The sequence below is a fragment of the Colias croceus genome, chromosome 30, assembly GCF_905220415.1.
Source record: "Colias croceus chromosome 30, ilColCroc2.1".
Classification (NCBI taxonomy): Eukaryota; Metazoa; Arthropoda; class Insecta; order Lepidoptera; family Pieridae; genus Colias; species Colias croceus.
In genome coordinates this window covers 967494-1073464 of record NC_059566.1, presented here as the reverse complement: position 1 = coordinate 1073464, position 105971 = coordinate 967494, and the positions used below count along the sequence as shown (strand labels likewise).

Genomic DNA, 105971 nt, shown 5'->3' with positions numbered 1-105971 from the left:
TAAGATATAGATATATATAAAATAATAATATATAGATATTATAATATATAAGATATATATATAGATATCTCCACGGGCACTATGTTGATCAAACGTGCCATATAGTTAGTAATTATTTGATCCGTTTTCACTTGTTGATCCGGTTGGTATTTGTGGATCCATTGCCACACCACCGTCCGTATGTGGATCCAAACGGAGCCACAAGTGTAACCATGAGTAATAATAATAATTACGTGCTTTTTATACAAATCCACCTTTTTTGCGTTTTAGCTCTTGTTGATCCGATTCAAATGAGCCAATCAGAGCCCACCGAGCTCAGCCATTGGTCGCTTGCGGCCTTAGCCATTTGAAGTTTTAAAGACATTTATTCCCGTTATAGAAACGTATGTTGCCGTTCGCCTTCCATAATTTGTTCGGATCTTCGGGAGGGCAAGATAGCTAGCTCGTCTATTAGGATAGTGGCGATTTGATGTTGAGATTATAATATTTGTATTTATGTTTTTATGTAGCGATTTGCGGATGAACATACACGTATTATAAAAGTATAATTGTTTTAAATTCATTATTTTAGTGTCGTCGTAGATTTTATTTGTAGAAGTTAAAAAAGGATAGTTATAGATAGTTTTAATGATTTTATTTTGTAAAATTTGGAGTGGCGCTAATTTATTTTTGTAAGCACTCCCCCATACTTCTATTAAATACATTAGGTGCGGCTTTACTAACGTGTTGTAGATGGTGTGGCGTAATTTATGAGGAAGGCAAGAAGTAATATTACGCAGAGATCTAAGAAGTGCTGATAATTTATTTTTCAGAGAGCTGCCGATTCGCAAATCTAGGTTATTTCTCGTGGGTTTTATGTTCTAATACAACACCGTTAATTTTAAGTGGAGCGTGTGGTGGAATAATTTTTTTATGAGCTTTGAATTTAGCTATATTTATTTTTAGTAGATTGCATTGAAACCATTTATTTAATTCATTTTGTGCTTGCGCTATCATGTCATATATAGAAGGACCAAAATAAAACAGACAGGTGTCATCCGCATAAAGTGTTAGGTGACCATTTAGCTTTAAATCTAGTAAATTATTAATATAAATTAAAAAAAGCAATGGGCCTAGAATCGAACCTTGGGGTACGCCACATGTAATTAGTAAGAGAATGCTATCGTGGTTATCTATTTTAAATATTTGTGATCGATTTTTTAAATATGATTTCAGCATATCTAGTGCTTTACCATTAATGTTAATTGATGTTAATTTCTTTATTAAAAGTTCGTGAGAAACGGTATCGAAGGCCTTTTGTAGGTCAATAAACACTCCCAAAACTATATTGTTTGCGTCAATGTTCTGTTTTATTTTAATAGTTAGGTCCATAGTCGCTCACACAGCTCACTTTTTGGCTTAAATTCGTATTGACGCACTGAATTAAAATTAAATGAGTCTAAATATTTTTGTAATCTCGTGTGTAAAATCTTCTCCAATATTTTGACAATACTGGCAAAACCGAATACTCACTCTTATAGATAGGAGTTACCTTCGCTATTTTTAACGAGTCCGGAAAACGTCTATGACTTATGGCTTGGTTAAAACAGTTGCTTAAAGTATGATTTAATTTTTCTTTGATGCATTTAATTGCTTTTGTAGTAATACCATCAAGACCTGTACTACAGCTTGAATTAAGGTTATTTATAATTATATATTTTTACTGGCTTCGGTAGGTCTGAACTTATTAGTGAGGTAATTTTTAAAATTTCGTAGTTGTCTTTAGATTTCCTCTCCTCTGAATTATAAGATGTCTTTCTGGGAAACCAGTAAAAATTACATTTTTTTCGCGGCTCTTTCTGTCCCGTAGTTCCTTGATTAAGTTTTAATTTATATGAAGTTGATTTTTAGACGTAAAACCCGATGGGTTGGCTTACTGATTTATAGATTTAATTCCAGTGATTTTATTTTACTCTCACCCTGGTTTATCTGGGATTCTAATTGAGAAATAGCACTCTTCAATATGTTTTGTTCAGTAATTATCATACATGCTGATGACTTAATTTCATTGATTTGATTCGTATTTTGGCGAATTAAATTCAAAGATTGTTCGTTCGACGATTTAATTTCGGTAATTTGTATTTTTACCTCAGAAATGTTTTCATGAATTTTGTTTACTATTTGTTTATTTGAGCATACATATTTTTCAAGTAATAAATACGGCTCAACTCCGACCGAATATCCTTCATATCATCACTAAATCTGCAATCTTGTTCTAGCGGTTGTTTCCGTTTTCTGTAAGTAATTTGAGTATCAGTTGGCGTAGAACTCGTAGAAAACGAACTTAGCTTCGATAGATCGGGATGCGATCCACCGGCAGTACCCACTGCATGTTGGCGATCTGCGTACACTCATATTTACTCCGCAATGGATAATTTGTGCAGGAATATGAGTCGTCATTTGTTTGACCTAAATCTAACATTTTAATTATTTTATCAGATTGATGTCAGAACCAGGGCAAAGGCGAACGCTACACGTCAACAAATTTTATGATAATTATCTTGATATTTACTGATGTATCTTGGGAGAGATCACAGCACACCCTACACCATCAATACTGACGGCAAGATAAATATAGCGATCTAGGTCCTGGGATCAGATCACAAGGATTTCCAGAAATCCAGCGATATATTTTGATCGGTCAATACACTACCCTACACGTCAATAAATATCGTAATCCGATAGTAAATATTGACGGATCACGTGAAGCGTTCGCGAAAAAGTTGCCCTGATTCAAGTGGTAGGTTGTTATTTGTAGGATGCATACTACTTGAGAATTATCACCGTCACTGTATGACGAAAGGTTCGTCCAAATATCTATCTTTTTAGGGTTCCGTATTTTTAGTTTCACAACGTTTTCAATAAGTTTCAATTGAATTACGGTCGACTTCTTCAACTTCCATAAAACTTTAAGGAGATTTTTTGCTAGCCCTAATTTCATATCCCCATGTCAATGTCATGCAAGTGCATATAAATGGAACAGATCAACATACGACTAATGATTTGGTATATAAAACGAAGTCAAGAAGTGTTTAAGCATTTCAAAATTTGAACCGTTACGAAGTCGAGTTTGTCTAGTCTAGGCGGATTCAGCAATGTATGGAACGTTAACTAACTATAATATGTTTGTGTACGGAGCCAACAAATACTGTAGTGTTTACGAAAAATTAATCTACGTTACTTAATATACAGTTTCGTTTTGTCGGATCAAATAAAGCTGTAATTTTGATAATATAAATGGATCTGATCAACATACGACTTTGGATTTGGTATATAAAACGGAGCCAACAAGTGTTTATGGGTTTCTGAATTTCGGCCGTTACGGAGTCGATTCAGTTCAAGATCTTAGCAATAAAAATGTTGAGTATATCAATTTCTCTATGAATACGTTTGGCAACATCGCCCAAATATTTGCGCCGTTGCCACTCCGGGCAAGATTTATGCAACCGGAGTCGAGTAATATGGGGGAAAAGGTGGAGTCGGCAATGCACGGCAGTCAGGCTGGATCAACTTAGTGCCCAAGTTGGTATTTATATATATATATATATATATAAGATATATAAGATATATTATAATATATACGATATATATTAATAATTAAAATATAAGATATCTACTAGCTGCGCTCCGCAGTTTTACCCACATTGCTCCGCTTCTGTTGGTCTTAGCGTGATGATAATTTATATAGGTAGCTTCCTTGATAAATAGGCTATCTAACACTGAAAGAATTTTTCAAATCGGACCAGCACTTCCTGAGATAAGCGCGTTCAAACAAACAACTCTTCAGCTTTATAACATTAAAGTATAGACTTTTGCTGTATTCTTGTTTCTGTGAAAAAAAATGAACGTTAAAAATCCTACTTAAGTTATATATACCTATCACAAATGTAATTTAACTTTAAATATAAAGGATATAATAACTCGCTAGAGCAGTGGTGGCTCAGTGGTGAGACCTCGGACTTCGAATCGATAAGTCCGGGGTTCGAGACCAGGCGAGCGCGCAGGAATTAAATTGATTTTTCAATTTATCTGCGCATGTTGTAACATCACCACTGCTCGAACGGTGAAGGAAAACATCGTGAGGAAACCGACATGTCGAAGAATTAAAAAGTTCGACGACATGTGTCATCCGCCAACACGCACTTGGCCAGCGCGGTGGATTATGGCCTGTACCCTCATAGGAGGCCCGTGTCCCAGCAGTGGGAACGTATATGGGCTGATGACGATGATGATGAATAAGTTGCATATTTTACAGGACTTCTCGACCCCTTGGACGAAATATTCGGAGTGCGCAGTAAGTAATCATATTATAAGAAACAAAATATCTATATACTTTACGCGTCACGTAAAAAGAACGCTGGATGAAAGTGATGGGTTGTGTTTGCGCATGGATCGAGTTTTGCACGTAAGCTATGTGCCGATTATTTTATTTTTGAACTAGGCTCGCGAATCGTGGCTTCGCAACTACCTATTTGTTATTCTTATACCACCTCATAACACCAAATAGACCGATAAATCGCCAATGCGCAGCTTAACCGTCAGCGTTCTTTTTACTTCACGCGACCTAAATACATAATATTTTTATTTCCTTCAAAGATTTATTCCATAAATTTTCAAAAAAGTAATATTTTATTACTACTACTACATACTACTACATAATTTTAATAATTTATTAAAAATCTACTCTATTGTGAAACCATTATAAATAATTTTAGAACAGATAACGTCTCTATTATTTTTCCCTCCAAAAATTGACATGTTACTTATTAATTTTTTTATGTTTCAGATCACAACCAACTTGGTGACTACCTCTTCAAGTATTCTGGCTTCAGGGGTAAGATATATTAAATTTATTAATTTCATAAATAAAGGGCAATTTGAATTAACATTATTAAAAACAAGAGTTTTGGAATCACCAAACGTCATTTTGACAGATTATTTTAGGTCTGATTGCAAAAAAAAAAACGAGAAAAAAATTCTGTAATGTTCGATATTTAAAAAAAAATATTATGGAATTACCCAAAACAATTTAAACACAGTCTAACTTTAATCCAGGGATCTGTCACTTTAATAGTTGTCTATGTGAAATACGACAAAATCTGATTAAAGAGAACCCGCGCTTAAAGTTAAACCCTGTCAGTTTTTTGTGGTAAGACCACAGGTAAGACAGTTGTGTTTTATGACTTATACAGGGTGACTTGTAAAACACCAGCAACCTCGCAGGACAAGATAGCTAACATCATAAGTAACAACATTTGTTCTACGACTTTTGATAATTTGTTAGATTTTATTTTCATACAAAAATAAATATTCATTTAATTTTCCATTTGAATATTATAAACTCTACGCGCATCCCAAAAATTACGTAAACAAGGAGCGAACGAGAGGGGGAAGGGGGCGTTGCGTCGTCCATCCGATAATGAATAGAACATAGACAAGTTACAAAATGTTAGGAGAGTACTATAAAAGCTTAAAAAATCATTTAAAAACATTGAGATAATATTAATATGGAGTCGATACCGCCTACATCACATATGTTCCGCTCAACATACGTCATCTGGCGTAACTGCACTCAGTCGCTTGCTCCGCTCATTGGCGCGAACGTCACGCTCATTTTTTATTTGTTTTAAAGTGAAACGCATCAAATATGTCTACGTGTGTGTTACGATATTGCACAAATAATACAAAGAATACGGAAAAGTGCAAAGGAATAACTTTTCATCAGTAAGTAATTAGATAATAATTTTTAAAACTTAGTTAGAGCAAAATTTTTGGCGGGCGACATTTTGTCATAGATTAAAAATTTAAGATATGACATTGGGAATGAAATAAGTGTTGTTAGTAATATTTGCTGGCGTATATTTTTATAGTATAAAATAATAATTTTACATATTTAGAAAAGCATAGACTGGTTGTTAATTGAAAAAAGGTGAAATCATGAAATATGAAAATCAATTACTCAATCACCAATTTTTTTTGTTAATTGATTTTAATCAAGTTTTTAATTGATATTGTATAAGCTACTGACTTGAACGTATAATTGAATTATTATTTATTTATCTGCACTAATATTATAAAGAGGAAAACTTTGTTTGTTTGTTTGATTGTAATTAATAGGCTCATAAACTACTGGACCGATTTTGATGAAAGGAGAATGCCCATTTTTGGTACTGGTTTTTCTCATGCATCAAGACAACAATACTATTAAAAAAAAATCTCGGCAATTTAGAGGCCTTCTTACCATCGGAAAATATATTTTGAACAGGGAATGTTTTGTAAAATCTAATAAGACATGTAATTGTTTAGATCCATTATTATAGATTAATTAGTGTCCATTACAGGTTACCACGGTAACCAAGCGGTAACTTATTACATTTACTATGGTAAATAGCTAAATGTATTAATATCGATTATTGTTTTCATTGAATTATAAAAAAAAATCAATTAACATAAAATCACTCTTTAAGGTATTGTTTATACACTGTAGGTTGTTTTAACAAAGATAGTGAAGTAAAATAATATAAATATGTATATATAAAAAAAAAATTATTATGACATAGCTTGGTAGGTAACCAGTTATTTCTTATTTGTTTCTTTCTTCGAATATGTAGTGAAAAAATGATTCAAACAACAACAACAACAACAACATAAACCGAATTACATAAACCGAATAAAAACTCAATTGGCATTTTTTAAGTATATATTTAGGTTTTCTTGAAATCCGTCCCGGAAGATTTCTGGTGCCTACCTACACTAGCCGATGAACAGATAGACTTTGTCTGAAAGCATAAGCTCTACGCATAGATTAAATAATATGTTAAGTAATCGAAAAATAACCTATGGACGATAAAATGTTACCTAAATCACACATAAACCTAACTAAATCGGGGTTATTTAAGTTTTGAGGTTATTTCACATTTTTCTCAATATCTTGAAAACCCCTGTTTTTATCACAAAAAAATCAATTGGTAAAAATCTTTTGAATATCGAAGAACCCTCCAAAACCACTCTGGCATTGACGCAACACTGTACTGTGGTCCATACTTTCATGGGCATTCTCCTTTGGCACAGACAATCTTAAGACCCTGAGAAAGAACATAGGCTACTTTTTATTGCGAAATATGTGCCACGGGCGAAGCCGGGGCGGACTGCTAGTTCAGAGATAAGTAATTAATATTTTTTCTATTCAAGGTTTCCATGTCTGGGCCGTGAAGAAAGGGAAAAATTATTTTTTTTCTAAAAAAGGCTCAATTTGTAAGGAATAAAACTTCCCTGACTGAACCTAAAACACGAAAAAAATTAAATTATTCCATATGACGTCACTATTTACTTATATGCCAGATATAGTTAGCCCCGCGTAGTAAAGTCAGTTTATACCTAAAATAAATATTAAGTAAGTACAAAGAAAATTTCAAGTCAACGTGCATGTAATCAGTGGCACCCAATAAAATAGACAGAATGAAACAAAGTGTCGCCGCTATAGCGGTGAGTCAGTGACATCGCATAATCTATGACTGTCTAGCCGTCATTCGCGCGCCCCGCGCCGCCGCGCTTGGCGCACAGATTTTGTTCGTGATGTCTGCTCCATATTCATATTATCTCAATGTTTAAAAATAATTTATTGCGTTATGCCAAAAGTCGTAGAACAAAATGTTGTTACTTATGATGTTAGCTATCTTGTCCTGCGAGGTTGCTGGTGTTTTACAAGTAACCCTGTATACTAAAAATTCGTATATTTTAAACGTTTTTATTATTTAAAAGTTAATAATCAAAAATATATTCACGGATACAAATTATCAACAGTTAAACAAACAAAATATGGCGTAGTTCGTTATTTTATTCAAAATCAAATAGACCATGAAATAGGCAGTTGTATTTCACTTGAACAAACATTATAATTAAATAATAAATTAATATTTAATTTATGTGTACCATTGCTAAGTAAATAATGGAGTTATACTTAAGAAGTAACTTATTTATTTAAATACTAGTGGTCCGCCCCGGCTTCGCCCGTGGTACATATTTCGCAATAAAAAGTAGCCTATGTCCATTCTCGAGTATCAAAATATCTCCATACCAAATTTCATGCAAATTGGTTCAGTAGTTTAGGCGTGATTGAGTAACAGACAGACAGACAGACAGAGTTACTTTCGCATTTATAATATTAGTATGGATTTCGTACAAAAGGAGGAAATAAATTGGATATAATAATATGTAATGACGATTCAAAAGTGCTTCTAGAAGAAGTCTAATTGAATAAAAAATTGTTTTGAGTTTTGAGTTTGAGTTTGATATTTTTTACAACGACATCTAGTATAAAATGCTTACTAATAAAATTACTAAAGCTTTTTAAAGTTTTAAAGTACATATTATGTATTTTGTAAAATTAAATAATTTTAAAACTGACATGATTAAAAAGAGCAGGTATGGAGTTTCTTGCCGGTTCTTCTCCGTAGATACTGCTTTCCGAATCGGTGGTAAATGTTAAAATATGTAATGACGTACCTATCAAAAGTGCTTCTTGAAGAAGTCTAATTGAATAAATAAATGTTTGAGTTTGAGTTTGAGTTTGAAAAACACTTATTAATTTCTAGCCTCTATATTATATATACTAGATTTGCACCGCGGCTTCACCCGTTGATAAAATATTTGTTAATAATTTTAACGTAATAGACAGGCATAATTACATATTTTTTAATATTTATATTATTTGTATGTTTTCATGCAAATAATGCATTTTACGTAATGATAAAACTTAAATAAAGTTAGTTAACTAACTTTTTATATTAATTATTAATTTGTGTTTTTTTTTTACAGAAAGGAATCAATTCTTGAACTACTTATCGAAGGTGACGAATCTCAAATGTAAGTAAATTAATTTTAATTATATTTTAAGTAACTATAAAATAAATATATAAAATTAAACTTATTTTTATATACTTAGGTACTCTTTCATTTTTCCTGATTTTCTATTGTGAAAAAAATATTTGTTTTTTTTTTTTAATTTTAAGAAAATATGCAGTTCTCTTATGTCCATATTTAGATTTTATATGTTCGAATTAAAATGATTATTACAATAAAAATAATTCGTTCAATTTAAAGTTAAACTGTAACTAAAAAAAAATTCTAAATCCCGCCGTATTTAATCATAATAAACAAACAAAACAACATTTTCCCCTATAATTAACAACCATTATAATAATATATATTTTTTATTATTATAGCGAATTCGCAAATATTCAATTTCCTGAAACTGTGCAGAGGTTCAAGAGGATGGAGTTTTTATGAACAAATGATGGCCAAGCTATCTAGAACTACGCGTAAGTATATTAATTTCATGGGGATAGAGAAACAAACAAACAAAATTTTTAGACTGTGGTTGTTTTATTTTTATTTTTTCACAATATGGATGACTATTATAATAATTGACGATTTAGTATTGTTTTCTAAGGATTGTAAATTTTTTAGAGGTTTGAAAAAGTGAATTATGAGGTCTCTTTACTTACCTAACTACTACAACTAATAAATAAAAAAATTTAAAGTTTTGGCAGACGATTGTAGGAACTTTTTCATTCGAATGTTTTTTAATTGTAATTTTTATTATTTTTACAGACATCAAATCTCTTCTACGACTTCTGAGACTGCTCACCGGTGAACAAGGTAAGAAATATTTTTAAATAATAAGTGATTGTTTTTATATTCATTAAAAAATATTAAAAAACCGGCCAAGTGCGAGTCGGGCTCGCGCACAAAGGGTTCCGTAGCAGCAAATATAATAAATTACAGTTAAATCAACCTATCTCAAAAACTATAAGAGATACTTTGATCAAACCAAAAATCGTTGAAAGAGTTAATTAGCATGCATCACCTCTATTTTTTTTAGAATTTTATACCCCGTAGTTATAAAAATAGAGGGGGGGGGACATACTTTTTACGACTTTGAGAGCTGATATCTCAAAAACCGTTCACTTTAAGAAAAATGTTTTTTAGAAAACTTTATATCATTTTAAAAGACCTTTCCATTGATACCCCACACGGGTATGTACATCGAAAAAAAAAATTTCATCCCTCAGTTACATGTATGGGGGGCCCCACCCCCAATTCTTTTTTTTACTATTTAGTGTCATATTTTTGTAGCGGTTCATACAACACATATTCCCATCAAATTTCATCACTGTAGTACTTATAGTTTCCGAGTAAATCGGCTGTGACAGACGGACAGACGGACAGACGGACAGACGGACATGACGAAACTATAAGGGTTCCGTTTTTGCCATTTTGGCTACGGAACCCTAAAAAAGGAAAATGTGTGCGTGTGAAACACACGAAAGAAGTGAAACTTCTTTATGACCTTATTTTTCAAAAAAATATGTAAGTATTTACTTTATGCAACTTTACAGAAATACGTCGAATCACGCGTGGTAGGGATAAGAAAAAGATGGCGCGTAACGGAAAAATGTCACGCGTAACGAAAAAATGTTACACTAAATTTTTTTCCAACCCCGATAAAGAAGTTTCACTTCAAAAAAATCTTGTAACATTGGGACATTAATGCTAAGCTAAGCTTATAATTTCAAATTTTAGTTCGACTTTAATTTTGAGTTTGAGTTTGAGTTTAATTTTCACAGATCCTCACACAGCTTTTGAAGCATTGAAACCTTTGACTGGACACAATAACATTGAAGGAGTATGGGAACTTTTACAACGTCTGTCTAGTAGAAAGAGTAAGTAGTTTTTGTTTTATTTTAAGCGCCGATTTTTCAATCCTCGGTTAAAATTTAACCGTCCATTAAAGAACACAAGTACACAAATATTTTAAAATGTCACCTGTAAACTGTCAAATGCGAACAATTAGAATACATTTTGAAATAGTAGTGTTGGACGTAACTTTTGATTTAATATTTTTGTGGATAAATAGTTGTCAATATATTTGTCACTGTGTCGAATACTATAAATTGCCGCTTTCCTTTGACTCGTGGCGCAATCGTACGAATCGTGCCCGTGGGGGGGGGGGGGGGATCAGACATTGTTTATACGACGTTCGACCCAACTACCCTCACTTTGCTAATAGTCGTTGACTTTCTGAGATTTGTTATCAACTGCCTACATCAATTAGGTAGCTGTGTAGAATCGCAGTACATTCTTATTACATTCAAACTAATATTTAACCCGACCTCGCGTGTTATTTCTTACAGTAGTTTAATACGTTATTCGATGAATAAGTTCTAACCAACGATTGAAAAATCAGCCCTTAATAAAATATTATTTGCAAATAACTTATATTTTTATATTATGTAAAAACGCACGAAAAGCAATTGAGCAATTTGAATGGAATAGTTACTCATGTTTTTAAGTAATGCATTTTCTTTCCTAAAATTTTAGATGAACCGAAAAAAATTTACTGCAAAATGTTTTTTTTCATTAAGTCAATAATTATTACTCCAAACTTGCTTTTTTTTAGCAAAAAAGAGAAACATTCTTAAAATAATTTTATTTATGAAAAAATTGGTATAAAATCTAATTTTGCATTGAAACTTTCTACTTGGCACTGGTTGCTTGGAAGAGATTGCTATTTAGCAATAAAGCCGCCAATTGCTTCTCATATATTTATTTATATTTTTATTCACAGCTTTACCTGAAGTTCTTGACATTTTCGACCACGAGGCAGAACAACTTCAAGGCATACAAAACCCCACAGGTATATATTTAATAAAATGTATTATTATCTATAATATATATATAAACTACGCAACGGATTTTGATGCGGTTTTTTTTAATAGATAGAGTGATTCAAGAGGAAGGTTTTAATTTATAATTAATAAGGTTTTAGACAAAGTGGGCGAAGCCGCGGGTGGTAAGCTAGTTATTTATAAAGATAATAATTATTAATAGTAAAGTAAAAAAAACTATCGAAGCGAAACTAATATTTTTGATCTTAAAGATTCAATTAAATTATTTAAGCGATTATAAAGATTCAATTAAATTATCTTAGCGTGACGATATATAGCCTATAGCCTTCCTCGATAAATGAGCTATCTAACACCGAAAGAATTTTTCAAATCGGACCAGTAGTTCCTGAGATTAGCGCGTTCAAACAAACAAACAAACTCTTCAGCTTTATAATATTAAGTATAGATAATTTAATTTAATTTTGTATTGTACAATGTACATAATTTTTTTTTCATCGCATTCATTTGCAAAATTCTTTCATTTATTTCAATTAAAATAAAAACCTATTTTGATTAAAATGCCAATAATGTTATATTTTCCACAGGTTTGGACGGTGTGCAAAGTTACATCAATAAGATCACAGCCGGTGAAGGGCCAGCCGCTTTGTCTGGAATTTTTTCAGCTCTTAAATCGGATCCTGGTGAGAAAATGTTATTTTTTTGTATATAATTCTTAATATTTTTTCTATATTCGTATGTTTTAACAGTAATTTTTGTTTATTAATAATTATACTCTCTCTGTATCAGAGTAAAATTAGTTTTTTTTTGTCTTAAATATTTTCGTTAATTTCGAAATTTCGTTAAATTGTTAGTAACTAGTACAAGGATGAAAAAACTCAATTATTTTAAAATAGAAATTCTTAGAAATCTTTTATATAATTGAACATTTTTTCTTTGCAAATGCACCCGTCCGATTAGGGCCCATCTGGCCTCCTCCACTCAAGCGACAGCTCAAGCCGAGGTTCGTGGTCCCCGTCAAGGGGGGACGCCCTTGTGCATGTCGCTACCAGGGTGAACCTTCAGTTCACACCCGCGTCCGCGTTAAAATGTAGAAGCCCTTCTGGCTAACATTGAGAAACACCTTACAAAAATTTGCAAATGCAAAATAAAAGTATTTTTTCGCAGATTGGGAAGCAACTTTCAACAGCCTTATGGGAGCCATGAGAGTAAATGGTAAGAAAAAACTTTATAACTATCAATGAAGTGTTCGAAAAATAATAATTTATATTATATGATAAAAATGATACACAAATTACTCCAATTTTTAAAAATGGTAACAAAGCTTTATAAGGAGGATGTATTAGGAGACAATATAAAAAAAACGAATTATTATAATCAATAAATAATAATAATAAACAATAATAAATATTTCGGGACATTTTTCACACACGGCACGATCTAATCCCATACTAAGCTTTCGCTTGTGTTATGGAAACCAGATGGCTGATAAACATACATATATAATTTTAAATAAATACATATATATAGATAATTAACAGCCAAACACGGAGCAAACATTTTCATCACACAAATATTTGCCCCGGGTGGGAATCGAACCCACGACCAGTGACTTGGAAGGCAGGGCCACTACCAACCAAGCCAACCGGCCAGTCAAATTAATAAAAAAATAAATAGAAATAAATAAATAACTTTTTCCAGAACTCGGAGAAGGGCCCATTGAATTGAAGAGACTGTTGAATGAAAGCAGTTTCGCTAAATGTATCTGGATTATCAAGGATTTCACTGGATTGTCTAGTAAGTTAATTATTTTAATATATTAAAATATTATTATTTTGCCCCATTTTTGTAGAGAAAACTTTTAATTTATATGAATATGCGTCTAAGACCCAGGCTTGTCTATTCTCCGCTAAACGGAGTCCATTCCATCTGACTCCGACTTTCCAAGGTGTGTCCGTGCCGATAACTAACCACCTCGAGCTTCTTGGTATCACCTTAACGCCTACTCTGAACTTTGGTTCCATCATAGAATCAAAAGCCCAAGTTGCCTCAAAAAAGCTTGGAATTCTGGCGAAGGTGAGACAGTATTTCAGCCCGGGACAGTTGCTCAATCTTTATCAGGCACAAGTCCGATCGTGTATGGAATACTGCTCTCACCTCTGGGATGGTTCCGCCAAGTACCAGCTGGAGGCGCTTGAGGCGATAGAGAGGCGTGCCAAGAGGCTCATTAACGACGATGATCTTGTAGGCAGAAAACTCCAGAGCCTCGGTCACCGCCGTAGAGTGGCTAGCTTATCGGTCTTCTATCGGATACACTTTGGTGAGTGCGCTGCGGAACTGCACGATCTTGTTCCGCCATCCCCGTTCTTCCATCGATCGTCGAGGCGCACAGATTCTAGGCATCGCCATATGGTGGACGTTCCATGTACCCGGACTAAGCGGTTCGATTCCACATTCTTTATCCGAACCGCAAGGGACTGGAACATGCTTCCTGAATCTGTGTTCCCCGACGAGTACAATATGGGGGTCTTCAAGCGTAGAGTGAACAGGTACCTTCTAGGGAAGCGCGTACCATCTTAGACCACATCTCAGCTTAACATCAGGCGAGATTGTGGTCAAGCTCTTCCCTATCGTCAATAAAAAAAAAAAAAAAAAAAAAAAATATACGAAAACAAAGTACAAAATAATCTTTACATTTACTTTAGTAACCTTTTTTATCGGTTATACTATTTACTTATATAATAATTAGTATTGCCAATAAGTTAAATTTACTTTGCTAAAAGTAAACAAAGTAAATGTAATTTATGCCAATTACTTTCATTTACTGTAATAACTCTGACTGCAATTAAGTTACATTTACTTCAGTAACTTTTTCATTTTTTATGATCCTCACCTGTATGTTTGTTTGTAACCGACTCCTTTAGACTCGATTTTGATTTTAAAGGTACAGATTTAATTCAAACTTTGTACACTTATCAAGGATCGGTGACAATACAATAATATCATCTAACTAGTAGTTCTTGAGATTATGGCGTTCAAACAAACAAACAAACTCTTCAGCTTTATAGTATAGATTAAACGGTGTTTTTTTCATGACTTACTAAAGTGATTTTTTTTGTATTTTTAACTAATTTAAATATTATTTTCCACAGATTTCAGATATGCAGTTGAACAAATTTTAGAAGATACAGGCAGAATTAACTTGAGGGACGTCATTACTTCATTGTACAGGATCACAGGAGAAACAAGAATCGACAGAATTGTCATAATAATTCGCAGAGTTTTCAACGTTAAGAGTGAGTATGGGAAATGGGGAATTTAGAAAGAATGAAAGAAAAAACATTTATTATAATTTACATTAAATAAGTTATATTTTATGAAATAAAGTTATTTATATACTTTAAGGGCCGATTTTTCAATCCTTGGTTAAAATTTATGCGTCCAATGAAGTATTACCCAAACATTTTAAAATGTCTCCTGTAAACTGTCAAAGACGGGTAAAGAATACATTTTTGAAATGGTAGTTTAATACGTTATTCGACGAATAAATATTAACCAAGGATTGAAAAATCAGCCCTAAATTGAATAAAAGAGTTACTTTCATACATACATAAAACAATAATTGTGATTTTTGACACGTGTGCTCGACACACACGCTCTTTTTTTAATTTAGACTTATCTAAAAAATGACTATATATCTATTTGATTTGAAACTACATTTTGATAAAAGTATACTTTACAGATTACTTCTTCAAAGTTTATTCTTAAAATATTCATAAAAAAAAATAAAAAAATATATTTTTTTATTTATTTTTTCTTACAGCAATTACCCAGTTATTCCAACGTATCAACAACATAACAAGAAAACGGGACCCACTCCATTTCTTGCAAAGTATTTTGGATTTGACACAAAAGAAAACTTTAGAAGAGGCATTTAGAGATATATCCAGTCTGACAAGAACTAATGGTAAATATATTTTATGGATAAATAATATAAATATGTAAAAAATAAGGTTTTATGGTGAATTTTGAAAGCCGCAACCAAAAAAGATATAAAAAAAGAACATTTTTTTTGAGAGTATTAAAATGCTTTTAAATATTTTATAATATGTCTATAATAATACGCAAATATATTCTTCAAAAAGACAATTTACATTTCATATTTCACCTTTTTTACTGTCTTATACTTTTAATCTTTTATTTTTTATCTTTTACTCCGTATCTTTTATACTGAATCTTTTATCTTTTGCAGCCGACGTCCTGACAATTCTGGAGAATATTCAGAAGGAATCAGGCCACACAGACATAATAGATTTCTTCAGGCAACTCATAAAAATAACTGAAACTAGAAGTAAGTTAATTTTCAATTTATCTTTTACGTTTTCAACCGACTTTAAAAAATGTGCTTGGTTTTTTTTTTACCTCAAAACTTAATCGGGCTCAAAAACATAGCTTTATAGATGTAATTTATATAGCCTATATTACTCGTGGATAATGTAGCTTTCGAATGGTGAAAGAATTTTTAAAATCGGTCCAGTAGTTCATGAGCCTATTCATTACAACCAAACAAACAAACAAAGTTTTCCTCTTTATAGTATAGTGTAGATTAATAAATAATAAATATATAATTTTTATTCTTATATTTTTTTTTCATTTTCAGCTATAATTCACGCATGGAGAATTATTACTACCATTACAAGGGAAACTGGTAAGTTTCTTTAACTGTATGAGAACAGCAATAAAACAAGTAAACCGACTTTGATATGGTTTTTAAAGACAATAATATGCTAACAATTTAAAGTATTTTGAATGCAACAGAAATAATGTTTTAGTTTTTTTGAATAATTTTAATAAATAATATTGTGATTTCTTCAAAAACAGGTGTATAGTTAAAAATATTTAACTTAGAATGTTAAAGCCGGTTTAAAAATAATTTGTTAATTTCCATAGAGATTTTTGAACCTATATTTTCATGTCCTTACTTATAAAGTGATTTTATTAAAATATAATAATCATTTTTTCTCTATTTTTGTATATATTTCCAATACAGAAAAATGAACATATATTCAAAAAAAAATGTACAATATTTTTTCATATTTAAGCTTGATTTTCTGTAAATAATATTATAAATATATTTTTTTTTCAGACATCTTCATAATAATACGTCGCTTCAAGATCTACACAACAATAGATATTATTGTTATATTCAAAACATTGTTACGTATAACAAAAACAACGAATTTGACGACCGCCATCACTAAAATATATTCCTTGTTAAATGTTCATGGTAAGTAGTTTATTTAGGGCCGATTTTTCAATCCTTGGTTAAAATTTATCCGTCCAATAAAGTGTTACACGAACATTTTAAAATGTTACCTGTAAACTGTCAAATGCGGACAATTAGAATACATTTTTAAAATGGTAGTTACGTTATTCGATGAATAAGTTTTAACCAACGATTGAAAAATCAGCCCTTACTCGAAAGTTTATTGAAGTGAAAACTTCTGTAGCGGCGTTGGGTATAAAATCTTAAACTCGCGTCAGGACACGTGGCCTGATCGAAAAAGCGTAAGACGGACTTTTTTTTTAGCCCTTATATTCCATGCGTAAGACGGATACCATTCCAAAATATCAAAAATGCTGAACGTTAATAATCAAGTTTTCACTTCTGCCGGCACTCCCGGAGTGCAACCCGTTTTTTTTTATAAGTGAAACTTCTTTATTGAGAGAAAAATTTCAAGGTCGCATCATGGCAATACCGTCACGTTATGGAGTAAGGCGATTATGGTATCTTTGAATCTAGCTAAAGAAGTTTCACTTCTGACATGTGTGCTCGGTACACACGCTTTTTTTAAATGATGATGATGATGATGATGGTGATGATGAATGAAAAAAAAGTGTGTTGGTACTAGTGTACACACGTAAGAAGTGAAACTTCTTTATGACCTTATTTTTCAAAAAATAATTTACTATATGCAACTTTACAGAAATACGTCGAATCACGCGTGGTAGGGATAAGAAAAAGATGGCGCGTAACGGAAAAATGTCACGCGTAACGAAAAAAATGTTACACTAAATATTTTTCCAACCCCGATAAAGAAGTTTCACTTCAAAAATTAATTATATACTTTTAAATTGTAATGATATAAAATATAACTATTTTTCAGGACTATTCGAATGTTTCGACATCATCCACAAACACACAAGGACTGGTAAGTTTTTTAAAATCTAATAAATTACAAAATTTATTACCTCCTGTTGGTCTTAGCGTGATGATATAGCCCTCGTCAATAAATGGGCTATCTAACTAAGAATTTTTCAAATCGGACCAGTAGTTCCTGAGATTTGGGTGTGCAACAAACAAAATAAAAACTGTTCAGCTTTATAATATTAGTAAAGATATCTATATTTTATTGCTAATTCTATCCAAATCGGCTGAGCGATATTATCACAAATTATCAAAATTAAATAATTTCACCTTTTTACAGATGTCATCCAATTCTTCAATATTTTCATCACTTTAAGCAAAACACAGAGTAAGTTATTTTATTTATTTTTACGTTAGTTACACATTAAAAAAAAATAAAGTAAAAAATATTATTTATAATATGAATATTTACTTTTTATAAAGTTAAAAAATGAGATTAATTTTCAATTTTTCAGCATAAAATTTTTAAATTTTATAAAAATGTATTTTATTACTATTTGTTGAATGTACGCTTCAATACAATTTATTCATTCAGATTTTATTTAAAAAAATGTTAAAATTTTTTATTTTATTTTATTTCAGCTCTCGAGAATTGTGTCAGAAAACTGTTGCAGTTCACTAAAAAGACAAGTGAGTATACATTATTCATCAAATGGTTAAGCATAGCGTTCGAGGTCAGAAAATGTGTATCAGAGCAATATGTGGAGTAGGGCCCTTAGAAAGTTGTCGAGACTTAATTAAACGACTCGGACTTTTAACACTTACTTCCTTATACATCTTGGAGGTTGGAATATTTGTGAAACAGCATCCCTATATTATGTACATTAAAAGTTGTCAAAATAGTCAGTACCCAACCAGGGATACTCACAGATTGCAACTTCCAATTTGTCGCACTGCTTTATGTACCTAGCAAAAACAGTCATGTTATGAGTGCGAAGATATATACATAATAGAATCCCAATGGCATTTAAGGAATTGCCCGTGCAATTGTTTAAACTTAAATTAAAAAAGTGGCTGCAATGGCATTGCTTTTATAATATAAATGAGTTATTTGCTTGTAAACACTACAGATAATAAATAATAATAACTGTAATGTAAAATTAATCTAAAAATATATTGTATTTTAGTTAGTTAAACACATAAATATTTGTATGCCATGGCGTATGTGTGGCGTATGTTTGTATGGCGAATTGTGCGGACTTTATTGTAATATATTGTAAAACCTTGTAGTTGACCACAATTCCTGCAATTAAATTATTTCATTTCATTTCATTTCAAAGACCGCTTATGTATAACGCTCGCGAGTAGTTATGGTTACGAACACGAAGTTTATTGAAAAGTTTCGAGATAATTTTTCCTGCACGACCGGATTTTATAAATAATTTTTACAGCATCAGAAGGTTAAACACTATATGCTACATTAGGTATACGATAGTACATCCGTGATACCCTGTATAATAGTCATTTCAATATCGTCACGTCATGGACGAGCACGATTTTGAATACACAGAAGTTTCACTCCTGACACGCTTAGCACGCTCATTTTTTAAATATACTAATTATTCAATTTTATTTCAGCTTTCGTCGATGCACTGTTGGTACTTTCGATCGTAACAAAACAAAACGGTAAGTAATTTTTATATATTTTCCGTAAGTTATAATAAGTAAAAATTATCTGGTTAACTTAAAAATAATCCTTCCTACTTCCAAACTTATATACCTACTTAATATTATAATATTATAAATGCGAATGTAACTCTTTCTGTCTACTGAACCAATTTGCATGATATTTGATATGGAGATATTTTGATACTCGAGGAAGGACAAAGGCTACTTTTTCCCCGGAACATAGGATAGGATTTATCCCGGATATCCCACGGGAACGGGAACTATGGGTTTTTTAAAACAATTATAATTATTAATTATAGTCGGATTAATAAATTAAATACTTTAAAAACAATATATAATTATTTATTAACAATTAATATGATATTTCTTTTGCAGATTTTACAAAACAAATTGCTTACATAAAGAACAACAAACCACCACAAAATACAACACAAAAACCAGTGACAAATGGGCCTAATAGACCTAACGGCTCTACACCTAGCTCACAAGGAAATGGACCAAACGGCTCTACAACTAGCTCACAAGGAAATGGCCCTAACGGCTCTACACCTAGCTCACAAGGAAATGGCCCAAACGGCTCTACTCCTAGCTCACAAGGAAATGGCCCTAACGGCTCTACTCCTAGCTCACAAGGAAATGGACCTAACGGCTCAACACCTAGCTCACAAGGAAATGGACCTAACGGCTCTACTCCTAGCTCACAAGGAAATGGACCTAACGGCTCAACACCTAGCCCACAAGGAAATGGACCAAACGGCTCTACTCCTAGATCACAAGGAAATGGACCTAACGACTCTACTCCTAGCCCACAAGGAAATGGACCTAACGGCTCTACACCTAACTCACAAGGAAATGGACCAAATGGCTCCACACCTAGCTCACAAGGAAATGGACAAAACGGCTCTACACCTAGCTCACAAGGAAATGGCCCTAACGGCTCTACTCCTGGCTCACAAGGAAATGGACCTAACGGCTCAACACCTAGCTCACAAGGAAATGGACCTAATGGTTCTACTCCCAGCTCACAAGGAAATGGACCTAATGGTTCCACACCTAGCTCTCAAGGAAATGGACCTAACGGCTATACTCCTAGCTCACAAGGAAATGGACCAAACGGCTCTACACCTAGCTCACAAGGAAATGGACCTAACGGCTCTTCACCTAGCTCACAAGGAAATGGACCTAACGGTTACACACCTAGCCCACAAGGAAATGGTCCTAACGGCTCTACACCTAGCTCACAAGGAAATGGACCTAACGGTTCTACTCCCAGCTCACAAGGAAATGGACCAAACGGCTCTACACCTAGCTCACAAGGAAATGGACCTAACGGTTCTACTCCCAGCTCACAAGGAAATGGACCTAACGGCTCTACACCTAGCTCACAAGGAAATGGACCTAACGGCTATACTCCTAGCCCACAAGGAAATGGACCTAACGGTTCTACTCCCAGCTCACAAGGAAATGGACCTAACGGCTCTACACCTAGCTCACAAGGAAATGGCCCTAACGGCTCTACACCTAGCTCACAAGGAAATGGCCCAAACGGCTCTACTCCTAGCCCACAAGGAAATGGACCTAATGGTTCCACACCTAGCCCACAAGGAAATGGACCTAACGGCTCTACTCCTAGCCCACAAGGAAATGGACCTAACGGCTATACTCCTAGCCCACAAGGAAATGGACCTAACGGTTACACATCTAGCCCACAAGGAAATGGACCTAACGGCTCTACTCCTAGCCCACAAGGAAATGGACCTAACGGTTCTACTCCCAGCTCACAAGGAAATGGACCAAACGGCTCTACACCTAGCTCACAAGGAAATGGACCAAACGGCTCTACACCTAGCTCACAAGGAAATGGACCTAACGGTTCTACTCCCAGCTCACAAGGAAATGGACCTAACGGCTCTACACCTAGCTCACAAGGAAATGGACCTAACGGCTATACTCCTAGCCCACAAGGAAATGGACCTAACGGTTCTACTCCCAGCTCACAAGGAAATGGACCTAACGGCTCTACACCTAGCTCTCAAGGAAATGGACCTAACGGCTATACTCCTAGCCCACAAGGAAATGGACCTAACGGTTACACACCAGGCTCACAAGGAAATGGACCTAACGGCTCAACACCTAGCTCACAAGGAAATGGACCTAACGGTTCTACTCCCAGCTCACAAGGAAATGGACCTAACGGTTACACACCTAGCCCACAAGGAAATGGACCTAACGGCTCTACTCCTAGCTCACAAGGAAATGGGCCTAACGGCTCTACTCCTAGCTCACAAGGAAATGGACCAAACGGTTCTACTCCCAGCTCACAAGGAAATGGACCTAACGGTTACACACCTAGCCCACAAGGAAATGGACCTAACGGTTCTACTCCCAGCTCACAAGGAAATGGACCTAACGGCTCTACACCTAGCTCACAAGGAAATGGCCCTAACGGCTCTACACCTAGCTCACAAGGAAATGGCCCAAACGGCTCTACTCCTAGCCCACAAGCAAATGGACCTAATGGTTCCACACCTAGCCCACAAGGAAATGGACCTAACGGCTCTACTCCTAGCCCACAAGGAAATGGACCTAACGGCTATACTCCTAGCCCACAAGGAAATGGACCTAACGGTTACACATCTAGCCCACAAGGAAATGGACCTAACGGCTCTACTCCTAGCCCACAAGGAAATGGACCTAACGGTTCTACTCCCAGCTCACAAGGAAATGGACCAAACGGCTCTACACCTAGCTCACAAGGAAATGGACCAAACGGCTCTACACCTAGCTCACAAGGAAATGGACCAAACGGCTCTACACCTAGCTCACAAGGAAATGGACCTAACGGTTCTACTCCCAGCTCACAAGGAAATGGACCTAACGGCTCTACACCTAGCTCACAAGGAAATGGACCTAACGGCTATACTCCTAGCCCACAAGGAAATGGACCTAACGGTTCTACTCCCAGCTCACAAGGAAATGGACCTAACGGTTCCACACCTAGCCCACAAGGAAATGGACCTAACGGCTCTACTCCTAGCCCACAAGGAAATGGACCAAACGGCTATACTCCTAGCCCACAAGGAAATGGACCAAATGGAACTAACGGCTCTACACCTAGCTCACAAGGAAATGGACCAAACGGCTCTACACCTAGCTCACAAGGAAATGGACCTAACGGCTCTTCACCTAGCTCACAAGGAAATGGACCTAACGGTTACACACCTAGCCCACAAGGAAATGGTCCTAACGGCTCTACACCTAGCTCACAAGGAAATGGACCAAACGGCTCCACACCTAGCCCACAAGGAAATGGACCTAACGGTTACACACCTAGCCCACAAGGAAATGGACCTAATGGAACTAACGGCTCTACACCTAGCTCACAAGGAAATGGACCAAACGGCTCTACACCTAGCTCACAAGGAAATGGATCTAACGGCTCAACTCCTAGCCCACAAGGAAATGGCCCTAACGGCTCTACTCCTAGCCCACTAGGAAATGGACCAAATGGCTCCACACCTAGCCCACAAGGAAATGGTCCTAACGGCTCAACACCTAGCTCACAAGGAAATGGCCCTAACGGCTCTACACCTAGCACACAAGGAAATGGACCTAACGGTTACACACCTAGCCCACAAGGAAATGGACCTAACGGCTCTACTCCTAGCTCACAAGGAAATTGGTCTAACGGCTCTACACCTAGCTCACAAGGAAATGGACCTAACGGCTCAACACCTAGCCCACAAGGAAATGGACCAAACGGCTCTACACCTAGCTCACAAGGAAATGGATCTAACGGCTCAACTCCTAGCCCACAAGGAAATGGCCCTCACGGCTCTACTCCTAGCCCACTAGGAAATGGACCAAATGGCTCCACACCTAGCCCACAAGGAAATGGTCCTAACGGCTCAACACCTAGCTCACAAGGAAATGGCCCTAACGGCTCTACACCTAGCACACAAGGAAATGGACCTAACGGCTCTACTCCTAGCTCACAAGTAAATTGGCCTAACGGCTCTACACCTAGCTCACAAGGAAATGGACCTAACGGCTCAACACCTAGCCCACAAGGAAATGGACCAAACGGCTCTACACCTAGCTCACAAGGAAATGGATCTAACGGCTCAACTCCTAGCCCACAAGGAAATGGCCCTAACAGCTCTACTCCTAGCCCATTAGGAAATGGACCAAATGGCTCCACACCTAGCCCACAAGGAAATGGTCCTAACGGCTCAACACCTAGCTCACAAGAAAATGGCCCTAACGGCTCTACACCTAGCACACAAGGAAATGGACCTAATGGCTCTACTCCTAGCTCACAAGGAAATTGGCCTAACGGCTCTACACCTAGCTCACAAGGAAATGGACCTAACGGCTCAACACCTAGCCCACAAGGAAATGGACCTAACGGCTCAACACCTAGCTCACAAGGAAATGGACCTAACGGCTCTACTCCTAGCCCACAAGGAAATGGACCTAACGGCTATACTCCTAGCCCACAAGGAAATGGTCCTAACGGCTCAACACCTAGCTCACAAGGAAATGGCCCTAACGGCTCTACACCTAGCACACAAGGAAATGGACCTAACGGCTCAACACCTAGCTCACAAGGAAATGGACCTAACGGTTCTACTCCCAGCTCACAAGGAAATGGACCTAACGGTTACACACCTAGCCCACAAGGAAATGGACCTAACGGATCTACTCCTAGCTCACAAGAAAATGGACCAAACGGCTCCACACCTAGCCTACAAGGAAATGGACCTAACGGTTACACACCTAGCCCACAAGGAAATGGACCTAATGGCTCTACTCCTAGCTCACAAGGAAATGGACCTAACGGCTCAACACCTAGCTCACAAGGAAATGGACCTAACGGCTCTACTCCTAGCTCACAAGGAAATGGACCTAACGGCTCAACACCTAGCCCACAAGGAAATGGACCAAACGGCTCTACTCCTAGATCACAAGGAAATGGACCTAACGACTCTACACCTAGCCCGCAAGGAAATGGACCTAACGGCTCAACACCTAGCTCACAAGGAAATGGCCCTAACGGCTCTACACCTAGCACACAAGGAAATGGACCTAACGGCTCTACTCCTAGCTCACAAGGAAATGGCCCTAACGGCTCTACTCCTAGCTCACAAGGAAATGGACCAAACGGCTCCACCCCTAGCCCACAAGGAAATGGCCCTAACGGCTCTACACCTAGCCCACAAGGAAATGGACCTAACGGTTCTACTCCCAGCTCACAAGGAAATGGACCTAACGGTTACACACCTAGCCCACAAGGAAATGGCCCTAACGGATCTACACCTAGCTCACAAGGAAATGTACCTAACGGCTCAACACCTAGCTCACAAGGAAATGGACCTAACGGTTCTACTCCCAGCTCACAAGGAAATGGACCTAACGGTTACACACCTAGCCCACAAGGAAATGGACCTAACGGATCTACTCCTAGCTCACAAGGAAATGGACCAAACGGCTCCACACCTAGCCCACAAGGAAATGGACCTAACGGCTCAACACCTAGCCCGCAAGGAAATGGACCTAACGGCTCAACACCTAGCCCACAAGGAAATGGACCTAACGGCTCTACTCCTAGCCCACAAGGAAATGGACCTAACGGCTATACTCCTAGCCCACAAGGAAATGGCCCTAACGGCTCGACACCTAGCTCACAAGGAAACGGACCAAATGGCTCCACCCCTAGCCCACAAGGAAATGGACCTAACGGCTCAACACCTAGCTCACAAGGAAATGGCCCTAACGGCTCTACTCCTAGCACACAAGGAAATGGACCTAACGGCATAACACCTAGCTCACAAGGAAATGGACCTAACGGCTCTACTCCTAGCACACAAGGAAATGGACCTAACGGCTCAACACCTAGCTCACAAGGAAATGGACCTAACGGCTCTACACCTAGCACACAAGGAAATGGACCTAACGGTTCTACTCCCAGCTCACAAGGAAATGGACCTAACGGCTATACTCCTAGCCCACAAGGAAATGGTCCTAACGGCTCAACACCTAGCTCACAAGGAAATGGCCCTAACGGCTCTACACCTAGCACACAAGGAAATGGACCTAACGGCTCAACACCTAGCTCACAAGGAAATGGACCTAACGGCTCAACACCTAGCTCACAAGGAAATGGACCTAACGGCTCTACACCTAGCACACAAGGAAATGGACCTAACGGTTCTACTCCCAGCTCACAAGGAAATGGACCTAACGGTTACACACCTAGCCCACAAGGAAATGGCCCTAACGGTTACACACCTAGCCCACAAGGAAATGGACCTAACGGTTCTACTCCCAGCTCACAAGGAAATGGACCTAACGGTTACACACCTAGCCCACAAGGAAATGGACCTAACGGCTCTACTCCCAGCTCACAAGGAAATGGACCTAACGGTTACACACCTAGCCCACAAGGAAATGGCCCTAACGGTTCTACACCTAGCTCACAAGGAAATGTACCTAACGGCTCAACACCTAGCTCACAAGGAAATGGACCTAACGGTTCTACTCCCAGCTCACAAGGAAATGGCCCTAACGGTTACACACCAAGCCCGCAAGGAAATGGACCTAACGGTTCTACTCCCAGCTCACAAGGAAATGGACCTAACGGTTACACACCTAGCCCACAAGGAAATGGACCTAACGGTTCTTCTCCCAGCTCACAAGGAAATGGACCTAACGGTTACACACCTAGCCCACAAGGAAATGGCCCTAACGGTTCTACACCAAGCTCACAAGGAAATGTACCTAACGGCTCAACACCTAGCTCACAAGGAAATGGACCTAACGGTTCTACTCCCAGCTCACAAGGAAATGGACCTAACGGTTACACACCTAGCCTACAAGGAAATGGACCTAACGGTTCTACTCCCAGCTCACAAGGAAATGGACCTAACGGTTCCACACCTAGCCCACAAGGAAATGGATCTAACGGCTCTACTCCTAGCCCACAAGGAAATGGACCTAACGGATATACTCCTAGCCCACAAGGAAATGGACCAAATGGAACTAACGGCTCTACACCTAGCTCACAAGGAAATGGATCTAACGGCTCAACTCCTAGCCCACAAGGAAATGGCCCTAACGGCTCGACACCTAGCTCACAAGGAAATAGACCAAATGGCTCCACCCCTAGCCCACAAGGAAATGGCCCTAACGGCTCTACACCTAGCTCACAAGGAAATGGACCTAACGGCTCTACTCCTTCCTCACAAGGAAATGGACCTAACGGCTCTACTCCTAGCCCACAAGGAAATGGACCTAACGGTTACACACCTAGCCCACAAGGAAATGGACCTAACGGCTCTACTCCTAGCTCACAAGGAAATTGGTCTAACGGCTCTACACCTAGCTCACAAGGAAATGGACCTAACGGCTCAACACCTAGCCCACAAGGAAATGGACCTAACGGCTCAACACCTAGCTCACAAGGAAATGGACCTAACGGTTCCACACCTAGCCCACAAGGAAATGGACCTAACGGCTTTACTCCTAGCCCACAAGGAAATGGACCAAACGGCTATACTCCTAGCCCACAAGGAAATGGACCAAATGGAACTAACGGCTCTACACCTAGCTCACAAGGAAATGGACCAAACGGCTCTACACCTAGCTCACAAGGAAATGGATCTAACGGCTCAACTCCTAGCCCACAAGGAAATGGCCCTAACGGCTCGACACCTAGCTCACAAGGAAATGGACCAAATGGCTCCACCCCTAGCCCACAAGGAAATGGCCCTAACGGCTCTACACCTAGCTCACAAGGAAATGGACCTAACGGCTCTACTCCTAGCTCACAAGGAAATGGACCTTACGGCTCTACTCCTAGCCCACAAGGAAATGGACCAAATGGCTCCACACCTAGCCCACAAGGAAATGGTCCTAATGGCTCAACACCTAGCTCACAAGGAAATGGACCAAACGGCTCTACACCTAGCTCACAAGGAAATGGCCCCAACGGCTCTACTCCTAGCTCACAAGGAAATGGACCTAACGGTTACACACCTAGCCCACAAGGAAATGGCCCTAACGGCTCTACACCTAGCTCACAAGGAAATGGACCAAATGGCTCCACCCCTAGCCCACAAGGAAATGGCCCTAACGGCTCTACACCTAGCCCACAAGGAAATGGACCAAACGGTTCTACTCCCAGCTCACAAGGAAATGGACCAAATGGCTCTACACCTAGCTCACAAGGAAATGGACCAAACGGCTCTACACCTAGCTCACAAGGAAATGGACCAAATGGCTCCACCCCTAGCCCACAAGGAAATGGCCCTAACGGCTCTACACCTAGCCCACAAGGAAATGGCCCTAACGGCTCTACACCTAGCCCACAAGGAAATGGACCTAACGGTTCTACTCCCAGCTCACAAGGAAATGGACCAAACGGCTCTACACCTAGCTCACAAGGAAATGGACCAAACGGCTCTACACCTAGCTCACAAGGAAATGGACCAAACGGCTCTACTCCTTCCTCACAAGGAAATGGCCCTAACGGCTCTACACCTAGCCCACAAGGAAATGGACCTAACGGTTCTACTCCCAGCTCACAAGGAAATGGACCAAACGGCTCTACACCTAGCCCACAAGGAAATGGACCAAATGTACCTAAGCCAGGCCAAACATGTGGAAACAAGCCTGGCAGTCCCGCCTCTGGCAACCAGCCTAATGGGCCTGGCAGTGACATCGATCTGGGTAAGGAAATATTTATTTTGTTAATAAAACAACTAGTTTTCCGCCCGCAGCTTCGCGCGCTTTGTCTTAAACCTAGAAATTTATATGAACTTAAACCTACCTCGGTTAGCATCGGTTGCGTAGTTTTAAAGATTTAAGCATACATAAGGATATAGGGACAGAGAAATCAACTTTGTCTCTCTCTTAAAGACATGCAATTTATATACAGTACAATTATTCATATTGTAGTTGATTTAAAACAGAATAAGGTTTTCATACTTTACTTTCTAAATTTCACAAATTTCATCCAAATAATGACGACATTGATGATTTTATACATTTCATAAATATTTTTCTACACTAATATTATAAAGAGGAAAACTTTGTTTGTTTGATTGAAATGAATAGGCTCATAAACTACTGGACCGATTTTAAAAATTCTTTCACCATTCGAAAGCTACATTATCCACGAGTAATATAAGGCTATATAACAGCAACAGAGCCACGCGGGTGAAACCGCGCGGCACAGCTAGTTTTCTAATGTGCCAAAATGGAGATCGAAGAAAGCACACAAAATCTTTTAAAGTGAAACTTTTATTACATCGTCTCATACTTTTTGGTCTGTGTAGCGCATGTCGCGTGACGCACGATACGTACGATAATTATCGTACAAATACGATAATTTTTAGTTAAATGTCTATAGTGTGAATAAACGTTTCACTTTTACCGTGGTTTCATAAAACCACACAACATTTTTTTCTCATTTAATTAATATAATCTTTTACATTTTTAGACCTGCAAGCGCTTCAAACTGTTGTGGACCTTCAATTCGTGATTCTACCCCGAGGACCAAGGAATACTAAAAATTGTTACTGTACTTGCGACAGTCCAAGAGCGCCAAAATTGATCAGAATGAAAGATTTGCCCGCGGGAAATAACTAAATATTACATTTATTTAGCTAACTGTTTTCAATTGTTTAATTTTTTATCAATGAATTTGTGTTTATCATAATATTATATATCGTACACGATTTGTATAATGATTTGTGTGTTTTGTAAAACTGTAATTTCATAATATAAGTATGTTTGTCATTGCAAGAATTTTTTCTTTTATTTCTGACTAACCACTCGTCCTTTTATAACCTATATACTTAATTATTATAAAACAAAAATAAAATACACCCACAATACACCCTATGCCTTTCACGATTCGACACATTATCGTATCTTTTTTGCTAGCGAAATCAATCAGAAATACAGTCAACTCATTATCATTTCGAAGTTATAAATATAACATTCTCTTAGTAATAAATTTTCGAATATTGTGTCAGCTATCAATATTGTAAACGCAGAAATATCCATCTCTTTTATGTTTAAAAAAGTACAAAAATTTTTTTTTAAAGAAAATCATGGTAAATTTTCATTTCATTATGTGAAGATTAGATCGGGAATCTCATCATAAATGATTATGATCAAACTTTATGAAGACAAAATAGTCCTTTATCGTAATATGATTGGTGTGTAACATAGTTGTGTAATAATTTGAGGCTCAATCTAGACACGCATCGGCTAGTTTTAGACAAGATTTCATTAAATACTAGATTTCCGCCCGCGGCTTCGCCCGTGTTTTCAAAGGAAAACCCGCATAGTTCCCGTTCCCGTGGGATTTCCGGGATAAAATCTATCCTATGTGTTATTCTGATGTATAAGCTATATTGTGGTAAAGTTTCATTCAAATCCATTCAGTAGTTTTTACGTGAAAGAGTAACAAACATCCATACATCCATACTTACAAACTTTCGCCTTTATAATATTAGTCTGATGTTCGATTTCATAATACAAATGAATTAGAATTTTGTGAGGATTAATTAAATAAAAAACGAGATAGAAAGTATGTAGCAATTTATTTGAAATAAAACATTTCATCAGTACATAATATGGGGCACTATAATATTTTTTTCACATTCATTTAAAATAAACTGGACGTCGCAGTCATATTAGTAGACTTTCCTAAAAAATACTACAATCTACATGATACAATATGTTTACAATATTATGCTTAAAATTATTATACAATGAGAAAAAATAGAAATAAAAGAATATCAAAACATTACAAATATTTTTACACTTCGTCTTTCTTTCTTCACTCGTTGTTATAAAATTTTCATATAAAATTTTACGCATTAACTGCGTACAGAAGATATTAATAAAGATTTGTATAAATGTAAAATTCAATGTGTTTTACACGTAAATTTTACATGTTATAATAATATCACTTGCTTCAAGTAAGGCTGGGCTACTCCATGTTAATTTAGCAATGACTAACATATTAATTATTTGTATCTGTATTCTACATTCTGCAAATAAAGCAATTTGAATTTGAATTTGTAAAGTACCGGTTAGGGAAAATATGATTTGCGCCATTTGTCAACTTAATAGAGGACGTCATAATTTTTAACATTAACTTTAACTGCTTGTGTTTCACCGGTTAAAGATATTGTTAACGTTAAATAAGTCAGAGGCGTCAGCAAAATGAGATGACATTTGGCTTGCGACTATGACAAGTTTAAGTTTAACTGTGTTTAAGTTTCACTATGCTAAACTTAGAGCTTAATGCTCTAAGATGCTAAAAATACGCAGGTGCAACACATTTTGCAGTCACTGTAAAAGTCACGGACAGTAAGATTTGACATTAATCTTTACTATGACTAAAATATTGTGCAACCAAGCCTTAGAACCAAGCCCTTCTTAAGTTAAGGATGACTATTTTAGAGAACTATTTATTGTGACTTTTAAATGTAAAATGACTTCGTGAATGAATTTGCTCAATGCTCAATGCTTTTTAAATGTAACCCATTTCCATTATGATTGTTTTTAGTTAAGTATCGACTTAGTAATATTACTTTATCGATTTGCAGTATTTTAGATTAAGCTTATTAATATTGTATAACACTAAATTTACCATACATTGAATTTCAGGAAAATAATGAGTACTTTCATTTTATTATTTGTTATCATTGTTAAATATCAAGTTTACGTGTAAAATATATTGAATTTCGTGCCAAAAATTCCTTTTATTATTAGTTTACATTAATAAATATGACAAAAAAAATACGATTCGAATTCTTTTGTTATTTATGAGGAATAAATATCAATGTGTGTTGTGTACTTTAGTACAATCAAGTTTACGTGTAAAAAACATTGAATATCGGGAAAATAATTCGTACAAATATTGTTTTATCGTTTATTTTCATTTCACAATAGTTACAAATACAATTAATTCTGCCATTATTCTGTAATATTTTCTGTATTATTCTGTACACTGCATTATTCTGTTATTATGCCATTATTCTGTTATCTCACTCGGCACCCCCGTAAGTGCCGTAGGGCACATCTAGCGGCTGTACCCTTATTTATTTTATTTATTTGTTTATTTATTCATTATTCTGTTCTATCTCACTCGGCACCCCCGTAAGTGCCGTAGGGCACATCTAGCGGCTGTACCCTTATTTATTTTATTTTATTTATTTGTTTATTTATTCATTATTCTGTTCTATCTCACTCGGCACCCCCGTAAGTGCCGTAGGGCACATCTAGCGGCTGTACCCTTAGCGATGCGGTAGTTCCGACCGACTCCTTTGAAAGTGCCCCGACCGAACACTTCAACACAGACACGCACACGACGACCGTCTGCTAGACGTTCCGGTTTCCTGTAAAATGTATACAAGTATTAAGTAAACCATACTAATATTATAAATGTGAAAGTAACTCTGTCTGTCTGTCTGTTACTCAATCACGCATTAACTACTGAACCAATTTGCATGAAATTTGGTATAGAGATATTTTGATACCCGAGAAAGGACATAGGATAGGTTTTATCCCGGAAATCCCACGGGAACGGGAACTATGCGGGTTTTTCTTTGACTGCGCAGGCGATGCCGCGGGTGGAAAGCTAGTTGTTAATAATTGTAATACTAATATTGTAAATACCAAAGTTTGTGAGTAAGGATGTGTGTGTATGTTTGTTACTCTTTCACGCAAATACTATTGAACGGATTACAATGAAATTTAGCACTAATGATGATGAAGAGATGGTATCTTGGATTAACACATAGGATAGGTTTAATCCCGGAAATCCCACGGTAACGGGAACTATGCGGGTCTTTCTTTGAAAACGCGGCCGAAGCCGCGGGCTTAAAGCTAATCATATATAATGTTACAATTCTTTATAAAGAATAGTGTGGGACACCATTTTTATGTTAACATAGCTTTATAGGAAAAAGGAACAGAGGGAGACAAAAAATTAGATGGGAGGATGATTTAAAGGAAATTGTAGGAGGAGCGACCTGGAGAAGAATAGCACTTCAAAGGCAATCATGGAAGAGTTTGGAGGAGGCTTTTGTCGAAAGGCAAGCAAGATACCCAGAAGAAACCTAGTTAAGCTGTTAAATTATTATTACTTGTAAATATCTTGCAATAAAGGCTTTCATTCATTCATTCATTCATTCATAGGGATGTAATATCGTGCTGTATTTTACAAACGAAATATAGAAAATGTTAAGTATACGCATGTGTATCAAAAATGGTTATAGAAATTCTTTTTGAAATATTGAACATTTGTAATTAAGCAGATAAAAATAAGTATTCTGCGTGTATGGCTGTATGTAACATGTAAGTCTGCCTGTCTCTGTGACTTGGGCGCGAAACACTGAACACTTGTCGCTCTGTGTTTGTTTGTGTAACACTGAACACTTGTCGCTGTGTGTTTGTCTGTATGTTTGTGTGACACTGAACACTTGTCGCTGTGTGTCTGTCTGTATGTTTGTGTGACACTGAACACTTGTCGCTGTGTGTTTGTCTGTATGTTTGTGTGACACTGAACACTTGTCGCTGTGTGTCTGACTGTATGTTTGTGTGACACTGAACACTTGTCGCTGTGTGTTTGTCTGTATGTTTGTGTGACACTGAACACTTGTCGCTGTGTGTTTGTCTGTATGTTTGTGTGACACTGAACACTTGTCGCTGTGTGTTTGTCTGTATGTTTGTGTGACACTGAACACTTGTCGCTGTGTGTTTGTCTGTATGTTTGTGTGACACTGAACACTTGTCGCTGTGTGTTTGTCTGTATGTCTGTGTGCACATCTCACCCGAACTTGGCCGTGTCCGGTTCAGCCTCGAGCAACTCTCTGACGGGCGACTTTGGCGCGGCCGCACTGAATGCATCTAATTCTGCTACCATGAGACGGGCGTATGAACGCCATACTGCGCCGAGTGACATTCCTGTAGAATCAAATAAATTATCTAGAAATATATATCAATAAAAAATGTAAACAAAATTATAAAATTATCAGAAATTATATTTAAAATGGGACCACACGGAAGGCACACGCTTTTAAATAAAAAATAATCATTAGTAACATAACATAGTTTATTTATCATTTTATTTGTTTTTGTTCGTGTTTTTATGTTATTAATTTAAGTGTTTGTCTCTTTTGTTGTTACTATTTCTTGTTGTGGTTTTTTCTTATTTAACTTTTATGTTTTTTATTGTCTTAATGTCGATGTACGTGTGTGTTGTGTGTTGTGCTGTCCTTGATAAATAAATGTTTCTTTCTTTCTTAAAATGGTCTTCCCAGAGCAGTAGAATGTTCTGTGGTAAAGAAATGGAACCAAAATAAATAACAACAAATCAAATCAATTCAAAAGAAATCAAGTCTAATCAATCGAAAACAAGAGAAAACAAATAATTTTTACAACAGAATACACATACACGGAAATACTCCAAACTATCGAATTGTGATACAAAAAATATATAGATAAAATAAAATGAAAACCTTACCAGAATCCAAAAATATAGCTCCAGCCACCGATTCAAATAGATCTCCCAACGCTTTTGGCACCTCCACGTCTTCAGCTTGCTCCATTTCATCCTCTTGTATTAAATAGTGCTAGAGAAATAAATAATATTTTGTATCGATAAACAAAAACCTTTATTGTAACTAAAACAGAATAACTTACATTTAAGACTAGCTGTGCCCGCGGTTTCACCCGCATTGCTCAGCTCCTGTTGGTCTTAGCGTGATGATATATAGCCTATAGCCTTCCTCGATAAATGGGCTATCTAACACCGAAATAATGTTTCAAATCAGACCAGTAGTTCCTGAGATTAGCGAGTTCAAACAAACAAAATTCAGCTTTATAATATTATTATTGAGTATAGATATGATTAAGCTTTTGCATTTAACGAATATATACAGCAGATAATTTTACATGGTCCTTCGAGCCGGATGTCTACATTTGAATGCATTTATCATGTATAACATAACACAAACAGACAAAAACAGTTATGTTTTATATAAAATACATTAGTTACTACACAGGCAGTAAAAATAATCGTATTTGTAAGTGACACATGATTCCTTATGTGTATACCGCCTCTCATTAACAATACTAGCTTCCGCCCGCGACTCCGTCCGCGCGGATGTCGGTCTTCGCGTGGATGGTTTATTTCTCCATTTTGAGTAACTCTGACAATGACATCTTTTAAATATCTATTATAAAGACCAAATACGGCTCGACCTATAATACGTACGATAATACGCAACGTGTGTTCGCGGTTCTACAGAACAACGTCTATGGATAAAACTGAAAAATTAAGATAATTTTTTTCTACGTATTTTTCCAGGATAAAAGTATCCTATTTTACGCCCAGGATAATAAGGTATAATTATACCAAGTTTCATCCAAATCGAACCGTTAGTTTTCATGTGATGTCTTCACATACAGACAGACAGACAGACAGACAGACAAAAATTTTTTTAAACACATATTTGGGTATGGTATCGATCCAGTAACACCCCCTGCTATTTATTTTTTCAATATTTTCAATGTACAGAATGGACCCTTCTACAGATTTATTATAATTTATATGTATAGATAATATTATACTTACATATTATAGATATACATATTTAAAAATAAATCAGTTACCTCTTCACTAATAGAGTGTCCATTCTCCTCTTGTATTTTCACGTATTTAGTTAATACTTCGTTCAAACCAGGCGACATGTGACGGAAATATCTGAAGAAATAATTATTATTATTTAACTTTTATTTAAAATAAAGTTCTTTAAATCAACTTAGAACTCAATATTAATAATGTTAAAGTGTAATTTTGTATGCTTATCTGTGTAATGTGTATTCTAAGTCCGTAAGTCGTGGCTGTGTCTGTTTTTATATCAGATAGGTTGTATGTCAAAGTCTGTGTTTTATGTATGTCCTATCTATTTATATATTTGTCTTGCCTTTTCTACATAATATGTCAGTCTGTGTGTCGGTTTTATATTAATATCAATGTCTTTGTCATTTTGCGTCTTTAAATCTCTGGTCTTAAACCCATGTCCATATCTGTCTGAATTTTGTGTGTATTATATTTATGTCTGTTTTATATCAATGTGTGTGTGGTTTTATATATATGTTATAGTCAAACCTCAGGTCTGGCATAATGACTCTGTCAAAGCCCAAATGATTGTATTATTTCGGCTTTTTACTAAACAATTTTCGTCAGTCGTTGTCTAGCTTATGCGAGTGCGATGGCTATGCTGCGTATATCTGTCAGTTTTTATGTGTGTGCGATGATGATGTACATCTATTTTATGTGTCACTAAGTCTGAGTGTATTGACACGGTTACATAAAGATTCATACTTTATGTAACTGTGTCTGTGTGTGTATTGAAGAATGTCTTTCTGTTTCTGTACCTTGTTTTTATTGTGGGGAAATCTTCTTAGATACCCACGGCTCCCGGAGGTGGAGCCGTGGTAATGTCGGATTTTTACCGACTAAAACCCCACTCTGTTCGCGCTGCTTTGGAGTACCTAGTTGTATGTGTTGTGTATGTATGTCCGTGTGTATATCTGTATATTGAAGAATGTCTTTCTGTTTGTGTAGCTGGTTATATGTTGTGTATGTATGTCTGTGTGTATATCTGTATATTGAAGAATGTCTTTCTGTTTGTGAACCTAGTTGTATGTCTTGTGTATGTATGTCTGTATATTGAAGAATGTCTTTCTGTTTGTGTAGCTGGTTATATGTTGTGTATGTATGTCCGTGTGTATATACATACTTGTGGAAGCCGTGTCTCGCGGCGAGTGTCGCGAATATGGTGTTGTTGACGAGCGCCGAGCGCAGGTCGGTGAGCGCGCCCGGCGAGTGGCGACGGGCGTCTTCGTATAGGTGACGTGTTATGAGATAGTCTGTTAGTGACAAGTATTTATTTATTTTGGTGACGCGTTATTTATTTATTTATTTATTTATTTATTTATTTATTTACATCACATAGAACTTACTATCATTACAGGATTCTAACCTAATTCAACAGTGTTCTTTTATAAATTAACAAAAACAAATCTCATCTCATCAAACATCAACATCATTAAAATTAAAAATAAGTACTACTTAACAATTATAATCTCAATACAATTAACATTCCCGATAGCATAAAATATATAAGAGCACCTTTGAAAAATCACATATATGTACAGTTAATATGTATTATCCATACTAATATTATAAACGCGAAAGTAACTCTGTCTGTCTGTCTGTTACTCAATCACGCCTAAACTACTGAACCAATTTTCATGAAATTTGCTATGGAGATACATATTTTGATACCCGAGAAAGGACATAGGCTACTTTTTATCCCGGGAAAATGAAGCAATCCCGGAAATCCCAAGGAAACGGGAACTATGCGGGTTTATCTTTGACTGCGCAGGCGAAGCCGCGGGCGGAAACCTAGTTTTATATATTTACTAGCTTACCGCCCGCGGCTTCGCCCGCTATCTCTAAAACGATTTGAGATTTAAACTATCCTATCTCTCAAGTTGGATCGAACTGCACATGGTGTGCACGAATTTTATTATAATCGGTTAAGTGGTTTAGGAGTCCATTGAGGATAAACATTGCGAAACGAGAATTTTATATATAAGAAGATCTTTGACTTACAGTACAAAACATACCAACACGCACAAAAATAACAATTATTACAATGTTTCACTAAAAATAAGGCACAATTAAAGACGAACGATACAATTTTAACATTAAATATACATGTTAGATAGGCATGGCATTTGTAACTAAAGAGATACGTGGGAAGACATTGCATCAAATATTATGTGACCTAACGTAATGTAGCTATAGTCGAGCCAATTTAATAGGCAACATTTGACGTCTATCAATTTTATCTTCGAAGAGAGGTAACCTGCTTAAAAACATCGATTAAAGTGAATTAATCGATACGGATTTGAAACATTTCTCAATCGAATTTATTAATTTATGATGATTTTTATTCACAAGTAATCAATGCATTCGATTCTAGATGTCAGATTTCGATTTTTGGAGTAACGTCTCAGGTATTTAAAAAGAAAAAAGGTTTATTGATACAAAATTGTAGCGACGTCAGTTCTTCAGTTCAGAAATTGTTTAGTATGTTTAGAATGGTTTATCAGTAAAATGAAATCTTAAAATTACTTGTATCGGTCATAATTATTATAAATATGTAATCGTAATTGAAAAAAGTTAAGCAAATGTGCAGTTCTAACAAAACGAAATATCATGTTATTCTATGTCGTCGTTACTAGGTTACGTTGTTGAATTTTGTTGAACTGTCAAATGTTGCCTATTAAAATGGCTCTACTATAAGTCTAAGTTGACGCTTTCACAGTGACGACATAAAAGAATTAAACAACAACGAAAACTCGATAGAACTTATTTGTAATTAAATATCAATAGATCGATTGTCTGTATTATTCGTGTTTGCGCATAATTCTAACAATTTTAATGAAATTATAACGTAACTTACCCAAAATAGCATCACCAAGGAACTCCAATCTTTGATAACAGTCGGTCAATCTATTTTTCTGATGCGACGCGTGTGTTAGCGCTTGTAGTAATAAAGACCTATCTCTGAACCTATACTGTAGGGTCTTCTCTAGTTCTTCGTAACCTACAAATGGAAGCTTATTATAATAAATAAATAAATATTTCAGGACAATTTTCGCACACGGCACGATCTGATCCCATACTAAGCTTTCGCTTGTATTATGGAAACCAGATGGCTGATATACATACATATATAATTTTAAATAAATACTTATATAGATAATTAACACCCAGACACAGAGCAGACATCTATGTTCATCACACAAATATTTGCCCCGGGTGGGAATCGAACCCACGACCTCTGGCTTGGAAGGCAGGGCCACTACCAACCACGCCAACCGGTCAGTCAATCAATTATAATAAGATTCTCAATTGTACTGTTTTTTGGCTTTGTTACCTCAGAAATTTTGATTTTAGAAACTTTTTTGGTTTATTTATACAAAGTACATTTTGATCATTCAGAACAACTTTAGAAGCTATAGGGCAAAAATGGAATCTATTATTAGAATATTATTTTTAGCCAACTTGAAAAAAGAGGTTCTCAATTCAGATATTTTTGTTGGTTTTGTTACGTCAAAACTTTTGACTGGGTGAATCGATTTTGATAATTATTTTTTTAAGGCTGGTGCTTGCCGTGTGGTCCTATTTAAATTAGATTTAGTTCTGACAATTTTAAGACTGGTTTTACGGTTGTGTGTTTAACTGTATTTATGTTTTTGAAGTGAAACTTCTTTATCGGGGTTGGAAAAAAATTGAGTGTTACATTTTTTCGTTACGCGTGACATTTTTCCGTTGTACGCCATCTTTTTCTTATCCCTACCACGCGTGATTCGACGTATTTCTGTAAAGTTGCATATAGTAAATTATTTTTTGAAAAATAAGGTCATAATGAAGTTTCACTTCTTACGTGTGTACACTAGTATACGCACACATTTTTTTGTAAGTTTTGTGCGAACAAAAAGAAAATCACACAAACAAAAATAAAAATAAATTAATGTAAAGTATCAGATAAATACCTGACAGCATTTGTTCCAACTCCCCTTCCGGATCTTCAATGTATCGAAGAAGGGGGGACGGAGGCGCTTTGAGTTCACCGAAAATTGGCTGAAAACACACACAAATACTAATTTAATAAAAAAAAATAAGTGTATTTTAATATTTTTTTTTATTGGTGTCGATGTCATCCCTACTTAATATTATAAATGCGAAAGTTACTCTGTCTGTCTGTTTGTTATCTGTCTGTCTTTAACGCTTTCCCGCTTAAACCTCTCAACCGATTTTGATAAAATTTGACACAGACAATCTTTAGACCCTGAGAAAGAACATAGGCTACCTTTTATTGCGAAATATGTACCACGGGCGAAGCCGGGGCGGATCGCTAGTTTCCTATAAAAGTATAATTAATAGTAATATCCTACTAATATTATAAAGGCGAAAGTTTGTAAGTATGAATGTTTGTTACTCTTTCACGTAAAAACTACTGAACCGATTACAATGAAATTTAGCACTCATATAGAGGGTAACTTGGATTAACACATAGGATAGTTTTTATCCCGGAAATCCCACGGGAACGGGAACTATGCGGGTTTTCCTTTGCAAACGCGGGCGAAGCCGCGGGCGGAAATCTAGTAAAGTATATTTTTAGTCTTTTTTTTTGTCATCGTTCTCGTTACATATTTTTTTAATACACAGTCTTCCCAACCCTCTTACCAAAAAACTTCCCTATAGAAAAATGCGCACGATTCTTATACACTAAGTTTTATATATGGTATTTTTTTATTCATAGTCGTTCAATAAACCATTTTAAAGATAAATTTAGTACACAAAAGTGCAAAAATCACTAAAAAAATTATTTTTTCAAAAAATTTTTTTTCAATTTTTTCCCCCTTTTTTTCTACCCACCTGAACCCATTTCCCCGCACTGTCTCTATAAGGCCGCAGACTGCCAACCGGTCTCCCCTTCCAACCCCAATCATCAGGCGGTGGCTGTATATCTGCAGAGGATTCATCATCTGAAGAGCATTCCGAGTCCGTTGAGAGCGGTTCGTACGCGCGCTTTTGCGGTTTCTGCTGTGAAATTATTGGAAATATAATTTTATAAAGAATAGAAAAAATTGGATCACTCAGCGGGACTCGAACCCGCATCCTTTCGCGCCATTCCGGGGCGAATGCCTCACCAACTCGGCCACTCGTGACCCGCCAGAGCGATCGAATTTATTCTATTCTTTCAGTTTTATGAAAGAATATAAAAAGTCATGTCAGTCATGACTTTTTAAATAATTTATAGGGAGAAAATCTACCCAAATTCATCATATCATCCTATAACATTTTTGACACTTTTATAGTAGAAAAAGCTTTTCCATGATTTTGACCAAATTTTCCTGCTTCTACACCATTTTCCACACTTTTACACCAAAAAAAAACAAGCTTTTCCATCATTTTGACCCCAATTTTTTCGCAATTTTGACCACTATTCGCCCCTAAATTCTACTCTACCCTTACCTGGTCAACTACCACAGTTTTCCTCAACACATAAGGGTGGTTTTCTGGCAGTGGCACGAGATGGCAAGGCAGAACGCGTATCCCCAGCCAGGACATGAACAGCAGGGCCCCGCGCGGGCCACATTCTAGCAAATAGGCCCCGATTAGGGCTTCAACGCAATCTGCTATTGATTTGTCTGGAAAAATATTGATATTCTAGAGTTTCTAGGGCCTTTAAAAATGTCAGTCATTAGAAATTTAAAAATTACTAGCTGTGCCGCGCGGTTTCACCCGCGTGGCTCCGCTCCTGTTGGTCTTAGCGTGATAATATATTACTCGTGGATAATGTAGCTTTCTTTAGCGCAGTGGCTCAGTGGTGAGACCTAGGACTTCGAATCGATAAGTCCGTGGTTCGAGACCAGGCGAGCGCGCAGGAAATAAATTGATTTTTCAATTTATCTGCGCATGTTGTAACATCACCACTGCTCGAACGGTGAAGGAAAACATCGTGAGGAAACCGACATGTCGAAGAATTAAAAAGTTCGACGACATGTGTCATCCGCCAACACGCACTTGGCCAGCGTGGTGGATTATGGCCTGTACCCTCATAGGAGGCCCGTGTCCCAGCAGTGGGAACGTATATGGGCTGATGATGATGAATGTAGCTTTCGAATGGTGAAAGAATTTTTAAAATCGGTCCAGTAGTTTATGAGCCTATTCATTACAATCAAACAAACAAACAAACAAAGTTTTCCTCTTTATAATATTAGTATAGATAAGCAATCACGTAACATTAGTGTTAGACGTAACTTTTGATTTGATATTTTTGTTGATGAATAGTTGCCAATATAGCTGTCACTATTTCCCGTCAAAACAGGCTTAGCTGCAATTTAAGCTTATCCATACTAATATTATAAATGCGAAAGTAACTTCGCCCGCGCAGTCAAAGAAAAACCCGCATAGTTCCCGTTCCCGTGCGATTTCCGGGATTGCGTCATTTTCCCGGGATAAAAAGTAGCCTATGTCCTTTCTCGGGTATCAAAATATCTCCATACCAAATTTCATGAAAATTGATTCAGTAGTTTAGGCGTGATTGAGTTACAGACAGACAAACAGAGTTACTTTCGCATTTATAATATTAGTATGGATTTGTTTTGTACGAGTGGACGAAGCCGCGCGGAAAAATAGTTAAAAAACATACCTGGTATACTGTGCTGTGTTATCAAGTTGTACGGAATGAAACACCCTGTATTGTCGACCGGCATTTTCACGCTCTTCTCCTTGCCTTCCTGATCATCCTATATATTTTATTTAAGTAAGTTATATTGAAATAAGTCAATTATTATTACACATGACAAAATTTCTACTCCATTATACACCGGTATCACCAGAAGGAAGATACCCGGTCCTTTGGGAGGCTTACGTGGGGACACAGGTCCAACACGCAGAGGCACTTTAGAGAATTTAAACTCAAACTCAAACATTCATTTATTCAATTAGACTACTATTTAGTAGCACTTTCGAATCGTCATTACGTTATTATTTTTAACATTTACCATCGATTCGGAAAGCAGTATCTATGGAGAAGAACCGGCAAGAAACTCCATGTTTAATGTGTTGTGGGACACCAGCCGCAGCCTGCCCATGACTGCACTATAGAGATAAAGTCCTGGGCAGTCCGCGGCCATTGTATGACTATTGCAAAATATGGGAATTAAAAATCTGTTCTATGAAAAGGAGGTGTTCGATGGAATGGTAGGTTGGGTCTATGCCTTTTCAATATAAAAAAAATTACAGTAATGGCAGACGGTGACTCGCCAGCTCGGTGATGGGCTCCCAAAAAGGTTACCGGAAATGGCAACAAGGGGGCAACATCAGCTGAGCGGCTAGGGGTGTAGAGAGGTGGAATTATTATTATTTATTGAAATTATTATAACAAATTTATCTTAACATTAACTTAAGTCTAAGCACACCCCGGACACGCCATACAAAATTATCGTTGTGACAGTCACACTGTAGAGTCTGCAAATGTGTGTGTTAACGCTTTATGGTTGGCACATTTGTGACTAGCGTAAAAAAAAATTCGCGTTTTTCTGATGAAATACATCCGTAAACAGCACAATATCTAACCATTTTCTACGAAAAACGATAATCACAAATCCAAAATAATAAAATTACTTTAAGTCAATTTGATTAATGTTGTCAATCTTCGTTGCGTATCGTCCTTGCAGACAAATGCGGACCATTTTAAAGCTGATCGTGCGGGGTGAGGTAAGTGTTTAATTTTGGCGGGAGGCGGAGAGTGTCCGTTCTGTAGCGTTTAGCTACTATTATGTATTCTGTGGTCTAAGTCCCACAAAACTGCACAAATGAGTGTGTGAGTGAATGAGTGAATGAATGAATGAATAACTCACAGTGACGCCGGGCTGCAGTGTGGGCGGCGGTTTGTGGCACGGCGGCAGCCAGTTGTCGTGCGGCTCGAACTTGGACGCTATCATTCGAGCGCCGAGACGTTTGTTCCTGCCTAAACGGTAGAGGTTCAGGTTCGATACCTGGAAGATAATTTGAAACAAGTGATAACTGCGTTAAAAACAACCGACTTCAAACTTGCACTTGCAACATTTACAAATACAGACAAAAATGCTCATAAAATAAAAACTACTGGGCCTCTCCGAATAAAATTTTTATGGGACCAATTCGACACCATCCCGCATCGAACAAAAAAAGAATCACGTAAATCGGTTCAGAAACCTCGGAGTAATCGGTGTACATACATAAAAAAAACATACCGGCCGAATTGATAACCTCCTCCTTTTTTTTGAAGTCGGTTAAAAAACAGTCTTAATAATATGGGATTACCTGTTTACTCCTCATATGGGATAGTTTCCCCTCATGTACTGCTGGATGGGCACAGTACAAATAGGCTGTAATGGCGAATTTCAGAAAACTATCACCAATAGTTTCCAAACGCTCTAAGTTGATACCGTCGTTCGCGTTGGACATCGTCAACGCCTGAAAATAAATATGTGAGATTTTAATATTAAAGTAGGTCTTTATATGCTTTTTTTAAAAGTAAATATGAAGGTTTATGACTGGTTTTATTGGTTATGCTTATAATGTCTTGGATAGCCTATTTGACACTTTTGAACGTAATATTTCATATTTTATCAGATAGATAAGGTAATTAGTAATTACAAGCTTAAAATAGAAAATAGCTCAGATATCTGAAAATATCTCACTTTCTAAATAAATTGAAAATATGCTTAAGTATGTGTAAAATTCAAAATATACCATGTAATCATGTTTCGCAAAAAATCAACAAAATCTGTTCAACGTTTTTTACGTTTCATCAAACATCTTAATATATATAAATCTCGTGTCACAATGTTTGTCTACAATGGACTCCTAAACCAATTAACCGATTATAACAAAATTCGCACACCATGTGCAGTTCGATCCAACTTGAGAGATAGGATATTTTTTATGAAAAAAAAACGTAAACATGTAGGTACCACGGGCGAAGCCGGGGCGAACCGCTACTAAAAATTTATAGAATTATGAACAAAACACAACAAATAAATAAAATTTTTGTCGGGTTCAAATCTCGTTTTAAACCCGTCAAAATCTTCAAACTACAAAAATCACTATTACCTGTAATATAACACTAGGACTAGGCCCCGGGTGTCCTTCCAAATTGGGCTGATAATCGAAATCGAACTCTTTACCATTCTGACCTTCATTATCCAAGTAATAAGGTCGAAATTCCTTTTTCCCCCATTCGCTTGCGATCTTTTCATATTTATCCTTATTGTCAAAACCCACGTTCACTATTTTCTCGTTAACATAATTAGGAGCATCTATATCTATGTCTTTCATGGAAAAACAGTTTAATTTTTTAATCTCTTCGTGTTTTAGCGTATTTTTCAATTCGGATAATAATTTCCTTTTATTTTGTTCTATCGATTCCAATGTGATTTGTCCGTTTTGTAGTTGTACTCCATTCAAATATGGGTATGATTGGACTAATTTGTTTTCTGTATTCATCGATTCCTCATTTTCTAAATTCATTGTTTTATCTTCAAGAAGACTGTCATTTTTATTGATATTACTAAATAAAATTTCGTCTGTATCTAAATTATTAAATATATTGTCTTTAGATAGAGGTGTTCTAGAATCTTCTTTATTGTCTATTATAGTTTTTTCATCATTGTCTGTTACATTTTTGAACGAAGCACTTATTAAATCGCTAACTGTCTCTTTATGTTCGGAAACATTCGCTTCTTTTGCATTTCCTTGTTTATCATTGTTTTCTCTATTAATAATATTTATTTGTTTATCCGTTTCTCTGACTTCTGGTAACAAATCAATTATTGGTTCATCTTTCGTTATCAAATGTCCATTTTCAATTATTTCCTTTTTATGTAATTCCACAGATTTTCTGAATTTCTCGACGTGCTGAAAAAATGTTTTTTTTTTAATAAATTACATGTTAACAGATATTTAAATAAAATTGTAAGTAAAGGATTGAACCATCTATACTAATATTATCAAGCTGAAGAGTTTGTTTGAACGCGCTAACCTCAGGAACTACTGGTCCGATTTGAAAAATTCTTTCGGTGTTAGTAAGCCCATTTATCAAGGAAGGCTATATATCATCACGCTAAGACCAACAGGAGCGGAGCAATGCCGGTGAAACCGCTGGGCACAGCTAGTTATTTACATCAGGAAATTTACTTCTTATCTCTTGAATTTGATATTTTTGGTTTAGGGCCGATTTTTCAATGCTTGGATAAAACTTATTCGTCGAATAATGTATAAAACCACCATTTTAAAAACGTATTCTAATTGCCCGTATTTGACAGTTTACGTGACATTTTAATATTATCGTGTAATACTTTATTGGACGGATAAGTTTTATCCAAGCATTGAAAAATCGGCCCTTAATGCCATTCAAAAATGCTTTTATAAATATAAATTTATAAAGAATAGAAAAAACTCGATCACTCAGCGGGACTCGAACCCGCATCCTTTCTCCTACATATTTACTGTTTTAACAGCCTTATAAGTTCAACGAGATTGTATCATAATTGTATGCTTGATATTTAAATAAATATTTTTTACTTTTTTTTTAATTTTTTACCTCCACGGTCGCCTTGCCCCCCCTCAGCAATCTCTTACACTCAACTAGATCTCTCGCAGCATCTTCCGTGTCCGGTTTGGGCGCCGGTGCGACCGGACGTTTCCGTTCAACGTCCACGGCTTCCGCTTCGTGTGCCGTTTTGTATTCTATACGTACTCCCATAGCCGCTAGAGTGGGAAGAAGTAATAAATAAGATAAAAAAAAAAATTGGTTGTCTGTAAAGTCGGTTTACTGACGATAGTTGAACGTGACAACGATTGTCCTTCTTTGTCGCTCGTTCCGCGCTCTCGCTTGCACTGGAACGCCTCAGAGCGAGGTAACGCCGCATGAGTCATGTTTTTTCGGGCGTGCAGCCGGCTCTATCGAATTATAAGACGTTGTCACGTCAAAAAACACATCTAAACTCATGAATAGTAAAAAAAAACGACGTGTGTCCATTGAGATATACATAATATGGAGACGACACCGCCTACATCACTTATGTTCCGCTCAACATACGCCATATGGCGTAACTACACGCTCATTTTTTATTTGTTTTAAAGTGAAACACATCAAATATGCCTTCCTGTGTGTTACGATATTGCATAAATAATACAAATAATACGGAAAAGTGTAAAGGAATAACTTTCATCGGTAAGTTATTTATAAGTCCGCACAGTTCCGCTCGCGCGCGCTCCGAGTGCGGATGTGTAGTAATTATTATTATCGACGATGGTGCAGTGTAAGAAATGTAAACTGTTCTTGTCAGCGACAAAGGACGATGTAGTTAAGTGTAAAGGGACCTGTGGTGGATTATTTCACAAAAAATGTGCAAAGAAATTGCCGCATAACGATTTATGTGAAGATTGTGTGAAAATAGATTCAACACCCAAATCACCGAAAATCGCCATTGATTCTGGTAATCTTACAATAGAGAATCTCTTAACGGAAGTCAACAAAAAGCTAGAAACAGTGTTTAAAATAGAAAACAAACTACAGGAGCTGACAGGACTAGTCGAATTTTATTCTGAGTGCTACGGGGAACTTTTAGAATTCAAACATAAAGCAGATAGGCGAATAACAGCCTTAGAAAGACGCAATGTTTATTTAGAAAAATGTAACATGGCATTAGAGGAGAGATTGGAGAAGATTGAACAAAAAGAATTGGAGAGAAATGTAGAACTAGCATTTGTGGAGTGTCACGAAAATGAAGATCTGAAAGTGGTGGTCGAGTCTATCGCCAAAAAATTAAACCTTCCAGTTAAAGACATACAAGAGGTAAAGAGGGTAGGTGCGCCAGAAAAGAAGGTAGTAACAAAACTCGACGATAAGCCGCGTCGACCGCGCCCGATCCTTCTTACGCTTCGGTCCAAGGCGGCTAGGGACCGGTGGATAAAGAAACGAAAAATACTTCTTACTAACCACAACATTTATGGTAATGAAAATCAACAAAGGATTTTTATTAACGAAGAAATGACCCCATTAAAACGCAAACTTTTTTGGACCGCCAAGCAGCAGCTAAGATCAAAATATTCGTATATATGGTTTCAAAATTGTAGCATATTGGTAAAAAAAAATGAGTCTGAAAAGCAAATTTTTAATATAAGATGTGAAGAAGATATTAAGTCCCTGATTCAAACCGAAGAAACACAAGTCGAGTAATTAGCAACGTAATACTGTATTTATTCTATTATTTACCGTAACTGTGTTAAGGCTCATACATACAGTATTAAAATATATTTTATAATCTTTTATGGATACTTCACTTGACAATTTGGATGATGGAATAGAATATACTCGATACAATGATACGAAAGATTGGAGCAAATATTTTAAAGGCAAACAAAAACAATTAGATATAGTACACCTAAATATAAGATCATTAAGAAAACACTTTAGTGAATTTATGGTCTTACTACAACTTTGCGATGAAAAAATAGATATAATAATACTATCGGAAGTAAATGTAAAAAAAGAAGAATTATCGTTTTATAAAATACCGCAATACAACTTACATGCAAAGACAAGAGAAAATAATAGGGGAGGGGGCTTATTGATATACTCTAAGAACTCATTGAATTTTTACGCAGACATAAGAGAAACTTCAGCCTCGGAAATACTAGTTGGAAAATTAAAAACAGACAAAAACATAGTTCACATAATCGCAACGTACCGACCGCCGAACACCAACAGATTGCAATTTTTGAGTGAGTGTGATCTTCTACTTAAGCAGATATTACCATCGGATGATATATTATTCATAGGTGACGTAAACTTGGACTTGTTAAACAACAGACTGAATAACACAATTTCACAATATAAGAATATGATGTGTGAATACGGCTTAAGATGTGCAATACCGGCGAGTGAGATTACGCGCGAGGCGATCGTTGACGGCGTCGTGCAGTCGTCGTGTATTGACCATGTGTGGGTGCGTACGCGCAACGCGGCGAGCGTCTCTGCACACATGCTCACCTGTAAGCTGTCAGATCATCACCTGATAGGAACGCGCTTAGATCTCGTGCCAAACGTTTGTGAACCGTATGTACCGACATTAAAGTATACTTTGTGTAATAAATTAGTTAGAAGTAAATTAGATAATGTTGATTGGTCGGAATTGTTGACATTAAATTGCCCATTGTTGTTGTATGAAACATTGAGTTCGTTGTTTGGCAGCATTTATAATTCTTCTAAAGTGGCAGTTGTACAAAATTCTCATAGGGAAACACAACCATGGGTAACTAAAAAAATTAAGGGAATGATTGAGAGAAGAGATGAACTATTCAGAACCTGGAAAAAATATCCTAAAAATATGAATAAAAGATTAGAATATACTAGGTATAGAAATAAAACAAATAAAATTATAAATGCTACCAAAAATAAATATAAGCAGGGGGAACTACAAAAATGTGAAGGGGATTTTAGAAAAATATGGTGTAAAATTAATGAATGGCTGGGACGTAGCAAAAATAATGTAGATGCGACAATAATGAAATATTTGGGCGAGAATGAGAACATTGAGAGTATATGTAATAATTTTTCAAAAACATTTACACAAGAAATTGTAAGTATAAAACATAAATGTAATCAAAAATTTTTAGATCGTAATGAATATGTTAAAACGAGTAATGTTTCTTTTAGATTTTTAAAAGTGAGCAAAGAGAAGGTTGAGAAGGTTATTGACAAATTAAGCTGTGATAAAGCCCCAGGCATAGACAAAATTAGGGTTCAAGATTTAAAATATGTTAAAGAAAAAGTCAGTCCCGTTTTGGCAAATTTTATAAATATGTGTATATCAAATGGAAAATACCCAACAGAACTAAAGAAATCTCTAATTAGGCCAATATATAAACATGGTAGTCATTTGGATTATTCTAATTACAGACCTATAGCCATCTTGTGCGTAATTAATAAAATTGTAGAAAAAATAATTATTCAACAAATAAGTTCTTTTTTGGAAAGTAATAATGTATTGTCTCAAACACAGCATGGCTTCCGGAAGGGTCGTAGTACTGCGTCGGCTTTAACTGACTTTTCAGATTATGTGAACACAGGGCTTGGCGGTGGGCAGCGGGTCCTGGCACTGTTTATAGACTATAAAAAAGCATTCGACACGCTGGGCCACGAGCAGCTTTTACAGGCTATGGACGAATGTGGGGTAAGGGGACCAATTAACCAATGGTTCCGAGAATATTTGGCGAATAGAACTTTACGTACCGTCATCAATGGAACGACTGGAGCTGAGATACCTGTGGAGCTAGGAGTCCCGACCGGCTCCGTTTTCGGCCCGGTTGGTTATATTATGCACGTGAACAGCGTGTCGAATGTGGTCAAGAACTGTAAGGTCTGTATGTACGCAGATGACATGTGCCTGCTGCTCGCCGGCAACGACACAGCAGTCATGGTGGACAAGGTACAGAGTGATTTCGAGAACGTGTGTAAGTGGGCACATGACAATGGTATAATTCTCAATATACAAAAAACTAAGTGTCTATATATTTATTCACCACACAATAAAAATGCTAAAAACTCAGCTTTTCAAATTAATTTAATAGACCACACATATGAATGTTTTCATAATAATAAAACTAACTGTGTATGTAGTAAATTGGATGTCGTTGACAATATTAAATATTTGGGGTTGACAATTGATAAACACTTTAATTGGAAATTACATGTAAATTATGTGTGTAATCGTTTGAGATCAGTCTTGGGACAGTTTTACTACCTAAGTCGGATTTTAAATAAACATACTCTGTACGTTGTTTACTATGCACTTGCTGACTCAATAATAAGTTATGGACTGAGTTGTTATGGATTAACTTTTAAAACATACTTAGATCAAATTAAGAACCTACAAGTAAGATTAATTAAGTATTTAGTTCATAAGAAAGTTCGAAAGAAGTTTAAAAATAATTATGACAAATTATTTCCATATTGTAACATCCTACCTGTAAATTATAAGGCTATATATTTAAATGCCATAGATACATATTATAGTAATGACTTTAAAATTGTAAAACAGTTTAGATTTAATACAAGAGCGTCAAAAGTAAGAAAATTTTATGTACCAATAACAAAAAATTGTTATGACCAGCGATCTAGAAAATATTATATACCAAAAATTTGTAACATGTACCCGATTTTACTAGACGATAATAAATTAAAAATAGGATCTGTAAAGAGTAAATTAAAAAAATACATTTTGTCAAATATCTAGTACTAGCTTTCCGCCCGCGGCTTCGCCCGCGTTGGCTGAAACTTAACATAATATAGATTATTTATACTGAAACCTTCATCTTGAATCACTCTAACAGTTGAAGAAAAACAAAACTGCATCAAAATCCGTTGCTTAGTTTTATAGATTTAAGTATAAATAGGTACAGAGAAATGTGACTTTTGTTTTATACTATGTAGACTTTGTTTTATACTATGTATGTCATTTATAGCGGTATTTAAGTGTTTGTTTATCAACTAATTTGGCAATGTATAACCCAGGGTAATCTATAATAAGTAGGAGCGCATCGCCAACAAACTGTTTTACAGTTTGGCGAAAATTTGTTAAGGTTATATAGTGTTAAAATATAGTGTAAATTAATAAAAAAAAAAAAAAAAAAAAGTACCTAACTAGATAATAATTTTTAAAACTTGTTAGAGCAAAAAAATGGCGCACAGATTTTGTTCGTGGTGTCTCCTCCATACGAAGTAATATTATCTCAATGCGTGTGTCACTCGGGGACTGTGGCGGTTGCGCTATTGCATGCTATGCCTTCAAGCCACACCTCCGCCCGTCCCCGTGGGGAGCGTGAGGTTTTTTCGTTACGGAATTTCTCGATTCAGTCCCCGCGCTCAAGGCCCACGATAGAAGTTATGCAATAGCTTAAAAATAAAAACATACCATTAGTATTTTTACTGCTGCAGAATCCTTCCGAATCATCGTCACTACCTTCAGAGTTGAGATCTGAATCGTCCGTGTCGAAATCACTGGAAAAGACGAAAAAAATAATTACATTTTTTTTTGTTGACTTGGTTTTAGTCACTGTGAAATGATATCTACACTAATATTATAAAGAGGAATACTTTGTTTGTTTGATTGTAATGAATAGGCTCATACTACTGGACCGATTTTGAAAATTCTTTCACCATTCGAAAGCTACATTATCCACGAGTGATATAGGCTATATATTATCACGCTAAGACCAACAGGAGCGGAGACACGCGGGTGAAACCGCGCGGCACAGCTAGTATTAGATATAATAAATGTTATAAGAATCTTGTAAGGATGTTTTCCTTAAAAAAATAGCGTGTTTGCCGAGAACACGTGTTCAAAGAGAAACGTCTTTGTCAAGGTCCAAAGATACCAACATCTTTGTCTTACTCCATGACGTGACGGTAATGCCATGACGCGCCTAAAGAAACTTCAAACATTTAATACATATACAATTTATCAATTTCTTATCTATACGAATATTATAAAGCTGAAGAGTTTGTTTGTTTGTTTGAACGGGCTAATCTCAGGTCCGATTTGAAAAATTATTTCGGTGTTAGATAGCCCATTTATCGAGGAAGGCTTTAGGCATATATATCATCACGCTAAGACCGCGGAGCAATGCGGGTGAAACCGCGGGGAATAACTAGTTTTTTTATATGTATATTGATGTTATTTTAAACTCACCTAGACATATAAGAGCAATCGCTATCCGCCATACTGAAAGTCCTTCCCGCGTTGAAATTCTTCGGCTTCGGTATCGGCTCCGACCAGTTTACGCCACCTGGTGGTCAAATATAGTAAACTTATATATTCTGTAGTACTTTTTGTAATTTTACACGAGTTTTAGAATAAAGTAAGAAATAAAGATATATTTGACGAGGCATTATGATTGAAAAATGCAACAAAAAAGAGCTTAAAATAGAGACAAAAAAGAAACAACCTGTCAAAAACGAAATCCTACATTTTAATAAGAATAAATTAAAAAGATTGTAACTGATCTTGAACGTCAGTTTTAACAACAAAAATGAATCCGTTAAAACATATTTAGTATTTTTATTTACGGTTTCATTCAAATATCAAAAACCAGATTTACAAATTAACAACTAAACTGCTTTAAAAAAAAAACATCATCATCATCTTTAAAGACACATAATATATTTAAACTCACCCGCAGTAGTGACACAGGGTGACGTAATACGTTTAAAAAATCAAAAAATATTATTCGAAAATCAATAAATTCCCCCCCAAAAATTTTTTGAAGTGAAACTTCTTTATCGGGGTTGGAAAAAAATTTAGTGTAACATTTTTTCGTTACGCGTGACATTTTTCCGTTACGCGCCATCTTTTTCTTATCCCTACCACGCGTGATTCGACGTATTTCTGTAAAGTTGTATATAGTAAATTATTTTTTGAAAAATAAGGTCATAAAGAAGTTTCACTTCTTACGTGTGTACATTAGTACACGCACACATATTTTTTTTTATTTAAGTGTCGATAGGGAAGCGCTTGACCACATTCTCGCCTAATGTTAAGGTGAGATGTGGTCTAAGATGGAACACGCTTCCATAGAAGTCACTCACATATTTTTGTACAATAAAAAATATAATTACCAGTAGCCGATGTGCACAGAGTAACATTATGTGGGAGGGGCTCATTGAACTCGTCGAGTGTGAGCGGGATAGAAGACGCCATGTCGTTACTCCATGTGCCTATCTCGAAACCCTGGAAATAATAAATATAAAATTAATGTGTGTGCGTGTACTAGTGTACACACGTAAGAAGTGAAACTTCTTTATGACCTTATTTTTCAAAAAATAATTTACTATATGCAACTTTACAGAAATACGTCGAATCAACATGGCGCGTAACGGAAAAATGTTACACAAAATTTTTTTCCAACCCCGATAAAGAAGTTTCACTTCAATAAATATATAAATATTCACACACGGCATGATCTGATCCCATACTAAACTTTCGCTTGTGTTATGGAAACCAGATGGCTGATAAAAATAAACATACATATATAATTTTAAAGTTATATAGATAATTCCACGCGGTTTTACACGCATTGCTCCAATCCTATCGGTCTTAGCGAGATGATATGATGATGATAGCCTATAGCCTTCCTCAATAAATAGACTATCTAACACCGAAAGAAATTTTCAAACTGTAACTGATCAGTAGCTCCTGAGATTAGCGCGTTCAAACAAACAAACTCTTCAGCTTTATAATATTATAGCATAGATAAATAATAAATACTTACACTTTCAGCGTCTTCCTTCTCTTGCAATATATCATTGATTGTCTTCTCTTTAACTTCTCCCGTCTCTTCTCCATTCTTCTCTTGTGTCTCTTCTTTCTCTTGTTCCTCTTTTTCTCTGAAAGTGACAATTTATTGATTAATATCTAGTTTTAGATTTGTAAAATAAAACTAATTTAATTCAATGGTTCTATTTTCATTCAATTTTAATCGAATTACATGAACTATTACAAAAAAAAAATGTGTGCGTGTACTAGTGTACACACGTAAGAAGTGAAACTTCTTTATGACCTTATTTTTCAAAAAATAATTTACTATATGCAACTTTACAGAAATACGTCGAATCACGCGTGGTAGGGATAAGAAAAAGATAACGCGTAATGGAAAAATGTCACGCGTAACGAAAAAATGTTACACTAAACTTTTTACAACACCGGTAAAGAAGTTTCACTTCCAAAAAAAACAATAAAATTTAATCCAGTTAATTAACTGCTCTTTATTTTAAAATTAAAGCTCTAAAATGCAATTCCACAAAGAGACAACAATACAAATAATAACTTATAATATCTTGTAATAAGTATAGAGACAGAGCGATATATGTCATCTAGCGCTATCCCTTTCCCACACTAGAATTAAAACTGCTTTAAGACGTCACGATAAAGAAGTAAATAATAATCTATATACATATATAAAACTCAAAGGTGACTGATATAGTGATATATAAACGCACAGCCCAAACCACTGGACGTATCGGGCTGAAATTTGACATGCAGGTAGATGTTAGGACGTAGGCATCCGCTAAGAAAGGATTTCCCAAAATTATTGCGGGAACAGGGAAAAACGTGGATGCACGTACAAAGTCATGGGCGGAAGCTAGTAATAAATAAAGTCTTACTCTTCTTTCTCCGGCTCATCACTTTTACTCCAGTCTTCTATTTCTTTCTTTTTGTCGTGCTTTTCCGAATCAGCGCTGAGTACCTATAATAAATGTACATAATAAGTAACTATGGTATTTAGTACATTTTCCAATCTATACTAATATTATAAAGCTGAAGAGTTTGTTTGTTTGAACGCGCTAATCTAGGGTACTACTGGTCCGATTTGAAAAATTCTTTCGGTGTTAGATAGCCCATTTATCGTGGAAGGCTTTAGGCTATATATCATCACGCTTAGACCAACAGGAGCGGAGAAATGCGGATGAAACCGCGGGGAATAGCTAGTAGTAAAATAAATTTTAATCAAATGGGAAAAGTTAATAAAATATAATCTAAACGAATCACAGAACATTTTCAAATGGTACGAAGAATATTCTTCTACACTAATATTATAAAGAGGAAAACTTTGTTTGTTTGTTTGATTGTAATGAATAGGCTCATAAACTACTAGACCGATTTTAAAAATTCTTTCACCATTCGAAAGCTACATTATCCACGAGTAACATAGGCTAGGTTTTATCCCGGAAATCCCACGGGAACGGGAACTATGCGGGTTTTTCTTTGAAAACGCGGGCGAAGCCGCAGGCGGAAAGCTAGTTTTCTATAAAACTAATATTAAAATACCACTAACCTCAGCCAAACTCCATCCAAAATCAAGTGGGGGCCATGTGAACCCGGGACAAGTTTCGTCGTCCAACTTCGGTATACCCAAACCCACATCTATCGCTACCGCCCGACGTATCTCATCGGCTATGAGGAGCGCGTTTATTCTGAAAAAATATTATTAATAGGTATATTAGTTGATTTTTAAATTTATTGCATTCAAATCCATACTAATATTATAAAGCTGAAGAGTTTGTTTGTTTGAACGCGCTAATTTCGGGAACTACTGGTCCGATTTGAAAAATTCTTGTGTACACGTGTACATGTACGTATACGTGACCATGTACGTGACTGTGTACATGTTCGTGTACATGAACATGTACATGTTTGTGTACGTGTACGTGTACGTGTACATGTTCGTGTACGTGTTTATGTTCGTGTACATAAACATGTACATGTTCGTGTACATGTACATGTTCGTCTATGTGTACGTGTATATGTACATGTACGTGTACACGTGTACATGTACGTGTAGGTGCACTGACCGGTAGAGCACGCAGGGCAGCGCCACGGTGGCGGCCCACAGCGGCGCCGCGAACGGGTGCACGCGGCACAGCTCCGGCACCATTATCTGCTTCTGGTCCAAACGGTCGCGTTTCGCGCGACGTGTGCGTTCCGATGATACGGGTAGGGCTACGCCCTTGCGGTTCACGTATCTGGGAACGGACAGACACACAAATAAACAACAAGAAAGGCAGACAGACATATAGATACTATAGATAACATACAAATATATAAACAACAAGAAAGACAAGATATAGGTAGCGAAAGAGATAAATAACGGTGTCATACGTCCTTACGTTTCACGTATCTGGACACGGACAGACACACAAATAAACAACAAGAAAGGCACACAGACATACAGATACTATAGATAACATACAAATATATAAACAACTAGCGGTCCGCCCCGGCTTCGCCCGTGGTACATATTTCGCAATAAAAAGTAGCCTATGTTCTTTCTCAGGATCTATAGATTGTCTGTGCCAAATTTCATAAAAATCGGCCCAGTAGTTTATGAGCCTATTCGTAACAATCATACAAACAAACAAACAAAGTTTACCTCTTTATAATATTAATTATTATATTATTAGTGTAGACAAGAAAGACAAGAGATAGGTAGCGAAAGAGATAAAGTGACGGTGTTATACGCCCTTGCGGTTCACATATCTGGGGACGGACACACACACAAATAAACAACAAGAAAGGCAGACAGACATATAGATAGCGAAAGAGATAAATAACGGTGTCATACGCCCTTGCGGTTCACGTATCTGGGGACGGACAAACATACAAATGATAAAGAACAACGCAAATGACATACAAACAGACGACACATAGGTACAGATATAGATAGCGAGAGTAGAAATAGGAAACAAAAATACGAAGTGAAAGTAAATACTAGCAGAAACAAATTAACAGCAACGGCACAAAAAATTCATTCAATTCATTCGTTGCGTTTTTGATCTCACCGAAGGTGGACGTGTTTTAGTTCTCGCAAAAATCAGTGACTTACCCATCCAACTCTAACCGCAACATCACAACTACCTGGCAAGTCGTCACTATTACTTATCTTTTAATCTTATTCACGACGCATACTGTCATTTAACATGAATAACAACTGTGCCGCTTGTAACAAGTCACTAAAAACAACTTTTATTAAATGCTGCAAATGCGAACTTTCATACCATCCCATATGTGTTAATGTATCGAAAATATCTGAAGAAATTAAACAGCATTGGGCATGTCCTTCGTGCTTATGCAAGGAACCGAAGCGAGACAATACAAACACGCCGGTGCGCAATAATAATTTAAGTGTCGAGCGCGACAACGTGACCATCCGTCCCAGCGGCCGACGCCCGATTGCTTCGTCGCAGAGCCCGTCGAATGAATCATCTGTTTTGTTATCGCTCGCAAACGATATTAAACTCCTTCGCTCGGACATGAGTGAATTAAAAGAACATATGAAAGCCGTTACTGATCATCTCTCCAATTGTAGCACTCGCCTCGACGACTACGAGACTCGAATTAAAATTCTAGAATGCCAAAGCAATGAAATAATTAATTTAAATAAAACTATATCGAGTCTCCGTGAACAACTGGAGTCACAAAACCAAACATCGTTAAGAAACGAAATCGAGATCTCCGGCGTCAATGAATTCCCCAACGAAAGCCCACTTCACATAGTTAAATTATTTGCCCGCAAAATAGGAGTGTCTTTGGAGGACAACGACATCGATTACACTACAAGGGTGGGGCCCCGGCGGCGCTCGCCTAAGGATACCAGTGATACACCGCCCAGACATCTCGTCGTCCGATTTCTACGCCGGCTGAAACGCGACGAATTCCTTAAAGCAGCAAAAAGTAGACATGCACTATCGTCATCCGATATAGAAGTCCCTGGTGCGCCAAAGACATTGTACGTTAATGAACGGCTTACTAGTTCAAATCGCCAGTTATTTCGTATCGCAAAGCTTCGCTCAAAAGAACGTGGGTTTAAATACTGTTGGACAAAGAACGGCTCCATACTTCTGCGAAAACAAGAAGGAAATCCATCAATCCTCATTCGGACCACGCAAGACCTGGAATCGGCGCTCGGCTCCCCGACCTCCGAAAACCAATAACTGTAACCATGGAGCGTTCCAAGGCAACACCGTAAAATTCCTCAAAATTCTCAATTATCATTATATAAGAACAGCTAGCACTCCTAATCAGTATAAAACTTATGTTTTAATTAATTATCGCATGAATATTCATGTATTTTTGTTATATACCTCTAAAAGCACGCAGACACGCATCATATATCATACACAACACACTAACCAACACTTACTTTACACAAACACCCAACTCACAAACACTCTTTATCAATATTGTTACCTAAGTAATACCTTCAAACTCACGCAGACACACATTCTATATTACACACTATACACACACTACAACTATTTATTCTACACATTTTACACTCAACTCACAAACACTCTTAATCAATACATAATATGCACTACCTTTAAGATCACGCAGACACACATCCTATTTTACATACTACACACAAAACAAAACAAATTATTTTATACCAGTACTGAATTCACAAAAAATCTCAATCAACATCGTTACAAAGAAATCCCAAAAACTACCTTTTCGTGTGCAAGAATTATTCATATACTTTTCTGCATTCCATCTCTTTTCGCACGTTGGCGTTCTGCAGCACTTCACATCGTTATACTTTCATTCGTTTTAATTCACATCTATGGCTGTAGTTAATATTATTGATGATTTAGATAAATACTTACAGGTGGAATGCTTCACTTTTGAAAACACAGAAGATTGCAGAAAAAAGCTTTCCAATACACGATTTAACTTCAAATTACTAACGCTTAATGTAAGAAGTTACCAACGCAACTTTGATGACTTTGCAGTTACTTTAACAAACCTCAACCTTAATTTTGACATTATCGTTTTAACCGAATGTTGGCTTTCTGATGGCACAATACTAGATGTTTTACCTGGATATTCTGTAGCAAGGACAAATACACAGAACAACAAAAACGGCGGGATAATAATCTATCTGCGAGACATCTACTCCAAGACCATTTTACAATCGAACATAACTGACTCAGATAGTCTCCTCATTCAAATTGACACAAATACCGTTATCCTAGGGCTATATCGTTCTCCTGCTTACTCAAACATAGATAGGTTCTTATTCTCTCTAGACGAAAACTTGAGTACATTAAGCAGATACCAAACAGTAATTGTTGCAGGGGATATTAATATCGACATATGTAATCCGGCTCATAACAAACAAAACGACTACCTGAATGTCATAGCATCGCATGGGCTTGTTCCAGTCATAAACGCTCCCACTAGAGAGAATGCATGCTTGGATCACATATTTATTAAATCACCCTTTGGACAAACTGGTGCTGTATTTAAAAGCTCTATAACAGACCACGACATCGCTATTGCTGCAACTACAATCAATCATAAAGAGAGCTCCTCTCCTCGTATCCGATGGAAATTTTTTATCGACGAGACTGCGGTTACTAATGACATCAGTAATTTAACGTGGTCAAACGTACTTTCATGCAGCTATCTTAATACAGCAGTCACTATATTCACAACTTTAATATTAAACATCATTGATAAACACTCAAAAAAAGTACACATAAGTCGTAAAAAGCTTAACATAAAACCCTGGATAACTCCGAATCTTATCAAATGTATAAAACGTAGAGATAAACTGCACAGTCTCACCAAAAAACATCCCTACGATGAAAATAGGCGTCTCACTTACAAGAAATACAGAAATGTTTGCAACAAGCTTCTATTCACACTAAAAACCGAGTACTATAGCAAGCAAATAGAGGACTCCAAGCATAATCCAAAAAAACTCTGGAATACACTTAAATCTATCATGCATCCTTCCGCACACAAAAATGACCCGATAAAACTAGCTAATGACACACAGAACAACACACTAAATTCACTCAACCACTATTTCACGACAGTTGGCAAAAATCTCTCTAATACAATCTTAAACAGGCTCTCTGCAACAGAACAAACACTCACAAACAATCACTCACTGGCCACACCGTCGATAAACTCTTTTTTCTTCCTCCCTACTGATGAATCCGAAGTCGACAAATATCTCTCACAGATTAAAACTGATAGCTCGCCTGGACCTGACGGCATTACGGCACGCTTATTGAAAAAAATAAGGCCTTTTATCGCTAAACCTCTTTCCTACATATTTAACCTGAGTTTAAGTACAGGCTCATTCCCTGATTGCTGGAAAATTGCAGCCGTAACCCCCATCCATAAAGGTGGGCCAGTCGACATCCCTGAAAACTTCAGACCTATCGCGCTACTCAATATCTTATCGAAACTTCTTGAGAAGATAGTTAACAGAAGACTACTTAACTACCTAGACAAACAAAATCTTATTAGTGACAGGCAATTCGGATTCAGAAAGGGTAAATCGACGGAAGACGCTGCCATACTGCTAACTAACTCAGTGGCCTCGCATATACAAAATGGCGAACAAGCTTTGGCGGTATTCATCGACCTAGCCAAAGCGTTCGATACCATCTCGCCGAGTCTGCTCATAAAAAAGTTAGAATCAGTCGGAATAAGGGGCCTTGCGCTTGACTGGTTCTCCAGCTACTTGACTGACCGCAAACAATACGTAAAAATAGACGGGATAGCGAGTGAGGTCTTACCAATTAAATTTGGCGTACCGCAGGGCAGCATACTCGGTCCCACCTTATTTACCCTGTACATAAACGAAATAGTAAACTTACCCCTAAATAGTGCTCAAATAATATCCTATGCAGACGACACAGCCATTATATTCCATTCTACCGGATGGGATGAGGTGTACAAACTCGCAGAATCTGGACTCCAAACTTTAGCTAAAGCTCTTGATAGAAATCTCTTAACTTTAAATATAAAAAAAACTAAATTAATTGCTTTCTCCAAAACACAGGCATCGAAACCTAATCAAAATCTCCAAGTTAAATTTCATACGTGCAATAATCCTGAATTAACCAATTGCGACCAAAACTGTACTACAGTGGAACGTGTAAAAACAATAAGATATCTCGGAATCACACTGGACGAAAACTTATCTTTCAAATCCCACATAGAAACATTGTCTTCGCGAACAAGAAAACTCATTTATGTAATGAAAAAACTGCGAGATTGTACTCCTCTTCCAATTCTCACCTCCGTATTTCACGCGCTCTGTCAATCTATTCTGCAATATGGCATATCTGTTTGGGGGGGCGCCGGAATAACTAACTTCATCACTGTGGAGAGAGCGCAAAGAGCCGTCATAAAGGTGATGCTGAGAAAACCCTTCCGCTTCCCAACAGCTGACCTGTATAGCGAGTTCGCAGTCCTAAGGGTCAGGCAGCTCTTCGTTCTCAAGGCTGTGTTAACTACTCACAGAACCTTAAAAATAAGAAAGGACTTTAAAAAACTTACCTCAAGGCGCACATTCTCACTGCCATGTCCTCGTGCATCCTCCCTTTTAGCTAAACGATGTCCAAAATTTTTATTTCCTCGGATATACAATAGTGTCAACAAACATTGTAACATAACACTACTATCGAACTACACATGCAAGAAAGTCATAAAGAAATGGTTACAAACGCTATCTTTTGAAGAAACCGAACAATTACTTAAAGGACCACTGAGCTAACACACATGCCTTCACTCACAAACAATGACACATACTCACACACACACACTCTCACACACACACGCAAACACACACACACACACACACACATTATCACGAACACGCGTGCTGCAAACCGCAAAATAATGTACTTTGTGTTTTTCTTTTATTTTTTTTATTAATTGTATTAACTTCCATTACATTAGATTATTTACCTACTTGTTAAATCTCTACTGTCCATAACATATGTATATAACCAAGAAGCGCAACTCAGGGTCCCAAGACACAAGTATTTCACTTAGTTTGGGATCCACTGTCGTACTCTAATTGTAAAACATAAAATGGACAAATAAATTTATTTCATTTCATTTCATTTCATTCAACCACGTAAACTACAATTCTAACTTTTTTTTTAACTTTATTCAATTTCACTTCATTTCATTCAATTTTATTTTCATTCACTTTCATTAAATTCAATTTCATTTCACTTCACTTCATTTAACACAATTTTTATTGCATTTGCATCAATTTCCTTTCATTTCATTCAATTTGACTTCATTTCATTGCACTCAATTTCTTTCCATTCAACTCAAATTACATTTCACTGTCGTTCAATTCAAATTTCATTCAATTTTTATTCAATGCAAATTTCATTTCATTCATTTCACTCAATTGACACACCTTAATAAATATAGTTATATTTGTACGTGTTTTTTATGTTATTAATTAAGTATTTGCCTCATTTGTTGTTACTATTTCTTAGTGTGGTGTTTTCTTTTTTAACTTTTACGTCTTGTCTATGTATGTTGTGTGTGTGTTGTGCTGTCCTTGATAAATAAATGTTTTTCTATCAATTCAACTCACCTCGGCGTCAACAAATTCAGCCTAGCGCTCGTATGATCCACGTCCAAGAGTGGTTGATCGCTTTGCGTCAACTCCGCGCCATATTTAGCTCTGTAGTACGAACGGAAGGACTCGTGCTGTTCCGAGGGAAATGACGAGTCGGGCGTTAAGTGCCAACATATCTCGGCTACAAGGAAGAACTGGAAGGAATAAATTAAACATATAATAAACTAGCTTACCGCCCGCGGCTTCGCCCGCTCTCTCTAAAACGATTTGAGATTTAAACTATCCTATCTCTCAAGTTGGATCGAACTGCACATGGTGTGCGAATTTTATTATAATCAGTTAAGTGGTTTAGGAGTCCATTGAGGACAAACATTGTGACACGAGATTTATATAATATACTAGCTTTCCGACCGCGGCTTCGCCCGCGTTTTCAAAGAAAAACCCGCATAGTTCCCGTTCCCGAGGGATTTCCGGGATAAAACCTATCCTATCTCTCAAGTTGGATCGAACTGCACATGGAGTGCGAATTTTATTATAATCGGTTAAGTGGTTTGGAGTCCATTGAGGACAAACATTGTGACACGAGATTTATATATATATTATAAAGAGATTAAGATTAAGATAAGATAGTAAGTAAAATTTTTGATTTACACTATTTTGTTTTTTAATAACAATTATCTATACTAATATTATAAAGCTGAAGAGTTTGTTTGTTTGTTTGAACGCACTAATCTCGGGAACTAACGGTCCGATTTGAAAAATTCTTTCGGTGTTGGATAGCCCATTTACCGAGGAAGGCTATGTTATATATCATCACGCTGCACTGCGCTAAGACCAACAGGAGCGCAGCCACGCGGGCGAAACCGCGGAGCGCAGCTAGTTAGGTATATAACATAACATTTATTAATAAAAATAGATACTATAGATTTCATAAAAAGTTATAAGTAAATCTTGTTTTAAAATAAATCTTGTTAAATAAATGTTTCTTTCTTTCTTTCTTTCTAAAATAAATTAAGTATTTATTTTCCTAATGATTTTACCATGTTTTAATTTTCAATAATATATATTCTAACTAACCTGCGGTTGATCTTGATTCCTGTACCACGGAGTGACAACAGCTTCACTATATTTCTGCGGGTCAAATTTAAAAACTTCCCCGGGAGCTAGGAGAGGGTTTTCCACACGTTTCTCTATAGCTTTATCACCACGCTTTTCTATTGTTTTATCTGTATTTTTACCAATAGTTTTACCTATAGTTTTATCCATAGTTTTACCTATAATTTTATCTGTATCTATACCTATAGCTGTATTTGTTTTATCTGTATTTTTATCTATAGTTCTATCTGTAGCTCTATCTTTAGTGTTATCTATTGTTTTATCTGTTGTTTTATCTATAGTTTTACCTATAGATGTATCTATAGTTTCATCTATAGTGTTATCTGTATTTTTATCTATAGCTTTATGTATAGTTTTAACTACAGTTCTATATATGTTTTCGTCTGTATTTCTATCTATTACTTCGTTTTCACCTAACTCATCTCCTGTAGTTGTAGGAACACTTTCAACTCCCTTCTCTTCATTTTTAGCTTCACTTTGACTCCCAGATTCTTCAATATTATCCACTGTAGTATTTAAATTTGTATCAACATTTGTTTCTTTAGTTTTTTCACTTATGTCTTGAATATTATTTACAATATTATAAACACTTTCTTTTCCTGAATTTTTCACATTTTCATTTTTAGCATCTACTGTTTTATCTAATAGATTTTCTTCGTTATTATCAAGTTTATTTTCCACAATATTTTTCACTGTATCATCATTTTTCCCAACAATATTTTCCAGAGTAATACTTTTATCATTTTTATCTACCCCATTTTCTTTCCATAATAATTCTTCTTGCTTTTTGTCTTCTGTATGTTTGTATATGAGTTCCAGGAATGCCCAGTCTATGTCGACCATAGTACTGCCATCCGGTTTTGTTTCTGTAAATTAATTTTTATTATGTTTAGTTTAGTTTTAGTCTATTAGAGGTAGTTATTAAAATAACTAAAAAGATTTTATATAACGTGATATTTTTATAACTTCTAAAAAGTTTTAAAAATAAAATCTGTAAATTGGTAGTCTTAAATCACAGTGCGACAAAAAATATTTTTCTCGCATCTCCAAAAGTTTTAATTTTTAATTTATTAAAGAAGATAAATTTAGTATGGAATTTAAAGTGAAACGGCTGAAATTTTTGCGATGAATACTAAAACATCTACGCTACTAATAAATTACATAAATCTTAAATTATCTCACTTTTTATTGTAGGCACTATATAATAATTATTTTGCGTTGATCCTTCTGTCTGTAACTTCATACCACGCCTGCGCACGCGCAGGACATCGGAGAATACGAATCGCATAAACCTGAAAATATAGTAATTTGTTTTAATTTTAATCGAGATGAATAATTTTATAAGTACTTAAAGTAATTTCATTTATTTTCAAATATTTGTGTGATGAACATAGATGTTTGCTCTGTGTCTGGATGTTAATTATCTACATATAAGTATTTATTTAAATTATATATGTATGTATATCAGCCATCTGGTTTCCATAACATAAGCGAAAGCTTAGTATGGAATCAGATCGTGCCGTGTGTGAAAATTGTCCTGAAATATTTATATTTCTTTTATTTATTTGTTGTTATTGATGTGTATTGCCCTCTACTGCACTAGAATGCAGTGTAATAGGCAATAGCCATGACCACTTTTCGATAGGCAAGCAATTATAGGCATATTTGTTTATCTACACTAATATTATAAAGAGGAAAACTTTGTTTGTTTGATTGTAATGAACAGGCTCATAAACTACTGGACCGATTTTAAAAATTCTTTCACCATTCGAAAGCTACATTATCCACGAGTAACATAGACTAGGTTTTATCCCGGAAATCCCACGGGAACGGGAACTATGCGGGTTTTTCTTTGAAAACGCGGGCGAAGCCGCAGGCGGAAAGCTAGTAAAAAATATTTCATAAAAAAATTGGTTGTCTGTAAAGTCGGTTTACTGACGATAGTTGAACGTGACAACGTATTGTGCTTCTTTGTCGCTCGTTCCGCGCTCTCGCTCGCACTTCAAGCCTTACATGGAACGCCTCAGATGAGTCACAGCGAGGTAACGCCGCATGAGTCATGTTTTTTCGTGCGTGCAGCCGGCTCTATCGAATTATAAGACGTTGTTACGTCAAAAATATTTAATAAGAAATACGTCTCATCTGGTTATCAGATCGGTGAAGGACGATCTCCCACGGGCTCTCTTACAATATTACTAACCTTCGTATCAATTTATCCCGTCTCGGCGACAATCTCACGTCCGCCTCTAGAGCCGGTTCGACGGACACACGGACTTCACCAGACCGCGTGTATACCGGGAACGCGGGTATTTGTAGTCTGTGGAAATATAATAAAAATGTTGTGTGGTTTTATGAAACCACGGTAAAAGTGAAACTTTTTTTCACACTATAGACATTTAACTAAAAATTATCGTATTTGTACGATAATTGTCGTACGTATCGTGCGTCACGCGACATGCGCTACACAGACCAAAAAGTTTGAGACGATGTAATAAAAGTTTCACTTTAATTAGTATTTTATATACGAATTTTAAATAATTACTTTCATTTTTGGAATTTCGCAGTTTGTTTCCAAATGGTCTTTCTTGATCGACTTAAAAAGTTAATTAATATTAATAAATGTTATTTTTTATGTTCGTGAATAACTTCGTCGTTTATGAACCGGTTCTGAAAATTTTTTGGGGGTAATAATTTTTAGATATAATGCATTTCCGTTGCCGCTATAATAACTAAGGATAAACAATAATTGGACACATAAATTGGTCCAATTATTGTTGGGTGACCATTTGTTTTGCAGAACTGCGTACTTATATACGGAACATATAGTGTTGCATATTGCATGTATTAGTGTTGTGTTGCATGTATGTTGCATGTGTTGTGTGTTGCATGTATAAGTGTTGTGTTTTGCATGTGTTGTGTGCTGCATGTGTTGTATATTGCATGTTGAATGTGTTGTGTGTTGCATGTATGTATAGGTAAACCAGAATCTGATGGCAATTAGGGAAATCAAAATTTTGAGTGTGCAACCCTGGGGAAAATGGACTGAACGATCTTGATACTGCTTATTTTTTATTTTGTCCTCAATATCATTAGTCACGTTACATAAGTGGACAATACTGTACTTAATAATGAGATATCCACTTAATATGATGTAGGTACATAAATATACAATTATACATATTACTTTTATACAGGTAATACATATTATTATTTACACATACCTATATTTGTATATTCATTACCAGTATGCCATGTGAAAATATCGATATAATTATAATGTAGATCAAAACTGCTTATAATTTTTTATAAAATAAAATATAAATAAAATAAAACTATGTTTATTTTAAATTATTAACAGATACACACATTATAAAATTGACTTGGACAGCTTGGACTTGACGAATAGCCGTATTGGAAACTCCTGTAATAAGTTTTCATAAAATTTTATTCTAATCAACAAACAATATTATAGTTACCTACATATAATATTTTTTTAATTTAAAGTATCAAAACGGGTAAGTTCAATTTACCAATAAAATCTTCAAAATTGAAAATTGTGATGTGTTTGACCCTTCTTCATCGAATGTTTTTCTATACACATTATAAACAACACCTCTTGCTTGTGATCGCAGCGGCTTTTTCGACATTTTCGAAGATTTTTTAGACAAAATCCTAAAAATTATTCATCAACTGCAAAAAAGACAAATAATTTGACAACCAATTTGATAGTTGTCAAATAAGTTGCCACATGAAAATCTTTTATTTCATAAATAAAAATATGCTATCAGATTCTGGTAGACCTATATGTTGCATGTGTTGTGTTTTGCATGTGTTAGTGTTTTGTGTTGGTATAGTGTGTTGGACGTGTTGCATGTTGCATGTATAAGTGTTGTGTTTTGCATGTTGTATGTGTTGTGTGTTGCATGTTGCATTTATTAGTGTTATGTAGCATGCATGTTGCACATATTAGTTTTGTGTTGCATGTATGTCGCATGAATTAGTGTTGCATGTTGCACGTGTTGTGTTGCATGTTGCATGTTGCACGTGTTGCATGTTGCACGTGTTGTGTTGCATGTTGCATGTTGCACGTGTTGCATGTTGCATGTGTTGTGTGTTGCATGTTGCATGTGTTGTATGTTGCATGTGTTGCATGTGTTGTGTGTTGCATGTTGCACGTGTTATTGTGTTGCGTGTATGTTGGATGTGTTGTGTGTTGCACGTGTTGTGTTTTGCATGTATGTTGCATGTTGCATGTATTAGTGTTGTGTGTTGCATGTTGCATGTTGTATGTGTTGTGTTGCACGTGCTGTATACCTGTCCGGCGCAGCACACAGCAGCACGCCGAGCGCCTGCGCCGCGTGCTGCGGCAGGTGCAGGCGGCGGCCGCGCGTGTTGTACCGCTCGGGCAACGCACACCACAGACCGGCTACTAGCGCGTGTAGGGTGTTGCGTTTGCCTGTTGGATTTGTGTTGTTATCTTCATTACCAAGTTACCAACATAAGTATTAAAATCACAATATTTAGAAAAACAAAGTGACAATGAAAGCTAAAGTAAAGTAGAACAAGTGATAACTGCGTTAAAATAAAAACAACCGACTTCAAACTTGCACTTGCAAAATTTACAAATACCTACAGACAAAAATGCTCATAAAATAAAAACTACTGGGCCTATCCGAATAAAATTTTTATGGGACCAATTCGACACCATCCCGCATCGAACAAAAAAAGAATCACGTAAATCGGTTCAGAAACCTCGGAGTAATCGGTGTACATACATAAAAAAAAAAAAAATATACCGGCCGAATTGATAACCTCCTCCTTTTTTTTGAAGTCGGTTAAAAATCACAATATTTAGATAGACAAAGTGACAATGAAAGCTAAAGTAAAGTAGATAAAACGCAAACGTATATGTGAGAAAAAATATTGTATAACACCTTTAAATAACTATATACGAGCAAATAAATATATTTGATTTGATTAGTTTTCAATGAACTCACCGTTCCCTTTCACAGGTATATGTTGTGGCACCGGATTCGCTTCTATTTCAGCGTCGCTTGTATCTATGACTGGCTGACAATCAGTGAACGCCCAGGCTGTCTGATATATGTACGATAATAAAAAAAAAATATAAATAAATATTTCAGGACAATTTTCACATACGGCACGATCTGATCCCATACTAAGCTTTCGCTTGTGTTATGGAAGCCTAAATACTTATATAGATAATTAACACCCAGACATATAGCAAACATCAATGTTCATCACACAAATATTTGCCCCGGATGGGAATCGAACCCACAACCAACCAAGCCAACTGTAAATAAACGTTTTTTACATAAATTTTGGTTTTCCTGTTCGAGTCGACATTTTAGAAACTAACGCATTAAGACATTTCTTTATTATTTTAACTTTAAAACTTACCCGTTTATAGTAATATTGTCTTCGCTTAGTCGTCCCCGGTCTTGCGGAATCACTGTTGTCCGAAAACTCGGTGTTTATATTCGAGTCCAATTCCGCTGCCTTGAAGTTTTCTTTACCTGTGAATTATATATTTATTTAGGCTTTATATCAGCACTTTTTTTAACTACATTTAAAACTTATTTTTCGTAACAAATGTGCAATAATAATTCAGAAATATATTGAATTTCGTTCGCTTCACCTATTTATACAAAAACCACTCCATAATCACGAGAAAACAACAACACTAATCTACGTATATGCTAATATTATAAAGCTGAAGAGTTTGTTTGTTTGAACGCGCTAATCTCGGGAACTACTGGTCCGATTTGAAAAATTCTTTCGGTGTTAGATAGCCTATTTATCGAGGAAGGTTATAGGCTATATATCATCACGCTACGACCAACAGGAGTGGAGCCACGGGGGTGAAACCACGCGGAGCAGCTAGTATGGTCTAAACAAGAACTTAAATAGTCAAAAACATCAACAAAGTATACTTACTTACAACAAACTCCACTAAATAAAAATGTTTTGAAACCCATAAAACATCTTTACAGCTATATCCAAATACATACATAGCTAAGCTATAAGGTTCTTTGAAATAAAAATGTTTTGATCCCATGACCTTTTGTCTACTCTCTGTATCCCGGTTACTTGATTTAACTATAAAAAAAAACTAGATTTCCGCCCGCGGCTTCGCCCGCGTTTGCAAAGGAAAACCCGCATAGTTCCCGTTCCCGTGCGATTTCCGGGATAAAAACTATCCTATGTGTTAATCCAAGTTACCCTCTATATGTGTGCTAAATTTCATTGTAATCGGTTCAGTAGTTTTTACGTGAAAGAGTAACAAACATCCATACATCCATACATCCATACAAACCTTCGCCTTTATAATATATATTAGATATTAGATATTTTTAGAGTTTTCATACATTTATAAGGTAAATAATATTAACATACCTATAGGCATCAGCTGATCGTCTAGCTCCCCAGATTTATGCAATATCCTGCAAGCTTGTAGAGCTACCATTCTTCGCGCTAGCACCCTTGTTGGCATGGGGTGACCCTATAAATAGATATAACTCATAATCTATACTAATATTATAAAGTTGAAGAGTTTGTTTGAACGCGCTAATCTCAGGAACTACTGGTCAGGTTTGAAAAATTCTTTCGGTGATAAATAGCCCATTTATCGAGGAAGGCTATAGGCTATATATTACCACGCTAAGACCAAGAGAAGCGTAGCAATGCGGGTGAAACCGCGAGGCACAGCTAGTGTGTGATATGGTGCTATATTATGTGTCACTCATATTATAACGTCAGTTACTGTTATTATGTACATGTGTTATTCTATATCTATCAACTAACAGATACATACCACAATGTTATACTTCACGGGGCAATTGAGGGGCATTCGTAGGGTGCATATATACGCGGTTTGCACTCCGTCACCCGCCGGGAGTCGAACCTGCTCCATCCACCATTGCGGCGCTAGCCGTGTGAACGTATCTGACGGTAGCTTACCACAGTACCTATGGTCAAATATAATTATTTGCTAACATAATTTTACAATTAACAACTTGACTTAAAAAAGCTACTATGGAGTTTCTTGCCGGTTCTTCTCCATAGATACTGCTTTCCGAATCGGTGGTAAATGTTAAAAATATGTAATGATGATTCAAAAGTGCTTCTAGAAGTCTAATTGAATAAATAAATGTTTGAGTCAAAATTACGATCAAAACTGTCCCATTCCAAACTCTACTTCTTTTTGAATAATACGTAAGAATCATCTACAACTTGCAAATAGCATTCTCTTTTATTCACGTTATAATATACTCAAACTAAAACTTGCATGACTACAGCCATAATATTTAAAACACATTTGTTTGTTTGTCTATCTGTTTCTCTTAATCCTATCTACTTACCTATTAATCAAAGCGATAGCGCTGTTCAAATCAACACTTGCAACAATTTCTCCTTTCTTCTCAACTTCATAAGTCACTTTAATGTCATTACCAACTTTAGTGTCACTTTTACCACTAACTTTGGAATTTACACTTTGACCACTTGCATTAGAGTCTATTTCACTTTGACTTTTACCACGGTCTCTGAAGTCTAAACTAACACTACTATCCAACACTGTATGTTTTTCTCTAACTTTAGTAAGGTCATTATTTTTAACATCTTTCAGTTTAGTATCATTATCTCTAAGTTTATCATTAATTTCATTATTCGCTTTCACATCAGTATCATTATTTTCACTTTTACCATCTTCTAGTTGTTTAGTATATTCTCTATCATTAATAACTTTAGTAATGACTTTATCATTACAATCTTTAGGAGTGTAAGTTTTAACATATTGTGTGTATGTATCTGCTTCATTTTCTTCTTCCGATGTTGGTTCATTTTGAATGCCACAACCGCATTTTCTTGTTACAATCTGAAAATGAAGTATTGTTATTAATTTTAAAAAGCTTCTTTGCTAAATTGTTTTGCTATTTTGCACATACCTAGTGTTTTATTGGGTAAAATATGGCGACTTTGAATTTGAAATGTGAAGAAAGAAAAATTTAACACATATTTTGCATGATCTGGCTCCGTCTATATTGGCAGCTTAAAATATTTCCTGTCTTTTTTAACCTATACAACCAAATCTTGCTCAAAGCTTCTAAGTTTCAATTGTTTATTTATTTCAATCTAATCGTATTTATACGTTCCATTACGAGCTTTACCATTATTTCTACAAAAGCTGTGCTCCGCGGTTTTACCCGCAGTGCTCTGCTCCTGTTGGTCTTAACGTGATGATATATAGCCTACTAGCTAGGTTTCGAATTATCCCGGGGTAAATACCAAATTTCATGAAAATTGGTTCAGTAGTTTAGGCGTAATTGAGTAACAGACAGACAGACAGAGTTACTTTCGCATTTATAATATTACTATGGATATTTGGGCCTTCCTCGATAAATGGGCTATCTAACACCGAAAGAATTTTTCAAATCGGACCAGTAGTTCCTGAGATTAGCACGTTTAAAGAAACAAACGATACACAACAAACGTATAGATTTAACAATTACAAATTATAATTTAAAAACATGCCAACTTCAAATTTATATTACCAATAACTTTTTAAATAAAATAAAACCCACAAACCTGATCCAACTCCTTATAAACAGCCAAATGGTGCACCATCAGCGAGCTGTGTCGGTCAGCGTCAGCGAGCAGTGTCACTGACGACTTGCTGGCTCTGGCTCTACTGCGGCAGAGGCCGTACGATCGATAGCTATAATATAAACATAGTAGTTTATAATTAACCATACTAAAGTGTAAGTGTGTAAAGTGCAAGCGTGTAAAGCGCGAGTCTGTAAAGTTAAAGTGTGTAAGATGCGTGTAAAGTGAATTAATATTATTAAATTATATTAGTAAATATAGATAAAAAATAAAGATATTCATTTGTTTCATGTACCACCATAATAAACACACAATAATAAAAACTAAAGTGGTAAAGTGTAACTGTACAAAGTGTGTCTAAAGTGAGTGTGTAAAAAGTAAAGTGTGTTAAAATTAATAGTAATAAGTGAAAGTGTTTAAAATGTAGCTGGCAATATTAACTAAGTTTAAAAACACGTTAAAATTGAATAACATATTTTAAAAATAATGTGTACACACACATTTTACATAACTCTAAACCAACTAATACTCACGAAGACGGCACATCCCATCTCACAACCAGATTACATCTTGGTAGATCTATTCCTTCTTCTAAAGCGGATGTCGCTAGAAGCAAGTTACATTCGTGCATACGGAATCTGAAATAATAAGCATTTATTATAATTATAACTATTTTTTAACGATAAACTAAACATCATTATCATTACAAAAATCTGCCAAATACACGTGCGTGCATAGTTTTGTTGCGGACAATTTTAGAACGTGATTTGTTCAAGTCTTGTTGTCTATTGTATGTCAATGCAAATGGTGAAAACGTAATTTCAACTGGTTTAAAACAATCATCTGGATTTTTTTGTGTGATTTCTCATATCTTTTGACTTATTATAAAACTAAATCTTCATTCTAATTCTTACAATCCAACTGTATTATTTATTATTTAATTGTAATTAAGTATTAAGTAACACTAACTTCTTCAAAACATCCTCCTGTTTCCTCCCCTGTCGTTGACTCTCGCGTGGCTCATCTGTACCTTCGACAGCGCAGTACTGTGCGCACAGATGCGATAGTGTAGCCCGGGATCTGGACATATCCTGGAAAATGGGATATTTATGCTATAAAAAGAGTTTAAATGTTTTTGGGAGTAAGGTTTTCTGGTTAAAAAGACGTATTTCTTGGCCTTTGGCTAGGTTTTTCTGGTCAATAACACTTATCGAGATGTTTAAAACACAGTAATATGAATTAGACTAAGATAAAATTTGCTTATATACTAAAGTGGCTCGTCTGCGCTTTCCACGGCGCAGTACTGCACATACAGATGCGAAAGTTTGGGACGGGAGCGGAACATGTCCTATAAAATGGGATACTTTGTTCGTTTTTTTTTTATTTTTTTTTTATAATAACATAATTTAAGTAATTAGTGAAATCTAGAATCGAAAATCAGTCAATAGAAGCTATAATAAGTTTTGATGATAGCTTTAAAACTATAAAAGACCACTTAATCACACATATTGGTAGAAACTACAACTTTAATTTAACTATACCCAATTAAATAGGGAGTGGCAAGGACATCATCACATGTGTTTATGTTTATGAATTTTCCAAATCAATAAATAAACAACTAAGAATTAGATCTAATTTGTGTAAATAAGAAATAAATAATTGTTCAAATGTAAATCAATTTAGAACCCTCTAATTACACTATAACAATCTCCCATTATATTCCAAACCATGTATTTCAAGACCTTATTAAAAATCAGCATTCCAATTACTTTTTAACCAAATAAATTAATTTACTCACCACAATAATCATAAACAGTATCTTCGCCATCAACGGTTCGTTCAGAAAAACGATACCACACAGCGAATCCGAATTCTGCTGTTGTTGTATTTTAGCATTGACTCTTGGTCTTCGCCCCCTACCCCTGCCGCGTTTGAACACTTTTGTGTCACTGGCGTCTATTTTGTCACTGTGATTTGTTATTTCACTGTTACTTTTTGTGATTACACTGTTACTTTTGGTAATATCACTGCTATTTTTGTGGTTATCACTGTTATTTTTCGTAATATCATTGATATTTAGTTTGTCACTGTTACTTATCACTTCACTGTAATTTTTAGCGTTATCACTGTTAACTGCAATTTCACTGTTATTGTCTTTAGCACTGCTATCTTGAATAGCTGTGTTATTTTTAACCATAGATTCTATATGAATAATTGTTTTTTCATCATCTTCAATGTCTCTTAAGTTCATTTCAATCAAGTTAACTCTGTCTTCTATTCTATCACCCAGAGCTGCGAAGTTACAGTCATTTATCTCATCTAGAAGTTCTATTGTTTTCGATCTTTTCATTCCTTTTTTGTTTTTATTTTCTTCATTCATGCCTTCGTTATTAGTTATGTCATTATGATTATCCAAATCTTCTTTGTTTGCATTCTCTGTATTTATTACATCTTCGTTTTTACTTATATTAGCATTATGATTGTTCAATTCTTGTTTGTTTGTATTTTCTTCATTTACTATGTCTTTATTTTCATTTATGTCATTATCATCATCCAAATCACTTACATCTTCAACTTTAAGTACAATTACGTCATCATCATTATTCATCAATATTTCGTCCTCATTTTCTATACTTTTGACACTATATTGTTTATTTTCATTTACATTTTCTACTAGATTACTTTCATTTACTTTACGATCATTATTTTCATTAATTTTCCCTTCTATAGCTTTATCATCGATTTTTTCATTCTCCGCTTGAAATTGTTCTAAAATAGCGGCAAATCTAAGCACTTTTGGTGTCGAAAATAAAGTTAATTTCTCCCAATCAGATGCACAGGTAGAAAATATTAAATCTGCGTAACATCTAATCTTTATAAACACAGATGTACATAAGCATAGTAGTAGAAAATGTCTCTCGTAGGGAACTTTAATTTTCAGTTTCTCTAATTTAGTCAGTAAAGAAAATGCCGCTTTGTCCGCTGCGTAAGGACCTGTTGAAGATAAAATATTTGTACAAATGTACAGGGGCTGGGTTAAATATTAGTTTGAATGTAATACGAATGTACTGAGATTCTACACAACTACCTAATTGATGTAGTCACTTGATAACAAATCCTAGCGATAGATAGCATTACCGACAATAACCAAAGTGAGGGTAGTTGGGTCAAAACGTCGTATAAACAACGTCTGAGCCCCTAGACACGATTCGTACGAATGCGCCACGATTCAAAGGAAGGCGGCATTTTATAGTACTCGATAGCTTAGCATGTTCCGACGTGTTCATGGGAGCGTTTCATGTAACATTTTTGGGTACTTCTCGTTTTATTTTTAAAAAGTTATTATTGTCATTTTTCTCATTAGGTTAAGTACTTTTAATATCAGTTTAAAGTTTTTTGATATCTGCTATACTTACGGAATAATTGCCTGCGCACACTTAACGATTACACCCGGTATAGACTTACCTAGTTCATCTAAAACGAATAGAAACTGATTGAACAGTTGCTTCGGCTCTATGGTCGGGTCGGGAATGCTCATAAACTCTTCATATAACTCGTCTCCGTATATTTCAGTTGGATCATATCTGAAAATGTCATACATTTTTTAAGCTATTGCATGTTATATCCGGAAAAATACTCCACATACCAACTACGGAGGAATAGGTGGAGGTAGTTTACAAATAACAATTTTCGAATGACCGTCAAGACGTACAACATCTCAGTCTCCCCGTGACCACGCTCGCTGTAAAGTGTTCGAAACGTCGGGAAAATAATATAATGAATAAATCGCGTTTAAAATCCGTTAAAAAGTCTTTAATTTCTAAATGTATAATACTCGCGTAAAACCAAACCCCAGAAAAAAAGCTATTGCATAGCTTCTATCGCGGGCCTTGAGCGCGGGGACCGAATCGAGAAATTCCGTAACGAAAAAACCTCACGCTCCCCACTCCGACGGGCGGAGGTGTGGCTTGAAGGCATAGCATGCAATAGCGCAACAGCCCCAGTCCCCGAGTGACACACGGCGTTTATTATTTTTAAGTGAAACTCCTTTATCGGGGTTGGAAAAAAATTTTGTGTAACATTTTTTCGTTACGCGTGACATTTTTCCGTTACGCGCCATCTTTTTCTTATCCCTACCACGCGTGATTCGACGTATTTCTGTCAAGTTGCATATAGTAAATTATTTTTTGGAAAAATAAGGTCATAAAGAAGTTTCACTTCTTACGTGTGTACACTAGTACACGCACACATTTTTGAAGTGAAACTTCTTTATCGGGGTTGGACAAAAATTTAGTGTAACATTTTTCCGTTACGCTGTAGGCGTGACATTTTTGCGTTACGCCGTAGGCGTGACATTTTTGCGTTACGCGCCAACTTTTTTTTATCCCTAAGTTTCACTTCTTACGTGTGTACTCTAGTACACGCACACATTTTTTATTTTTTATTTGGGACACGCGCTCTTTTTTTTATAGCTACTTCGCGGTTTTACTACATTGCTCCGCTCCTGTTGGTCTTAACGTAATGACATATAGCCTTCCTCGATAAAGGGCTATCTAAACCCGAAAGAATTTTTCAAATTGGACCAGTAGTTCCTGAGATTAGCGTGTTCAAACTCTTCAGCTTTATTATATTAGTATAGACTAGTTTTCCGCCTGCGGCTTCACCCACGTTTTCACAGGAAAACCCGCATAGTTCCCATTCCCGTGGGATTTCCGGGATAAAACCTATCCTATGTGTTAATCCAATTTACCATCTATATGTGTGCTAAATTTCATTGTAATCTGTTCAGTAGTTTATGCGTGAAAACCATACATACATACATACATACAAACCTTTCCTATTTATAATATTAGTATAGATAAGATATTACAATAAACCATTTTACTCACCGATGTTCATTTATAAAATCCAAAGCTTCATATATTGTGTCTCTCATGAACTTATCCAAGTCAATGTAACTATCGGAGGGATCTTTTGGTGCGTTCTCGAATTCGATTATAACTTCTTTTGGTTTTGTTATTGACGGTGATAGCCTGAAAGAATTATAACTATTACAAATTAATTGGTTATACTATAAATGTTAGTGTATGTTTGTTTGTCTTTCTGTCATGTCGAAACGGAGCGATAGTGCTTTTTTTAAGTATTTTTTGTAGGTATCAAATTTTTTACAGTTATTTTCCTGATCTGAGTGAAAAAGCCAAGATTTTAAAATGAAAATTAATGTAACTTCAAACGAAAAATAATTATAAAAATTCAAACACTTAGGGCTTATTTTTCAATCTTTGGTTAAAACTTATTCGTCGAATAATGTATAAAACTACCATTTTAAAAACGTATTCTAATCGCCGGTATTTGACAGTTTACGTGACATATTAATATAATCGTGTAATACTTTATTGGACGAATAAGTTCCAATGAATACCGAGATATGTAATAAAGATCTATAGATCACCTCTTCCCGCCATCTATATCTTCAGCAAGATCCATTTCACAGCACAACTCTTTCTCTAACTCTTCCAATCTCCATTCCAACTTCTCGTACATTTCGAAATCATCGGAATTCTCATAAACCGCCATTTCTTTTGCCATTTTGACTTTTTCTTTGTTTTCGTTTGAATTAATTTTATTGGTTTTATTTTCTGAATCATTTTCTATATTTTCGGGTTTTTCTGTTGATTCCATTTCATTTATAGCCGTATCATTATTCTTATTTTCAACAATTACAACTTCTTTATCATTACTTCCTTCGTTGCAATCTTCATTCTGTGTAGAAACTATTTCTTGATCTACTTCCAAATCAGCTGTAGTTTCATGATTTTCTGTATTTTCATTATCTTCTTGTAAATTGTCACTACTTTTATTATCTATAGCCACATTTACGTCATTTTCACTAATTTCACCATCACTTGCTTTAATTTTGATATCATTAGATTCTACTTGATCTTGAATCATTTCGTTGTTCACACATTCAGTAGTATTTTTGACATTAACACCATCATTTACACTTAAATCATTAAATGTTTCATTATTATCACTAATTCCTCTTTCGTCTTTAGCAGTATCATTGTCTATTTCATTATTTTCATTACTAGCAGTATCATGGTCTATAACATTTTTTTCGTGTTTTTCATTAGATTCGTCATTATCTATATTTTCAGCTTCTTCATTGTCCTTTGACGATTGGAACAAAGGGTAGGTCATGGCTAAAATCCTAGGTCTTTTATTTTCATCGCAGTTTTTGTATAGTTTCATTATCTGTAAAATATAAATTGCATATTATAGTGTTAAGTAGAAACCCTACTACTAATATAATAAAAGCGATAGTTTATGAGGATTGATGTTTGTTACTCTGTCACGCATATTACTGAACCGATTACAATGAAATTTGGTATGTAGGTACCTAAGGACCCAGAATAAGACATAGGCTATTTATCCATTATATTTAGGCATTTCTTTGAAAACGCGGGCTTAGCCGCGGACGGAAATCCAGAAGATGAATTATTGATGTTTGTAAGGATTTACGCCAAAGGTACGTGCGGTGGGTGACGTAAAGTAGTGATATGACGCGACCTTGAAATTTTATTCTCAATGCGGCTAAAGAAGTTTCACTTCCAAACTAATACATACATATTTCAAGTTATCATCTTTAAACACTAAATGGCAGCTGTCCACTATGAGAACGTTAATTTTGAGCATGTCCAACATTTCATTCTCGAGAATTTGTTTCAGTACCAATGATGTACACACTATAACCTGAAAACGAAAAAAAATGTTATTTAATATTTCTAATAGCATTTCAATTAATTTATTTTCTCTGGAGAAACGATTTTACTACTAATATTTACTATAAAAACAGTTTATAAAGGACATCTTCACTTATAATAAATGCAAAAATGTATGTTTGTCCTTGTTTCATGTCTAAATAGAGCGATATTATGATATGATGTTTGTGTCTTAAAATAGATGGCTACAGTATGAAAAACTCTACTTTTTTAATTCCATATGATAATTTCCTTCAATAACGCGAGCGGAAAGCTAGTAAACATAAAAACACATAAAAATTCACACATTTCATCTTTGTGTTTTTATAATAAACTAGCTTTCCGCCCGCGGCTTCGCCCGCGTCTTCAAAGAAAAACCCGTTCCCGTAAGATTTCCGGGATAAAACCTATCCTATGTCCTTTCACAGGTATCAAAATATATCTGTACCAAATTTCATGCAAATTGGTTCAGTAGTTAAGGCGTGATTGAGTAACAGACCGACAGACTGAGTTACTTTCGCATTTATAATATTAAGTATGGATTAACTGTAATTACATGTCCGAAAAACCAACCACCAATTTATAATCATGTCTTTTAACCTCAATAAATGAACAAACCTGCTTCTCCTCTAGCTCCCGTCTCCAATCCTGTACATCATCATAGCCCTTCACACCGCTGATCACCAAATCAGTTAATATCTTCAACTCATGCGCTATACAGTCGATTTTGGAAGCCCTCGTTATGTATATGGAACGTTGGAAACCAGATTTTAGTGAGCTGAAGGAAATAAATGTTAATTATAGAATTATGAAATTAAGGGAGGATCCTCGACCAGTCTACTCGACTAGCCGGTCGTTAAGGCCCCAATGAATGATGTCGGAAAGTTGCATATATGCTCTGTAGCGAAAAATTTTCGCTTGCGCGATTCAGAGCGAGGTGTCGCTACACATATTAAATATGAAGTATATTAAGCTATATTTATTTCAATCAAAAACTATTAAGATCTGAATCAATAACGGTTACTTTTATTTTAGCTCATATCAGCACAACATAATATAATACCTTAGGACCCCTGATTTACATCTTATTGGATTGGGTTAATATCTTTTAAAATAAAAAATAAAATCAATGAGGTGATAGTTACAAAAAAGCAATAAAAACAACAAAACAGCCTACCCTCGTATCCGATGAGCGTACTCAATCAACAAGCTAGTAGGTATAAAATTAGTATGTTCCGTAATCATAATATTTTTGACACCGGCGGCCGCGGCGAGTCGGGCGCCGCCCTCCGCCGCCGTGAAGCGGGAACAACAGGACTCCATTACTGTAAATAATCATACAAGTTTGTTAATATATATTTCTATTTATATGTTTTTGCCCTAATAAAAATTATATGCATCTATTTATTTATTACATAAAGGCACACAATTTGCCATCACTCTCAAGTCTCAAGGTTTTTATATTGAGAAAACCGACAAGATTGAAGAGTTATCAAGCGCATGATAGAACACAATTACTTGCATATATTTTAGAGTAAGCCCAGTGCTAGTTTGTGAAAAAATAAATTAAACAATACCTACTGCTTTGATCTACAGTCCTTCTATTACTAATTAATGAAACTAATTAAACATTAAAATACAAAGTGCAATATAAATAATAACAAGATTTGCTGGCGAGTTTCTCTAATTGGATTTATAATGTAAGCGAATAACACAAAATACTTACTTAAAACACTTGCATTAATGAAGCAAGAACACAATTCCTCTCATATTCACTATTTATTTTATTTTCACTATGGTATTTACACAAAAATACACATAAAACCGTCGAAAACTAAAATTTACAAGAATACATTTTATCGCTTCATAGAAACTGGAAATGGTATACTTATTTCAAAATGTAAAGAGTTCACAAATTGTATTTCGTATAAACTATAGTAGTGTAACACAGCGTAGGAATCACAGAGCAAGTGTAGGAATATTGAAAAGTAATAGGACACCAAACAATGAAATATTTAAAATATATTCAGAACGCGTCCAAGCTCAAGCCCAGTTCAAACATCAAATTGAGACTTGAGTTTGAGTATTGACAATGACAGACAATGCAGACAATCTTGTCGAGTACCTTTGATAGCTGTTGACATTTTACAATCGCCAAAATGAAAAATGGCAAATTTGCATTTTTAGTCTGTCTTTAGGTCTTGTTTATTTAAATTGTGATTTAAATCGCGTAGAGCCAAAAATTCATACTGTAATAAAGTGTTACATACAAAAATTAATTACTTTAACATTCTTATTTATATTCTTCTTTAACCCTAGAACACTAACCTTATTTTTCGACGTTTAATACTAACCTTCGTCGTTTCGACTACGCTGTTTATTGGAGGGGATTTAAGGGTTTAATTAAAAAAAAATATTTGTAGTTATGTTTTATTTTAAGCATAATGTATTAATCTACATATAAAAATATTAAAATATTTATTTTAACATAGTTTTAATTCAAATAGTCATCAAAATGAGATCACAGTTTACACGCTTTATGAACATTCTTAATTTTTTTGAAAAATTCCGTACATATAATATATACCTCTAAATTGCTCGAAATAAACTATTAATTACAAAAATAATGTCTGGAAAATTAATTAAAAATATAATTTTGATAATAGCTTAGGATCTAAAACATTTGTGACACACATCAAGTTTGTGTTCCCCACACAACGATTTTTTGCACCTAGTGCACCTATTTTTGGTCTACCTTTGCTATACGGAGGGACATATAGCATATATGTTTATTTTATTTTGTTATGGAGGTACATTAGCAGCATTACTTTGCTCAGTCTCATTTATAACTTTCACATTGTTTCTTCCTGGCATGTTTAAAATTTATGTGATTGAGTTCCGCAGAGTATCAGTAATGTTACCAGTAATTATACTTGAAAAACATTGAGGATCTAAAATATCTTGAAAAAAGCGTACAGGCCCACGTACTATATATCTATGTTCTTTGAAGGTCTTCTGCTTTGTGACCTTGACTGTTGTGATGACCATAATATGTGTTTGTCTTTCCCACGAAGAATGGTACGCGATGGTCTTATAATCAAATCGCTAGGGTCAGCTGTAGTGCTAAGTGTCTCATCTTCAATAGAATGTGGGGAGATGTATTACTACTTGCCTCATAATCTTGATCTGGAAATTGCTCTTTATTGACAGTAAAAACTTCATCATCACCCTCCGTTTCATGCCTCTTCAGCCTCAATGTGGTCTTCAGGCTCTCTCGCAGATGAATTTTCCTCATCGCTTTCAACTTCTAAAAATAACGTATGAATCGTGTCTAAAAAATAAAATAATAGGCACCATTATAAAAGATAAAATAACGTAATTTTAACTTAACTAAATAGTACGAAAAGTTACGTTAATACTAACCTTCGTCGATGTGACGAGCCATGGTTGCTGGAACAGCGCGTGTGGACCTTCCACGTACAAAGCACTACCGTCCATCGCAAGCGCAACGGGTTGGCTAAGATTAGCTGAAGTCAGAAAACCATACGGTCGCGCGCGTAAAAGTTATAGCTATTTTTTTGGTGACTCGTCGTCGAATCGACGAAGGGTAGTGATCTAGGGTTAAAATAAAACAGGATAGAAACGTATCAATAATTTGTAATTATCAAGTAGAACACAGCGATACCAAGTAACTAACCTAGCTGAAAATAAATCCTATACATAGTATTAAATGGTATTAATAAGAATTAAATTTGGATCTGAATACTTAAACCGGAACCCGATATCTTTATCCTATGCTTCTAATGTACCTACCCATAATAATAACATTGCTGATTGCATCAGAAAACATATTACAGTTCACAAGTGTTCAAATACTTTGTGAAGTGTGAATCTTTGGTGTGAATTGACAAAATATTCGTCATAAATCATAATCGACGTGTAATCGACTATTAAAAAAAATAATAAAATTTTAACAAGTCGGTTCGTAGTAGCTGGTAGTAGCGTTACGTAGCGACAGTCTCAGTTAAACATCCTTCCTCTATGCGACAGAGCGGCAAAAGTGAGTTTTTAAAATTATTATTTTTCGAATGTTAAATAATCGTTCTATACCTATTTAAATGAAAGCATACATTAGTAAAACAATGTAAATCACACAAATTTTTATTTCAATTGTGTTTATCAGTAAGTGCTTGATTATGTGTGATTATAAGATACTAGATTTCCGCCCGCGGCTTCGCCCGCGTTTGCAAAGGAAAACCCACATAGTTCCCGTGGGATTTCCGGGATAAAAACTATCCTATGTGTTACCTAATCCAAGTTATCTTCTATATGTGTGCTAAATTTCATTGTAATCGGTTCAGTAGTTTTTACGTGAAAGAGTAACAAACATCCATACATCCTTACAAACTTTCACCTTTGTATTAGATATTAGATAGGCAGTGGGTTTATTTAAATAAAAATCGTTATGTTTAGATATGTATTCATTATGTAGGTAAAGTAAATTATTCATTTTTTAACCGACTTCAAAAAAAAGGAGGAGGTTATCAATTCGGCCGGTATATTTTTTTTTTTTTATGTATGTACACCGATTACTCCGAGGTTTCTGAACCGATTTACGTGATTCTTTTTTTGTTCGATGCGGGATGGTGTCGAATTGGTCCCATAAAAATTTTATTCGGATAGGCGCAGTAGTTTTTATTTTATGAGCATTTTTGTCTGTAGGTATTTGTAAATTTTGCAAGTGCAAGTTTGAAGTCGGTTGTTTTTAACGCAGTTATCACTTGTTATGTAAGTATAGTACCTAGTTGAGGTTGAGGCCCTATGCTCCTCGAGGAGTTAAAGGAACAATCATCATAGTACCTAGTTATGTGCATGTGATTTATAAAAATCTCTCACAAAAAGCAAATTTTCATTATTGGATTTGGTATACGTAATAATTAAAATATATTAGGTACAGAAAACAATGAAGGGTAGTTTGAATATTTTTATAGAGTTTATTTGTTTGAAGGCGCTAATCTCGGGAACAACCGGTCCGATTTGAACCATTATTTGGACCATGTTAGATAGCCCATTCATTGATGTAAGAAGTTTGAGTATGATCTTCAAACTTTGTTTTTAAAATATCTCATCCTTTTCAGTGTCACTGGACAGTAGCCAAACAAAATTCAAACCCAAAAATGTTGCCTGTTCAATAAATCCATATGAAATCCTGGAACCTATCAAGGTAGATAATATTCTCGTAGACTTAAGCACTGATACAGATAACACACATGATTCACTCCAACTAGGCTCTTTTATAGATACAGTGCGTAAAACGGAATATGATTTAGTAGACCTATATCAAAATATTTACGTTACACCTCTCCATATACAGAAAACAAATGTACAAGACAATGCGACAGATTTTGCAGATTTCTTCGATAAATTGGAATTAGATGATAAAAAAGATTGGCCGATTGAAAATAAAGCTAATTCTCTAGCCTCGGAATTTCGAAAATCATGTAACATGTCTAGACGAAGCAATGCTAATGTTAATGAAGTGAGAAATGACATACTTAACGAAAAATTAAAGCCGTTAAACAATGAATATAAGCCTAAACTTGAAAGTCACTTTAACAAAAGCAAGCCAGCAGTCAATGAAATAAAATTCAAAGATGTATTAACAAAAAATAATGATAAGGAATTTATGGAACACAATAAAATAAAAGAGATTTTACGTGTTCTTAACGCTGATAAATTAATGAATATGAAACAAGATAATACAGAAATAAACAATAAACTACACGTAATAGATATGATAAATGATAAACAGTTCAATGGCATTATAAAAAATGGACTTTTACAAACAGTTAAAAAAGACGAGAAATTATATGCGAAACAACGTAATATTTTACTAGATAGAAATCTAACTAAGGGAGCTGATATCTACGAAAAATCCATAGTCTTACCTCAAATGATGGAACGATTGGCGGCAAGAAAGAAAATTCTGGATGAACAGAAGAATTTAAAAAGAAGGTTAATCCTAGGAGGTCCGATATGTTCAAATAAAAAAGAAAATAATACGGGCTTCGAGCCAGTGGTCTTGATGAATGATTGCAACGAAGAACGCTTGAAGAGCCTTGCTACTAGATTGTTGTTTGCGGATTTTGTGAAAAATGGGAAAACAGAAAATTAAGGGCCAGTTTTACAAGTTCTCTAAGTCTATAAATTCATGTGTTGGTAATACTTCCTTACTTCTAAATGTATTTTACTTACTTTATGGCTACTAAAACTACCCACAAATGGTTACAAATCATATTTTAGTCGCTTTCATATAAGTTATTTATAGATAAAATAAAAACAAAAACCGGCCAAGTGCGAGTCGGGCTCGCGCACAAAGGGTTCCGTAGCAGCAAATATAATAAACTTATTATGTCAATTTATACACCTGGTGAATGGAGCCTAAACTCTCCCGATATTTTGCCTTGTACTTTTATGTATGAATATTAATATTAATGGCGTATTGCTTGAATAAGCTAATATTTCTCGTAAAAAGTACCTACATTATAAAGATTTTATATCATCGCGGATTTTTAAAGGTGTACAATACTGTAGTATATTTTTTGATCTATCTTATAAGGTTCAGCCATCGTTTTCAGTGTAAGCACAATAACTTAACCAAAATTACAGTTAAATCAACCTATCTCAAAAACTATAAGAGATACTTTGATCAAACCAAAAATCGTTGAAAGAGTTAATTAGCATGCATCACCTCTATTTTTTTTAGAATTTTATACCCCGTAGTTATAAAAATAGAGGGGGGGGGACATACTTTTTACGACTTTGAGAGCTGATATCTCAAAAACCGTTCACTTTAAGAAAAATGTTTTTTAGAAAACTTTATATCATTTTAAAAGACCTTTCCATTGATACCCCACACGGGTATGTACATCGAAAAAAAAAATTTCATCCCTCAGTTACATGTATGGGGGGCCCCACCCCCAATTCTTTTTTTTACTATTTAGTGTCATATTTTTGTAGCGGTTCATACAACACATATTCCCATCAAATTTCATCACTGTAGTACTTATAGTTTCCGAGTAAATCGGCTGTGACAGACGGACAGACGGACAGACGGACAGACGGACATGACGAAACTATAAGGGTTCCGTTTTTGCCATTTTGGCTACGGAACCCTAAAAATGTGTGCGTGTACTAGAGTATACACGTAAGAAGTGAAACTTCTTTATTTTTCAAAAAATAATTTACTATATGCAACTTTACAGAAATACGTCGAATCACGCGTGGTAGGGATAAGAAAAAGATGGCGCGTAACAGAAAAATGTCACGCGTAACGAAAAAATGTTACACTAAATTGTTTTCCAACCCCGATAAAGAAGTTTCACTTCAATAAAAAAAAAATAGCTATATAAAAAGGAGAAACCTTGAAATATCATATAGGTATCTATTTAAATATTTTATACTTACACTCTACTACAACTACAACTATTTACTTCGTTTTATACTCTTCTGCGACGCTACATCATTGTAGCATACCTAAAACTTTTATATACTGTTTACGGATTACTTTCAACTAAGTACCCTACAGGCAAAATAAAAAAAAAATCATTAGGGTGAAACTTCTAGGCGTGCTGAGAGTAAAATGTCAAGGTCGCGTCATGGCAATACCGTCACGTCATGGAAAAAATACACAATTACATAGTATGAATTTCCTGTATACAAGGTGACCTCATTTAAATACATAATGTAATGTGCAACATATTATATACAAAGATGCATTGACAAATAAAATATTATCTACTATAGATATATGAAGTATTTTACGTAATTGCTTTTTTGTAATCAAGCTCTTTTATACACGAATAAATATGTTAAGGTACTTTTTTGTGTTTTTAATTGAACTTATTATCACTTTATTCAATATCTACCGAAACTCAATATTTGTAATGGTACAAATGTTAGAGCATAAAATCAAGATTATAGCATTGAGTTACTATTTACTACGTAATAAAGAAGACATCGCTATTAAGTAATACACTATTTGTAACACGAGTTAGAGCCAATCGTCTGAAACCAATTTTTTTTTGTTAAGTACATTGAACATTGATTGGTTTTAATTTAGCGCCCGCGCCGCCGCGCTTGTCGCACAGATTTTGTTCGTGGTGTCCTCTCTATACGTAGTAATAATACCTCAATGGATTCTAATCGCAAGAATCTAAGTTATTATATATATTGTTTATAAAAATATGAGCTCATACCTACTCATATTTCATTGGTATAAACAACAACAGCCAAGTACTTACTTAGAAATACAAATCCAAACAAAACATGAAATATGAAAACTGTTTTGGATATCATGTTTTTGATTACGCGAAAATATAGTCTATAACGGAAAGACGAAGCGAGATATCAACATTATAATTAACTAGATTTCCACCCGCGGCTTCGGCAAAGAAAAACCCGCATAGTTCCAGTGCCTGTGCGGTATCCGGGATAAAACGTAGCCTATGTTTTATTCTGGGTTTTCAGCTACCTACATAGGTACCTACCTAATTTCAGTGTCATCGATTCAGTAGTATTTGCGTGATAGAGTAGCAAACATCCATCTATCCTCACAAAATTTCGCATATATAATATTAGTAGGATAATATGCCAGTTACAACGTATCTGCAGAGTTTGTTTGTTTGAACGCACTAATCTCAGGAACCACGGGTCCAACTTGAAAAATTAATTCACTGTTAGATAGTCCATTTATCGGGAAGGCTACAGGTACAGGCTAAATGTAAATATCATCACAATAAGTCCACTGAGGGAGAAATATTATATTATTATCAGGTAAGATGAGAAGATTTATTTGTTGAAATCAACATTCCTTGGCCACTGGTACTTTATGATACTAGAAATATGCATAAATAATCAATTTTTGTTACTCTGATTCTAAAGAAAGTCTTATAACGATATTTAGGTACCTATGTATTTTTAAAATCATTTTTTTTAAACAGATTAATGACAGATTATAACAGTTTTAAAACCATACTTTATTTTTAACGTCTGTCATTTCTAATTAAAGGATTTCCCTCCCTAAAAAAACGGATAATTTAAAATGCCGGGAATTAACCTGTAGAGATTGCTTGGTGAATCCCCGTTGATTTGTTTCCATTTTTAAATGTTTGCGTTTTGAATTGTGCTCTTAAATGGTTTGCAATTTTATAGGTACGCAAATAATCATTGTTATAAGAAAATTACACTCATTTTACTAATTCTATTCTTAGAAAACAGTACATGGACAAACTTGGGACAAACACACTTTATCCCTTATTCAAACGCGAGCCTGTGGAGGAGTTAACAAAAAAGTAAGATACGTTCCTAGGTAATTTTGGGTCGTAGATTTCAAAAATACACACAAAAGAGGGGTTAGTGGGGGGGAAGTAACTTTTTTTTGGTGGGAAGTATATATCCCGTCATCTGTTCTCTCTTGTAAAAAGGTTGGAAAAGTGGGAACTATAGCTCCCAGTGTCCAGTATGACTTCAATATTTTCAAACACTAGCTAGTTGCCCTGACTCTACTTGTGAATTAAATTTTATCGTAAAAAATTATATAGATCATATTTTTTTATAAAGCAGGTGAAAGTACGCATCAATGCAAGTTTCTTTTACTAAGGGAAGAATTCGGGAATTGAAAAATGAATGACTTCAACATAAACAAGGCATTTTTCTAAAACAAAATAAAAGAAATAGGTAAATACTAATGTATTGAGTTAAGATGTCTAATTATCTGATCAGGAAATATTGAATAATAATAAATAAGTTGCTTATACGAGGGCGATTCAATAAATACTTAGCCTAGAAAAAGTATACGAAAATTTTGGAAAAGTAGCAATTTATTTTTCAACATAGTCTCCTTTTAGTTCGATATACTTAGTCCAGCGATGCTCCAACTTTTTTAACCCGTCCGAAAAATATGTTTTCTCAAACTCTGTAAAATAGGCCTCCGCGGCAGCTATAACCTCCTCATTTGATCCATATCTATTCCCGACGAGGGATTTTTTCAGATTAGGAAACAGAAAGAAGTCACCAGAGGCTAAATCTGGAGAATACGCTGGATAAAGCAGCAATTCGTAGCATAATTCGACCAATTTGGCCATGGCAATGGCAGACGTGTAAACCAGTGCGTTGTCGTGGTGTAACAGCACCTTTTTCTTAGCCAGATGTGGTCGTTTTTAGGGTTCCGTAGCCAAAATGGCAAAAACGGAACCCTTATAGTTTCGTCATGTCCGTCTGTCCGTCTGTCCGTCTGTCCGTCTGTCACAGCCGATTTACTCGGAAACTATAAGTACTACAGTGATGAAATTTGATGGGAATATGTGTTGTATGAACCGCTACAAAAATATGACACTAAATAGTAAAAAAAAGAATTGGGGGTGGGGCCCCCCATACATGTAACTGAGGGATGAAATTTTTTTTTTCGATGTACATACCCGTGTGGGGTATCAATGGAAAGGTCTTTTAAAATGATATAAAGTTTTCTAAAAAACATTTTTCTTAAAGTGAACGGTTTTTGAGATATCAGCTCTCAAAGTCGTAAAAAGTATGTCCCCCCCCCTCTATTTTTATAACTACGGGGTATAAAATTCTAAAAAAAATAGAGGTGATGCATGCTAATTAACTCTTTCAACGATTTTTGGTTTGATCAAAGTATCTCTTATAGTTTTTGAGATAGGTTGATTTAACTGTAATTTTGGTTAAGTTATTGTGCTTACACTGAAAACGATGGCTGAACCTTATAAGATAGATCAAAAAATATACTACAGTATTGTACACCTTTAAAAATCCGCGATGATATAAAATCTTTATAATGTAGGTACTTTTTACGAGGTGTATAAATTGACATAATAAGTTTATTATATTTGCTGCTACGGAACCCTTTGTGCGCGAGCCCGACTCGCACTTGGCCGGTTTTTTCTTTAATTCGGCGTCGAATCGGTCCAATAAATTGGCATAGTAAAGCCCTGTAATTGGTTTACCCTTCTCGAGGTAATCGATGTAGACAACTCCTTGTGAATCCCAGAAAATGGTGGCCATAACTTTTGTGGCCGATTTTACAGTTTTCGCCTTCTTTGGAGTACGTTCCCCGGTCTGGATCCATTGTTTTGATTGCTTCTTGGTCTCTGGTGTGTACCAGTGAATCCAGGTTTCATCGACTGTCACAAAACGACGCAAAAACTCCCCTGGATTCCGCTTAAACAACGCCAAACACGTCTCCGACGTGGGCTCACTGTTGCGCTTGTTTTCCGGTGTGAGTAAATGCGGCACCCATCGCGCCGACAGCTTTCTCATGCCGAGTTCCTCGTGAAGAATATGATTGACTGTTCCTTCTGAAATGCCTACAGTCTCAGCTAGCTCCCGAACCTTCAATCGGCGATTTGTCAATACGAGATCATGGATTTTTTTAATGTTTTCCTCCGTAGCAGCTGTTTTTGGTGCACCTGGACGTGGTTCATCAAAAACCGACGTACGGCCACGTGCAAACTCGTTGAACCAATTCTTGAGGGTGGCTATCGATGGAGAAGAGTCACCGTACACAGCATCCAAGCGGCCTTTGATTTCGATACGCTCTTTCCCGTCCAAAAATAGGAATCAAATCACCGAACGATATTGCTCTTTTTCCATTTTTGTAAAACCGATCGATACGTTCGCTTCCATAGGTTGTCAAATTAAAACAAATGAAGGGATTGGAATGAAAATTAAAAAAAAATACTTAAAAAAGAATGAGCTACATTGTGGTAAACCTATTTTGAAACAATAGCGCCCCCTGGTGATGAGGCTAGGTACTTATTGAATGCACCAGGTACCTACTAAAAATGATTTTTTAGACACACGGATTTTATATATAGAATTTCCGAATGTCGTGTGCAGTGATGATATCTTCCCACTTATAGACTTAATTTCAATCGACTCTACCAAGGTATAAACGAAAGATTCTGGGCATATTTTTACGTTTCACGCAACCGTAATATAGTCTAGTTTACATAGCTAAAACTCAAATCTACTTATCTAATTTTTTTTCAGCTCTACACAAAAAACTAAAAAATAACGGTCGTTTTCGGCGGCAAAATCACGTCCCCTGACTTTGACGTGTTTTTACCATGACATGTAATAATTCTCTGAAAAGTGTTTCCATGAAAAACAGTTCTCTGAAATGTTAAGATTGCGTAGATAAATATTTCACTGCATTAAGTTTAAGCATATAAAATTAAAACACGATTTACTTCAATCTGAGACGTGGGAAGTATACACAGGAAGTATAGCTCCCAGCGTTTTAATAAGGGTTATAATAAAATTAATTTAAAAAATATTACGTTCAAGGCTACAATCAAGTTATTTATTTACTACTTATTAAACAAACGTACGCTGAATGATTTCTGCAAGGTTTCTGCTGCATACATAATTAATATTTATCACAGTAGACACCAAAAATATACAATTTCGAATTTATTTTCGAACTTTACTGAATGTGTCAATGTTGAACAGCTGTTTATTGTTAATTGCTCTTAGGTTTATTGTTATTTTTGACTTTGACGTTATTCTCAATTCACTTTTCACAAGTTACAACTTAAAGGTATTTCCCAATAAAATTAAAACACTAATATTAACTTAAACATTAACCGAAATGGACATCGTGAGTAAATTGGAAAAGGAAATATTGGAAATACGCAAGAAACTAGAATGTAAAGAGCAAGAATTGATTGACGTAAAAGAAAAAATGGGTACGGTGTGTATCGTCGTGTTTTTATATATTTTTACAAGTTATTTGTACAGAAACGATTCGGTTCTGCTTTGTATAACTATTAGAATAAATGCTATTGTCAAATATTACAAATGAATCCAGATTTCTATTAGTATTGACCGGTTATATATCCAAACAAGCAGCAATAGTAAGTCAGTAATCCAAATAAGCAAAAGTAAGTCTGTCTGTCGGTCTGTTACTCAATCACGCCTAAACTACTGAACCAATTTGTACCCGATTTTGAATTGATACCCGAGAAAGGACATAGGCTACCTTACATTGCGAAATATGTACCACGGGCGAAGCCGGGGCGGACCACTAGTAGGCTATATATCATCACACTAAGACCAACAAGAGTGGAGCAATGTAAGTAAAACCACAGGGCACAGCTAGTTAATGGTATTTTCATACATCTCTGACTTCTCTTTCTAATAAATTTCCCATTAGATGTAACTATTTTACATGTAATTGATTTTCAGGCACAAATCAACAGTAAAAATGGTGATTTGGATAAAACAAACAGTTTAAAAGTACAATTTGGTGACAGCATTCCAAAATGGGCTATTGAAAGGTATTTATAACAATTTTACATGTAATTGATTTTCAGGCACAAATCAACAGTAAAAATGGTGATTTGGATAAAACAAACAGTTTAAAAGTACAATTTGGTGACAGCATTCCAAAATGGGCTATTGAAAGGTATTTATAACATGTACTCAAACTGTTTTATTTCTCTCTATGCCTTTATTTAATATATTAAAAAAACAAAATGTATCTCGCTGACAGACAAAATAAAAAAAATGTGTGCGTGTACTAGTGTACACACGTAAGAAGTGAAACTTCTTTATGACCTTATTTTTCTAAGGGCCGATTTTTCAATGCTTGGATAAAACTTATCCGTCCAATAAAGTATTACACGTTAATATTAAAATGTCACGTAAACTGTCAAATACGGGCAATTAGAATACGTTTTTAAAATGGTAGTTTTATACATTATTCGACAAATAAGTTTTATCCGAGCATTGAAAAATCGGCCCTAATGCTAATCTCAAGAACTTCTGGTCCAATTTGAAAAATTCTTTCAGTGTTAGATAGCCCTTTTATCGAGGAAGGCAATAGGCTATATATCATCACGCTAAGACCAAAAGAAGCGTGTGAAACCGCAGAGCGCAGCTAGCAACCATATATTACCTCTAAATAACTAATAAGAGACAAAATTAATACAATTTATTCATATTTCCAGATACAGCCGACAGATTCTTCTACCAGATATAGGTGTCTCCGGCCAAGAGAAACTGATGAAGGGCAAACTCCTAATTGTCGGGGCGGGAGGCCTAGGGTGCCCAGCTGCTGTGTACTTAGCGGGTGCTGGCGTTGGTATGACTTATATTTGAAATCAAATCAACTTTTAAATAGAAATAAATAAAGTTTATAGAAACTAAACAACTTGCTTCAATAAGAAGTAATGAAATTGTTGTATTGTCACTAATCCTTGATAGCAAGCAGTTCTTAAAGTAATCATTCATAATTTATTATTAACTAGGTTTCCGCCTGCGGCTTCGCCCGCGCAGTTAAAGAAAAACCCGAATAGTTCCCGTTCCCGTGGGATTTCCGGGATTGCGTCTTTTCCCCGGGATAAAAAGTAGCCTACGTCCTTTCTCGGGTATCAAAATATCTCCATACCAAATTTCATGAAAATTGGTTCAGTAGTTTAGGCGTGATTGAGTAACAGACAGACAGACAGAGTTACTTTCGCATTTATAATATAAGGTATTGTATGGATTAACTTTGCCTGCATTTTTTAACATACTTTTATTAACAGATTAGACACTGATTTAATTTAAAGAAGGGTTTATTTTTCTTAAAGCATGATTTTTTTTTTAAATTTTTAAAATCGATTTTTTAACTTTTCAGGTGAAATAGGTATAGTGGATTACGACACAGTGGATATAACAAATATACACAGACAATTCTTACATACTGAGAAAGAACAAAACATAAGCAAAGCCGAATCTGCCGCAAATAGTTTAAGAAGGTAAGATATTATTTTAATTATTATTAACTACGAGCTGTGTCCCGCGGATTCACCCGCGTGGCTCCACTATTGTTGGTCTTAGCGAGATGATATATAACCTATAGCCTTCCTCGATAAATAGGCTATCTAACACCAAAAGAATTTTTCAAATCGGACTAGTAGTTCCTCAGATTAGCGCATTCAAACAAACAAACAATCTCTTCAGCTTTATAATATTAGCGTAGATATGTATAAAAGAATATGTAGTTTACCACAAGCCATTATTACAAATAACTAGATATTTTTAGAATTCTATGCAAAAGTCAACTTTAAACTGTCCTCAAATGTATGTTTATAAAATTCTAGTCGAAAGAAACAGGATTTAAAGCAAAATCAACCTTAAATTAAGGTGTTAAAATAAATAAATGTTTCAAGACAATTTTCACACACGGCACGATCTGATCCCATACTAAGCTTTCACTTGTGTTATGGAAACCAGATGGCTTATAAACATACATCTAATAAATATTCTTAAATTAACAATCAATTTGACATATTATATTTAACATTTTATTCTTCACAGCATAAACTCCCGAATAAAAGTCACTCCATACAAAGTGCAACTGGATTCGTCGAATGCTCTGGAAATAGCTTCTCAATACGACGCCATCTTGGATTGTACTGACAATGTGCCCACAAGATATATGTTGAGTGATGTCGCTGTTATTGCTAAGGTAATAAATATTATATTTGTACAAGAAATTAGTATGAATTTTAAATAAAAAATATAATTTAGGGCTGATTTTTCAATGCTTGGTTAAAACTTATTCGTCGAATAACATATTAAACTACCATTTCAAAAATGTCTTGTAATATGTTCGTGTAATACTTTATTGGACGGATAAGTTTTAACCAAGGATTGAAAAATCGGCCCTTAAAAAACGAAAGAAGATGCTTTAATAACAGAATAGTTAACTAAATGTAAAAAAAAATTGTTTAAACGATGTTAATTGTTCTGAATATTAGAACAGACTTTGAGTTTAAAATATACACATATTAAGGAACTTTAGTGATTGGAATTACTACTATGCAATATAAGAATGAACAAGTGATAACTGCGTTAAAAACAACCGACTTCAAACTTGCACTTGTAAAATTTACAAATACCTACAGACAAAAATGCTCATAAAATAAAAACTACTGGGCCTATCCGAATAAAATTTTTATGGGACCAATTCGACACCATCCCGCATCGAACAAAAAAAGAATCACGTAAATCGGTTCAGAAACATCGGAGTAATCGGTGTACATACATAAAAAAAAAACATACCGGCCGAATTGATAACCTCCTCCTTTTTTTTGAAGTCGGTTAAAAACAGTTGGAATTGACATCTCATGACTTCACAAAATGGCGCTCAATCGATCCTATTCCAATTTGCATCACATAATATATTTTATTACAATTCGCAAGTAAAACCGTATCTTAAACATAGTTTAATTATAGTATTTTCTAGGGTTTGATTTTACGCGAGTATTATACATTTAGAAATTAAAGACTTTTTAACGGATTTTAAACGCGATTTAATCATTATATTATTTTCCCGACGTTTCGAACACTTTACAGCGAGCGTGGTCACGGGGAGACTGAGATGTTGTACGTCTTGACGGTCATTCACAAATTGTTATTTGTAAACTACCTCCACCTATTCCTCCGTAGTTGGTATGTGGAGTATTTTTCCGGATGTTGGCAGTATTGGCTGATCGTGTCTTCTAGTCTTTTGGTATGTTTGACATGGGATTTTAAATTCTTAATAACAGGATCCCAGGTGTTAGAGAGTTTCAAACCATCTTCTCTATTGAAATTTGGATGTTTTTTAATTTCAATAGCCTCGCGCACAAGTCTTGGAAAAAATTTATTTTCTCTGGCAAGGATTTGTGGTTGGTCAAATCTTATGAAGTGGTTGTTGTCCAGTGTGTGTTCACATACCGCAGACTTCTTGTGACGCCGATGCTTGATATCCGCAATGTGCTCCTTCAGTCGGTTAGCAATGCTTCTTTTTGTTTGGCCGATGTATGAGAGACCACAATCACAGTCTAACTTGTACACGCCTGCTTCTTGTAGAGGAATATTACTTTTAATTGGTCTCAAGAATTGGTTTATCTTCTTGTGCGGCTTATATATAGTTTTAATTGAAGCTCGTCTTAGGATTCTTCCAATTCTGTCAGTAACTCCCTTCACATATGGTAGGTAGGCCGGTTGTCTTTCAACTGTGTGTGGCTTCGTTCGACTCCTGTGATGCTGTGGAGGCGCCTGCAGCTTGTTGTTACGTAGTACCCGCTTGACATGCTGCAGTTCCCCGCTGAGGTGGGCAGCATCACAGAGGTTCTTGAACATCTTAACTCCATACATAAAAACATCCAATTTACTATGGAGTTAGAAACTAACAACCGTCTAGCCTTTCTTGACATTTTAATAATGAGGGGACGGGATGGCATGCTCAACCATACAGTGTATAGGAAAGCCACTCATACTGATAGGTACCTCAATGGTGAATCTCACCACCACCCTTGCCAACTAGCTTCTGTCGGTAAATCTTTGTTTCAGAGAGCCCGCCACCTCTGTGATGCTGCCCACCTCAGCGGGGAACTGCAGCATGTCAAGCGGGTACTACGTAACAACAAGCTGCAGGCGCCTCCACAGCATCACAGGAGTCGAACGAAGCCACACACAGTTGAAAGACAACCGGCCTACCTACCATATGTGAAGGGAGTTACTGACAGAATTGGAAGAATCCTAAGACGAGCTTCAATTAAAACTATATATAAGCCGCACAAGAAGATAAACCAATTCTTGAGACCAATTAAAAGTAATATTCCTCTACAAGAAGCAGGCGTGTACAAGTTAGACTGTGATTGTGGTCTCTCATACATCGGCCAAACAAAAAGAAGCATTGCTAACCGACTGAAGGAGCACATTGCGGATATCAAGCATCGGCGTCACAAGAAGTCTGCGGTATGTGAACACACACTGGACAACAACCACTTCATAAGATTTGACCAACCACAAATCCTTGCCAGAGAAAATAAATTTTTTCCAAGACTTGTGCGCGAGGCTATTGAAATTAAAAAACATCCAAATTTCAATAGAGAAGATGGTTTGAAACTCTCTAACACCTGGGATCCTGTTATTAAGAATTTAAAATCCCATGTCAAACATACCAAAAGACTAGAAGACACGATCAGCCAATACTGCCAACATCCGGAAAAATACTCCACATACCAACTACGGAGGAATAGGTGGAGGTAGTTTACAAATAACAATTTGTGAATGACCGTCAAGACGTACAACATCTCAGTCTCCCCGTGACCACGCTCGCTGTAAAGTGTTCGAAACGTCGGGAAAATAATATAATGATTAAATCGCGTTTAAAATCCGTTAAAAAGTCTTTAATTTCTAAATAGTTTAATTATGTTTCAGATACCGTTGATTTCAGGAAGTGCATTGAAAATGGAAGGGCAGTTAACCATTTATGGATATAGGGGTCAGGGTCCTGATGATAAGGTAATTGTTAACATTCGAGCTTCAAAAAGACACGACTGAAATTGATTTATCAGTCCCTTTAAATGAAGATCTAACAACAATCAAAGTATCTTTCTTCACTACATAGTATAAAACAAAGTCGCTTTCTCTGTCCTTATGTCCCTTTGTATGCTTAAATCTTTAAAACTACGCAACAGATTTTGATGCGGTTTTTTTTAATAGATAGAGTGATTCAAGAAGAAGGTTTTAGTATATAATTTATTAGGTTTTAGACAAAGCGGGCGAAGCCGCGGGCGGTAAGCTATTGTATAAAGCAAACATCACCAGCCCAATTATGTTACAGACGAACTGACGACATTTATTTAAACACTAGATTTCCGCCCGCGGCTTCGTCCGCGTTTTCAAAGGAAAACCCGCATAGTTCCCGTTCCCGTGGGATTTCCGGGAAAAAAACTATCCTGTGTGTTAATCCAAGTTACCCTTTATATGTGTGCTAAATTTCATTGTAATCGGTTCTAGTATTTGCGTGAAAGAGTAACAAACACACACATCCAAACAAATTTTCGCTTATAATATTAGTAGGATATTTAAAAAAAGTGATTCCATATTCTCAATTAAAATTCGTGTGTTTCTAATGACCAATGTAGTACAGTACTCCAAAAGTGATAATGCGATTGTTGATTGTGATTAGCGAATATTTGCATGCGCATTAATTTTGGAGCATTAATTTTAGAGAGCAGTGGTGGCTCAGTGGTGAGACCTCGGACTTCGAATCGATAAGTCCGTGGTTCGAGACCAGGCGAGCGCGCAGGAAATAAATTGATTTTTCAATTTATCTGCGCATGTTGTAACATCACCACTGCTCGAACGGTGAAGGAAAACATCGTGAGGAAACCGACATGTCGAAGAATTAAAAAGTTCGACGACATGTGTCATCCGCCAACACGCACTTGGCCAGCGTGGTGGATTATGGCCTGTACCCTCATAGGAGGCCCGTGTCCCAGCAGTGGGAACGTATATGGGCTGATGATGATGATGATGATGATGATAATTTTGGAGTACTGTAATGTAGTTGGACTTACATATAAAAACGGAACGCAACTAAAATATACCTACCAAAAAACTTAATTTTTTATATTTGTCCCATACCCCAGTCGGGGCCATGCTACCGCTGTGTGTTCCCCCGTCCCCCGCCCCCGGAAGCTGTCGGCAGTTGTTCGGCCAATGGCGTCGCTGGGCCCGTCCCGGGGGCCATAGGTAAGTTATCTATATACTTAATCCATACTAATATTATAAATTCGAAAGTAACTCTGTCTGTCTGTCTGTTACTCAATCACGCCTTAACTACTGAACCAATTTGCATGAAATTTGGTATAGAGATATTTTGATACCCGAGAAAGGACATAGGATACTTTTTACCCCAGGACATAGGTTTTATCCCGGAAATCCCACGGGAACGGGAACTATGCGGGTTTTTCTTTGCCTGCGCGAGCAATGCTGCGGGTGGAAAGCTAGTATAATCTATAATATAAAAATGAATCGCAAAATGTGTTGGTAAGCGCATAACTCGAGAACGGCTGAACCGATTTCGTTAATTTTTTTTTTTTAATATTCCTTGAAGTAGGTATGAGGATGGTTCTTATGTAGAGAAAACGTAAACATGTACCACGGGCGAAGCCGGGGCGGACCGCTAGTACTTAATAATATTATAAAGCTAAAGGTTTGTTTGTTTGAACGCGCTAATCTCAACAACTACTGGTCCGATTTGATTAATTATTTCGGTGTTAGATAGCCCATTCATCGAGAAATATTATCATCTCGCTAAGACCAACAGGAGCGGAGCAATGCGGGTGAAACCGTATTTAATAAATTACTTACTATATACTAGCTGTGCCCCGCGGTTTCACCCGCGTTGCCCCGCTCCTGTTGGTCGTAGCGTGATGATATATAACCTATAGCCTTCCTCGATGAGGGCTATCTAACATCGAAACAATTTTTCAAATCGGACCACTAGTTCCTGAGATTAGCGCGTTCAAACAAACAAACTACAAATAGCTAAGTACAATTGGCGGTCTTATCGCTTGGAGCGATTTCTTCCAGACAACCTTTGGTACAATAGATGTCTACTCTTTTTTATTACACGCTTTATATTAGCTTCACCTGTATGTTTGTTTGTAACCGACTTCTTTGGGCGCGATTTTGACCCACTTTAAACGGCCAGATTTCGTTCAAACTTTGTAGATTTATTGAGGACCGATGACAGTAAAATTTTCTATTTTTTAGTTCGGTTTTCTATAAAAAGCGAGTTTTTTTAGTTTTTAATATTATGTAGATAAATATAAATAAATAAACTATTACAGGTGCGTTACAAGCATTAGAAGCGATCAAACTTCTAGTAGGTCATACTCGAGACAAATTATTGGTCGAGAGAATGTTGATTTTCGATGGTGAAGACATGAGCTTTAGGACTGGTAAGTAATAATCTCTATCTCTTCTCTTTATGTAATAATCTCTATCTCTTCTCTTTATCTCTTCTTCTATTAATACAACTATGAATGTGTGCTACTTATAACCAACAAATAATGCTCTTACCAGTTCTTGACATATTTTTTGGATCTCTCGCACAGTATAAGCATAAAATTATTCACAGTTTTTCCAGTAACGTATAAAATAATGTAGTATATTGATTATGTTTTTCTTTCGTTTATATTTAATTGTATAAGTGTTATTAATGCGAATGTTGTGTACACCTATAATTGATAAATACATCAGATACAATTAATTAGATAATGTCTTCTTATATATAATGTAATGTGTATTTATTGTTGTGTGTTCCATAAATTAAATAAATAAATAAATAACTAGATTTCCGCCCGCGGCTTTGCACGCTGTGTCTAAAAGCTAATAAATTATACAATAAAGTCTTACTCTTGAATTTCAGTATTATTTTACTAGCTGTGCCCCGCTGTTTCACTCGCATTGCTCCGCTCTTGTTGGTATTAGCGTGATACCTTCCTCGATAAAAGAGCTATCTAGCACCAAAATAATTTATCAAATCGGACCAGTAGTTCCTGATTAGCGCGTTCAAACAAACAAACTCTTCAGCTTTATAATATTAATAATATTATAAGAAATAACACGCAAGGCCGGGTTAAATATTAGTTTGAATGTTATAAGAATGTACAGAGATTCTACACAGCTACCTAATTGATGTAGGAGAGCAAAGTGAGGGTAGTTGGGTCGAACGTCGTATAAACAACGTCCGAGCCCCCCCCCCCCCCCCCCCCCACGGGCACGATTCGTACGAATGCGCCACGAGTCAAAGGAAAGCGGCTATTTATAGTATTCGACAGCTAAACATGTTCAGACTTGAAATAATGACAACTATTCATCCACAAAAATATTAAATCAAAACTTACGTCTGACAATATATTATAATAAATATAATACAAGGTGTCACACTATCGGTATACTAAGCGCGAAAGGACTTGTAGTTTTGCATACACTGATCACGTAAAAAATACTTAAACAACAAAATTACGTCAAAAATTTTTTGCTAAATTTTTCCTTAAAATCCATGTTTTCTTCTCTAACTTCGCGCAGCCGGCATATACCGCTTCTCTAATGTGAGCATTTTGTCTATGAAAACATAATCTTAAACGATAGCTCACGTGCTGGTGGCAAAGTTGGGCGGGTTGTTTATTATGGGTGTACACATAGAGTTTTAAGAATTCATCTATCCGAAAAAAATGCGTCTGGAATTTTATAAGTATTTTTTTACGTGCTCAGCGTATGCAAAACTATGACCTCCTTTGAGCTTAGTATACCGAAAGTGAGACACCCTGTATATAGTATAGATTAGTAATTTAAAATTTCAGTGAAACTTCGTGCTCGAAATATCCAATGTCCGTCATGTTCAGAAAATCCGACGATCACAAAACTAGTCGATTACGAAATGTTTTGTAGCGCACAAGCGAATGACAAGGTAAGATAGATAGAGATAGTTGTATTATTTTTATTTATTTAAAGCTAGATCAGAGATATAGTAGAATAAAATCTTAATATTGATTAATATATAAAATTCCCGTGTCATAATGTTAGTTACTCTCCAAAACGGTTGGACCGATTCTAATGAAAATTTCTCTGCATATCGGGTAGGTAGGTAGTATTTTTCATACCCCTAAAGGATAAGAGCAAGGCAGCACGTTTTCCGTGACAGATAGTTATAATATATAATGTTAGGTTTATTATATTATAGATATATCCCATGATATTAAAACTAATTTTTATTATAGTTAAAAAAAAACTAAAAACAAACACAAGTGAAACTTCTTTAGGCGCGTTGAGAGTAAAACATCAAGGTCGCGTCATGGTAATACATGTCATGGAGTAAGGCGACGATTTGGCCATCTTTGAATCTTGCCAAAGAAGTTTCACTTCTGACACGTGTGCTTGGCACACACGCTTTTTTTTATATGTTCCGTTTGTGAAATAAATGTTATTTTTATAATTTCAGGATCTCCATCTAGACATTTTGCCGCCAGAAAATCGAATATCCGCCACAGAATTGGCGGCAAAAATGACAGATAATAATAATTTAGATAAACGCCATCTATTGGTAGACGTTAGAAGCGAGCCGGAGTTCAACATGTGTTGTATAGATGGCGCTGTTAACTATCCCATAGATAATCTGTATAAGGATAATTTAAACGCTCTGTTGGAGGAAATAAGAAAATGCACTAGCCATGGTAATTTCTGTTTATACCTTTACCTATATCTATATAGATACCTAATATATATCTATGTATGTGACTATGTTTATCTGTATTTATATTTTTACATTTACCTGTATCTGTAGCTGTAGGTATCTGTATCGTTATTCATATTTGTAAATATCTATATCTATAGTTGTATATTTATATCTATCTATATTTATACCTGTTTATCTACGTAAAGGCTACGTATGTTTATCGATTTATTTATATCTATACCTATATCTGTAGCTGTAGGTATATGTTTCTTTATTGATATTTATGCAAATCTATTTATGTATGTATCTACGTTTATATCCATTTCTATATTTTTATTTATACCTATATCTGTAGCTGTATCTATATCTATAAAAGCGTCTATTGGTCGATGTGAGAAGCGAACCGGAGTTCAATATGTGTTGTATAGATGGCGCTGTTAATTATCCGATAGATAATTTATATAAGGATAATTTAAACGCTCTGTTAGAGGAAATAAGAAAATGCACTAGTCATGGTAATTTATATTTATACCTTTATCTGTATCTGTATCTATATCGGTATCCATCTCTATATTTATACCTGTATATATATTATCTATATCGATGCCCGTATCTACGTATAAACTATGTACGTATATTTATTTATGTATCTATGTTTATATCTATATACATAAGTATTTATTTTTATACCTTTACCTATATCTGTATACGTATCTATATCGATATATTATGTATATATATTAATCTGTATAATATATCTATTGCTATATCTATGTTTCTGTTTTTACCTATGTCTGTAGCTGTACATTCGATGACAAACTGTAAATGTATTTTTAAAGATAACTAGCTTTCCGCCCGTGACTTCGCCCGCGTAGTATAAGAAGACCCGCGTAGATTTCTCCTGTGGGATTTCCGGGATAAAAATTATCAATGTCCTTTCTCGGGTCTCATAACTTCTCTGTACCTAATATCATTTTAATGTTAGTCAAGATAATATCACTACATAGTATAAAACAAAGTCGCTTTCTCTGTCCCTATGTCCCTTTATATGCTTAAATATTTAAAACTACGCAACGGATTTTGATGCTTTTTTAATACATAGAGTGATTCAAGAGGAAGGTTTTAGTATATAATATATTAGGTTTAACTTTTAGAAAAAGCGGGCTAAGCCGCGGGCGGTAAGCTAGTAATAAATAATTTAAGCTACATTTTTTTTACAGTTACATTCATCTGTAGAAGAGGCAACGATTCTCAAGTCGCGGCGAAGCGTGTTCTCGATGTTATCGAAGACAAACATAAAAACAAAATCAAGGATTTGACTGGTGGCCTTCACGCGTGGTCTAAATATATAGATCATGACTTCCCTGTATATTAAAATTATTAAAAAAGAACGTATATACTTATGCAGAACACACGTGTCAGAAGTGAAACTTCTTACATGATTCAAAGATAACAAAATCGTCGCCTTATCCATGACGTGATAGTTGACGCGAGCTTGAAGTTTTACTCTCAAAGCGCCTAAAGCAGTTTCACTACAAAAATTGATAAAAATGTAATGTTATTGAAGTGAAACTTCTTTATCGGGGTTTGAAAAAAATTAAGTGTAACATTTTTCCGTTACGCTTGACATTTTTCCGTTACGCGCCATCATTTTCTTATCCCTACCACGCGCGACTCGACGTATTTCTGTAAAGTTGCATATAGTAAATTATTTTTTGAAAAATAAGGTCATAAAGAAGTTTCACTTCTTACGTGAGTACACTAGAGCACGCACACTTTTTTTAATAATGTCACTTACTATAATTACAAGACTCAAAAATATTAAATTCATATAAATAAACACCTTATTTCGTGGTAGTAATGTTCAAAGTAGTGTATCGCTCATCACAAAACTATGCCTTATGTTGTAGGCTGAGTTTTGATCTGGACAATTTTTGAGCGCGATTGTAAGTGTTATTGTTATTTCTACCTTAAATAATTAAAAACAATTTTAGAAGTTTGATATAAAATGTCTTTTTCTAGAACTTTTTATGAAATTACTAGAATATAGAAGTAATCTCATTATTATTCTACTTCATAAAACTCTATTATGAGCGAAATTCGATCTTACAAACTACAGAATTTGAACCAAAATGTTGTTCGTAAGTTGAATATGCAATACATATTGTAATATTTGTACCAATGTATATGTAGTAAGGACTTTTATATTATTGTTAATAAAAAATATGAAATATTATGTTTTTTTTATTGATTAGTGTTTAAAACCCCCTGTCTCTGATTTCACGAAAAAACTTCTGGACGGATTTAAATGAAACTACAGTAATATAGTTATATCTATCACTAGCTGTGCTCTGCGGTTTCATTCGCATTGCTCCGCTCCTGTTGGTCTTAGCGTGATGATATTATATAGCCTATAGCCTTCCTCGATAAATGGGCTACCTAACACCGAAATAATTTTTCAGTAGTTCCTGGGATTAGCGCGTTCAAACAAACAGACTCTTCAGCTTTATAGTAGCGTAGAGTATAGATCATATAATTATATAGATATAGATAATATCAAGCTATAGAAAACTTGAATTTAGTTGTTGCTTGAAATTGTGGTTTGGAAAAATTTCAAATAAAAATACATAAAACATATTAGAGCTAGCGCGCAAGTTCAACTTTTGTCTCCGCAACTATTTAGTCTCTCCCATCAACTCTATGGGCTAGTAAGAAAGTGCGCGCACGTAGCGACGCAACTCCCATAACTCCCATTAGCTCACATAACAAATTAATGTAGCTGGGTAAAATAAAACACTATAATAAATACATATTTAAATCATTCAATATTCCAAATCAATCTGTCATCTTCCAAATCATAGCGTAATTCCTCTTCGTCATTTTTATCATCACGCCTTGCTTTGCCGCGTCGAATCTTTTTTAAATGATTTAATAAATTGCTTTCCTGTATTGCCTCTGCATAACTATGCCCTTGGCTTTTCACTCGTTGAAAATTCCTTCTATTTTCCATGTAATTATTATGAAGAAGAGCATTAATTTCTTTTAAATCTGGGTTGTTGAGTGATAACAAAATTATGTTGGGTCGATACTTCTCTTTATTTGGAATATATCCTAGTAGTCGTCTATCATTAAGGTTTTTAAATTCATTATCATTAACATCAAAGTTTTGTTGTATATTCTCATTTCGGTTATTATTATAATGGTCTTCATCCAGAGATAGTAGAATTAAGCCTTGTCTTCTACCATCTGTGTTATGTTCTAAGTTTTGTCTATGGACGTTTAAATCTTTATTTTCTGTATTGTCCCGTCTGAAATTATGATTTGTTTCTTCATTATTATTAGCATATCTTCTAATATTGTAGAGAAAACTTGGCCCTCCATTCGCTTCTAAATTATTATGATCAGAATGTTCTAAATTCCTTCTAGCATTTAATTCTCTCATGTCTATATTATCATGGTCATTATTTCGTCTTGCTAGTGTATCATGTAACTTTAAAAAGTTATTTATAAGTCTCCTAGCATTATTTTCTGTAAGTTTCAATGTAGTGTCTTGTTCATGGTCATCTTCGCGTATTTTATTACTATCTGTCAATACTTTATCTTTAATTATATGCCTTCTAGCTTGGTTATATTTATTTAGATTTGCATCGTCAATTCGTAGAGATATTTTTCTTTTGTCATTGCTTAGGAATATAGGAATTTTGACATGCATCTTATTTGATTCATATTCAGCTGGTAAAGGTTTTTTAGGCTCTAGAATATCTACTTCGTGTAGGTTCTTTGTAGCAAATATGTGTGTTTGTAGTACTGAAAACCAAGAAGTATTTTAATGAAATTTAATTAACGATACATTAATTGTGTATCGTATATTGATTTAAAATAATATACTGTGCACTATGATGTTATTATCAATAATCGATACTAATATTATAAAAGCGAAAGTAACTCTGTCTGTCTGTCTGTTATTCAATCATGCCTTAACTACTGAACGAATTTGCATGAAATTTAGTATAGAGATATTTTGATACCCGAAAAAGGACATAGGATAGGTTTTATCCCGGAAATCCCATGGGAACCGAAACTATGCGGGTTTTTCTTTGACTGCGCGGGTGGAAAACTAGTCATAATATAAATATGAACTACCTATACTATCTTTCAAATTGGATATAAACTACACACTGTG

General features: G+C 35.5%; 5 protein-coding genes across 5 annotated transcripts; 3 read left to right on the top strand and 2 right to left on the bottom strand.

Annotated features, from left to right (window-relative positions):
• The first annotated feature begins 15412 nt into the window (after window positions 1-15412).
• LOC123704512 (collagen alpha-1(I) chain-like) lies at window positions 15413-29293 on the top strand. The gene is made up of 12 exons (XM_045652892.1): window positions 15413-15455; window positions 15550-15693; window positions 15979-16077; window positions 16387-16434; window positions 16873-17013; window positions 17894-17938; window positions 18215-18262; window positions 18517-18564; window positions 19513-19560; window positions 19939-20592; window positions 25831-28293; window positions 29066-29293. Exons 1-12 carry the CDS (start codon window positions 15413-15415, stop codon window positions 29212-29214), a joined length of 3930 nt encoding a protein of 1309 aa, XP_045508848.1. The 3' UTR covers window positions 29215-29293.
• Window positions 29294-31821: 2528 nt separating this feature from the next.
• Window positions 31822-80741, bottom strand: LOC123704798 (endoribonuclease Dcr-1). Its single transcript, XM_045653299.1, has 42 exons — window positions 80423-80741; window positions 79874-80021; window positions 79315-79474; window positions 78563-78688; window positions 77388-78190; window positions 76825-76968; window positions 75401-75519; window positions 73734-74929; window positions 72905-73026; window positions 72469-72573; window positions 71918-72047; window positions 70693-71207; window positions 70146-70299; window positions 69728-69833; window positions 68732-68847; window positions 68308-68407; window positions 67625-67766; window positions 65511-65627; window positions 64493-64602; window positions 63272-64176; window positions 62210-62388; window positions 55644-55814; window positions 55127-55265; window positions 54456-54538; window positions 53564-53678; window positions 52911-53022; window positions 51985-52081; window positions 51208-51293; window positions 45831-45997; window positions 44342-45145; window positions 43550-43702; window positions 43105-43242; window positions 41892-41988; window positions 40712-40887; window positions 40112-40279; window positions 39226-39313; window positions 38130-38273; window positions 36396-36525; window positions 35263-35353; window positions 34112-34220; window positions 33420-33552; window positions 31822-31982 (listed from the first exon to the last, which is right to left on the bottom strand). The coding sequence occupies exons 2-42, from the start codon at window positions 80017-80019 to the stop codon at window positions 31826-31828; spliced, it is 8853 nt and encodes a 2950-aa protein (XP_045509255.1). The 5' UTR covers window positions 80020-80021; window positions 80423-80741; the 3' UTR covers window positions 31822-31825.
• A 1854-nt stretch (window positions 80742-82595) lies between these two features.
• LOC123704781 lies at window positions 82596-85027 on the top strand. Its single transcript, XM_045653280.1, has 3 exons — window positions 82596-82707; window positions 82740-82756; window positions 83835-85027. Coding segments are annotated over exons 2-3 (1038 nt in total). The 5' UTR covers window positions 82596-82707; window positions 82740-82755; the 3' UTR covers window positions 84872-85027.
• Window positions 85028-91297: 6270 nt separating this feature from the next.
• On the top strand, window positions 91298-103368 carry LOC123704771 (adenylyltransferase and sulfurtransferase MOCS3). Its single transcript, XM_045653268.1, has 11 exons — window positions 91298-91468; window positions 91963-92054; window positions 92727-92860; window positions 93398-93518; window positions 94081-94231; window positions 96976-97059; window positions 98193-98295; window positions 99399-99509; window positions 100917-101023; window positions 101555-101786; window positions 103009-103368. The coding sequence occupies exons 1-11, from the start codon at window positions 91367-91369 to the stop codon at window positions 103161-103163; spliced, it is 1392 nt and encodes a 463-aa protein (XP_045509224.1). The 5' UTR covers window positions 91298-91366; the 3' UTR covers window positions 103164-103368.
• A 1238-nt stretch (window positions 103369-104606) lies between these two features.
• Window positions 104607-105500, bottom strand: LOC123704511 (myb-like protein D). The gene has a single exon (XM_045652891.1). The coding sequence runs from the start codon at window positions 105498-105500 to the stop codon at window positions 104607-104609; it is 894 nt and encodes a 297-aa protein (XP_045508847.1).
• Window positions 105501-105971: the final 471 nt, after the last annotated feature.

Excerpts from the sequence above, each read along its gene's own strand:
- LOC123704512 (XM_045652892.1), top strand. The coding sequence starts at position 15,413 with ATGACTATATATCTATTTGATTTGAAACTACATTTTGATAAAA. Across the intron at positions 17,939-18,214 it reads CCACAAACACACAAGGACTG|ATGTCATCCAATTCTTCAAT; the intron begins GTAAGTTTTTTA and ends ACCTTTTTACAG. Across the intron at positions 18,263-18,516 it reads CACTTTAAGCAAAACACAGA|CTCTCGAGAATTGTGTCAGA; the intron begins GTAAGTTATTTT and ends ATTTTATTTCAG.
- LOC123704798 (XM_045653299.1), bottom strand. The coding sequence starts at position 80,019 with ATGGAGTCCTGTTGTTCCCGCTTCACGGCGGCGGAGGGCGGCGCCCGA. Across the intron at positions 64,177-64,492 it reads TATAGTGCCTACAATAAAAA|AAACAAAACCGGATGGCAGT; the intron begins GTGAGATAATTT and ends ATTAATTTACAG. Across the intron at positions 36,526-38,129 it reads CCTTGGTGATGCTATTTTGG|ACTATCTCATAACACGTCAC; the intron begins GTAAGTTACGTT and ends TGTCACTAACAG.
- LOC123704771 (XM_045653268.1), top strand. The coding sequence starts at position 91,367 with ATGGACATCGTGAGTAAATTGGAAAAGGAAATATTGGAAATACGCAAG. Across the intron at positions 97,060-98,192 it reads GTCAGGGTCCTGATGATAAG|TCGGGGCCATGCTACCGCTG; the intron begins GTAATTGTTAAC and ends CCCATACCCCAG. Across the intron at positions 98,296-99,398 it reads GCCCGTCCCGGGGGCCATAG|GTGCGTTACAAGCATTAGAA; the intron begins GTAAGTTATCTA and ends AAACTATTACAG.
- LOC123704511 (XM_045652891.1), bottom strand. The coding sequence starts at position 105,500 with ATGCATGTCAAAATTCCTATATTCCTAAGCAATGACAAAAGAAAAATA.